Source organism: Microtus oregoni, unplaced genomic scaffold (assembly GCF_018167655.1).
Source record: "Microtus oregoni isolate MIOR12 unplaced genomic scaffold, Mior012 000000F_ref0000247, whole genome shotgun sequence".
Lineage (NCBI taxonomy): Eukaryota > Metazoa > Chordata > Mammalia > Rodentia > Cricetidae > Microtus > Microtus oregoni.
The window spans coordinates 67207275-67349225 of record NW_024543059.1 but is presented as its reverse complement, the minus strand read 5'-3'; the positions used below and the strand labels follow the sequence as shown (position 1 = coordinate 67349225).

Below are 141951 nucleotides of genomic sequence, written 5' to 3'. Positions count from 1 at the left end.
TGAGCCAAGACCCAAACGTCATCAAGATTCTCTCCAGAGCTCTTTTGTAATAATTGTTCCAGAAAGAACGTGGAGGAGAAAGAACATTTTTCTCTGAAATTGACATGTCTAAACCAGCGCCAAGGCCTGCAGAGTGTCAGTGTGAGAGTGAGCCTTGCAGAATTGGGAGAGAGTGTTGACATTGTCGGGCTACCATAAACAGGCTTTTGTGTGTAGCCTTGGGGGTCCTAGAACTAGCACTGTAGACCAGGCTGGCCCCAAACTCACAACCTATCTCTGCCTCCCAAGTGCTGGGATTAAAGCCCGTGCTGCCACTGCCCACAAGGGATTACATTTTTAAAAATGAAAAAAAAAAAAAGAATTAACTAGATGACTTCAAGGTCCCTTCCTGGTTCCATTGTTCTATTTTTTAAGTAGGGAAAGGTGGTCCTACAACTCTCTACCTGGCGGGCAATGTCTCATCTTTACCCAAATGGTGAAGATTTGAAACCAGGTATAAGAGACTTGTGCTTTGAAACCACCTGGGGTGTCACATTGGCTGCTGCCATCTGTCCGCAACGTGTTTTCAAGAGAGCCGATAAGATTTTATTGTATTTTTATTTCATGAGTAATTTCAGGTTTATTGATTTATCTTTCCCCCCTCTCTGCAGGAGATAAAGTCCTCACGCTCATTGTTCCACAGTGTGGAGAATGTGATGCCTGCTTGCACTGCTTAGGAAACTTCTGTGACAAACAAGAGTTAGTAGATTTGTTTCTTGCCTTTTATCCAATTGCTCACATTGTATGTGCCCAATGGTGACCTCGTCTCTCTTTTCAACTTCTAATGTCTGTGCCTGTTCGTGGGTGTCTGTCTCCATCACTGGTGGGACAGTATTCTCCCGTGTTCCGGGGTAATGATGGATGGGACCTCGAGATTTTCCTACCGAGGACAGACGGTTTATCATTCCTTCCGCACGAGCACATTCACCGAGTACACTGTTGTGCCCGAGTTCGCTGTGGTAAAAATTGATGATGCAGCTCCGTTGGATGAAGTTTGTCTCATAAGCTGTGGCGTCCCTACAGGCTATGGAGCTGCTGTTAACTCAGCCAAGGTGAGCGAGGCATTTGTTGTTAGTTCGCAAAGCAGGCCCGAAATGGCATTGCTGCCGACTGTGTCCTGAGATGACCACCTGGGCCTAACCCAGTCTGGATTCTTACTGGGTTTGGATCTGGTAAACAGAAACCTAAACTTGGTATTCCTCAGGAACCTCTTGGTCCCAGTTTCTGTCATCCGGAAATCAACCACTGCCCTTCCCTGCCCCCAACAGCAAAGTGTGTCTTGTCCCTGATTAACCCAAACAGCCTGCCTGTGACAGTCCAAAGTCCCCAGGCTAACTCCTCGCTGTTCTGGTCCCCACCCACCTCCTATGCCAACATGCGGGCTAAAACTGATAAGGCCGGGCAAGTTGTTTTTCTTTACTCTCCCAGGCAACTCTGGCAGTTTGTCCCCCAACAAACTTCTCTCTACCCAGGGAATGGTCTAGTTCTGTGGTTTGACTGTACCTCACTTACCTTTGTGTGTTATCCATATGTCATGGGGAGGGAGGGGATCAAAACTAGACCGAATCTGTCCACATGATCCAAGTGGTATACACACAGCTTCCAAAAGCAAAGTAGTTTCGTTTGTTTGTTTTTACTCCCTGGTTTATTTTCTTAGCTCCCTGTGCTCAGCTTTGAAAACTAATAACAGCACAATGTGTGAATCTGCAGGTCACCCCTGGCTCCACCTGCGTGGTTTTTGGACTCGGAGGGGTCGGCTCAGCCATTGTCATGGGCTGCAAAGCTTCTGGTGCTTCTAGAATCATCGGGGTTGACATCAATGAGCAGAAGTTTCCCCGGGCAAGAGCCTTGGGTGTCACTGATTGTCTCAACCCTACAAAGCTGCAGAAGCCTGTCCAGGAGGTGGTGATGGAAATGACGGGTGTCGGTGCTAACTTTGCCTTTGAGGCCGTTGGAAAGATTGAAACCATGGTGTGTTTACGGGTCACAGTGAGGGGGGCTGGCTCAGAGGCATAATCTGCAAATATGCTCTTCTGCAAATACGTTTTAGGCCTGTGTGCCGCCAGTGAAAAATGGAATATAGATTCCCTCTACAGTCTTAGTTTATGAAATAAAGACAATATAGAAAAGAGATCTAAAGTTACGGTATACATAACTGAGATATGCAAAGAGCCATGAGCTCAGGAATTCACTTTTCTCAATTCTAGTTATTTATATCTAAATAAGAAAATGATCAGAATCACATATATTTATCTGTGGCTTCTAACAGAACTTGAGAAACTGTCAAACTTCTATCATTAGGAAAAATCTATCTGACGGCACAAAGAAATCCAATCAGACCAGATTAAGCCAAATTAAATGCCCAGGTTTATTAGCGGCATGCTCCCAGGTGGCTGGGAGAACATGAGAACATGACAAGGAAAAGACACAGAAAACACACTTGCACGTACACATGTATGCACACAAATCCCAAACCACATGTTTCTCTTTTTGGCACGAACTTAAATATCCTGTGGGGTCAGCACTTGGAAGGCTGGGAACTGGAGTCCAGAAGTAGAGTCCAACCCAAGGCAACTCCCAGGCCAGGGACTTCCAATCACCTATACCTCCATGTGTCAACCTCTATAGCTACAGGGATTAATGACCTAGCTGGCAGCCTCCTGGGTCATACAATTTAGAGAAGGGGATGTATATATACATTACATGGAAATGTGTGTCTAGCTCCTTGGTCAAAGGCCAAAGGATGTGAGTGTAAAGAGGAAGGTGACAGAAAAGAGGCCAATTAGGTAAAATCTGAGGTGAAAGGAAAGAAAGGAAAAGGAAAGAAGGCAAAAGAGATAAGAAAATGTGTGCTTATGAATCAATCCCTAGAAAATTCATTTTTTTAAATGAAGCTTCCCCTGGTTACATCTATGTTTACTATGTTCTGTTCTGATTTGTTCTAGTACAGATCAATTGGGCAGTAAAGCATAGCAAGTGAACAGTTAGACATATAGAATGTGTGGCCCTTACGGCAGTTAATAGTTTTATTGAACACACCATTTATTCTTGTAGGCTGGTGTTGTGATCAGGGGGTTTTAAGGATGATAAATCGGTCTGTACTTAGAACTGCCCTACAAGGAAACTGAGCCAGCACGGAGGTTAAAGTGCCTGCCTGAGTCATGTTAGTGGCTGGCTCTCTGAGGAGATGCAAACATGACCCTGGTGTTGAGGTTGAATTTGAAGTTGTATCTACCCAAAAGAAGTCCAAAGCTCAAGGGTATCGAGGATCCCTTCTCCTTGTGGGGAGTTGGTATTAATGTATGGGCGTGCCTGTGACTGTCGCTGTCCTTCTCAGCTCGCTGCTTGGAACTCCTGCAACAGCAGCTACGGGGTCTGTCTGATCGTCGGGGTGGCTCCAGTAAATGCACAGCTGTGCCTTCAGGCGGTCCCGATTGTGTCTGGAAAAACCCTGAAGGGCGTGTGTCTGGGAGGTAGGTGGAAGGACGTGATCGCTTAGGTCCTCCTCTGAGAGGACCAGACATCTAGAGTAATGTGTCCAAGGACTCCTCCTGAAATGAGAGTAGCGTTCATCAAATTGCCTTTTTTTTAATCTGGGGGGGTGTATTATCATGTATGCATGTGTATGTATTCATATGAGTGCACGTGTTCACATATGTACATACATGTGTGTGGGTGTTTGATATCAGGTACTTCCTCTGTCCTGCTCACTTTTTGGCACAGAGCTCCTCACTACAGCTGGAGCTCACCAGCTGGACAAAACTAGCTGGCCAGTGAGCTCCAGGAATCCTCCTGCCTCCACTTTCCTAGAGCGAAGGTTACATGTGCAAACTACCATTCCTGACTGTTTACCCTGGGTGCTAGGGACCTGAACTCATGGAAAGTACTTTACCAACCAAGCCATATTCCCCACCACCAAATTAATTTTAATTAGTTAAATAAAATAACGGAGTCATTGAGGATTATAATTTTCCTCTGATAAAAAAGATTTTTGTTGCAATTAGAGTAATTTAATTAACTTTGATTCTGCATCGATGGATTCAGTTTATTGTGCTACTAGTAATGCCTTTTTTTAGTGTCTTAAATGTCATTATATGCACTAAACTGGTATTTTGACCATGTGTTTCTATCTTCCCAGAAAAATCCTTATTTCTGAGCAATATTGGTTAGCTGACTTAAAAAATTAACACTCCCATTTCTATCCATTCATCTAGGGGTGAGAGTCTAGGCTATCTCCATGCATGTGGACACAGAGGGTTTACATGCCATATCCATGCATGTGGATACAGAGGATTTCCGTGACATCTCCATGCATGTGGATACAGAGGGTTTACATGCCATATCCATGCATGTGGATACAGAGGGTTCCTGTGCCATCTCCATGCATGTGGATACAGAGGGTTCCTGTGCCATCTTCATGCATGTGGATACAGAGGGTCCCCATGACATCTCCATGCATGTGGATACAGAGGGTTTACATGCCATCTCCATGCATGTGGATACAGAGGGTTTACATGCCATCTCCATGCATGTGGATACAGAGGGTTTCCACAGCACATCTATGTATGTAGATAGAGAAGATGCCCACAGATGCAAGAGGAAATTATTTGGCAATGGAATCCCAGAATATGGCTTGATAAGGTGAAGAGATTATTTTTCAACTCAGTAATACGAATATTGACCAATATTTCATTTAAAGGATGACCAGGTAACAGAACTATCTATAGAAACCACTTTAGCAGCAGCTGTCAGTGGCTGCTCAGGTATAAATGATTTCTCCTTTATTTTTCAATGATAATTTTTCAGAGAGTATCTTACCCATCTCTCATGACTTACTTCATTTTTTTAACTCTTTTGATTGGCTAATCTTATTTTTGCCACATTTATTTTACTATTATTTGTGTGTTGGGATGTGTGACTGTGTATGTGAATGCATGTGTACGTGTGTGTGTGTGCACGTGCCAGAGCACCCATGAGGAGCTCAGAGGGTGGCTTATCAGAACTGATGACTTACCTTCTGGGGCTCAGAGATCTAATTCAGGCTATCTGGTCCCTACAGCAAGTGAGCCATCCCACAAGCCTGGTTGGTCTTGGATCATATTATTAATAGCCATTTTGTTTTGCAGATTATAAGACCAAAGACTGTATTCCCCAGCTAGTAACTGACTATCTCCAAAACAAGATTAACATTGATCCACTAGTGACTCATCAGCTGCCTTTTGACGAACTCCACAAAGCCATGAAACTGTATTATAAAGGAAAAACGTGAGTTTTTGCTTGATGCTCTCCTATATTCTGATAATTCACAGAGGAAATGATGACTTGGGTGTTTCTAAGTGGTTTTGTTAAAGGCGCAGGGAGGGCTCCTTGGACCTTTGGTATCTTTTATACACATCTCCCTATTTCCTGATGTCATCAACAGAGGAAAAGCTTTACCTGCTGCCTCTCTTTGGGGAAAGTCTACTCCATCCATTTGAGAAAGATAGTGAAGAATTCAGCACAACACAAATTCACATTGGGCAATAGTGTTTATTTGTCTGGTTAGCAAAAATTTCTAAAACAATTGAGATGAATTTCTGGAGTCAGCAACCTTGCAAGAAGTTCAAGACCCCTGCCAAGTGTTTAGACCCCTGCCAAGGGCAAAAATCCTTGTGTAATAGTTTAACGGTGGAAGGTAACCTTGGCGGATTGGAGCCAAAGGGTACCACAAAGCCACACCACACAACAGAGCTCACGTGGGAAGTCTATTGGAGGGTGGGGTGCCGAGGTGGAAGGAAGAAAGAGAGGGTTGAGAAGGGCTTGCTTTTTCTAAGGGGATCTAGTGAGTACTTGTGAAAGACCCTCCAAGAGTGTCTTTCCTCTGGGGAGACCCTTCCCAAGGAACAGCGAGACCACTTGTACGGATGCAAACAGCAAGAGGTTTATTCAGATACACAGGTACCTGGGGCGACAAAGTCTCTCGGAGGACTTGTGCGCCTCCAGGTCGGGGTAATGGGTTTATATATGTTTTGGGGAGCAAAAAGTGTGGTACAGAAGCGAGAAGCATAGTTACAGGGTTTTTATTGGTTAGTTTGAATGTGGCCGAGTTCAGGTCGGGACAAAGTCCCTAGTCCCCGAGAATTCAGATATGGGCTGCCTTGGCTCTTATCTAGGGCAGACGGAGTGTCTTCTCCCTGCCTGGGGCAGACGACACCCAGCCACATTTTCGGTATTCCTCCTTCCTCCCCCGGCCCAGCCACAGGTGTCTCTATCTCGTTTTGGCAGCTTCTAAACTGCCCTTTGTTCAAACCCTGAATATTCAGTACAAGCCTTGTAAAATGGCATTACCGGTGCTAAGTCGTTTAACAAGCTGGGCGGGGGGGGGGGGGGGGGGGGGGGGGGGGGGGGTCTTTCATCTGGTGCTAAGCTGCTTAGCAAGCTGGACGGGGGTTTTTCACTTGCACATAGGGAGCCTGCTCTACTCGCTGGCTGCAGCGGCGGTCACGGGGTCACATCTTGGCTGCTGCTGTTGACTTGTCTGCTAGGCTCCCAAGGGCAGGCCTGTGTAAATGCTTGAATGCCAACACCTCGTACATCTTTTCTGAATAATGGAACCCACGTGTTAGCAAGGCTTTAAGAATGCACCATTTACTCCGCAAGCACTGATTTGTTCACATGTTCTTGAAATGCTCGGGAGTTGGTGGAGGACTGTTGCTGTGTGTGATCAATTTCCTGGGGACTTCTATCAAACACACACAAACACACACACACACACACACACACACACACACACACACACACCTATGCACCTATGTCCTGGAGAAGTCCCAAGGAAGACCACCATCCATGTATGCAAATCAGCAAGAGCGTTTATTATTCTAGCATGCTGGGGCCTACCATCCCACACAAAGGCAAGATGACAAAGACTCCTCCCCCCCAACCCCCCTCCCAAGAAGGCCAAGTGGGCTCCTTTTAAGCACAGCCAAGGGGCGGTCCTAAGGCAGGTCATTTTGAAAGTGATTGGCTCAGGTAAGTGGCAATCATATTAGTGCATTCTAATTGGCCAGGGCTGGGCAGGGCTACAGTTTTCCCTTTTGGGGCAAGCCTGGACAAGTTCCTGGCTTTGTCCTTGAGCAGCTGTGGAAGCTGGCTGGCCTAGCGTGTACTGACTGTGGGGGCTGGCTCAATCCTGGTACTGCTTGTACGAGGCCTCCTTGTCCTTGCTGTCAGGTGTTGGAGATTGTCCTTGGTGGCTCTTCCCCAGAAGCTGCTTGCTCAGTTGTAGGAAACTGAAACTGAGGCCTGATCTCTGAGAGAAGGCCAAAGCAGCCTTTTATGGCATCAGCTTGCTCCTCTCGACCTACTCACCCCAGAAAGGGAACCCACAATAGGCCAAAGTAACGATTACACCAGAGTCCAACTCGGTTAGCCACTGAGTTCTTATTGGGGTTACTAGCAGGTGTGAAGGGGTATTCACAGGAACAGAGATGACTCTAAGGAAACTGCTTCACAGAAAAGCTCCCCCCACCCCCCAGCATGGGTGATGATTCACGAAGGCTGTGCCCTTGGAGCTCTCTGCACGACTTACAGACAAGCAGCTCAACAGATGCCAGGGACCTCTCCACAGCTGGACTTTTTAGAATCTCCTCTTGAGTGGCTTACCATGTCCATGGCCCTGGAGGGGGGGGGGGTGACTACAAATCTTGCAAGCTTCTGCTTTCCCAGACTGGGAAGTTTGTTTACCTCCTGTCTTTCTCCCTCCTGGAGCAAATGCTTGAATTTGGAGACAGCTGTCCTGCAGTTGTCTTCCAGAACTGCTACAAGGGTTGGAGATTCAGTGTAGGGCTTGAAACAAACAGCAAAGAAACATCTACGAATGTGCTTTTCTCGGTTCACTTTGAAGCGAGTCTCCAGTCTGTATTCTTTCCCCGACTCTGCGCCCACACTTCGTTTGCTAAATAATTTTTATCTGAAAACCTTCACATTTTTGCCCTCTTCTTTCTGGTAAAATTTCACTGTGTATGTCAACCCATTTAAGTCAAGAACAAAGCTCCAGGGAAGCGCATCTGACAGTTTTAAATGATGATTGTATGTGGGGGAAGGCGTCTAGCAGGCAGTGGACTTACTGCAAGAGGAGAGGAACCAGAGAAAGTCACCTTTTTCTTTCTGGTTCAGATGTTAGTCAAGATGCTACAGCAGCAGGATATTGCTAAAAAGCTGTCCCTGAGGTCCTGGGATCTTTTATGGTTGTGTAGTCATAGGGAACTACGTGTGAAGAGGATGCCTTTCCTTTCTGTATGACACTGGATTCCAATCCAGACCCCATTCAGATGCTGATTGTTATTTAGGTGAATTAGAGCAAAGAAGAAATGACTGTGTCATAGTTAGTGCTTCCCAGCTTATCGTGATCACAATTTTTTTTTTTATGTTTCAGCATCCGCTGTGTTCTACTTTTCTGAGATCTCAATGTTGAAAGTGCAAGAGCATCCCGAATGGCTTTCCTTCCTTTCCTGTTTCAACTCTGATTATCCCCGAGCTGCCGGAAGAGACGGTGCATCAGTGGCAGGAAGACAGTGTAGCTGTATATCGTGAAATGAGGGCCTCTTTGCCATACTGATAATAAAATAAGTTGGAAAAACTGGTGTGCAGCTCACACTGTGACCTTAAAAAGAGAAGTGATTGCATTTGATTCGTGATAGTATTGATTATGTCCACAACCCATCTGATCACTGCCATAAGTTCATGAAAGCTGTCTCTGTGTTCACATGTTCCAGATGCTTTCATCTGTGTAGATCTCCCTGCGTCTTCCACACCATTCTTGAGCTGACATAATGATCCTTTGCTTTCCCAACATGCTGTGGTGAAGTCATCAATGAAAGGCCCCCTCAGATGCAGCGAGCCATTTTCTGTCCTTCAGGATTTATGCCAACCATTGCTCTTACTCATGAAGTAGTGAGGCATGGCTCCTAGTTGCATATTTGGAAAAATTTTACAACTTAGAACCCAAGGAGAAGGTAGAGGATCTTCCCAGAGAAGCTTGGTCACATCCCTAGCACCCTACCTCCTAATTCCACCAAGCATTTTCTCATCCACAACTTTAATGTAGTCTTCTCATTTAAAGCTGAGAGACAGAGGAGAGGGAATGAGGCTTAGCTCTTCTTATTCTTGACTTTTCCCTCATGCTTTATACTCTTACCTTTGGGTTTTGAAACATGAGGAAAATTCTTTCATATTCTCCTTCACTCTGTTCTGATCCTGCTAGTTTTTAACTGGAATCCACCACTTCGTAGAGAAAGGGAATTATGCATGCTACTGCATTCTTAAGTTTTCAAAACACTGTTTAAATTGCATTTTTTCTTTGTTTCTAAATTTTAAAAATTAGTCTTAAAAGTACTAAAATGATCTTTCAAAAGAGGCATCTAAATGTGTTCCTAATTTTGTTTCTGGGCTTAGATTTTTCTAATCAATTTTTTAAAAGCTGGTGACAAATCTGATTGAATAATAATGGGGAAAATGTTGGTGATGTAAAACAAATATGTATGGAAGATATTATGTATTCTATAAAAATGGTAATAGATGAATGCCTTAATATGTAAAGAATGTTTATAAATTAATAAATATATGATAAATATTCCAGTAGAAAATTAACTTGCCAGAAACAAGTATCTTGCCAAATAAAAATTACTAAATAATGGTCTAGTGAGATGACTTAGTGGGTAAAGGTGATTGCTGGGAAAGTCTAGCAACATGAGTTCTGTCTCTGGGACCCATGGAAAGATGGGAAAAGAATCTCAGTGGACCAAGTTGGCCCTTCCTCCACATGCTGTGGCAGGAGCACGCGCACACATACTGAGTGCTCAAACACATACACAAAAACAATTGTTGTGGAAGAGAACGGGGAATACTAAATAAAGTAGCGAGAAGATTTCTCATATCATCAGGTTGTCAAAACATAAAACAAATGACACTCTGTAAATGTCAACATGTAGGACAAACGTGAGAGGGCGCAGTCACAACGGGCTGGGGATGTCAAGATGCTCGTGGAACATGCCATCACACCATGACCTAGTCTAAAGTCTCCATGAGGTCTCAGCAGAGTAGAAACTGGTCTGGCAGTGAACAAGAATTCAGAGCGTTCTCTCGAAGTGGAAGTACCCATGCAAATGTTGAGAGACAGGAGACGGCATGTTCAAACTTACTGCAGCATGCCGAGAACAAGCGGAATTGCTCTGGGTGAGACTAGAGAGATAAGCAGCTAGACAAGATGGTCTTATGGGCCTCTTTCTTCGGACAGTTACATAAACAGACTGTATCACTTAAAATTAGAAACAGCCAAGATGTCCAGTTGTTGTTACTAATGGGATAATGTTTTTCCCTTAAATCATGGTACATGGGACAATTTTTTCAAATGATGAAATATATTACTACGTTTTAAAATGAACCACAACCCTAAGCTAGTTCACAAATGCACACGCCTATTGTGTCTTTTTGGTGTAAAGAAGTAAACAAACAAATAAATCTAGGAGTCTTCGCACTGAAATGATTAACTGTGATTATGTTATAGTAAAATTACGTTCATCGTAAAGGGAAATTGAGGTGTTTTAAAAATACCTTGATTGGAAATGTTACAGCAATACCGACTCATTCCAGTCAGCATCTATCATACTAACCCCTTGGCAATACCTCTCAGATCATCCAGATAGACGCTCTCAAAGACTGACTCGAAGATGGTGAGTGGTTTTACAAAGAGAACGTTTAGTTGTTTATAAGACTCAGTTGGTTAGAGGTGCAAAACATTAACAAACGAGACAGGTGAGTGAGGAAAGAAAAATATCTGAAGAGACTAAAATTTGGGGACACGTTGGGGGGGTGGGCGAACCAATGAGCAGGCAGTTAGCGAAGAAGTCGGTGAGAATAGTGTGCCCTTACTGACTTGGGCTGCCACTCCTTAGAAGCTTCTGTTGGGTGGAGCTCAACTTCTCAAGTATTTTAAGATTCAGATCTGGGAGATACACCTGAGAATGTCGGGGTGTGTATGAGAGCAAGGGAGCCTTTCTCAGTTCCTGTGCTTTGTTTGGGGGCCTAAGGCTCTGGAAACTCAGGCCTCTCCAAACTAGCAGCTTTTAGATTCTTGTCTCTTGAATTCAAAGAATGAAACTCATGGACCACAGAAGGTAAGTTTGAGAGAGAGAGAGAGAGAGAGAGAGAGAGAGAGAGAGAGAGAGAGACTATTTTTATTGCAGAAAGCTAAAGAGAAAGAAGAAAATGGAACCCGTACCCACAGGAGGGATCCCGGGAGTGGGGTGCTAATGAGGGCCACTGCCTTTAAGTTAGTAAAGCTTTTCTGAATGAAAGATGGAAGAGGGGGAGAGAAGCTGATTCAAGGTGCCCAGGCGTCCCCATTTCAGCCTCAGTACAGTTTCCAGGAAACGGTGCTTCCTTGGGGGTCGGGGAGAGATATGGGACAAACAGACAACCCCTTTCTGAAACCCCGGCCTCTGGCCATGGCAGAACCAGAGACATTTTGGCTGAAACATATCTGGCCCCTTTCAAGGACTAGAATGAGAACATTTTTGAGTTTTAGCCAAGAGAGAAAACTGTCCACTCTTCGGGAATGCCTTTACCCTAAATCTGCCTGGCCAATTGCTGGTGATCTCCTGTTCTCAACATTTCATTCCTCCCACTCAGAGAAGACACAACCCTAACCGCTACTAGGAAATTGGGGTGAAAATCAATGCTATTTCTACAAGTCAGGGGGGTGTTGTTGGGCGAGAGTATTGGCATAGCCCTTTAGTGGGTCTATCTAAAAGGCCCCCAAAGTGCTTCTATGGCTTTATTTGTAGAACTGTCAGATAAAGGGGGGCAGGCAGGAATCTTGAACTCCTGGGTAGGTGATAGGGGAAACAATACATTTGAGGAATCTGGGGATGCAGAATGGTTCCTGTGGTTCCCTTTACTGGCTGAAGGATTTCTTTTTTTTTTTTTTGTTTTTTTTTTTTTTTTTTTTAAATATTTATTTATTTATTATGTATACAACATTCTGTCTGTGTGTATGTCTGCAGGCCAGAAGAGGGCACCAGACCCCATTACAGATGGTTGTGAGCCACCATGTGGCTGCCGGGAACCGAACTCAGGATTTCTTATAGATGTTCAGGAATTAGAGGGTGACTAATGGAGACCACAGAGATGGAGCCAGAAGGCCACAGTCCCTCTGAGTGTGGACTGAGTGCGTCTATGAGGAGACAAAGTTAAAGCAGCAGTTCAGTCCACACGGCCCAAAGATGAACAGGACGAGTTTTGCGATCATGAGAGACCCCTTTCCACCAGGACAGCACAGCTCACCGTCAGAGCCGCCCACCAGTAGCACGGTGCTGTCTGTCACAGATCCTGGAAAGCAGATAAACATTAACAGAATTATCAGGAATACGCAGATACCAGCATTCAAGCTGGATAATAGTACAGAGGCTCCCTTGGGCTGCTGGGCTATCTCAAGCCATGCCTCTCTGTAGGATTGCCTTTCGTGTCATCTGAACTTCAGAATTAATTAATGGAGGACACTGTAAAGGGGAAAGGAACTTAATTCGCAAAAGTATGTTTTGGATAATGTAACCAAGATGCTAACATATGTGTTTTTACATAAATTTCTAATGTCTTCTGACTCAAAACAGAGTGTTGTAGGATGACCTGAATGCTTTATCTTTCTTCAGTATGCAGGTCTCTCTTTGCTTTTGTTTTGTTTTCCAAATATTTGCACTGAAAGAGTTGCCTTCTTATCAGTCTGTCCCTGTCACCAGCCTTGGTCAAAGGGATAAGTTCCCAACCAAAAGCCTACAGTCACGCCACTTCAATGAATATCTGTTCGCCTTTCAAATGCCCCGTAATGATCTCAAATTCAGCTCTCACTGGGTGATAATTACACACATAAAGAGTTAACGAATCTATAAATTAAGTGACTAGCCCACAGATCTTTTTCTTCTCACTTGGGACAGAGAGTGAAGTCCAGAAAGCCTTACACACAAAGACTGCAAAACCAGCTGTTAGGGAAAAAAATCGCAAAAATCCAATCAAAACAAATTAAACCAAATTAAAATGCCCATGTTTTACTAAATGCAGCACTCTCGGGAGACAGAAAACCGGGGAGCACATGTAAAACCCAGGACCACATGTTCCTTCTCTGTGTGCCCACTTAAATACCCTGTGGGAGTGGTCCTGACCCCGAGGGAGGGGTCAGGACCTGGATGCTGGGATTTGGAGTCCAGACCAACGCAAGTCCCAGGCCAAGGGGGTGCTGGGATGGATGCCAGGGACTGGGGCAATGCTCCCAACTTAACACTAGCCCATAAGAAATGCCTTAAACGGAGCACAAAGAGGAAGGCCCAAAATCTCCAGCTAATGGCAACTAGACTTGGCTGGAGCCACTGGAGCAGGAGCATAGGAGCTCCACAGAATGGACCTGGGTGGAGATTTAAAATGCTAATGAGGAATGAGTTACAAGATGCCACAGTTAGAACAAGCAGACAAAAGCCCAGTTATGCAAACAAGCCATAGAGCTTGGGCATGTGATAAAAAAAAAAAAAAAAAACCCTTCCATTTGTGCAGCAGGGTGTTGCTTTTTGCTCTGACCCCTTCCTCCTCTGGAAATGTATGTTTTCTTTATAAGTTCCCATTTCTGCTTCTATCCACAGGTCTCTGCTCAGTTCCTTGTTCTAGGACACAAGACCATAAAACCTCTTCGAGGCACCCATGGAACCCCAATAGCTGCCCCCGTCAGCTGGTGAACTAGAAAGAAGGTTAGGATTTATGTTTCTAGTCTCTAAAGCTTTCTGCTCTTTCTGGGATGCCCGAGAGTAACTCCAAATTGTGAACAAGGTCAGGCTGCTAGGGAAATGACCTTTGGAGACTCCGGTGACCAGATAATCCTGTCCTGAGCTGAGATCAGGTAATGAACCAGATGCAAGAAAGCAGTCTTGTATCAAAAAGCTCATTGTAGCACCTCCTCATAGTTCCCCTTCATTCTCATCCCACTGTCTTTGGGGGTACTATAGTTTAATCTATAAATGCCTACTGGTGTCCTTGATTTTTTCTGAGGCATTTACAATGTTATAAAGCATATGAGACTACTTTGAAGGCATTTGATGCCCATCTTTTATGAATAAAAAGTTTTAGCCTAAAAAAAAGCTCACTGTAAAATCTCACACCCATTCACATGCCACAGCAGGTCCTGGGAAAGACTCCCAACCTCGAAGGGGCAAGGAACACATTCCTTTTTGCTCTTTCTCCTAAGTGCCTGCCTTCCTCGGCAGCTCCTCCCTCTCTCTCTTTTTTTTTTCTCTCTTCCTTTACCTTCTGCTTTCCCCAATGATGCTCATGAGGGTGACAGACTTGGGCACCAAGAAGGAAGAGGCTCTCTGGGTTCTCAAGGGTCCAGGCCTCAGCCAGGAGAACCTAGTGTCACACAGGGATCTGGATGACTCGGCTTCAACAGTGGCCCCACAGCTGCAAGTCCTGGCTCTGCCATCCACTGCCTCCTTCAGGCGTGTCCCTGTTGTGGAGATCACTCAGCTCTCCCCATTCTCAGAACACCGCCTTGGCTTTGCTGGAGACCTCCCCACCATTTGTTTTTGGTTTCTGTGTCCTTTCTGCTCATTTAATAGATATTCCATTCCTGAGGACATAGATTGAGTCTGCCAGTTAGCAAGACATTCCTTCCAACATGAGGCTCAAGAAAAATAAAAGAACCTGAACATTTGTTCTTTGTGCCTGTTCAGGTGTCTGGGGAAAGACCAGAGCTGTTGGTACAGGACATTTTTAGGGCCTCATGAGAGGGGCCTTCTAAGGTGATAGATATAGATAGATATAGATATAGATACAGATATAGATACAAATACAGATATAGATAGGTGGTATTCTAGGAAATAGTCTCAGAGATACCATTGCAGGGACTTGTTTCCCAGTCTTGGGAAAGTTATTATGGGACATAATTTCTAAAGAAACAGCACCCGCATATCTCATCCTCCTGTGAGCTGTGCTCAGCTCTCCAGAGATACCTGCAGCATGAAGGACTTGGAGGATGTCCCACATGCCAGGTCTTCTGAAGGCCTCTGTACATGAATTAGAGGCCATCTTCTGCTCCCCAGAGGCTCTCGGGTTCTTGTCAGGCCCCAGGGAAATTCAACTCCAAGAACTAGACCCCAAGAACTAGAATATGTATGACCATGAGAAAAGAGTGTGAATCCATACAGGCTGGGCAGTGAGAGGTTTGGTCAAAGGATGAAAGAACCTATATTTGGCCTTGCCTATTCATTACCCTAAGGGAAGTGGGGTATGAGAGGAAGTTAGAAGATATACAAGTGGATAATTTACTGAGAACCCCATAATTTTCCAAGAGTACAGGCGCATTTAAAATAGGAGCTAGGTATTACAACACCCCAATAGGAACCAATAGATGTAGGGTGGTGATTGAGAGCCACCCCCAGAGATAAGATCAAAGAAGTTACACAACACTGGGGAAAAAACCCTGCCCTAGTCAACAGGTGAGTTAAGGCCATCGCATTTTAAGATGGTCTTAGCTGGCATCACGGGCATTTAGCTCTTAAACGGGAAAGAAGAGAGTCTGAGTAGCAAGTTTCACCTTTGATACACACACAGACATACATAAATAAATATATACATATGTATATATATGTAAATTTCATATATATTATATATTGCTTTGACTAGGGTCTTTCTTACATCTCAAAGATACACAAATATAAACTTCTACTTTCTTTTGCTGGAAGGGATTTAAAATTTCTTTTAAATCATATTTTATGTATTACAATACAAATTCCATATTTAACACTATATTAGAATAATTTATTCTTTTAAACAGGAAAAAGAGCATAATTTCTTTTTATTTGCTTAAAAGATATTCTCTAATGCATCATTTCTTATCTAATGTAACTGTGTCATGTGCGAGAAACAAGTGGCTCCCAACTAGCCACTCCATTGGGAGGAACCACCTCAGAATCACTTGTGAACTGCAGACTGGCAACGTCCTAACAGTGCCTGGCATCCCTTCTTCCACATCCTCTCATTATTATTCTGTGAAGTGAGAAACATTCTGTCTGTCTACAGGATTCTGTGTCAGCTCCCATCCCTTGCCAGAGGAAGGTTCTCTGATGACAACTGGCAGAGAAATGCAGGCCCATTTCCCACCTTATCTGACAGCCAGAGAGTTTGGGGAATAACAAGGCTTAATTACACCTTCTAGCTCAGGAGGTGGCTGCCTGGCCCCTTTTTGAAGTTAAGAAAGTTCAGCGCCATCCTGACAGGTGGTCAGGATATGCCAATGTACTTCTGCTCCTTCCACTGTAACTATGGGGTCACCTGGAGGGGCTGTTTTCTGCCTACATGACCAAGTATACCTGAGTACAGGTGTGTCATCCCGCTACCTAGTTACCTAGGCAACAGAATGCTGATGATGGGAAGTCTCGTGCTATCATGTTAATGAAGCCTTTGTTACCTTCTCCCCCAGTTTACATTTGGTATAAAAGCTGTGGAAAAATAAATGAGGGTGATTTCAGGATCTGAGGAATCCCTGAAACTCCCTCCGGATACTGGCTTGTGGTTTCTGTCTTTCTTTTCCCACCCCTACCCTGGTAAGAGGTGATTTTGCTGAGGCTGGTCCTCAACATATGACAGCCCAAGGTGTCGCAGTCTTCAACAGACTGATCTATGATTAGAACAGAATATTGTTAGGAATCATTTCATTGATTTCTTTTCTTTTGTTGTTGTTGTTGACCAGTCATGTTTGGTTCTACCCTGTGTCTCTGGGATATCCAGTCTCCAGTTCCTGGCCATCCAGGCAGTGTGTGCATCGGCTCCTCTTGTGGAGTGGACTTCAAGTTAAATCAGACATTGCTTGGCCACCCCAACAAATTCTGTGCCACCAATGTCCTAGCACATCTTGCACACAGCACAGATTGTAGGTCGAGCTTTTGTTTTTGTTTTTGTTTTTTTTTGTTTTTGTTTTTTTTTATTGGAGGGGAGCTGGGTTGCTCTCCATGTTTTTCTTTCAGTAGCCTGCAGAGTGCATAGTACCTTCCCCAACCAAAGAGGGATGAAGGCTCCATGCAGGCACCAGCTCAACCTCGACACATTCTCAATGAGCTGTGTGGATGCTGATCTCGGCAATGGGGCCCATGTCAGTCTGCCCTAGCATCAGCCTGGGTTGTTTGGGAATCTCCACAGGACCCCTCCAGGGCTCCCCTCTCTACCCCCCCCCACAACAACTCAGCTGAAGGCAACCCAGCCCCACCACTACAAGCCCTGCCTGGCCACAAGAAATGGTCAGGTCAGACTCCATATTCCCATTACCAGGAGTCCTCAGCAGGGTTATCCTCATAGATCCCAGGAAGTTTTCACTGCACTAGGTTTCCACACTAAGCCCCACATGGTCCCCAATTCCAGCCATCTCTTCCACACTCCCTCTTTCCATTCTATCCCCTCCTACCTAATCCCTTCTGGATTCTGTCCCCACCCAATCCCAGTCCACCCATAAAATCTAGCTCTGAGTTACCTCACTCAGGATAATTTTTTTCTGTCCCATCCATTTGCCTGCAAATTTCATGATGTTATTATTTTTTTTTAACAGTTAAGTAATACTCCATTGTGAAACTGTACCACATTTTCTTTATTCTGTTGAGGGACATCTAGGGTTTTGCTTTGTTTTGTTTTTCCAGATTCTGGCTATTATGCATAGAGCAGCAATGAACATGTTTGAGCAAGTGCCTCTGTGGCAGGATGAAGTGTCCTTTGGGTATATGCCCAGGAGTGGTGTAGTTGGATCTTGGAATAGATTGATTCCCGACTTTATGAGGAGCCACCACACTGATTTCCATAGTGGCTGTACAAGTTTACACACCTACCAGCAATGGAGGAGTGGTCCCCCTGCTCCACATCCTTGCCAGCATGAGCCCTCACTTGTGTAATTGATCTTACCCATTCTGACAGATGTAAGATGGAATCTCAAAGTAGTTTTGATCTGCATTTCGATGATGGCTAAGGATGTTGAGCATTTCTTTAAATGTGTCTCAGCCATTTGAGAGTCCCTTATTGTGAATTCTGTTTAGATCTGTACCCCATTTTTTCATTGGGTTGTTGGGTTTTAAAATATTAGTTTCTTTATATATTTTAGATATTAGCCCTCTATCAGATGTAGGGTTGTTAAAAAAAATTTCCCATTCCATAGGCTGCTGCTTTGTCTGATTGATGGTGTCCTTAACCTTACAGAAGCTTTTCAGTTTCATGAAGTCCCATGTATTACTGATCTTAGTATCTGTTCTGAAAGTCTTTTCCTGGACCAGGACATTAGAGGCTATTGCCCACATTCTCTTCTATCAGATTCAATGTATCTGGTTTTATGCTGGTACGTTTTCTGATCCACTTGAACTTTAATTTTGTGCAGGGTGATAAGTATGGATCTATTTGTATTCTACATGCAGATGTCCAATTTGACCAACACCCTTGGTTGAAGATGCTTTCCTTTCTCCAGTGTGTTTTTCTGGCTTCTTTATCAAAACTCAGATTCCATAGGTGTGTAGATTTGTGTCTGGGTCTTCAATTCATTCCCATTAAATAAGGTGTTGGTTTTTAAGCCAATACCATGAAGTTTTTACTACTATAGTGATGGAGGAAGGTCATTGGCCAATAAAGAAACTGCTTGGCCCTGTGGGTGGAGTAAACAGAACAAAATGCTGGGAGGAAGAGGAAGTGAGGTCAGAGTCTCGACAGCTCTGCTCTCCGGAGCAGACGCCTCAGCAGAGACGCCATGCCCTGCTCCCTGGCAGACACACGTGATGAAGCTCGGACCCAGGATGGACTAGGCTAGAATCTCCCGGTAAGTGCACCTTGGGGTGCTACACACAGATGATTAGGAATGGGCTAAATTAGTATGTGAGAATTAGCCTAGAAGAGAATGGGCCAAGCAGTGATTAAAAGAATACAGTTTGTGTGTTGTTATTTCAGAGCATAAGCTAGCCATGTGGGCGGCCGGGTGTGGGGGACGCAGCCCTGCCGCCCCATATTACTACACTATAGTTCTATAGTACACCGTGAAATCAGGAGTAGTGATACCTCCAGAAGTTCTTTCATTATTTAGGATTGTTTTGGTTGTCATAGGTGTTTTTGTTCTTCCATCAGAAGTTGAGAACTGTTCTTTCAAGTAAACATGTTTCTTATACAAGAAAAAAAAAAGGATGGCTACAAAAGTGTTACACAAAGATAATAAACTATCCAGGGAAATGGGGTATGGAATATGTACCAGAGTCAAGTTTATTAGACTAGAGTTTAGTCCAATGTTGCTTCTTATTAGTTTTGGTTAATTATACAAAATTATGGTTTTCATTGTGACCTTGTCAGACTTGTTTATAATGTGTTTTAATATGATTCATTCCATTACCCTCCCTGACTCCCTTCCTACTCCTACTGGCTGTCTTCCTCTTCTCAGTCTTTCTCCTGCTTTCAATTCTCTTTCTTTTGGCCAAGATTCTGTAATAAGAGAAACCATGCAACACGTGTCTCACAGGGTCTGGATTATTTCTCTGAACATGACCGCCAACTCATATATTTTGGGGCAAATGACACAATTTCATTCTTCTTAATGGCATAATAGTAGGTAGATAGATAGATGATAGATAGATAGATAGATAGATAGATAGATATCATACTTTCTTTATCCAGCTATCTAGACTGGCTCTATATCTACAGTATGGTGCACAGTACCTCAGTAAACATGGATATGCACACATTTCTGTGGTGTACTTACTTAGAGTCCTTTGAGAATATATCCAGGAACAGGAGAGCCAGATCACATGGCAACTCTTTTTCTAGCTTTTTGAAGCCCCTTCATACTGATTTCCATAGTGATTACACCGATCTACATTCCCACCCACATTGTAAGGGATCTATAGTCGGGGTATCCTTGCAGCAATTGGTTTATGGTTTGTTTTATCAAATGATAGCCACTCCGACTGAGGTGAGATGTAAAGGTATCTCAGTGTAATTTTGATTTTCATTCCTTGATGACTAAAAATAGTGAATATTTATTTTTGTATTAATTGGCCATTTGTATAATTTTTCTCTTGAGACTTTTCAGTATAATTCATCTGCTCATCTATATTGATTATTTGGGTATTTAATTTTAGACATTAATCTCTAATAACAAGCATGGGTTTTTCTCACATTCAACATGTCAGTTTTCTATATTGAGCAATTCTCCAGCTCTGCATGGACTCCAGCTTGCTCTCTTACAGTTTAACTCAGTTCTGACACAAACTACCTCAAGCTAAGCGCAGAGCCCACTGTGCCGTTCCATTAAACTGCCTCCCACATTGGATGTCAATCAAAGCCAGTGGATGATAGGTTACTCATCTCTCTGACGGCACCCAATAAGCTGTTCCAATGAGCTTTCTTCAGGTCTGATCCTTTGCTGTGCTAGGTTACAGAACTCAGAGAACCACTGCAGGTTAATCTTAGAGGATATTTAAAAATATGAAAATAAATAACTAAGTGAAAGGAAACAGGGCAAGGTCCAGATACCTCCTGGGAACAGGAGAGAGTCAAACTGAAGTGCGTCCTCCCAGCACCCACGTAAGATGGTAAGCGAAACTGAGAGTCCCTACTCACGGCATGGTTTCTGGGGACCAATTGCCCTTTGTCCTGCTGAAACTATCAGAAGTCCCATCAAGTTGCCCGAGTAGAACAAAAATTCTCCAAAACCCTAGAATATTCAGGGATTAAGGCACTCTATGTATATCATGCTCATCATTCAAAAAATAATAGTTGGGGAGGCTGTATTAAGAGCTAGAAGCCAAGAGAAAATGCGTATGTTTTATTATGTCAGCTCTCACAGTTTCTACCCTGTGAGGACCAAGAAGCCCAAGTCGGAGAATGAAGGAGAAACAGTGCATCTAACTATCGCTTCCCAAGGGGCTTTTGTACAACGAGTCACAATCCTTGAAGGAATTGTTTTAATTCTAATTGTGCTATAATTATTATTTTAATTAGACATAATAGGAGTTGTGGGTGCCCACTCTTTGACTTGTTAGATAAGATAGTTTCGGGCTGTAACTCTCCAGAATTTATGCGAGGCAACTGTATTGACGACTAAAGCAAGGAATACCACCCTCTCCTCTGCTACACATTTGGTAACTTGCACTACAGTGTAATAGCTTGAACTTTAAGTTCAGCGGCACCCCCACGTGTAAGGCACCACATTTAAATGTACTAAGACTCCACATAAAGCGGTTACTTGAGCAGTAGGATTAACAAGTCAGCAGATGTTAAAGTTAACTTAGAATCAGCTGAGGTCACTGAAGTGCAACACCAGTTGGTGCCCTTTCTACTTTTCTGATGGATAATAATTGTCTTGTAGATTTTGGGTTTTCAATACGATCATGCAACTTTTTGGAGCCTCCGATCACAAGTAAGCGCTTTCCCAGAGCCTCCAATCAGACCATCATCTGGTTGCGTCCTCCCTGTGACAATGGTTGCCCTACAAAGTAAGGGAGCTTCTGTCTTATGTTATTCTTAAGCTCATGTCTCGGCCTCCTGCTTGCTGAGATGTGATCAGGCTGAATGACAGCCTTGCCCACCACAGACAGAGCCATTTCAGCCCTCAGCCCCTCCTCACCATAAGAGGGTGAGGTGAGATGGGACGAAATCCTCCTCCCTTTTTAATCTGCCAGATGTTCCTCTCACGATGAAGAGTAAAGTAACTGATGCCGTATTTGACAAAGCATCGGTCTTCTGAGCTTGCTACCCATGCCCTCCAGAGTTGTTTCCTCCGTAAAGCTACTCTGAACTGTGGCTTGCTCCAGACTCGCCTGTGATCAATATGCTTCTGTTGCTGTTACAGAACAGCATGACCAGAAGTCATTAAGGAAGAGAGGGGGCCATTTTAGCACATGGTTCCAGAGGGAGAGTCCATTGTGCTGAGGAAGGTAGGACAGGGTGACAGATGCATTCAGGAAGCAGTGAGAGATGGAGACAGAGGCAGACACAGACAGACACAGAGACGCAGATACAGGCAGAGACCCAGAGATACAGAGAACGACATAGAACAAGAAGCCGAGTGATATTATAAAGCAAAACAAACAAAAACCCTTGTGGTGTACTTCTTCCAGCAAGAGTCACCCTCCTGAAGGTTCCATAACTCCCCCAAATGCCAACAACAACTGTGAATCAAGTGTTCAAATTCATGAGCCTAGAAGAGGCATTTCTTATTCTAGCCACCACGTCTTTGTAGTCATACTGTAGTGAGTGTCTTGTTTCTAGAATCTGTAAAAGAGACTTCATAATATTCAGCAGATGCAGCAATAAGTAGCCTAGCTCCAAATGCAGGCTCGCCTACAGGTGGCAACACAGCCCACAGACATTAGCCAGAAGGCAACAGTTCAAAATACAAGTTCATGAGCAATCAGCAGGGCCAATTAGCAAGGCAAAATAAGACCTCGGCTGTGCTGATCATTGCTGAAACCCATGCTTGCTGGTACCAGTGGCCAGCACTCTTACAGACCGGCTGCAATTTTCACATAAAATTGGTTCAAATGTGGACAGGTGAAGCCATACATGTGCCAGGAGGGAAGGAAAAAAAATACTAACAAAATGGGGGCTTGCTGGGGAGAGTCAGACACACTGTCAAGAAGGTACATAAATGATTTCAAAGATCAAGGGGAGGCGTGGCCAACAACACTAATGGAAACTGTAGAAGATTGGTCATACATTTAGTCACATGGAAGACATGAAAGGAACAGGGATGCGCAGGAACTTGAAAGCTGCTGCAAATATCAAAAGTGAAGTCAGGCGTCATTACAGGCAGTAATGTGAGAAGTCTCTGTAGTAGAGTAGCTTCTTCTGAACTGAAACACTCGCTTCAGGAGCAAGAGGAGAAGCTCTAGAAACTCATGTAATGAGCGAGTGTCACAAGTCTGGGAAAACTGAAGCTTGGAGGTTCCCCAGGCCTGTGGAAGCCATAAGTGACTGCTCAAGAGAAACTGACCAGCAAGCTATAGAGCGGTCTCCGGGAATGTTCCACTCCTGTGCAAGCCGTGCAGAGAGCTCCACGGATGCAGCTTGGTGATGAGGCTACTTTTGAGTCATCCTTGTTGTTGCAAATAACACTCCACTTGTAGTGGCATTTCATTTGTATTTTAATAAATAAAGCTTGCCCGAGGATCAGAAAAGTAAAACGGCCCCAATGGCCAGCCTTACAGACCAGGCAGTGGTGGCACACACCTTTAATCCCAGTAGCCACACTAGTTTGCCATAGAAAGCGGGCGGTAGTGGTGCATACCCTTAATCCCAGCCCTAGAAAGGAATATAAAATGGGAGGAGACAGCTCTCACACACAGTCTCATTCTGAGATTCCTGGAGGCAGGATCACCATTTTGGACTGAGGCAGAAGTAAGAGCCAGTGACTGGCTGCTTTGCTTTTCTGACCTTCAGGTTGAACCCCAATTTCTGTCTCTGGGATTGTATTAATCATGCTTCATTCACTCCAGCCAGTAACCCAAATAAAAACTCAGTAGTTCAACAAGTTGGACTCTGGAGCAGCCGTTCCTCCAGTCTGCTATCCGTCCCGTCTGGGGTAAGTACCTGTACATTTAGGAAAGATTTATCACCAAAAAAAAAAAAAAAAGTCTCATTGAGTCTCATTGATTGTGCCAGTGAAAACCTAATGTGTGTGTTTTTGATGGTTCTTGTTTTCTCATTTGCATTAATGGTTGATGTGTTTTCCTTTCAAAGTGTTAAGATCTGCCGGGCTTGGTGGCACAGCCCTGTACTCCCAGCACTCGGCAGGTAAAGGCAGGTGGAGCTACTACAACCTGTTTGATTTCATTCCTCCTCTTACGCCCACCCCTACCCGAGCATCCTTCACCAATCTGTCCTTCTCTTTCTAAATTCTTCTCTTTCCTCACAGTTTTGTACATCTCTCCTCATAATTCCATGCCTGCCCACGCCCAGACTCAAAACATCTGAAACAGGAAACAGTGTTCAAACCCCAAGGCAAGCTAATTCTATAATTCTTTAGGAAGGTCAGTCTCTGCACAGAAAGGCGTGATTAAGAACAAGTTGATAGCAGTTGTATCGAGATCAGAAGACACGATTGGCAAACTACTCAGCGGAAAATTCATTTCAGAATAGCTGATGTTTTTCCTTCATCTTTTTTCTTCACTTTCCATCTAAAACCATACTTTCCTTTTCTCTCCTGTTTATACTTCACCCATCTTTCCTTCCTGGCTTCAGGCCTGCCTTCCTTTTTCCATCTTTTGATTTGTCATTTCTTTCTTTCCCTTCCCCTCCCTCTCAGGTTAATGCACAGTGGTTGAGTCACTCTGGAGAGTAAGAAGACATCAGTGCTCACTCAGTTCAGAAGGTGAGCACTAGAGACGGAGAGGACCTCAGTTCTGAACCCGCCAGAAGCAAAGATGGAGCAAGCCAGCCTCGCCATGAAAACACCCAGCAGTGTAAGTCAGGGTTAGCTCCTGGAATGCGGTCCCCTGGATGGTCATAATTGGTAGTAGATATGCTTTGCTAATTAAGGCTCTGTTGAGAGCATGCTTTGCATAAAGGAAGAACTCCTGGTAGTTTGCAAGTCAGTTTTAGAAGAATCTCTATGAAAATCATAATAAAATAAGAACTGTTATCATTTAAAGAAACAGCTTAGAAACTTAGCCCCAATGGGAGATACTGTGATCTCAGAGGTAGCTTTCCCAGGGTGAGACTCATCCATTGCACTGCACATACGCTGTCCCTTATGAGTTTCCAAAATTTTGGGGAATTGCATAATTAGTGATAGTGGGGGGGGGCTGTGTTCCCATCTTCCCTTTATTTTTGTGTTAAAGAGATAAGCAACTTAATCAATCCTGAAAAATTTATAAAGAGAATGTTTAAATACTTATCTCCAAAATATCTATTAATAAAGGAAAATCAGTAGAAAAAAGCGAAGATTGGAGATTTGCAAACTAAAATGAATCAATGTTATAAGACAGAGGAAGTCAGTTATAATGGCAAATTAAATGTTCTATGCCCTATTTCACTAGGATGAACTTGGGCTAGAAAAGTAGGAGGGGAAGTGTTTCTCATGTTACTTCCAAGGTGCTGCTAGTCTTTTCTTACCAGGTTCTTTGCGTGATAGAGTCTAATCTCCAGGTAAGTAAGCAATGGTAGAAAATACAAGGCAGGAATTTAAGCTCAGAGAGCAGAACTGGGCTTCATAAACCAACATTGGTACTTTGTGGCATTTTAAATACAGAGAAATCAACTAAGAATTCCAATCAGCTCTCTGAAGCTAAAAGAAGGTATACTATGATGTATAAGTACGATATATATGTATATATGTATTATATGTATATGTACATACATGCATATAGAGGTGAACTTACATTATAACATTTTGTTTAAGTTTTTATTTTAATCAGACATAAAAGATACAAGAGATTGTTTCCAATGAATAAGTAGCTGTTTTCACCTCTAAAGGAGACAAACAGGATGGCTGCTCAGGGTAGGAGATGGGAACTGGACTCCTTATCTCACTGTTTCTTGTTCATTAGCAGTAACACACATCATCACTTCATTTTTGCATGCATCTAGGTCATCAAATGCCGGGCAGCTGTTGCCTGGACAACCAATGCCCCCCTTTCCATTGAGGAGGTTGAAGTTGATCCACCAAAGGCTGGTGAGGTCCGAATTAAGGTAAATATAAATGGTAATACATTGAGTAGATATAAACGTATATATGTGTGTGTTTACAATGATTTTTTTAATTTAGGAAACATGGTATTCTATATTAAAGAGAGTTAAGAGTTCCTATGATTTATACAGATTGATATTAGTGTCTAGTAATAATGCGGTTGTTGCATTTTGTTAAAATGTCACAATCCTAAGACAGATAAATACTAAGTGGTCGGTAATATTTTTAAAATACTAATGATTTTTGGATTTGGAAATCAGACTGGGGAGGGATCAGTGAAGTCACATAAAAGCCAGGCAAGAGGCATACATTTGTAACTGGGAGTTAGAGACAGGAGAATCCCCCGGACTTTTCTGGTCAACCAGTGAAGCCAAAGTGATGAGCCTCTGTTTCTGGTTCAGTGGGGAACCTTATCTCAAAAAATAGAGGAGCAAATGAGGACAGATATCTGGACTTCAACCTCTGGTGCATGTGTGGGCACACGCACGTACACGCACACACACACACAGAGGAGGGTGGGGGAAGAGAGCACACACACACACACACACTGACACAGAAAGTTCTCTTTCTCTCATACACACAAGAAAGCTCATTCACACACACATAACTCATAGACACACAAAGTAAGATTGGTGGAAATCAACACAACTGTTAGTTCCTAAAGCTCGCTTTTTAACAGTTACAGAGCTATTCTGATATATAACTATTCGGTGGCTATAGGTGTCCTCCCAGACTTGTGTTAAAGTGTGGTTGCCATTATAAAGATTCCAGGACAATGTCTCTAAGAAGTAAGTGTGTGGATCGTGGGGCCTTGGCCCTCACGAATGGATTAAAGCTGTTCCTATAGGAAGACATTTCTTACAGGCTCCTAACAAAAGCACGATTCTGCACCCACCTACCTCTTTATATCGCACACATCCACCTGCTGTTTGCCATGTTGTAACAGAAGGTGGGCCCTTGGGTGAGAGACCATGGTCTTAGATTCACCAGATTCCACAGTTGTGAGCCAAATAAACCGATAGGGTCAGAATGACATAATCGGTGATATTCTGTTACATCAGGAGACAAGAGACTCAGACAAAAGCAGTTGCTCTGCTGCAGTGGGAGTGGCTATGAGGCCCAGGCCCCCCTCCCACACTTGTTCCCTGGGAGGTTCTCCACTCCAGGTATGACAGATCTAGAGTTCTAGGGATTAATCACCCACCTTCTTCTGCCATTCTCAACTGTAGGAAAAGTTTGCTCTAGACAGGACCACCTCACCAGGGTCTGCTCCAGCCACCAACACAGAATCCCATCATGCGTGTGTTTTAGAGAAGATTTACTTTCTCACAGTTCCATAGTCTGGAAGTCTTCTAGATGAGGGAGCCAGCATGCCTGGTTCTGATAAAAGCTCTCATACTGGCACAGATAGATAGATAGATAGATAGATACATACATACATACATACATACATACATAGATGCTCATCTTCTTGATGTACCTTTCTGTGAGAGAGAAAGAGGGGACGTGGAAAGGAAGAAGCTCCTGGTCTCTCTCTTCATAAAGACAGAAGCTGTGAATTCATGGCTTCATCTGAAGCTGACTACCTCCCTCCACGTGCTATTATACTGGGGACTGCTAGTCCTAATGCATTCCATGAGACCTAATCCATTTTAAAGATGTATTTCATTTTTAAAGTGTGTGTGTCTGTGTGTGTGTGTGTGTGTGTGTGTGTGTGTGTGTGTGTACTTGTGTCCTGGTGCCCCCTAGAGGCCACAAACACACTAAAGTTGGAAAGACAGACAGTTGTGAGCTACCCAACTTTGGTGCTAAGAACAAACTCAGGTCCTCTGCAGGAGCAGAAAGCATTCTTAACTGATGAATCGTCTCACGAGCTTCTCCATCTAGTCCTCTGAGAAAGACATTAAGCCATTCATGAGGGTAGTGCCCATGCATCAAAGACATTGCTGATTTTCAATACTTGCTATGCTGGGGGGTAAGAGTCTAGCATGTGAACCTCTCATGAAGCAGACCACACCCAAACCATACCCAAGATCTTGGTGATAAGCATTTAAGAGAGGCCTGGAAACTCTGTGAGCAAACAGCAGCAAACTCAACACAGAAAACCAGGCAAAGATAAAATTAATAGTTCACGCTGACACCACTGAATTTCTGCAGATCTATAGCTGTGGACCAGACTAGACTGATTTCCCTCAAGACCAACCAGAGAGGGCATTTGAAAACAGCAAGCAAACAAGCAAAAGGGCAGAGAGAGATGAGATTCTGGGGCAACTAGAAGCATCAAGTAAACAAAAGGACAGAGAGGGATGGGACTGCCAGGTAACTGCTTGGATCAATGGCCTGAATAAACAGACCAAGAAAACACACAGATAAACATCTCCCATCCGGGAAGAGCCCAGAGGAATAAAGAAAATAACATCAAAGTGAGCAGATTGCCAAAGCGAAAGAGCAATTTTACAAAGAATTTGGAACGTTCCAAGGATCAATTTCTGCGGGCCAGAAAAAAAAATAACAAAAATAAAGAGAATGTCTAGATAAAACTTGTTAGCTCTGTCAACATGTTCCAGGGGAAATATGCAGTCTGAAACTGATCTGACTGGCCACCAGCTCCATCCAGCTGTGGCATCTCTGTGCCCCCGAGGGCAACTAAGTGACCTTTTGAATAGGAAGAGTTAGAGAAAGAAAACTGTTGCCAAGAGGAAAAGGCAAGGAAGCTGTATAGGGCAGAAGAACCTTCGGAGATGGCTTCAAAGGCTTTTCCAGGTCTCTTTTTGCAATGTTAGCTGGTATCATGAAACAGCACGCAGGATGGGCATGGGAAAGCTGGCACAGAAAGGCTTGGGGTTTAGACTGTTTTACTGCTTGGCATGGAATTCAGGGGAGAACATCAAAATGTTACCCAGGTTTCCCTCCCTGTGAGTTCATGTAACAAGATATGCCCTAAAGTTCCTGCTGTATTGAACACATCCTGCAGTTTGTAACAAAGTGCCAGAAAGAATTTAGTGTTTGCCAAGTTAAGGCAGTCGGGGCAAAATTATGAAGAAAAGAGAAACTCCGTGTTGTGTTCTGTGGGCACAATGATGTCACTTGAAGTTGTAACCTATTTTTCTCTGCAAGACTCAATAATTTTATAACCAGGTATTTTAATATAATAATTGCATTCATTCTTCGAGAGCCTCATGCATGCATGCAATATGTTTTGAACATATTCACCCCTGCCCACATCCCCATCCTCTTCCTACTTCATGTCCTTTTTCTTCTTAACAGTTCACTGGGTCCAGTTTCTGGGGCTGGTTTAGCGAGCTAAGCTTTTGTCCTATACATTTTAGGGGTAAAGTTTCAAACAGCTAAGTACCTAGACTAAGACTTTGTGTCAAATGAAAGGTGAAGGTAAGTAGAGAATATTAATAGTTTGTTAGGGTAGAACAAAGGCCAGTAGATCATACTCTCCTGAGTTGCCTGTTAAAAAACTCAGGGCTACCCAAACCTGTTTATCAATCAGTAAGAGCAGACATACTGTCTCTGTTCAGTGCCTCCTGCCTAGGGCTCCTTTCTTGCCAATAAGTCCTGTCAATAAGGATAATTATGGGGGACTGGCTTTATGTAGATTTGACTCTGAGAACAAAGGTTTGACTGAGTGAATGCTTCCACACCAGGGCCCCATGGTGTGGGAGAGGTCATCCAGTTGCCAGTGCAGGATAAGTCAGGTTTACAGGATGATTTATCCACTGCTGGGATATTTTGGGATGAATCCCTTAATGGGAGGGAGAAAGCCGTGACTTCACACTATTTCTACAGAATTGACAGTGACTATCCAAACGATAGCTATTCCCAAAGCTTTGCATATCAGGTTCCCCATAAGGTGCACACTTGTGGGTTTTTCTAGTGATCTGTCAGCTGTACTTTTACTTTATAATAGTTGTGGCTCACAGCACCAGTTTACGCTGCTCATATATGCACAGTGAGGGTCACTGGAGCACAGTTGGCCTACCCAGGACCATCCTCCTAAAGAAAACTTACTCATGTAGCAGCCACCAACTGTCAGTTGTTTCTCAGCTAGGCGTGAGCTTGGAAACCCTGGGATGCTAAATGGCTTCATCTTGTGCTGGTGACCACAGCCGCTGTGAGTTTATGGGTGCATCCATCCTGTCATGTCCAGAGGACACTGTTTCTCCCTGGTCTTCCTCAACCTTTGGCTCTTACTATCTTTCCAACCCCTCTTCCACAAGATGGCCCCAGCCTTGGGGAGGTGTGTGACGAAGATGTCCCACTGACAGCAGAGAGTGCCGTACATACTCTCTGCACTTTAACCAGCTGTGAGTTTCTTCATTAGCTGTCGTCCACAGCACAAAAAAAGCTTTGCTGAAGAGATCTGAGAGATGCCCCAATCGAGGAGTAAACATCATGTCTTTAGAGAGCAGGTTGATACTCTGTCCCTTTAGCAATAAGACAATAGGAATAGGTCTGTTTCTAGAGCCTATGAACTCCCAACCATGGGGTTTAGGCCAGATTTATATACCAGACCTGTGTTTCTTCCTGTGGAATGGGCCGGAAATGCAGTGAGAAAGTGGTTGGTGATCCCTGCAGCCTTTATGCCACCCCTGCACCCATGGATGCATCCTACCAGGCTGGTCATTATTGTCGCTTGCAGAGTTCGCAGATAAAACTGTTGATGGCCTTTCTCTCCCAGCAACACACAGAGAACCTTCAGGACCATGAAAGCAAATGAGCGCAGAGAAAGCAGCCCAGTCAGCATCTGCTTGACTTTTCCATGACTGTGGTGTTTTCAGTAGCAGGAGCTTACCAACAGGTTCCTGGTGAGCAACCAAGAGCCATCACCACAGCTTATATTGTTTGAGGGGGTCTCTAAGTCACTCGTGACAGATAATTCAAGGGGGGGAGATACCCCAGATCTAGCACTGGCACTGTCCCTTTAGCAATAATATTTGGCACCCTATGGTTTCTAGGGAGAAATACACACACACACACACACACACACACACACACACACACACTTAGGAAGTTCATAAAACAGTAGATTTCCATATAGCTTTTTAAAATATCCTAGTGTTAATTATCCCTGCCCCACCCCCTACTCTGCCCTACCTTCCCATCTCCCTCTACCTCCTGTAAACCTCCCTCCTCACTTCTAGGGCCCACAGGTCTATCCCTCCTCCCGGGGTTCATATTGAGGACTTTCTGGCCAGACAACTTATTGCAATTTCCAGCTAAACATCCTGTTTGTTCCTGTGCTCCCTTTATCCCCTTGGTGATTAGCTATAGGGCCTTTGTTTACTCCACCGTGGACCTGGTAATTTCCCACCTGACAAAAGGGAATTCCATTGTACAGCCGCTAGGTATATAAAGTTTTTCCTAAGCTTGAATAAACAGCATTCGGCATTCTCTCCTCACAGATGACCCACGTCTCTTGTGTGTTCCTTTAACCTCCAGGCCCTTGCCTGGCTCGCAAACGGTACAGTAGCGCCAACTGTACCATAGAGAGTAACTGTACCATAGAGAGTAATGCAGGCCTTACACTCATTAATCCCGTTTCCTTTTCACCTACATCCTACTATTCCTTCTCCTTTACAACATTTTCTTCCCTCTCCCACTAGGGGCTTCTTTTGGTTTTCCTGGTGTATTAGTTAGGATTCTATTGCTGTGATAACGCACGATGACCTGAAGCACAAGCCTCCTTAGTCTTATTCATCAAAACCCAGAGTCAGATATTAGCGTGAAAGCTGAAAGATCGGAGAAGCAGAGCAGCAGCCCCTAGAGACTTCTTACCTCTACAAACTCTCAGACCAAATGGGGAGCAAGATCCATCTCCACCTCCCTAGTGCACCACCAATCCTCGACTCTGTTTCTCTCCTAGACTGGCTCAAACCCATATAGCCCACGGTGTGCTGATCTTCCTGCTTCCTCCCAAAGTGCTGGGATTAAAGGTGTGTGATACCACTGCCTAGCCTCTAGGGTTAACTAGTGGCTGGCTCCTCCCTCTGATCTCCAGGCAAGTTTTGTGTGTCAGAACACAGACAAAATAACATTCAACAATGAGCAACTGCAGCTTGGGAAGGAAAGGATTTGTTTCATTTTACTCCTCTCGGATCACACGCCATCGCTGAGGGAAATCAAGGCAGGAACTTGAAGCACAGGCCATGGAGAGGCACTGCTTACTGGATTGCTCACTCCTGGCTTGCTCAGCTCACTCTCTTATGCAACCCAGGACCACCAGGCCAGGACAGCAAGGCCCACAGTGAACAGGACCCATCCACCTCGGTTATTAATCAAGACAATGCCCACAGACTTTACTACAGGCCAATCTGTTGGAAGAATTTTTTTCAATTAACTTTCTCTTTCCCTAGTTATACTAGGCTTGGTTTAGTTGACAAAACCCAACCAGCACACCTGGCCCTACAAGTACTCTAAGTTAAACATGGAAATCTAAAGATTTGATGCCAGGATCCACATATTCGTGAGAACACAGTGAGTCTGTCTTTCTGTCACTAGGCATTTTATCTCAATGTATTTAATCATCTTTTCAGATTTTATACTCCGGGGTCTGTGGTACTGATAACCATATCCTGGAAGGGAAAGACAAAATGCCACTTCCTATCATCTTGGGCCATGAGGGAGCTGGGCTTGTGGAGAGTGTCGGGCAAGGCGTAGCTACCGTAAAGCCAGGTAGGTAACTAAACGTGATATTGATGCTATCCAGGGATGCAGGAAGAGGTTTAGCTTTTCTGTCACTTAAGGAATTAAGAGGCAGGACTGGAGAGATGATTCAGAGGTTAAGAGCATTGGCTGGTCTTCCAGAGGTCCTGAGTTCAATTCCTAGCAACCACATGGTGGCTCACAACCATCTGTAATGAGATCTGGTACCTTCTTCTGGCATGGAGGCATATACTCAGGCAGAACCCTGCATACATAATAAATAAATAAATTGAAAGAAAGAAAGAGAAGGGGGAGGGAGGGAGGGAGGAAGGAAGGGAGAGAGGAAGGGAGAGAAGGAGAGAGGGAGAGAGGGAGGAAGGAAGGAAGGAAGGAAGGAGGGAGGGAAGGAAGGAAGGAATTAAGAGGCGGGGAAAGGTGTTATCAGAAATCACATGGAGCCCCAGCAGAGCTATCATATGATATCAAATGGTAACTGGGAAATCAAGGTCCTCTCGAGGTTCTTAGTTTTATTAATGAAAGAATTTAAGAAAAATCACAAATAGGCTTTAGGACAAAGAACAGACTCAAACAGAAACATGAAGACAGTTTATTGGAGCTTAAAAGGAAGAACCAGGGCAGGCAAACTGGAAGGGGGAGGGGAAGTGGAGAAGAGAAGGAAGGAAAGTCACGCTGCTCGAACTGAGGCAGCATGGGGGTCAGCCCCCTTTCCCCTGAACACATACAGCCACAGGTCGAGGAGAGGAGCTTTAGAAAAAGGACTAAGGAATCCCAAAGCATTGATTATGGGGTGTGAGAGCATCCTTAGGATACAGCCAGCATCAGAGAGAAAAAGAAGAAATAACTATGTCTTTCCAGACCGGTCTCAGAAGGGCTAGCAGACCCCAAACTCATGGTGGGTATGGTAGGGATGGTGTTAGGTTTCAGGTGTGCCAGAAAGGAAGGGCACGCACCTTCAGATGAACCCAGTTTCTTGTGGGTGCTCCCTAGCCAGGTTCCAGCTGTGCCCTGTGTATTAGCTTTAAAGGGAGGGACAAGGACCTGTCTCTGCCCAGAGGTAGATTCCATTTTTTACAATGTAGCACCAATTCCTGTCCTAATTCCCACTCTGACTCTTCCCCCGGGGTAACATAAAGACCTCAAAACGCACCATATGTTGACAAAACCATTAATCTGCATCCAGACATCAGCTACAGAAATAGGCAACCTGGGTTTCAGAGCACAGGTGAAGACGGAGTTCAGGGGTGTGAACACTTACCTTCTTACCTGTCCTTCACAGGCTGTGCTCAATTCCCTCATGGAAAATTAGAATATTCATATTCTTCCAATTTTATTTTTGACTACAAGAGCCTAAAAGAATTCTTATCCATTCATCCTTATGGATATTATCTCACACCAGTCCACCCAAAATTAAACTAAGAATTACAATAGACACACTGTATCACAACATTGGTAAACATAAAACATGAGACCTATTCAGTACACACACGTGTGTCTGCATTAATGTTTTCAATTGTACAGAGTAGTATCATGTGTAAGAGTTTCTCCTAGACTTTGTATTTCCTTTCCCCACAGTACAGACCTTCCTGTTTCAAACACTTGATAACATCACATTATTCTAACAAAAGTTTGTCATAGATTTTTTTTGTTTTCTTTTACATATTTTGTGAGCATGCTATGCCAGGAATATGGGTGAACACATCTGTGCCTTCCCATGATGTCAGAATGTACTGACTATCAGTAAGTTCACACAGCACAGCAGTTTGGTTGGCAGGAACTTGCTAGGTGTTCCTGATCGCCTTGATCGCAAGCCCTGGCTGGGACACCTGTGAGTTGCTCCATTCCCATCCTAATTACGAATACCAACTCTGACCACATGGCACACAGCACACAGTACATACATCTGTGGCTATGTGAGGGTAGGAACTACAGAACAGTTATATGTGTAGGTTACGGAGGCAAGGCATTGCAGGGGACCTAAGAGGGAAAGCTGGGAAACTGAAAGACAAGCCAATAAACAGGCTTTATGAGGGCTGAGATCTCTGGATGGTGTCCTAGGAGCAGTCAGTTCCCTCCTTTCCCAAAAGGAGTCAAAAGCTGCTTGTAAAGTCATCTTTCAGGGCAATCCATCTGAAAACCATTGTTTTACGTGATACGGAGTAGCTCAGGGCAGGGCACAGACTGATCTCAATCACCTATGAAGCAATGCCCTGAAAAAGGTCAATTCCTTTGATTAACTTAGCTCCTTAATGACAGAATATGATGAAGGGCACAGGCCGCCTTTCCTTAAGTTCTAGTATGATACAGCACCTCATAATGAGTGCTGGTTCTAATTTAGCTTGTATATGATTCATTCTTCCAATAAATATCAGTAAGCACAGATTCTACTTTTCTCCTGGAACACTGAGCCAAACAGACAAGCCTTGTATACCACAAAGACTGATTTCACTCTTAGATGTAGCTACCTCTTGTCTTTGAACCTCAATGCCACGAGTTGCAAATATCTGAATTCTTTTCTTTTTAATCTTGCAGGTCTATTTATATTAAAATTGATTTTTTTTTTTACCCCAGAGTGGAATGATAATTAACTTCAAATACCATGCCCCCTTCCTCTGCAACAAATTGATGGCATCTGCTCTAACCAGTTCCCAATGGACTGTATTCCAGGTCTCCCTTGAGTTGGCATAACTTTCTCTATTCTTTTTCCTTAGGAGATAAAGTTTTAATGCTTCCGCTTCCAGAATGTAGAAAATGCATCTACTGCCTCCACCCGAAGGGCAACCTCTGTGAGAAAGAGAAGTTAGTTCCCATTTTGACTTCTTACCTCATTTGCTTTCCTCGGGAGAGGGGTTGACTCAGTCCTGAAAACGTCTTTTCGTTTCTCTTCTTTGTTGCTCGGTCTGGGGAGTAGTATTCTCTCTCCGACGGGATTAATGTTGGATGGAACCAGCAGATTTACCTGCAGAGGGAAGAAAATCTATCATCTTTACGGGACCAGCACCTTCACGGAGTATACCGTGGTAGATGAAATTGCCGTGGCGAAGATCGATGCTGCTGCTCCCATGGATAAAGTCTGTATCATGAGCTGTGAGGTGCCGACAGGCTTTGGAGCTGTGTTTAATACAGCGCAGGTAAGGACACATTTGAGCTGTTTTCAGTGACTGTCTACGGGTAAAAGGGGAGCCACATGGCAGGAAGGCTCCTTCGGTCATGGACAAAACCAAAGAGGCCTCCCCCGCTCCCTCTTCATTTCCTACTAACACAAGATCACCTCTGAATCTGCAGGTCACCCCTGGCTCCACCTGCGTGGTTTTTGGACTCGGAGGAATTGGCTCAGCCATTGTCATGGCCTGCAAAGCTTCTGGTGCTTCTAGAATCATCGGGGTTGACATCAATGAGAAGAAGTTTCCCCGGGCAAGAGCCTTGGGTGTCACTGATTGTCTCAACCCTAGAAAGCTCCAGAAGCCTGTCCAGGAGGTGGTGATGGAAATGACGGGTGTGGGTGTTGACTTTGCCTTTGAGGCCATCGGCCTCATTGAAACCATGGTATGTGTCTTGAGCACCTTTCACAAACACACTAACTTATTAAAGTCAGGAGTTTACTGCTGCTTGTTTTATTTGGAAGGGTGTTGCAAACTGAACCAAGGGCCTCCAGCATACTAAGCTTGGCTCTATATGTCCAGTCCTGATGAAGGGCTATGCATTTTTACCTAGCCTTTCTGAGCATACTGGCGTGCCTTGCACTGTTCTACCCCATTTCATTTGTAGATCAGCCTTCCCAGCTAATTAATAATATCTTCATCTTCAAGACGAAGATATTAATCTTAATGAATTTAAACAGCTTACTCTAGGCATCATATTAAGCATGCATGCTATTTGATCATAGTACGTCTCCCACATATTCCCTGAAAGCACACATCAGCATTGTTATCAAAGTTGAAGAACACAACCTGCGCCGCAAGATGGCCTGGCCACCCACCCTCCATAAGCCAATTTAAAGACCCAAATTAAAATTTCAAAAGTAAAAAAAAAAGAAGATGTAATCAATGTGGCCACATTGGGAAGGACCCAGTGAAGCCCCCAAGTCCATATTCCAGGTCGTGAAGTGAGAGCGAAGTTGAAACAGATACATGCATTGGAGCAGTCCTGGCCAAGGTTTGTTCCCACCCGCCCTTGGTCGGTCCTGTCTGCACTTCAGTCTCATCCTGTAAGGTGGGCCAGCAAGATGTTCCAACTGTGAGATCTTTCTCCAGGAGACAAATGCCCACGCTGGCTGGTGTCCTTTTCCTCTCCTAGCCTGTGGTTCATGGGACAATACCCATTTCTTTGAGGCTGTTTGTTTTAGTAGTCTACTGATCCGATTGAGGGTCAAAGGCATCTTTAGAGGACCTTCATTTCTACCAGGCTTGCTACAAGTTACATGCAGAGCTGCTGAGATCGTAACCATTCTGTGTCTGCATTTAGGTCTCAGCGTTGAAGTCTTGCAATATGAGCTACGGAGTGTGTGTGATTATGGGAGTTGCTCCAACAGGTTCACAGCTCTCTTTTGACCCAATGGTGCTTCTCCCAGGGAGAACCTTGAAATCTTCTATTATGGGAGGTAGGCTTTTCCGTTTCCTTTCTTTTCCCAGAATCCTCTGCATGCTCCTCGGAGGGGACAGTGGGGAAGAGGGGAAGAAGTAGAAGACAGTGTATCAGAAAATGGCAAGGTGGGCTGTGCTCTCCTCACTATTTAGGAAGAAACTGAATGCCGGGAATACTAAACACAAATGATTCTGCTTTTGATTTATAGCTAACTGTCTATCTTTGTCCATTTTGTTGCTGTCAGTGTGTGTGTGTGTGTGTGTGTGTGTGTGTGTGTGGTTAACTTTCACAAAAAAAAGAGGTTTGTTTTGCTTTGTCAATACATTTTTTCTTTTATGTGTATTTTACCTGCATGTATGTATATGCATCTCTTGTGTGCTTGGTGCCCTTGAAGGTGAGAAGAGGGTATCGGCTCCCTTGGGGCTGAAGTTACAGATAGATGTAAATGGCCACGTGGATGCTGGGAATTGAACCCAGGTCATCTAGAAGAAAAACAAGTGCTCTCGGCCAATGAGTCATCTCTCTAGCTTGTGTCAGGATAGTTTTATCAGAGCAAGAGAAAAAAAAAAACTGAAATTCACATCAAAAAGGAAGCAATGAGCTTTGGATAGCCAAGATGACCTCGACTGTGTGCCACAGGGTGCAGACCCATGTCTGTGGCTGCTAAGGGATATCAGATACAGCCTTCTGGCTCAGCACAAAGGACTATACGGTCTGCAGCAAGAATAGTACCCACTCAGTAAGACAGAAGCTGGGAAGTAAACAGCGGAGGGAGAATTGCCTGCTGAGCTATCACTGGGCCACTGGTTCCCATCTCTCTTTTATTCAGACAAGACACTTTGCCACCTTCCTCTCATGAGCCTGACATCCTGCAAGCTTTGTGGTCTGTTTCCTGCCAGGCACTATGCTCCCTTAGAGGCTCTTCCAGGCTTTTAGAAGGACCCTAGGATTCCACACAACAGCTGGAAACCTGAACGTGTTTGGCTCCAGGTATCTGATTGACCAGCCTTGTGCCTGGCTCTCAGATCTCCAGACCTCAATTTCTGGCCTTGATTTTTACCAGCAACTCCAATCCCAAAGTTGAAATTTGAAAGGACCTTATTCCCAAACACCATGTGTGCCTTCTTGCTGTGTGCTGTGTGTTTATCCTAATCTATTAATGACACCAAGTGTGTGTGCGTGTGCAAAGGCTTAAGGCATGCCAGATACTAACAGCCAGTTATCTCACCAATTCATAAAACTCGTTCCCTAAAAAGAGAAATTATTTCAATATAGATAAAAGAATCTTCTGCAGAGGCTGCCCCCTTGTTCGTTGTTATTCTGACAGGTTTCAGGTTAGTGAAAACCCTGCACATCAATTAATTATGCAGTAGTCAGATACCGTATTGTTTCTGCGGTACAGATGCTGAATGTCCTCTGAGTCTGTAACTTTGAGGTCCCCAGAATGGTGCTACCGAGAGAGAGGTTCTGTGGCCCTTTAGGAGGCGAGGCCTTCTGGGAAGTCCTTATGTCCTTGGGTGTGTGAGCGTCAATGAGACTGTGCTAAAATTTTCCTCTTCCTCTGTGAAAGGGAAGACAGAAATAAGAGACTCAGCGCAGTCACTCTCAGAGCCCCTCACCCCACAGCTGTCCTTTGTTTCCAGGACACTAACCACTTCCTGCCACCTTCACCTTCCAGCTGATGTTAGAGCCTCAGAGGAGAGGAGTCTGGTAAATCAGCCAGCAGGTGCTGCAGGAAACTGTTCGCGCCCTGAGGACAACGGAGAGCTTTAGGCACATGGGTTATGGTGATAGTCATGAGAACATAGGTAGTAGGGCTCTTCTATAGCCCAGGAAATTACAGTGCTGTCAGTGACTGGATTCTGCTAGCGACACACCATTGGCTTTGACACTTAAAAAAAGGACCAATGAATGAACGGCTTTGATAATTTTAGAAAATAGGCAATTGTGCAAGCCTTCAGTCAGCTCTGATATTTTTCACATCCTGTTACTTTTGTCTTTTCCTTCTACAGGGTATAAAACCAGAGACGACATCCCTAAACTAGTGACGGACTACGTACAAAAGAAAATCAACATAGACGCTCTTATAACCCATAAGCTGCCCTTTGAAAAAGTCAACAAAGCATTCAAATTGTTGCGAGAGGAAAACTGGTCAGTATTTGTGTGAATGGGGTAAGTGTGTGTGTGCATATATGTGTGTCTGTGCATATGCACTTGTGTGTGTGTAAGTAAGATGTTCCTGGGTGTGGTGACATACATGTGACTTTCAGTCAAAGTGTTATGAAGAATCCATGCTCCTACTCGGCTCTCTGCCACCCTCATGATGACAATGTGACAGTAAATGGTAATTCAATTGTCATGTGAATTCTTGGATATCACATTTCTATCTCCAACGCCAGCATCAACTGCAAGACCTCAAGTGTGAGAACTGCTCAAAAAAAAGTTTTTGCTTAAAAGATCAAATAAAAGGGAGAATAGATGAGCAAACTTCCCTACTATGAATGTTTTAGAATGGTGGACTTAGGATGCTTTGTGCTCTAGGGAACTTGCCAATATATAAAGCACAATGTGCATTGCTCTTCTTCTCGATGACTAGAATTTGGAAATTATTGAGAGCATAGCACCTCAGTTGATGAGAAAACCAACAGCAACAAAAAGACTGACATTCCAATTCAAAATGCAATCCAATGGTTGTCTTCACACGGCCTTTCACAATTAGAAAACAGAATTGCTACTCCAGTTCCCACCAGACAGTGAGTGGCGAGAACTCACAGGGTGAAATGCACCTATAACCGAGGCATGACAGTTCAGGGCTGTCTCTTCCCGCACTGTCTGCTTCTCGTTGCTACATCAGATCTCATGACTGACAGTTCTTTGCTGGCCTCCATTACAGATATTTTCAGTATCTGTAAGAGAAAGGGCAGTAATAAGAGTAGATCTGGGAAATGGAGATGGGTGAGCCATTCTCTCTCCTAAACGGTAGATGCTGTAATTGCTTTGTGCTGTCTCCGTGAGCACAGACAAGTCAGTAACATCAGCATCGGCTCTTCTGTGTTTCAGCATCCGCTGCATCCTCTCGCTCTAAGATCCTGACAATGTGCTACACTAGCATCCTCAGCAGGGCTCTTTGGTGCTTCTTTACCTTCTTGAAGATCAAAATCGGAAAGACACGCATATGCAATGTTAACAAATTAAACTGTTAAAAAAAAAGTTAACTATTTTTCTCCGTTCCCCTCCCTTCTGCCCCTTTCTCCTACCCTCTCCCATACTGTGGAATAATCTTTTTTGTATAAGATGTGTTGTTCTCATTGCTTCAATAAAGAGCTAAATGACCATTAGGTAGGCATGAAGAAGTTAAACAGGAGAACCAGCCGGGGACAACATTGGGAGGAAGAAGAGAGGGGTCGCCAAGAGACCTGGAGAAAAGTGAGGAAGCCAGGCAAATATCATGACAGGTCCCAAATAACTCAGTTAAAAATTAGGCCCCAGTCCCTGCTTCTTGTAACTGAGCAGGCTGTTTCTGAGGAAGTCATGAACAAAGGACAATCAATCTTTAAGACCCCAACAGCAGCTCAAGGTATTCTAGGCCTGAGCCAGCACCCCACCCCCTGCAAAGCTCCACAGCAGCCAAGGAAGAACACAGCCTGGAACTTGTCCAGGCCTATCCCCAAATAGAAAAGCTACAGCCTTAGTGAGCCTTTCCTAGCCTTAGCCAATTAGAAATATACTAACATAATTGCCACTCACTTAAGCCAATCATAGATAAAATTACCTAACTACCCTAGGAACTCCCCATAGCTGCGCCTAAAAGAAGCCTTCATGTCCCTCTCAGGGTGGTCACCATTTTGTACAGGTGAGCAACCCCACATGCACGTGCTATAATATATATAAGCTCTGGCTTATTGCATACGTGGACTTTTGTGGGACTTCTTTTGTGGGACCTCTCCAGGACCCTAACAAGAAGCAAGGTGAACTTGCTGTGCAAAAAAATAAAAAGTACCAAGAAATACAGGTCAAGGTCAATTTAAGTTGTAAGCATTAGTTAGTAACTAGCCTAAGCTATCAGCCAAACGTTTACAATTAACAAGAAGCCTCTTTGTGGTTAATTGGGAACTGTTGGGAGCTGGCTAGGGGGACAGAAACATCCAACAACAAAAATCCTGGACATATTATGTCAGAAACAGAGATGAGTATGCATTTGCCTTTGTACAAAGCAGAATTTATTGAATAACCATAAACACACAAGGGACCACAGTTTCAACAGCAGCAATTTGCCAGAAACATCAGCTTTTCTTGATAGTCCTGACAGTGGTGAGCAGGGGTCCTTTAATTGCAATAATATATTTACTACGGTTAACACTCAGATCACATATTACACATCACACAGAGTGTGTGTGTGTGGGGGGGGATTATAGAATGACTCTTGTGAGTTAAGGAGTCACAGCAGACTTCAGGGGGTTTCAGAAGTCTGAAGAAGCAGAAAACCCAGTAGAAATAAATTTGCAGACAATGAAACAACCTGAGCTGTTGCCCCTGCTAGATCAGAGGTTCTCGATCACTCTAACGCTGTGACCCTTTAATACAGTTCCTCATGGTGTGGTGACCCCTCCAACCATAACATTGTTTGCATTGATACTTCATAACTGTAATTTTGCTACTGCTGTGAATCATAGTATAAATACCTGATATGCAGGTGGTCTTAGGCAACCCCTATGAGAGGGTCATTTGACCTCCCCAAAGAGATCACCACCCACAGACTGAGAATTACTGTGCTGAAGGGTCTATTAGGACTGTTGTAGAGTCAGGCTTCAGGCTGAGTTGACAGTAGCTATAGAGACAAAAGGGCAGAACTAGGTCCAGATGAATACATGAGTAGATGGGCAGACAGCAGATCTAGGCAGGCGAACAGGCAGATGGGCAGGCGACAGTTTGAGTGTGCCATGCCAACAACAGGGACTGAGCAGAGCTGAAGACCCTGAGACAGTTCTGAATTATCTCCCTGTCTGTCTCTTGGTGCACATCCTAGGTGGTCAGTGAGCACTGTCTCCATCTCTGTTTGTTTGGTTTTTTTAGAGACAGGGTTTCCCTGTGTAGCATTAACTGTGCTGGAACTCACTCTAGACCAGGAGGGCTTCAAACTCAGGGATTCCCCTGCCTCTGCCTCCCACATGCTAGATTAAAGATGTGCACCACTACCACCAGGTATCTTAATGCTAGGTGCCTGCCTCTTGATGGGACTCAAATGGAGGATTACCTCCTTTCCTTCACCTGGCATGATAAGTTCTTAGGCCTGCTCTTCTCTGTATGGTTTTAATATGTTCACCGAACAGAAGATGGGGGCAAAGTTTTGTATCACATAGCATTACTTATCTCATGCTACCTTGCACATGTAGTATCTGTCACATGAGTTCTACACACAGTTTCAAGCTTTTCATGTCTCAATAGCATCTTGAATCCTCCTAGGGATGTGTTTTAGTATTGTAATGAGCCATAGGTCACCTGCACACTTTCCAATCAACTGGGCCTAAGAAAACAAGCTGGTGTAGTTATCCTAATATCTAACAAAATAGACTTCAACCTAAAGGAAATCAAAAGAGATGAAGGACATTTTATATTCATCACTAGAAGAAATACATCAAGATGAAGTCTCAATTTTGAACATCTATACCCCAAATACAAGGGTACCCACATTTGTAAAAGAGACATTACTAAAGCTTAAATCGCACATCAGACCACACTAATAGTGGGAGACTTCAACACCCCACTCTCACCACTGGACAGGTCTGCCAGACAGAAAGTTAACAGAGAAATAAGGGAACTAACAAAAGTTATGACTCAAATGGGTTTAACAGGCATAAATTGACCACATACTCGGTCACAAGGGAAATCTCAACAGACACAAAAAGAAAATGGTATTAAACCCTGTATCTTATCAAATCACCATAGCTTAAAGTTAGAATTCAACAGCAATACAAACTCCAGAAAGCTCACAAACTCTTGGAAACTGAATAATGAGCAACTGAATCATCCCTGGGTCGAGGAGGAAATAAAGAAGAAAATTAAAGACTTCCTATAATTCAGTGAAAATGAAAGTACAACATACCCAAACTTAGCAGTATGAACAAGAAAGTTCTTAGTACTAAAGGCCTTACATAAAGAAGTTGGAGAAATCCCACACTAGCTAATTAATAGAACACCTGAAAGTTCTAGAACAGAAAGAAGCAAATTAACCAGAAGGAGATCCCAGGAAAAAATCAAATTGAGGGCTGAAATCAATAAAACAGAAACAAAGAACAATACAAGAAAAATGAAACAAAGAGCTGGTTCTTTGAGAAAAGCAACAAAATAGATAAACCCTTATCCAAACTAACCAAAAGACAGAGAAAGAATATCCAAATTAACGAAATCGGAAACAAAAAGGGGGATTTACACAACAGAACCTGATGAAATCTGGAGACTCATCAGATCATACTTCAAAAACCTGTACACCACTGTGCGGGAGGAGGGCACACACCTTTAATCCAAGCACTCAGGAGGCAGAGACAGGCAAATCTCTGTGACTTTGAGGCAAGCCTGGTTTATAGAGCGAGTTACAGGACAGGTACCAAAGCTACAGAGAAACCCTGTCTCGAAAAAACAAACAAACAAAACAACAACAACAAAAAAAAAAAACAGTACTCCACAAAATTGGAAAATTTTAAAGAAATTGAAAGCTTTCTGGATAGGTACCACATACCAAAATTAAATCAAGACCAGATAAACAATTTAAATAGAATTATAACCCCAAGAAATAGAAACAGTCATCAAAAGTCTCCCAACAACAACCCCTCCCCAAAAATCCCAGGACCAGATGGCCTCAGCACAGAATTCTACCAGAATTTTAAAAAAGAGCTAATTCCAATACTCCTCAAATTATTCCATACAATAGAAAGAGAAGGAACATTGCCAAACTTCTTTTACAAGGCTACAGTTACCCTGATAACCAAACCACATAAAGATTCAACAAAGAAAAAGAACTACAGACCATTCTCCCTTATAAACATTGATGCAAAAATAATCAATAAAATACTGACAAACTGAATCCAAAAACTCATTAAAAAAAAAATCATCCATCATGACCAAGTAGGCTTCATCCCAGAGATGCAGTGTTGGTTCAACATACAGAAATCTGTCTGCGTAATCAACCACATAAACAAACTGAATGAAAAAAGCCACATGATCATCTCATTAGATGCTGAAAAGTTTTCCACAAAATACAGCAGTTTTTCATGATAAAGGTCTTGGAGAGAGCAGGGATACAAGAACATACCTAAACATAATAAAAAGCAATTTACAGCAAGCCAACAGCCAATATCAAATTAAATGGAGAGAAACTCAAAGCAATTCCACTAAAATCAGAAACAAGACAAGACTGTCCACTCTCTCTGTATCTATTCAATATAGTACTTGAAGTTCTAGTTGGAGCAATAAGACAACAAAAGAAGATCAAGGGGATACAAATTAGAAAGGAAGAAGAAGTCAAAGCATTCCTATTTGCAGATGATATAAGTTACGTAAGTGACCCCAAAAACACTATCTGAGAACTCCTACAACTGATAAATATCTTGAGTAGTATGGCAGGATACAAGATTAACTCAAAAAATTCAGTAGCCTTCCTATAAATAATAAATGGGCTGAGAAAGAAATTAGAGAACCATCACCCTTTACAGTAGTTATAAATATAAAATATCTTGAAGTAACTCTAGCCAAATAAGTGAAAGACCTGTATGACAAGAACTTTAAGTCTCTAAAGAAAGAAACTGAAGAAGATATCAGAAAATGGAAAGCTCTCGTATGCTCTTGAATAAGTAGGATCAGCATAATAAAAATGACAAAGTTACCAAAAGCAATCTACAGATTCACAGCAATCCCCAATCAAAATCTCAACACAATTCTTTACAGACCTTGAAAGAACAATATTCAACTTCATATGGAAAAGTTAAAAAAAAAATCAAGTATAGCTAAAACACTCCTGTACAATAAAGGAACTTCCAGAGGCATTGCCATCCCTTCAAACTCTTCTATAGAGCTATAGTAATAAAACATCTATATTGACATAAAAACAAATATGTGGACCCACGGAATCGAATTAAAGACCCTGCCATTAATTCACACACCTATGAACACTGATTTTTGACAAACAAGCCAAAATAGTTCAATGGAAAAAGGAAAGCACATTCAACAAATGGTGCTGGCATAACTTGATGTCAACATGTGGACGATTGCAAATAGATCCATATCTATCTCCATGCACAAAGTCCAAGTCCAAGTGGATCAAGGACCTCAAAATAAACCCAGCTACATTGAAACTAATAAAAGAGAACGTGGGAAGTAGCCTTGAACACATGGGCACAAGAGACTACTTGCTAAATATAACATCAGTAGCACAGTCACTGAGAGCAACAATCAATAAATGGGACTTCCTGAAACTGAAAAGCTTCCAAAGCAAAGGACACAGTAAATAAGACAAAACATCAGACTACAGAGTGGGAAAAGATCTTCACCAACCCATCTGACAGAGGGCTGATCTCCAAAATATATAAAGAACTAAAGAAACTAGAAATCAAAATACAAAATAATCCAATTTAAAAATGTGGTATAAAGCTGAGCAGTGGTGGTTCATGCCCTTAATCCCAGCACTCCAAAGGCAGAGACAGGCAGACCTCTGTAGTTTGAGGCCAGCCTGGTCTACAAAAGCTAGTTCCGGGACAGGACAGGCTCCAAAGCTACAGATAAACCCTGTCTCAAAAAACAAAACAAAAAAACAAACAAAAAAGTGGTATAGAGCTAAACAGAATACTCAGCAGAAGAATCTCAAATGGCTGAAAGACATTTAAGGAATTGCTCAGCATCCTTGATCATCAGGGAAATGCAAATCAAAGCGACTCCGAGCTACCAACTTACACTTGTCAGAATGGCTAAGATAAAAAAGTACTAAGGACGTCTTATGTTGGAGAGGAGGTGGAGTCAGGGGAACACTCCTCCACTGCTGGTGGGAGTGCAAACTTATACAGCCACTTTGGAAATCAGTACGGTGGTTTCTCAGAAAATTGGGAATCAATCTACCTCAAAACCCAGCAACACCACTCTTGGGCACATACCCAAAGGACTCTCAATCATACCACAAGGGCACTTTCTCAACAATATTCACAGTAGCATTATGCATAATATCCAGAACCTGGAAATAACCTAGATGCCCCTTTATTGAAGAATGGATAAAGAAAATGTGGTACATTTACACAAAAGAGTATTACTCAGCTGTTAAAAAACACAATGACATCATGAAATTTGCAGGCAATGGGTGGAACTAGAAAAAAAAAATCAACCTGAGTGAAGTAACCCAGACTCAGAAAGACAAACATGATATGTACTCACTCATAAGTGGATATTAGATGTAAAACAAAGGATAACCAGACTAGAGTTCTAGAGAAGCTAGATAACAAGGAAGACCCTAAGAGGGGTACATGGATTGCCCTGGGAAGGGGAATTAGATGAGATCTCCTGGGTAAACTGGGAGTTAAGGGGGCGGTAAAGGGGAGGGGAAGGGGAATGAGAGCATGAGAAAACAAGACGGTCAAGAGGGAGGACGGAGTAGGAAAGCAATAAATGAGAAATCTTGATAGAGTCACTATGGGGTTAGGGAGAAACACGGTGCTAGGGAAATTCCCAAGAATCCACAAGGATGACCTCAGCTAAGACTCCTAGCAATAGTGGAAAGGATGTCTGAACTGGCCTTTCCCTGATAAACACCCCAACAATCATCATAGAGCCTTCATCAGGTAACTGATGGAAGCAGATGCAGACCAAGTTCCAGGGAGAAGGGAATATATGAGGAGGGGCGGTCAAGATCATGATAGAGAAATCTACAGCGACAGCTGAACCAAGCTTGTGAGAACTCATCAACTCTAGACCGACAGCTATGGAACTTTCATGGGACTGAAATAGGCCCTCCATATGTGAGAGACAATGGGGAAGCTTGGACTATGTGAGGGGCCCCTGGCAGAAGGACAAGAATCCATTCCTGGTGCATGAGCTAGTTGTTGGAGCCCATTCCCTATGGTGGGATGCCATGCTCAGCCTTAATGCAGGAGAGAGAGGCTTGGTCCTGTCCCAACTTACTGTGCTAAACTTTGTTGACTCCCTATGGGAGCCCTTATCCACAGGGAGGAGTGGATGGGAGGTGGACTGGAGTGGAGGGTGTTGAGAGGGGTAGGAGGAAGAATGGGAGGAGGAAAGGGAGGGAGAACTATGATTGGAATATAAAATAAAGAACATAATTGTAATGATTCAGCTGCAATATGGCTGACACTTCCGGGTTCCAGGGCCACACATGAGCCCCCAGGCAGAAGTGCTTACTGACCCCGGGGAATCTTAAAAGACCCTGCAGTAACCCACGTGCGGCATGGTTAAATCTGACACAACTGCGTGACTCCATCATCTGTGTATGAAGTAACCACGTCATCCCCCTGTGTGTATGTGCTAGGCAACCCTTAAAAGCTGAAGGCGCCATCGTCAGCTCTCTCTCTGTGTATACCGACCTTCACCAGGCCTGTACACACACACCTTAATAAACTCCTAAGCGGGTTTGTTGCATGTTCCATGTTTCATTCTCGCTCGCGCCAGGTAATTTCAATAATGAAGTTAAATTAAATTTTAAAAATCAACATAAAACAGAGTTAGTTAGTAACAAACCTAAGTTATGGGCTGAGCTTTCATAACTGAAAAACAAATAAAGTTCCCACTTTCTCGTGGACTGTACTTATGGCTTAAAGTTTAACCTGGTAACAAATGAGCTTCAGTTTAAAAGTTGTTGCATTAAGGCTCAAAATTAACAGTGATAAACTAACTACCTTAGTTTAGAAGTTCTATTCTGACAAAAGTTACTGTTAAAACAAGGGTAATGAAGACATAAAAGTTAATGATTGGTCAACTTATGAATGATTAAATGTCGTTAACATGTCCGAAATTGTGTTCACAATCATGCTAAGTACAAATGTAAAACATTTATAGAGACAGGACTAGAGGAAGAGAACAATTCATATCTCCCATTTTGTAAGATTATATATTATATATTACATTATATTATATGTATATATATATATGAATATATATACTCTTCTTATAGAGAGAAAGAGTTCCTTTTCCTAAAGACTCTGTTGTGGTTTTTTTCTTGTGTGTGTATATGTGTTTCTGTGTGTCATGCATACCAGGTGCCCATGGAGGCAGAAGAGTGGTTTGGACCCTCTGGAACTGAAATTACAGGCCGTTGTTAGCCACCATGTAGGTGCGAGAAATAGAATCCAGGTCCTCTGGAAGAGCAGCTAGTGGTCTTTAAGCACTGAGCCATCTCTCCAGCCCAGAGAGTAGCTTCTCAGGATGGACTCTACCATGGTGAAGATGCTATGACTGTTGTTTAAAGAGCATTGAAGGATGGAGATATTGCATAAAATTACTGTAAAAGCAGCATTGGTTTGAGATAACTGACCCCAATTTTGAAAGTTTTATTGCGGCATAAAGCTACCAAACCTTATACAGAGAAATATTTATAAAAGGAAGATCCAATTAATATGGCAAATGTCACTGCTGTTTTTAAGAATTTGCTACATGTGTCCCTTCCTTCAGGAACCACCATCCTGATTAGTCAGTGGCAGTTGAGACAAGATCTTCCACTAGAAAACAAGATCATGGCTCTCTAAACGTTATTCTATCCATTAGCGCATTTTAACAGTGAAGCTGTAGTAGCAATACAGCGTTTTTCCTCTCAGCATAACACATTCTCCCCAGATCCATCTTGGAGGAGAGAAAATCTCGGCCAGGTATCCTTGACCACTAGCCGGAAAAAGGACACACACAGGGGTATCTAGGTGTGTGGCACAGGTAACGAAACGATGGATGCTCGCTAGCGGAGGGAAGTTGGAGGTCAGCTGTTATTATTCTAGGAGATCCACACGAGTTTCCTGCAAACCTCATGCAGGACATATCAAGGTGATATTCTAACACAGAGAACGTTTTTCTCTTTTCCTAGAAGCTACATAACACCCTTTTTTCTCTTATGTAAACTGAAGTAACCTCTAGCTCATGCAGAGGGGAGTAGGACCCCAGCACATCTCAAATAGTAACCTAAACAAATTACAGCGAATGGCAAAGGACCCAGCCGTTGGCCTGGCATAAACTTTGAAAGTTTTCAGTAGACCAAGGTCTATCTCTTAGACGGTCAGGATCCTTGACCTAGATCTGTGCTACACATAAGGTTAGAGGGGGACAAAAATATTTCCAGTAATAAGTAAATCTGCCAAATAGGTTCATAGGAATCACCTTCAAGTAACAAGAAAGTATACATTTACCAAGATTTAACAGAATGTGGTTTAATAATTATCTGGCTTGACTCTACAGAAAACTCAGATCCCAGCCCCTTGAACCGCCAGTGCTGACAGGCTGACACACTCCATTGTTTCCACAGCGAAAATATCGCCACCAGAACCTCCTGACCCAGACAGTCCCACCTACAACAATAACATAAGAAAGCCACCATGAGCAATGCAAGCCGGGTAGGCGTCCTCTCCCTGTGTGCCATGTCATAGTTGTGTTAGTTTCCCAGGCAGACACGCCGTCTTAAGCTCGCCCCACTTTCCGTTCCCTCTGACTACAGTTATTTGCTTATCCCTTCTCAGCGTTTTCATTACTGCAGTAAGCAGATACAAGCTCGGCTCCAGATTTCCCAATTCAAAGACAAAGCCCTTCTTTTTTTAAACTTTTTTCTTTATTGATTTTATTGAACTCTATATTTTTCTCTGCTCCCCTCCCTGCCTCCCCCCTCCCTTCAACCCTCTCTCAAGGTCCCCATGCTCCCAATTTACTCAGGAGATCTTGTCTTTTTCTACTACCCATGTAGATTAGATCCATGTATGTCTCTTTTAAGGTCCTCATTGTTGTCTAGGTTCTCTGGGATTGTGATTTGTGGGCTGTTTTTCTTTGTTTTATGTTTAAAAACCACCTATGAGTGAGTATATGTGATAATTGTCTTTCTGGGTCTGGGTTACCTCACTCAAAATAATGTTTTCTAGCTCTATCCATTTGTCTGCAAAATTCAAGATGTTGTTATTTTTTCTGCTGTGTAGTACTCCATTAGGTAAATGTATCACATTTTCCTTATCCATTCTTTGGTCAAGGGGCATTTAGGTTGTTTCCAGGTTCTGGCTATGACAAACAAAGCTGCTATGAACATAGTTGAGCACATGTCCTTGTGGCACAATTGAGCCTCCTTTGGGTATATACCCGAAAGTGGTATTACTGGGTCTTAAGGAAGGTTGTTTCCTAATTTTCTGAGAAATTGCCACACTGACATCCAAAGAGGCTGTACCAGCTTGCATTCTCCCTGATTTCAAACTCTACTACAGAGCTACAGTATTGAAAACAGCCTGGTATTGGCATAAAAACAGACAGGAGGACCAATAGAACTGAATCAAAGACCTGGATATTAATCCATACACCATCAAACACCTGATTTTGACAAAGAAACAAAAAATATCAAATGGAAAAAAGAAAGCATTTTAACAAATGGTGGCATAACTGGATATCAACCTGTAGAAGAATGAAAATAGACCCATATTTATCACCATGCACAAAACTCAAGTCCAAATGGATCAAAGACCTCAACATAAAGCCAGACACACTGAACCTTAAAGAAGAGAATGTGGAAAGTACACTTGAATGCATTGACACAGGAGACCACTTCCTAAATATAACCCCAGCAGCATAGACAATGAGAGAAACAATTAATAAATGGGACCTCCTGAAACTGAGAAGCTTCTGTAAAGCAAAGAACGCAGTCAATAAGACAAAACGACAGCCTACAGAATGGGAAAAGATTCCTCACTAACCCCACTTCAGGCAGAGGTCTGATCTCCAAAATATACAAAGAACTCTAGAAATTGGTCATCGAAAGAACATATAATCCAATAAAAAAATGGAGTACAGACCCAAACAGAGAACTCTCCACAGAAGAATCTAAAATGGCTAAAAGACACTTAAGGAAATGTTCAACATCCTTAGTCATTGAGAAATGCAAATCAAAACAACTCTGAGATTCCATCTTACACCTTTAAGAATGGCCAAGATCAAAAACACTGATAACAACTTCTACTGGAGAGGTTGTGGGGTAAAGACAAAACCCATCTTAAGAATTCCTCACAGATGTGGATAGTTAGCTAAAAGAGATAAGGGCTGCAAAAGAGATTTGGAAGATGAAAAGTCAAGGACATTTTCACATCTACCCTGGCTTCCCAGAGCAGGTGGCGCTGAGGGAGAAACTTTGCTGAGAAATAGACTCACCAGGTAAGAGAGGACAAGACTTTGTAAGCAACTGAAACCACAGGGAAAGTGCAGAGGCCAAAAGAGCTCTCATTTGATCATTCTCAAGAAGCCTGTGTGGATGAAAGACAAGGCGGAGGAGACAGTGGCAGGAAAAAGGACTGCAGAAAGACAAGAAGACTGTGGTATCCATGGATGCTGTTAGCCAATGCGCAGAAGCATCACTTCTAACATATTAGCCTGGGAGACGACTGCCACAATGGAACGGAGGGTGTATCTGAAGACTATAACACCAGCCGGTGGAGCAGAAAGCTCTTCCAGTGGTTCACGTGAAAGGCAGTGTAAAGGCCCAGACCACACAGAGGTAGCAAGAAAGGAGAATACAAAACACTGACAATATAAACAAAAGACAACAAAAAAAAATGGAAAAACATTTTGTTCGTTTACCCTTACTGTTAAAAATGCCCATACCACCCAAAGAGATCTACAGACACAACGCAATCTTAACAAAATACTAAAAACATTTCTCTCAGAACTAGGGAGACGGCCTTAAAATCTGTACAGAATCACAAAAAATGTAAATAGGCAAAGTAATCCTGCTCAACAGTTCAAAACAGGAGTTTATAGTCCAAAACACGCCACTGAGTCCTGTGAGCACAGCAACATGGTTTAGCAGAACAAAACAGAATCACAGACAAATGGGAGCAAACAACAGAGCACCCAGGAAAACTAAAGCCCATGCAGTGACGAAGCTGTTCACAAAGTTGCTCTCTGTTTAGATAATTTTCTATTTTGTGACCGAGACCATGACTGTAAAGTAAAAAGATGAGTTTGGTTCTAAGGCTTGAACCCACCAATTTCTGAGCTCACCCCAGGCTATGACTTGAAATCTCACCAACCCCACCCCAGAAATATCCATGCTGGAAAATTCTGCCCCCAAGAAACCTGATATAAACCTGCTGCCCACTCCTGTGTTTTTTCCAATAAATCTCTTATGTGAGCTTTGTTTGCAGTGTGACTTTGTACTATTATTTGGCTCTCTGTCTCCAGGATACATTTCCCCTCAGAGTTGTAAAACTTGCATTGGAGATGCCTTTCCCCTGAGAACTTTAATACTTACAAAATGACCAAGCAACCAATAAAGAAAAAGTGTTTAATTTGGGGATATGGTTTCATAGAATTAAAAAAACAAAAACAAGAGAAGGGAAATTACAGAGTCCAAGTTTTATCAAGCACCTGAACTTTGTAATCAAACAGACTTCAAGTCCAGCCTGTGTTCCAATGAGCAAACACATTATCGACTTTGATGTATTTTGTATGCAAAAATGAATCATACTCAACAGGCACTAGCCAAAGATAGGTAAGCCTCACTAAATAAAAACAAGCAATACTTTTATCTGTATGAATTAGCTTAAACAACAAAAAATTTATAACAAAAACCTATGCCATTATAAATTTAACCCTTAAGAGAGACATGTCTTCTCTTTTCCCTTGAGACTGAGACAGGAGGAACTAATGTTCCCGGCTAGGAACTCAATAGAGTCCTTGCCAGAGTGGGCACTTCAAAGTCTATTTTCTGGGAATCAGAGACCTGCCACTGAGGGTAAATAGCTCCATTCTCTACATTCTGGATGGCACAAGGGAGAAAATCACTTAACCTGAATAGAACGACTGACAGACTTATGGAAGCCACATAGTGGCTTCATGCCACTTAGGTAGTAAACTAACCACTCTTTTCTTCCATGTAGTTTTATATCACACATTCTCCAAGAATTAATGATTATCCTTGGGTTACAAGTGCATGCATATTATGTATGTACAAAAAATGACAAAATCAGTCTATGAATGAAAACAAAACCAAAAAAAAAGATTAGTCTTCAAACTGGAAGAAACATTACCTAGAAGAACCAACATAGAAAACACAGTCCTAGAACCTTTGGACCAGGACCACAGAGCTACCACTCACAGATTATACTGTGCTCGATAGATACTGGGTAAGTAGATGATAGATAAATAGAGATAGATAGATAGATAGATAGATAGATAGATAGATAGATAGATAGATAAGATGATAGAATTTAATATTAGATTCTTAATCTCACCCTGAAATTCTATTGCTATTTTGAATAGAGCTTTGGGGAACTTAAAGACTTAAGTAAGCAGGTAGATGCAGTGAGTGACATTTCTAAGCTTGGGTTTCTCAAGGATACTGGCGTATAGCTACAGAGGATGACTGGGACAGGTACAGGGAGTCAGATACGGATGTGCAGCTTCAGAAAATAAGGCAAGAACTAAAGGGCATCCATGGAGACATTCTCTGAAGAGCTTGTCTCTCGACTCTTCAAAATGGTTTCTATTTGTTCACATTTTCTTCACCCCTCTGCAAATCTATTGACTTGAGAAAGTGAAATAATATTGGCGAGAATCTTGACACAGCACAGAACTCATGTGCTGATAGTGTTTAAAGGCAGCAAAGGGTTTGATTTTCCCCGGGCCCCAGCTCCCTGGTCTTTTGCCCCATCACAGCTCACTCAGGCCTGTTCTACAGTTTCCCTGTGCTCATCTCTGAGTGCTGCTACTGCTGCTATGCCCCTCTCCCCAAGCCAGAGGCCAAAACTTCATCCTTCTGTGTTATGAACAACGATATCATTATTTTAATGTATGTCTGAGTGTGCATGTGCCTGATGGAGGAAGTGGTGCAGGCACAGGTGTGTGCAGCTGGAGGACAGAGAGCAACCTCTAGCATCATCTTCTAGAGCACTGTTCACCTACTTGACCTTGAGATAGGGTCTCCCACTGAGCTAGACTCACCAGGCAGACCAGGCTAGCTGGCCACTGAACCCCAGGGAGCCTTCTGGCTCTCACTGTCCAGTGCTCAGGTCACAATCAAATGACACCATGCCCAACACAGACCTAGATCATAGATTCTAGGAAATCAAACCCAGGTCTCATACTTTTATAACGATTTATTTATAGTGATCTGCCTGCTCATATGCCTACAGACCAGAAGAGGGCACCAGATCTCATTTCAGAGGGATGTGGTTGCTGGGAATTGAACTCGGGACCTTTGAAAGAGCAGGCGGTGCTCTTAATCACTGAGCGATCTCTCCAGATCTCACACTTTTAAGGCAAGCTCTTTACACACTGAGATCTCCCCAGTCCAAGTACACCTTTCTTCTATACCCCCTCCTTCATTTAACCACTGGTCATAAAACATTCCTTCTACACCAGTCTGAATCTTTCATTTTGCTTTGGCTACTTATTACAAGTTACAGCCAGATTTCCTAACATCATTTCTTCCTGATGCATAAGTATACACCTGCCTGAATGGAAATATATATATACATATCTAAGGAAGCTTTGCCTGAGGCGAAAATTATAAAGGGCGAATGTGTGGTTAATCCCAGCACTCAGGAGACAGAGGCAGGTGGATCTCTCTGAGTTCAAAGCCAACCTGGTCTACAGAATGGGTTCCAGGAGAGTCAAGACTGTTACACAGAGAAACCCTGTCTCAAAAAACAAACAAACAAAAAAGAGTCAGTGCACAGGTTCTTAGAAAGATATCTCATGAAAAAACAACCTGTGTTTCTTTACTGGATCATCAAGATGCTCTTGATTCTGAAAGAGAGAGAGAGAGAGAGAGAGAGAGAGAGAGAGAGAGAGAGAGAGAGAGAGAAAGGAAGGAGGAAGGGAAAGGAGGGAGGGGGAGAGAGGGAGAGGGGGGAAGAAGAAAGGAAGGAGGAGAGGGAGGGAAGGAGAAAAAAGATAAACAAAAGAGAAAGATCTTAAAGTTATTGGAGCTAAATTCCTATTTTGAAGAGAAATTTGGATGAAGACAATGCTGTTCTTACTTGAAAAATGTCAATGGCATGAAAGGCAAAGAGAAGCTAAGAAACTGCCCATAATTTCCTATGAAATTAAAGGACACAGATGAGACACGACAGTTGAAGTCTATACATGATTTTGGGCTGTATTATGTACTCATGGAAGAAAACATTTTTTAGAGAAGGTGAAAACTAGAATATAAGGAACCAAATATCAATCCACAAGAAAAGATGCTTGCCACCAAGCCTGATGAACTGAGTTCAATCAACATGTGTTGGAAAGAGAGAATTAACCCTTGCTAGCTGTCCTGTGACTTCCACTCATTCATCATGTTACATGAATGTACATGCATATACAATACATACAATGAATAAATTTATCTTTTAAAAAATAATAAAATGTGTTGCCACCTGGCTGTTGATCTCTGGGTCACCCCCTAGAAAAGGTGATTTTCCTGAGACGCATGATGGAGATGGATCCATTATTTATCTTTTTAAAAAGAATAAAATGTGTTCCCACGTAGGCTGTTGATCTCTGGGTCACCCCCTAGGAAAGTTGATTTTCCTGAAGACGTACGAAGGAGATGGGTCCATTAATGAGATGAGAAATTTATGTCTCCAGAAGCTCCTCCTTGAAGACAGTTGCGTACAGATCTTTGAGGAAAAAGCAGTCCAGTTTTCTGAGTTCTAACTCGAAAAGAATGACATCCTTTTCTGATACTATCCAAAATCCTAAGAATGGCACTTTGGGCTGTCTCACTGTTTCCCTGAAGACAAATCTTCTTCCCCCTTTTATTGCTCTCACCTTGAAGGTAATAAGAAACACTTTACTTCAATCTAAACATAAGTGATGATGGCCCAGGACCACTGATTGAGGTTCCCAGAATAGCATGGTCCACGTGGAAGTTGTTACAGAAGAAAATGTTTCAAGTACACTGGTGGAGACCACAGAAACACGGGTCAGAGAAAAGCAGAGCTCTGTTATGGTATGCATAACCTATGATAACATAACATTCTTACCTGTGGAGATGGTGGGAACAAGTGTCCTGCTAAGTTAATACATATCAAAGAAGTCTAGTGACATTCACAAGGATGTCAGTTCACACCGATGTGGTGGTGAGCTAAGGGGATTATAGATCTGGACAGCCAACATTTCAACTCTGGACCATCGTAAGTTCTAACTAACCAGTAGCCTTGCAGACCCTTCCACACAGCCGTGACTTTGTTCGGGAGACTTCAGTTCACACTTACATTCAAAGAAGCTGGGGGAATTATAGCACAAAAGAAAGACCACAAGCACATGGAAAAGTGTATTAATGCTGGATCTGTGCTAAGGCTTATTGGGCTTCCAACGAAGATATTTATTTAACTGGACCATCATTTGTCAAGTACCTGATGTTTTCAAATATTCTAAAGTACTCTATGAAATACATTTTATGTAAAATAAAATACTATCTCAATCCTAAATGACGTACTACTAAACCCACAGACCATCCCTCGCTCATTCCACATCACCTCAGTAAAACATGAAATCAGCTGGGGCTCATGTGGCTATCTCAGTGTGCCTAACAAGCCAGGACAGAGTGGAGAAGACAAAGCCTGTACGTCTGAAGGATAGCTCAGAGTTTAGTAGGCAAGACAGCTGTGGGACAGCTCCACGCAGGGCAGCACAGAAGCAAGAGGGTCAGAGGAGGATGCAGAGAGCACCGGGGAGCAAGACAAACCAGGAACATAAAGGAAAGGGTCAATAGTGTTTAGTGTGTGGGTAAGTGTTCGGGAACACCTGAGTGAGTTCTGAGGTTGATTTGGGAAGATTTAGAGAGTTCTGGATGCTTATACCAGAAAAGTTATCTTTTTTTAAAAACTAGAGAAAGAGAGAGAAAAGTTTTTTTTTAAGAAACTGTTAGGAATGTGAATCTAGTGTTTGGAAACAGCAACTGCAGACAGAGCTGTGCCAGCAGGAGGCTCCTTGTCAAGATTACTACAACAGTGTAAACAAGAAATAATGAGAACCTGATCTGCAAATTAGTAACAGTGGGAAGAGGAAATGAAAAGGGGTCACAGAGCTTGTCAGTGCTTTAGAATGGCCAGGGGAGCTTTGGAACCCTGAGAAAAAGAATAGAAACACTCCTGTCAAAGCCAACATAAGAGAATAAGCCATGTTCGAGTTGGAAAAAAAGAGGATTCTGTACCAGATAAACAGTGTTCAGAATAATGTCCTATGGAGGAAGGGTTCCAAAGCATGAAGATGGGTTCTGTTGATGGAGAATGCCCATTCCATGGCCCCCAATTCAGGAGGATAAGTTCTATTCAGTGAGTGACAAAGCTCAGGATTAGGGCCTAAACAATGTTCAGGATTTGGGAAAGTTCTACTGAAGGTTGGCTTCAGAGACTAGCAAAAGATCACCATCCAATTCTCCATCCTCCCCTCCCCTCCCTCCTTTCTTCTTTTTCAGCTTCCTTGGTGCTTTAGGCTGGACATGCTAATTGCTTGTAGACATATCTACTTTAAGTGTGTATGTATGTTCACAAAACAACCTGTCTTTTTTTTGACCTCTATTTGATGTGGGGTTAGTGAAGATCTTTTCCCATTCTGTAGGCTACTATTTTGTTTTGTTGATCATATCCTTTGCTTCACAGAAGCTTCGCAGTTTCAGGAGGTCCCATTTATTAATTGTTTCTCTCAGTGTCTGTGCTACTAGGGTTATATTTAGGAAATGATTTCCTGTGCCAATGTATTCAAGTGTATTTCCCACTTTCTTTTCTATGAGATTCAGTGTGGTTGATTTTATGTTGAGGCCTTTGATCCATCTGGACTTGAGTTTTGTGCATGGTGATAGATATGGTACCTTCACCATAAGAATGGATTCTATTTTCAGTAAATAGGTGTTTTGCTAAAGAGATGAATTTTGCAGCCAGGCAGCCAGGCGGTGGTGGTACACGCCTTTAATCCCAGCACTTGGGAGGCAGAGACAGACAGATCTCTATAAATTGAAGGCCAACTTGGTCTACAAAGTGAGTGCCCGGACAGGCTCCAAAGCGACAGAGAAACCCTGTCTCAAAAACATAATAAATAAATAAATAATATACCTTTCAAGAGAGTATCCAGGAGTCAAGCCTAAAGCGTTGTGATGACTGTCAAGAAAGAACTTTTATTTAAAGTTTTATTAGCTGTAAATGTGTAAGAAAAAAAAAAAACCGCTTGGTCAGACTCCAGAAGTTTTCTGATCCAGCACTGGCTAAAGTCATGCTGACCTGAGTTTTGTTCTTAACCTCACTGACCCGGGATGTTTTCTTCCCTTCATTTCGTAGGGTAGGTAGTAAGAAAGTAAAATAGAGAACATGCATTATAGCTTAAAAAGTTAAATAAAAATAACTTAATTCAATAATAAGTTACTGAGGTCAAGAAAACCAGTGAGGGCTGGAGAGATGGCTCAGAGGTTAAGAGCATTGCCTGCTCTTCCAAAGGTCCTGAGTTCAATTCCCAGCAACCACATGGTGGCTCACAACCATCTGTAATGCCCTCTTCTGGCCTGCAGGCATACACACAGACAGAATATTGTATACATAATAAATAAATATTTAAAAAAAAGAAAAGAAAACCAGTGAATACTATGGGAATATGAAAAAGATGGACAAAGCTAAAAAGAACCATACTCACAAGGAAAGAGGGCAAAAATATTTTAAACTCTTAAAACACAGAATACAGAACTTTCACAGATCAAATTGTAAAAAAGCAGGGTCAGCAAGACAGTTCAGCAGGCAAAGGCAGTTGCCTCCAATCCTGATCACTTCAGCCAACCCTCACTTACATACACAAACTTAATACATGTAATAAACAGTTTAAATATGTAAAGCAAAAAATTAAGAGTAATATAAGGAATGAAAACTGAAAAACAATGATCTTTACAAAGCTCTCATTACCTAATAGATGAGCAGAAAACCTGTGTCCAGAACACCAAACTGCTGATCCTCAGCGACGGTCAGGGAAACAAAGATCACACAATCACGTGTCCTTGCACCACCATAGATCAGGTTTAAGCCTGGTGACTCTGAGCCTGAGTCTCCACACCCTGTCACTCAGAGGTCCAGTCAGTTTGTAAATATGAGTTGCTCTGTTCCCAGAGCAGCCCAAAGTGTGATCAATCAGGATGGAGTCAGAAGATACAGCGAGACTACAGAGGCAAAGCCAGCCAGCTGTGGAGCAGAACTTTTAAGTAAGACACAGCAGGAGGAACTTGGGGGACAGCGAACTCTTCCACTCACATTCTGGAGTGATGGATATATGATTTTTTTACATTGGACTAAGGTCATAAACTTTTTTTTAAAGGTTTTTATTTATTATGTACACAGTGTTCTGTCTGCATATATGCCTACTCGCCAGAGAGAGCACCAGATCTCATTACAGATGGTTGTGAGTCACCATGTGGTCGCTGGGAATTGAACTCAGGACCTCAGGAAGAGCAGTCAGTGCTTTTAACCTCTGAGCCATCTCTCCAGCCCCTAAGGTCATAAACTTAAAGATAAAATATAATTTTGAAAAGTTGAGTTGGTCGTCAGTTGGAGACGTCCCTTTTCCCAAACAGCCATCATGTGCTAGTTTCTCTGCCCCTCAGCACCAGCGCTCAGAGCCCCAGGTCAGGCAGCCTCTAAGCACTGGTCCTCAGGGGCTGCAGCCCTGCTGTCTGTGGAGGACACTGTGAGACCCAGAGCCACTGGGACTGTGTTCAGGCACACACATCCAGAGGGACAGTGAGAGTTGTTCCCAATAGTGGCTACATGGCTCCCTGATCACAGCAGTTGAAAGGGACTCTGGCAGCTTTTGAGCACCCTTAACAAAAGTGTTTTCAGTGTTCCAACGGTCAGTTGCCCTGTTAGCATGTTCCAGCTGTATCAGTCTTGGATGTTGCATAAGCAAACTGGAGCACTCCTGCAGCAGGGCTCATGAAGAGAGCTTTTGTGTAGCCACTGAGTCACCATGATTAGAAAAAAAGAGCAGAGAGAAAAGGGGGTGCATGAGTTATGGTTCATACAGTAGAATGCCCACCCGGAAGCAAAATAAACTATAATTTAAGGCACTGTGATGTCAGAGTCTGGTGCTAGCCCGGACCACAAATTATTTCTCTGGACCAGACCCCAACATAAGCTATCTCTCTTTCTGGACCAGCGTGGAGGCGCAGGAATAAAGTCACAACTCACATAGTTTTATCGGGAGGGAGATTCTCAGTGATCCCTCATGAAATCCTGAGTTCATATCCTGAAGTTCTCTCTGTATTCTCCAAACAGTCTTTATACCAAAATTTAACTGAGGGGGAAATATATTAGCATTCTGTTTCCTCGGTAACCAGGTGAATGGCTTTCAGTCATGTCCACATCTTCCTGGTCTGTATGCTAGCTCTCTTGTGTAGGGTGAATTAGCATTTCTTTTCAGGCATCCTCCAAATTAAAAAGAAAGAGCAGAGCAACATCTGGACCTTTCGTTAGGTTAGCGACAGCCTGTCTGGAAGGCTAAGTGACCACTTCAGATACCGACTATGGCTTTAGAGCCTGGCTGCCACATCACATAGAAATATGGGCCTCACTGTGAGTGATCTACAAACAGAACTGAGAGGGAAACACTTGGAAGGACACACAGACTAGGAGTCTGTTATTAGACTATTATTAGTCTATAATTAGTCTATTATTGCACGAACTTATTAATACTCTAAACTATTGGATAGGAAAGCACAAATATGTAGCAAAACAATGAATATACAAGGAAATTATCAGGCTGTAAAAGAGAAGAGTGGGGAAGAGGGAAGCTCCAGAGCAACTGAAACATCTTTACTAGGTGGTTATCTGTAACTCGGCTTTATACAATTAATGCGCTTTTCTCTATTCGATATATTGTAATAAAAGATAAGAAAAGAACTAATTAAAAAAAGCTCTTGGTGCCAGCTTGAACTATGACAGTACAAATGTCACAGAAAGAATCAGTCAGGCATGTGATTGGACAACCAACCAGCAGGAATGCTATTTATTCAGAGTTCTCAGCACACGATACAAAGCATTCTGGGCAGAGGTGAAAGACCAGTCAGAAAGACTTCCAAAGCAAGCTTCCTGAGGAAAATGGGCACCAGGGGAAAAGTAAGTAAACAACCTGTATCTACATTTAGCTTCTGCTTCTGTTGGGTCTCTGCACATTTACTGAAGATGCTGCCCCCCAGGTTACAATCAAGGCACAGCAAATTAAAGCCAACTAAAGGGAGAGGAACAGTCCACAAGCTAGAAATTGGTTCTAAGAAAAAGCAACTCTGGATTTGCTGAAGTCTTCTTGGGTACTCACACATTATTTAAATGAGGATGAGGGGAAAATTAAGTTACCTCTGCTCTAAGCATCAATGCAGTGTGTGTATTTATAGCATGGGAATGAATGGGACAAGGTAGATTACTAAATGCTGTGTATATGACCCCATGTGAGGACACCCGAGGGCTTTACAACATAAAGAGAAAGAAAGTAGTAAGAGTATAGATGGATTTTTTCTTACTTATATTTTGAAATTTCTTGTAATGAATGTATACTGCACTTGTAATAGAAGAAATAACAATTTAAATTATAATTAAATATTCAAAGAACAATTGAGAAGGTTTCAAATGGTTAAAAAAAATTATTCCAACAGTACAGGCAATAATAAGGACAAAGGATTATAGCCTTTCTTTCAATTTTCCTTATATTTGAAATTTAAAATGTAATTTAAGACTGAAAAAAATTAATGTAGAATTGTAAAACCTTAGGTGTTTAGTTTCCTTTCATACATTTTTACTCAATTCTCATGACGAGAACAATTCTTATTTAACTTACATTCTACTGATAAATTACCTGTGTAAGTCTCACTTCCCAGATCTTTTTACCATCTGGAGACATTAGATGTTCACAGGTCAGTGGGTTTATAATGGGACTTTCTTCTCTAACAGTTTCAGAGTGGTAAGAATATCTGTTGGTCCAATGACCACACTTTAACTTCTGATTAAACTTTACCATACCATTATACATTAAATAAAAATAACAAACTGCTACAAATGACCTTCTGGGTGTTCAATAACCACACCTGGAGACTACACCGATGTGGTCAGAGGAATTAAAAGAGAAGATGTCTTCACCATTGTCCTATAAGGGCAACTAAGTCCCAAGGAACTGTACAACATCTTTTGAAATGTTATGTAACTGTGGGGAACCACCTGCTCTCTTGTCCTGCATGGTCTTAGATATATCACTGAGTGAACTCTAACAAGTGTCCAGTCTGTAGAGGATGGTCAACACAGGAAAGACTGATGCCACACTTCCAAGTGAAACACTGGTCAAGCAAGGCTTTGACTTATCCTCACATAGATGGATGAAATGGCAAAGGAAAGACCAGCTGAGCCAGGGGCTTCTCCTGAGGTCAAGTCATGCCTGAGGACCAACTTCAGCTGCCCTTAGAAGAAAAAAAGGAAGGATTAATTTTGGCCCCCTACACAGTCTTAAACAGTCAGCTAAAGGTATAACCAGAATGAAGACAATCCGTGTTTTTTAACAGTTTAAGGAACTACAGTCCTCAGACATGGTATGATAAATTATTTGTACAACATTCTCACTAATGGTTCTATTCCTGATAAATATATACATTGCACAGACACAGGATAAAACCCTTAACTTACTTCAACACTGCAGTGTTTATCTGCAGGGGAAAAGGAAACAGTCCTAGATTCTTAGTTATTGAGGCCAGCTCTGTGGAAAGCTGTGTTTTCCAACTACCGAACACTATCTCCAGAAGGGCACGTCTCAACTCTGACCATTCATGGACAGTGACCAAAGGATATTGCCACATGTCCTGTTGTCAAACTAGGGTTTGAAAAATTATTCAGGATGCCCAAATGATGTCCTTGGAACACTGCGACACAATTCTGCAAAAAAAAAAAAAAAAAAAACCACTCTTCACTCCTCTTTTAGTTTACTAGTTAGTTGCCACTGTCTGGTTGGGACTCTGGATTGTGGCATCTAGATTTCAGTCAGGTGTGACCCATACTGTCCACGTCCACTGGGCATTACACCTATCCGGGCAGAGGTATCTAGTGTATCTATTACTGATAGTGGGCCAAGTACTTTACCTACTCTTACAAAGTTTCCAAGTGGTCACTCCTTGTTCAAGAGTCTAATGTAACAACAGCTGACTGTCCAGTCGCTCTTCGATCTGTCAACTATGACCTACATGGATTGAGACATAGAACAGAGAATTTCTTTGATGTTACCCTTCGACGAGATTCTACTATGAAGGTTCTGGTGCACTGTCCAGCCAGCTACAGAGCTATGTTTCACCATGCTAAGTAGGACTTAGGTTATTTATAATGTGGAAAATTTGTCTTCACTAACTTTGTCTCTTCTTCATGAGAACACAGTAAAAGAAACTCAGTGGCTGACTTCTGAGCTTAAATTGGCCAATGAAAGGCTCATTGAACTCATGAACGGGACAAGTGGCCTCCTCCGTGGTCTACAACTTCTGGTGACAGCGCAAAGCATCAATCTTATTGATACCTATTACAAAGCCTGCCAAGGATACTTTAAATGGTTTTCTTGCCTGTTCTCTGTCTCTAATAAGGGCAAAGCTGCCCCAACTATTCTAACTACACATTCAGTAGTTACAGTACTACTAATAGTTTCACTTGCTATATGTTACGGGTGCTACCTCAATTGTTTGGCACACTTCTAAAAAACTGCTACCATCAAATGGCTAGTAGGTTCTGAATCCTCAACATCACCTAAGCATTTCCTTGGTCCCTTAGATCATTTTAAATGTCATTTGCAGCACATCTCAAAGAGGTTAAAGATCAATATTGGTTATGTACATCCAGAGTATAAAAAAAACATAATTCCTAGTTACTTGATAGAGACCCACACCTGAAGTCATGTACAGGAAGCTAGATGATGCCTTTTCCTTGAAACACTATTAATTAAAAACTCAGAGAGAGAGAGAGAAATTGGGGCTCAGCCTGAAGATCTGAAAAGTAAAGCGGCCAGCCACTGGCTTTTACCCTCACCTCAGTCTGAAATGGCGATCCTGACTCCAGGAATCTCAGAATGAGACTGTGACTGAGAGCTGTCTCCTCCCGTTTTATAATCCTCTCTAGGGCTGGGATTAAAGACATGCACCACTGGGATTAAAAGCATGCATCACTCAGTTTCTATGGCAACTAGTGTGGTTACTGGGATTAAAGGTGTGTGTTACCATTGCCTGGCTATAAGGCTGACCAGTGTGGCTGTGTTAGTCTCCCAACCCCCAGGCAAGCTTTATTTATTAAAATACAATTGAAATACCACTACATATCCTAAAATCAGTTAGTACTATAATGACCATTAATATCATGACAAAAATTTAATACATATATGCATATATATATTAATCTTATTAATTTGAGATAATATTTATGCCTTAAGAAAAGTTGTTAAAGAATCAAAATAAAACCAAAGGATTATGATATTAGTGGTAATACAATAGTTCCTAAGTTTTTGGTTTTCCTTCTATCCCATATAAAGACTCTTCTGACATGAGACAGAGACTTTGGATTTTACTTTAATAAGCATGCTTGGGTTTAGAGAAGGAGAGAGCCGCACATTTACTCCAAAGCAGCTTTAATTTTCAATTGAACTGGGACTACAAAAAGACCATTTGCATTATGTGTCTGTAGAGAACAGCAGAAACAAACATTTGGGAAGATTTATGAAATTTTATCCTGCTGGAGATATGATATACAAATAGGCTAATTACTCTTTTCTTGGGACTTTTTTGTCCTATTTCTTCCCATGTCTCATTTGTCCAGTGGTCTTTAGATTCCTTAGCTGGATGCCTTCATTCTCCGGAAAAGATGAAAACAAAACCCTGCCCCAACCCTAACTTTGGGGAGGTTACCTTTCAGCAAGTTATATCTGAACAAAGGAGAAGCATTTGTTAGTCATATAAGTTAGGTTAGACTGAATGGCCAAGCTATTTGATGAAATATTATCTCTCCTAATCAAGAGGTCTCTCTTGTTCGAATCTTTATATTTTCATGGTTTCTCCTGAAATTTTTGTTTTATCTGCTAAAGCTGTTCATCCAGAGAAATAATCGTGTTTTTCACAAAAGGCACTAGATTCTTTAATTACTCTGGGAAGACGTATCCTTCATGACATCAGGGAATGACTGAAACAAATTTGGCATGGGGCCTGCAGAAGAGACCCCCAGGGAGTTTCCCAACAGCAAAAGGGTTACCTTGAATATCTTTTTTTATTGATTTTTATTGAGTGCTACATGTTACAAGGATGGAGGGCCTGCTTATTCGTCCCATCCCGGCTGCCCGACTGGCTTAGCTCCAAAATAATCACACAGAAATTGTATTCATTAAAACACTGCTTGGCCCATTAGCTCTAGTTTCTTATTGGCTAATTCTTACATCTTACTTTAACCCATTTCTATTAATCTGTGTATCACCACATGACAGTGGCTTACCAGGTAAAATTCTAACTGGTGTCTCAGGTAGAGGATCCATGGCTTCTCTCCTACCCCCCTTTCTTCCACCCAGAATTCAGATCTGTTTTCCCCGCCTGCCTAAGTTCTGCCCTATCCACTAGGCCAAGGCAGTTTCTGTATTCACTAACCAATGAAAGCAACACATGGACAGAAGGACCTCCTACACTATCTACATTTTTCTCTGCTCCCCTCCCTGTCTCTCCCCTCCCCTCTCCAACCCTCCCCCATGGTCCCCATGTACACAATTTACTCAGGAGATCTTGTCTTTTTCTACTTCCCATGTAGATTAGATCTATGTAAGTCTCTTTTAGTGTCCTCATTGTTGTCTAAGTTCTCTGGGATTGTGGTTTGTAGGCTGGTTTTCTTTGCTTTATGTTTAAACACAACCTATGAATGAGTACATGTGATAATGTCTTTCTGTGTCTGGGTTACCTCACTCAAAATAATGTTTTCTAGCTTCATCCATTTTCCTGCAAAATTCAAGATGTCATTATTTTTTCTGCTGTGTAGTACTCCATTGTATAAATGTACCACATTTTCCTTATCCATTATTTGGTCAAGGGGCATTTAGGTTGTTTCCAGGTTCTGGCTATGACAAACAAAGTTGCTATGAACATAGCTGAGCACATGTTCTTGTGGCATGATTGAGCATCTGTTGGATATATACCCGAAAGTGGTATTATTGGATCTTGAGGAAGGTTGTTTCCTAATTTTCTGAGAAATCACTACACTGACATCCAAAGGGGCTGTACCAGCTTGTATTCTCACTAGCAATGCAGAAGTTTTCCCTTTACCCTACAACCTCTCCAGCATAAGTTGTCATCAGTGTTTCTGATCTTGGCCAACCTTAAATATCTCTTGTTGATTTACATTCATTCATCCAGTGCCTGCCTTTGTCACACATTCTACATACTCCAAAAGGGAGGGGCATTCTGTTTGAATTATTCTTAGGAAAAAGCATTGTTTCTAGGAACACCCTGTTTGCAATCCCTTTTTAGATGACCTTGTTTATTGCAATTGAAACACTCAACATATCGATTTTTCTTCAAACCTCTGGAAATCACCTCTCCTATCCAAACATCATTATGGTCACGAGATTCAATATCGATTGTATCTCAGACCCATTCCTCCAAGGGTGTTCATCTTGCCTTTAAAGGCCTAATTACCCTTTTGTATTGTGCATTAGCATTTTCAAAAGCCAGAGATTCTATTATTATTCATTTAGCTTCTGAATTTGGTATCATTCTTTTTAAAACTAAAGAAAAATGAGTGAAGGTTTCTTTTGGACCCTGTATAACCTTAGTAAATGGCTCGATTTTCTTTCCTATTTCTTCAATACTGTCCCAAGTATTCAAAGTTGCTGCAAAGTATAAAGCCAGGGTGTGGTCATCATATAGAAATTACCTTTGTACATTAGCATAATCTCCTTCTCCAAGAAGTTGGTCTTGGGAGATGTCTATACCTCCAGCCCTAGCCTCATCTTTCCAACAAGTCCTCCACTGTAATTGAGGACCATGATCCAAGACTGCTGTAACCAAGCCTTTCCAGTCTTGAGAGATAATTCTATTACAAGTTACCACAAATTTAACATCTTCTCCGCAAAAGGTGAATACATGCCATATGAGATTATCACTTCCTTGAGTTTCCTTAAATCTAACATTTTCACAGGAGTCCATTCGGCTTTGAAGATACCTATCATTTGGCAATTTCTGTAAGGATGCTGGATAAATTAAATTTGGTTGCTTGAAAACCTTAGCTGATCCTCTCTAACCTTATAATATGATGCTAAAATTGGTTTTCCTTTAAATTCATCTGTATGGATCTGAATATCTCTATGATCTGTTTTATTAAGTTTTTCTAAGGCCTATATCTTGGCACTCACATCAAAGAGCTTTTTTTTTAAAAGAGATAAACCAAGAATTATCAAACTGACAATAAAGATTATCAAAATAATAATTAACATTATGTCAATTCCAGCTAAGTTAATTATCCCTTCATTTAATTGTTCCATTTTTAAACCAAGCATTGCATAATCATACAAAGACCTAACTGTCTACATTTTAATAATTAGCTAAAAGCTGTGCAAGGACTACAAAAGAGATCTGGAAGACGGCAGTTCAAGGAAATTTTCAAACTTACACTGGCTTCCCAGAGCAGGTGGCACTGAGGGAGAAACTTATCTGAAAGACAGAGACTCACCAGGTAATAGAGGACAAGACTTTGTAAGCAACTGAAACCTCAGGGAAAGTATAGAGGCCAGAGGATCTCCCACTTGATAATCTCCAAGAAAGCAAGGCTGAGGCAGAAAGTGGCAGGAAATAGGACTGCAGAGAGACAAGGAGAAGACTATGATATTCATGGATGCTGTTAAGCAGCTAGCAGAAGCATCACTTCTAATGTATTAGTCTGGGAGATGGCTGATGCAATGGTAAAGAGGGTGCATCTGAAGATGATAACACCAGCCAGTGGAGCAGAAAGCCCTTTTTCAATGGGTCATGTGAAAGGCAATATAAGGGTCCAGACCCCAGAGAAGTAGGAAGAAAGTAGAGGAGGGCACAGATTCCAGAAAGTGTCCAGACCCCAGAGAAGTAGCAAGAAAGGAGAGGAGGACACCGATTCCAGAAAGTATCTGATTGCTAGCAATGAGGACAGAGAGAAATTAAGGTTACTTCCTGGGTTTCTGCCTTGGGTGAATGATTGAATTTTATGGTTGAAACAAGGAAAGTAAATTGTGTACTGTGTCCTCTAGGGTACAGATGAGAGAAAGAATGTCTTGTTTATATATTAACATGTTGAGTTCACAGTATATGGAAGACAGTCAAACAGCATAAAAATGCTTATCTAAATCTTTAGGGGAAACCTGCCCTATAGATACAGTTTATCCAAGTCATTTACACAAAAGTTGTGACTGAATACATAAAAATGGAAGATAATTTATAAGAAATATGATGGGTTGATATCTGAACCCCTAAGAACTGCTTTTGCATCAGGAATCTCTCCAATACCAATCTCCAACGATTCCATCACCATTTATTGATTGCCACCATTATATGGACTTTACTCTTGCTCTATAACTCAGTGCTTCCCTCCTAAATCCCTCATATCTAGGATAACAAATAAGCCCACATTATAATTTCATTACAACTCTTAAGTAACTAGTGGGTAATTTCATTCATGATAAAAAGCAAATGCTTAGCATCTAACCAAGAGTGGTGGCATGTGCCTATATTGGCAGCCCAGGAAGGTGAAGGCAGGAGGATCACAAGATCAAGGATAGCCTGGGCTACATAGCAAGACTCTTACATATATGTGTGCTTTTCTATAAATATGTGTTATTTGTTAGACCAATTTAAATATAGAGGCTGAAAGCTTAAGAAAAAATTGTATTGGTTTAACAGCCACCATGAGTATATATTTAAATTTTCCAATTCTTTTATTTTTCCTCTTGAGTCTAGTTGAATTAAGTACTTTCTAGTACTGATTAATGTAAGAATCTCTCACCTTTCAGATCTGCTAAGTCTTCCTTTCTCCCCTCATCTGCTCTACCCAGGTGATCAAATGCAAAGCCGCTGTGCTCTGGACACCTGGGGCCCCAATGGACATTGAGGAGATAGAAGTGGCCCCACCAAGGGCAAAGGAAGTTCGAATAAAGGTAAAACAAAATCCACATTTCCACGTCAAACCCAAAGCTGTTCACTGTAAATTATATCCTTTACAGAATTTCCAACTCAAAAAGAAAGCCACATTTTCCTTCTGTCCAGGAAAAGTTTGGGAGGGTTGGTATCTGTTCACACTGCTTAGTAGAATGAGAAAACTCACTCGATGGGGGTTTTCAAGCTTGGTTACACGCTTGTAAATCACTGAGCAGCTTGGAAAAATGCCAACTGCATCTCATCCCTGAGATTCTGAAGTTATGGATTGATTGGTTTGGAGAGGACATATCCTGAGATGACTCTAGCTGGCTCCCAGAGAGCTAGAAAGCAGTTCGTGTGACTTGCGGTTCAAGGTCATTAGATCATTTCCATTACAGCAGTGGAAAGTAGGTATTATTTACAGATGGACTACAGAAAGATAGTTCTAAGTTCCCTTACCCACACACACCATACCCTCCTCTCAAGGAACCTTCTCTGACGTCTATTCTCTACTGAGCGAGGAGGGTGGTATTTAACATCCCAATCGAGCACTCTCCAGCAAGGTTACAACTCTCACAACTAGTTTTAGACTCAAGACACCCAACCATTTTCTGACAAGCTGCAATGTGACTCTCTCACCTGTTGCATTTGAACCAGAATATAGAGCAAGGGAGGTGATGGCAAGCAGGAGATGGGCTGGGTGGGGATGGCGCTGCTAACGATTATCATTCAGGTGATTGTGATAAATTAAAAAAACCTGTCTGCCGAAGATTGCCAGGAACATTCCAGCTATAGTGTCAGAACCAGAACAAAATAACGAAGACGAAAACAGGTTGGTGGGTGCAGTTCTGGGTCCAGGAGGTTTGAATACACTTCCTCCAATTGTGTCAGCAAAACAGAGTTGGGACTTACACTAAAGCAGGATTGCTAACACACCTTTTAAATGTGTCTCACGTCTCTACCTTCTAATCCTATAATTAGTAGCCTTCCTCCACACTTCCGCTCTCAAGTCAGGTCGGATCTTTGGCACCATACTGAGGTGATTTCAACTGGACTCTTCCCCCTTAGACTCAAGTGTCTGAACTTGGTCCTGAGTCGATGGTGCTGTTGTGATGGTGTTACTGAGAGAGCCATGGCCAGAGGAAGACATCGGGGACAGGCTTTGGGAGTTCACAGCCTTCCCTTACATCTAGAATGCGCTCTGGTTCCTTTTCTGGTTGAAGATGTATTCTCTCAGTTTCCTGCTCTGGCTGTCTGCTGCCGTGCCCCTCTCTCCATTCCTCAGGTCTCCCTCTGAAAGAATAGCCCAGGGTAAACTCTTCCTTTTGCGAGCTGTTTGGGATAGTTTCTCACAGCAGTGGAGAAGCCACTCCCCAAAGCACGCGGTGTGCTTCCCCAGCTTCTCTTCTGAAATCATTAAACTGTGACTCGACATTCTTAGCTTGGAAATTAGTGGAGGTAGAACACCACGCTCTTTTACAGAAATAATTGTTGACAGCTATCACCAATGAGTGCTGACTAGAAGCGCTGCACTAGAAACCATCACAGAGCCGCAGACCTGAAGCTCCTTCGCGACAGAAAAATCTCAGTTCTCTGTGCTTTCCACGCAGATGGTGGCCACAGGAATCTGTGGTACGGATATAAAAAGTCTGGATGATAAAGAGCTTTCCCAGTTTTGCCCCATCATTTTGGGCCACGAAGGAACTGGAATAGTCGAGAGTGTGGGAGAAGGAGTAAGCACAGTGAAAACAGGTAGGAAGCAACATTCGGCCTGGAGAAACGGCAAGTTTTGGAGCCCACACAGCAGAAAACCAATTTAAGGGCATCCCTTACGTGTGTGGCAATCAAGCAAATAAAAAGAAAGGTGAAACTCTGCCCACTTCCCAGAGAGGATGGTCAGAATGGTCCCTAGATTACACGGCGATTGATATTAGCTTTAGTCTTCAAACTTACATTTTGAAGTGGAATGCACCCAACCTAGCGCTAACAAGTAAGGAGAGAAAAACGAATAATTAGGTAAATAAAGTGAGGGCAGTGGCCCATATTGTTTGGCTGGGTCTCTTGGATCCCCTTGGCCAACAACTTGAAGGGAGGTGGACTTTCACTGGCATTGGGAGGTTGATAGTCTGTAGCTCCTGGAGAACACTGTCACCTGATGTTTGGAAACTCCATTTAAATAAGATGTGTGTGCATGTGTGTATATATGTATAAATACGTGTGTAGATGTGTATGTGTTTATTTAGATATAAAGATATTTATTGTGTATACAGATAAGTATAAATGTGGGTACAGATGTGTAAATGTATGTATAGATATGTATGTGTGTATGGTTATGTATAAATCATATATATGCATGTTTATATGGGTGTATAGATATGCATAAATGTGTGCATAGATATATTTGTATGTATATATGTGTATACATATGTATAGATGTGTATATGTGTGTAAATATATTTATTATATGTTTATTTTTAAGCTTATAAAATAATATTTCATTATGGATTTTTCCAATTCTTTTAGTGTTATTTATCCTTTCTGACTCTTTCTCCATCTGTATCACCCTATTTTTCCCTCCCCAGTTTGGTCCTCACACTATTTCTTCCCTTTCCTCCTTCACAGCATCTTTGTCCTATGGCCTCCTCCCTATAATTCCTCCTCACTTTCTCTCCCAGGATTCCTTGTGTCTTCCTGGCTTCTGACGTTGCTCCAGGATTTTTTTTTTTTTTTTTGGTTTTTTCGAGACAGGGTTTCTCTGTGGTTTTGGAGCCTGTCCTGGAACTAGCTCTTGTAGACCAGGCTGGTCTCGAACTCACAGAGATCCGCCTGCCTCTGCCTCCCGAGTGCTGGGATTAAAGGCGTGCGCCACCACCACCTGGCGTGCTCCAGGATTTAAACTCAAATCCAAAACACAAATTCACAAACATAAGAGAACAAACAGCATTTGTCTTTCCAGGTCACCTTATCCAGGATATTTCCCAGCTCCATCCATTTACCTGTAAATGTCATGAATTCATTTTCTTTGGGTTGTGTATCAAGACCATGATCCCGTTATACTTTCATCACTGAGGAGCATATAGCCTCTATCTTACCACTGTTTTCAATAAGTGGCAATAATTATGGCTGAGCAAATATCTGTGGAGTTGAATAATGTGAGTCCTTTGGGCTTATGACAGAGAATAGTTTAGCTAGGTCATATAGTAAACAAATTTTGATTTTTTTTTAATTAAGTCTGCATGCTTATTTCAAAATGACTGCAAATCCAGAGTGGATTCCAGTCTGTGATGCCACTGACAGTGACGAAGGGGTCCCAGCTCCCCACGTCTTTACCATCATTACCTGCCAGTTGTTTTCTTGATCCTAAGCCATTCTGACTGGGGTAAGATGAAATCTCAAAGTGGTTTTAATTTGCATATCCTTCATTTCTGAGGTTGTTGAACAATTTTTCAGATATTTCTTGGCCATTATCTCTTCTGAGAACTCTCTGTTCGGGTCGTTAGCCCATTTTTCAAAATGAGTTGTTTGATTTCTTGATCCTTCATTCTTTGAGTTCTTCATCTATTCTGGATATTAATCTCCTATCAAATACGCAGCAGGCACACATCCTCTCCCACTCTGGGCTTCCTCTTCACGCAACTGAGTCTTCCCTTTGTTATACAGAAGAAGCCTTTTGGTTTTATGAGGCCCCACTTGTCAATTCTTGGCCTCAATTACTGAACAAATGGAGCTCCACTCAGGAAGCCCTTTCTTACACTGATATCTTGTAGAATACCCCCTATGCTTTTTTTCTAGAGTTTCAGCATCAGCATTTCAGAGCTCACATTTGGAGTTTTTCCTTTTCTTTTTCTTTTTTTCTTTCTTTTTTTATGGGGGAGAGAGAGGAGTAATATATATGGGTCTAATTTCAAACTTCTATATGAAAGACCAGTTTTTCCAACACTATATGTGTAAGCTGTTGTCTTTTCCCCAGTGTAAATCAGATGGCTATCGGTATATGCACTTAAGTTTGGATCTTCTATGTCTGGTTTTGTCCTAGTATTATAACTCTGTAATACAAATTTAAATATGGTATGATAATTTATACAGAATTGTTCTTTTTGCTCAGAATTGCTTTGGCTATCCTGGGACTTCCATATGAATCTTAGGATTTTGGGGGGGTCCTATTTCTGTGAAGGATGTTATGGGCATTTTCATAGGGATTTCATTGAATCTATAATTTGATATGATGATAACTTTCATGATGATCAATCTGCTAATCCACGAGCATGGGAGTCTCTTCCCTTTTCTAATTTCTCCTCCTCAATTTCTTTCTTCTCAGCTTCGAAGTTTTCATTTCAGAGATCTTTGACCTCCCAAAACTAAAACCAAAATAGAAGAGCCTAAATTCTAACAAAGCTTTTAAATTAAAATTTATAATAAATTGTTATACTTGGCAATATCAGACCATGAATCAGTCAGTTAACTCATCCCAAGCAAGACACTCTGATCTTCTCCTCCAAATTTGAACATAGAGGTACAAAGGACATACACACACACACACACACACACACACACACACACACATAGGAATATGTTTGCTCTCCATAGCCACAAAGAGAGAGATGAAGTACAATACAAAGCACAGCTTGTGGACAATCTTTCCCCCAGCCTGGACCTCATTTTTTGAGCACTGTATCTATTCTGACTCAAGCCCCACAGCAGAAATTAATGGAGAGGACATAAGATGTGGTTGAAGGCTGTCTTAGAATTCCTAACGGTGTGAAGAGACACCACAAACACGGCAACCCTTATAAAGTTAAAACACTTAATTAGGGTGGCTTCCATTTTCAGAGGTTCAGCCTATTACCATCATGGTGCAGCATGGTGGCATGCAGGCAGACATAATGCTGGAGAAGTAGTCGAGCATCCTACATCTTGACTTGCAGGCAACAGGAACTGGACTGTCTCACTGGGCATAACTGGAACACATGAGACCTCAAAGTCCACCTCTACAGTGACACACAGCCTCCAACAAGACCACACCTCTCCAACAAGGCCACACCTCCTAATAGTACCACTCCCTTTGAGGGCCATTTTCTTTCAATCCACCATCCACAAAGGCACGCAACTAAACTCTTTGCCTGGGTATTCCAAAAGTGCCTAACAAGGTGGGTAGATCTAGGGCCAGCTCCTAGAGATTCAGCCATGGCCTGGGGCTGGACAGGATGCTGAAACTATGTTGGTGGCCAAACACAATTAAACGTGGAAATAGTTCGTCATTATCACATCTTCTTGGTGCCTCATTGACATCCTAAGAAATCAGACTACTTAACACTAGCACCCTAATAAGTTACTCTGCTTTTTAGGTGACAAAGTCATCATCTTATGTTTACCACAATGTGGAGAATGTAACACTTGCCTCACTTCCAAGAACAACATGTGTAAGGAAATTAGGTAAGCCTTTATAATTTATAACTCCATCTTCTTAAAGTCTAATTCAGCTTCACTTGAAGAGATTTAAGCTTTTTAATACAACATAACATAAAGTTTGTTTCCTTTCACCTATAAAAAAGACTGTCAGGGACACATCTGATATCTGAAAGCAGCAGCAGAGTCACCTGCAGAGGGAAGATGGTGCATCAATATATTGCTATAGGCACCTTTTCTGAATACATAGTAATAAAGGAAATCTCAGTTGCCAAGATTGATGAAGCTGCTCATCTGGAGAAAGCATGCATAATTGGCTGCGGGTTTGCCACTGGTTTTGGTGCTGCGATCAATTCTGCCAAGGTGAGGGGCATTTATATTAATTTTAAAATAGAACGAGTGGGATAAGGAGGTGAAATACCTTTCACGTTGGGGCACCACATGATCATACCCCATGGAAAAACAAGCAAATAAGCTTACCTCTAAGCACTGCTAAGTTTATTAAATTAGTTGGTTGCCTTCCCATGCATTCCCTGACATCCAGGAGTATAGGTATACAGACTTCAAATATAATACATTATAATATGACTATGTCTTTCCATATTCCAGTTTGTTTAACAAGCAAAAGTGAAAGTTTCCACTGTTCTGCTGCTAAAAACTCATCAAGTTTACATTCTAATTTAATAGTATATTACTTAGCCGTGAATGTTTAAAAATGAAAGGGAGAGGTACTGAAGATGTCCTTCAAGGACAGAACACAAGCCTAGTATGCGCAAGGTCCTGGATTCAATCCAAGTACACCAATGGCTTTGTTAGGGTTTCTATTGCTATGAAGAGACACCACATTCAACACAACTCTTATAAAGGAAAAGCATTTAATTAAGGTAGCTCTCTTATAGTTCAGAGGTTTGGTCCATTATCATCATGATGGGAAGCAAGGCAACATTCAGGAAGACATTGTGCTGGAGGAGGTGAGAGTTCTTACATCTCCACCCACAAGCCACAAGAAGTAGTCTGTCTCGCTGGCGCGGCTTGAGCAGAAATGAGACCTCAAAGCCCACTTCCACAGTGACACACTTCCTCCAACAAGTCCACACCTACTCCCATAAGGCCACACCAAATAAAATTCTAAGGGTTTAAGAGAAGCGATGGAGAGGTGATTCCATTGGCCAGGGAATCTCACTCTGACGACATTAAGCTCCCTCTCTTGGAATATCACTCGAACCACCCCAGCTCAATTCTTTAAGGGGCCTTTGATATTTAAGTCTTTGCACTGTCCACTGTGTTTTAGTCTCAAGGCTCCACAGAAAGATGGGATGTATCTTCATAAGCTTTGTGTCACTGGGACAAAATACCTATAGTCGCCACACTGCAAAGAAGGAGAGACTTTGGAGATTTTAGTCTGTGACACAGTCTTGGGGGCTACCTTGGGGCAGGAAGTCACGGCAGGGAATGCAGAGTGGGGCAAAGCTGAGCTTCTCATGGTATATAGGATCAGAAAGATTATAAATGGGAGACCAAAAAAAAAAAAAAAAAAGGAGAGCAGGTATCCTAAAATCCCCTTAGGGCATATGGTCTTACAGGAGGTCTTCCTTCCACTGGGCTCCTTCAGAAAGTTTTGATACTTAATGTCAAGGGCTGAGGAGTAGGCCTTTATTTCCTGTGTCTTTAGAGCACAGTGTTCAAGATGCACACTCTATCAGGTTGGAAGGGGTTCAATTTAAATTGGTAATACACTGCATGCTACAAAGAAAGAAAAAAGAAAGGAAGAGAGAAAGAGAGAGAGCTCCCATGAGCAATGACTCTGAAGTGATTTGGTAGAAAAGAGAAAGGGAAGATTTCAAGAAGATGGAGGTGTTTGAAATAATTCCAAACTGTCTAGAACTAACAAAATACTCTGTCCAAATGAATCCTAAGATGCAGTGAAATTTCATTATGTCACTTCCATTATGCAAATTCCACGCTGGGACTTGAAACTCTCCTTGTAGGTAGGTTTTTGTTCCTGTGGTAAAAGTATCACACACCCAGAAACGGCCTGAGAAACTAAAATTCCCTAGGTGTACGTTCCTCGAAAACGCTTTCCTTCTGTCTTGTGCAAAGCAACTGTCTTGGTGTCCCAGAGTCACTGAGGACACAGAGGACTGGGGAAGAGCTCACTGGTAGAAGCTTCCTTGCTAGCATGAGACTTGGCATCACCCTCTACCAGAGAGGGGAATGTTCATGTTTGTTTTGCTTTTGATCTGTGTCCAGGTGACCCCTGGCTCCACCTGTGCTGTGTTTGGCCTTGGAGGTGTCGGTCTGTCTGTCATCATTGGCTGTAAAACAGCTGGAGCAGCCAGGATCATCGCTGTGGACACCAACAAAGATAAGTTTGCGAAGGCCAAGACAGTGGGTGCCACTGAGTGCATCAGCCCGCGAGACTTTGACAATCCCGTTCAGGAAGTCTTGTTTGATATGACGAATGGTGGAACAGACTTCTCCTTTGAGGTCACTGGAAACCCAGAAATAGTGGTATGTGGTCTTTGGAAGTGACAACTACCTGCATCTTACACTAGTTGTTGTTTGCTAGTTTAACTGAATGAACATCTTACAATTTCTTCTATGTCCCTCTAGTTAATTTTCCTTGTAGTCCATGACAAACCCACTAGGACATTCCGTCTATTTACTTTCCAACAGAATCTACAAGTCTGCTATTGTGTTTGTTTACCCCTCTGTTCCAAAATACTTCCTCAATTAAGCATAAAGAACCCCCAGTCAGAAGTTACATGACCACAGGTGGCCTGAGATGCCAAAGATTTTCAAGCCAGAACACATCAGCGAGATAAGGCTCTGCTAAATTGGCCTAGAAAACAATGAGCTTTTGTCTTTCAGTAAAAGCTTCCATGTCAGGTGTGAGCTTCTGAACCAAGCAAAGCATTTCCTCACTGACTAAATGAGTGGTGGTTTTCCTTCTTGGAGATAAACATGAAGGCCATCACACCAGACTCTGAGGAGAGCCATCTTCTGGCCTCAGAATGACGCATAACTGTTGCATGGACCCATCTTCCAGGAAGTTACATAGAAAGAAAGCAAAGAGGAGTCTCTTCCAACCTGAGTATTTTTCCCAGAATTCAAAATTTCTTCTAGTTCACTGCAGATAACCCTCTCACCCAAGGAAGCACATAGCAAAGCCTTTAGCCCAGTCTTGTTCTTAAAAAAAAAAAAAATTGTGAGTACAGATCAGAAATGCTACAGCTAGACCCAGATGCATATGTGAAGATGGTTTGAAATGCGGCTAGTCCCTCATGCTTCCTCATCTGTTCATTCCCTGACCTCCTGGGGTAGGCATGGCAATGGAGGCATCATGCCTCTTCTCACTGAAGATAACTCTGTAAGTTCCTCCTTCTGCCATGGTTTTGCCTGGGTTTTCCTCATTTTTGTCAATATAAGATTTAAGTCAATCCCCCCCCCCCAAAAAATTGTTTGAAAATAATGAATGGGAAAATGGTGTGTGATCACTTTGTTAGCATGACATACTACACAAACATCTGACTACCACTTTTGATATCTAAAAGTAAACCATCAGCTCAAACCAGCCACCCAAAGTCACAGTCCTTACAGAAACCATTGTTACTTTGATACCACAATGGTCTATAACGGTTTTCATCTCTGTTCAGTTTGCTGAATCCTAAAATCCCAAATGCTATTCTAGACAGAAACAATAACTTACCTATGATACAGAACATCTTCATAATATTGATGCTATTTCAAAAAGGACGGGAAATCAAAAGGGAAGTCATAGATCATTAAGCAGTTAAGAAGAATAAGAGTGGTCCAACTTTAAAGTATGTGGTTTTATTCTTTTTCTGTCTTACATTGTTTTACAACAGGCAACGGCCCTGGCCTCCTGCAGCAAGGACCATGGGGTCTGCGTGATCGTTGGAGCAATTGCCTCTAGGGCTCAACTCAACATCAGTAGCCAGTTGTTCTTCTCAGGACGTAGTCTGAAAGGGTCAGTTTTGGGAGGTACGTACAGAAGAAGCTGAATTCTACCAGTGAGGAGCTAGAATGAGGAAACAGAAGATGGGCCAGAAGTGCCCAAGAAAAGACATCAACCAATTCTAGATGACAGTCTTGTTTCAATGTTTAAATTTCGAGTTAAAAAGTAGATATTAACTATGTCCTCCGTCTCTTTGTAAGCTTTATTTCATACAAGGAGGGGAAAAAAGAAAAAGGCAAGTTTTTATTGATTTGCAAAACAAGCAACACAGCAGAGTCTAGGCGCTGGGGGTGGAGATCAGTGGCAGAATAGTCATGTCAATTGCTGAAGTCCTAGGTTCAAAACTACCCAAACTTCAACAGTATTAAAATCCATAGCAGTACCCCAGCTAAATTATATAAATGTCCACTGGGATTCCTTCAGGTATATGCTCAACTATTAGCAGTCATTGTCAAAGCAGTATAATATCTTATCCCAGAAAAATGATGGATTTGTACTTTTCAAGAAATACCACCAACGTGAGGTGGGGGTGCTTTCATTCCAAGCAAATGAAAATTCTTCTATCCAGAGATATAAATCGTTTCATGTAATCCTTTATTTTCCATTATTAAAAATATAAAAAGCATTAGAAAACTTTTATTTAAAGTAGAAAATAAATAAAATTATGTATTACTGCCTAGGATTCTGGGCTCATCTGCAAGCAACCTAATGTTTTTGTTGTTGCAGTTTTTAAGTTTTTAATATTTATTTACTTTAATGTATGTGGGTGTTTTGCCTGCATGTAAGTCTGTGTAGCACTTGGGTGCCTGGTGCCCACAGAGGACAGAAAAGGGTAACCAGGCCTCTGACACTAGAGTCATAGACAGTTGTGAACCATCTGGAAATCAAACTTGGGTCCTCTGAAAGGGCAGTCAGTGCCATTAACTGCTGAGCCATCCTCCCCCACCCCACCCCCAAAAAAATCCGATTTAAAAAAAAAGACTCTAGGTAATGTGAGTTCTTGAACAAAACCAGGGAATTAGGAGTTTGCTGAGCACTGGGAACTGTGATCTCCAAGTGACCAGTGACGATGGATTGTCAGACATTGAGAGCGTTACCCACTCCATTTATACAGCAAGCAAATGGCAAGACATGTAAGGGGGAAAGGCCTAATTCATCTGAACACTGCAGCTCCAGTTCCTCTATTTGGATCACTGAACAAACACCACTGCTGCTTCCCTATCCTGTGTTTATTATGACGGCTTTAATTCCAAATGCATGTGTCCAGCTAAGCTTTGTAACGTAAGATCACGTTATCTTGAACAACCCTTGTAACTAAATTCATTAAGCACTTAAACATTCACTCAACAGTCATTAATGAAGTTAATTCCTCCTATAAAGAATATAGTCCTCTGGTTTTACAGCTTCCGGCAAAGGGTATTGCTAATGTTGGCGAGACAGATCTCCTAACCTCCTATAATGTGTGAAAGAAAGAACTTCCCCTATTCAATATCCCATTAGTGCTCTCGCTGAGAAACAACACAACCTTACTTGGTTTTTGAGAAACACTGCCTAATTTTGTCTATGTACCCAGGACCTTCCTTCTTTATTCATTTCACTTTATTTTATATTTTATCTTTGTGTGTGTGTGTGTGTGTGTGTGTGTGTGTGTGTGTAAGAGGGAGGTATGTGCATGCCTCAGTGCTTATGTGGAGGTCAATGGTCAATTTTGTGGAGTAAGATTTAGTCCACCTTGAAAGGCTTCCAGGAGTCCAACTCTGTCATGGAGTATACAGCAGGTGACAACTAGCATTCAGATGTCAACCCACCAGAGGAATCATTTTCTGATGGAGGAGAATCCCATTCAGTCAAGGCTAATGGGACCACCAACTATGGAAATTGTTGCTCCTGTGTGTAACTTCACATGTGCAAAAGCAGCTGTGGTGTCTCCCTAACACTGCACTCTAGTGTGTAATCTCATGATTGTGTCTCAGTCTTATGGGCACATATATCCATAGCTGGTCAGGAAGATGACTTTTCATTAATCTGTATAATTTTGATATACAGAAAATTTACTAAGATATGCTTCATAGCTAAATATATTGTCCCAAGAGGAATGTAAGGCACGTAAAAGCCTGCTTTGTTCTTTTTACTAGAACTAACATAGAAAACAACAATTTCTACCGTGTCTAAGACAAACTACACACAATTAGCTCATTTTTACCTCAGAGCAAGTTCAAAGTAGACTTAATGTTTGTATAAACAAATCATAAGTTAAAAACTTTACAGATATGCACAAGGAGAAAGTCACAGATGCCTAACCAAGGTTTCTAACGCAAAGCAACATAAGAGACTATGTCAAATCTTCACTTGCTAAAGTCTGCACTCTGTGTGCAGATCTCTCTGTCTCACCTGACACTGTGGCCCCAGTCTCTGGTCTCAGTCTTATACCAGAAACCTTGAAACCTGTGTTGCCATGGTAAAAGTCTTATATCTGTGTTGCCATGATAAATGGCTCTATCTCTTATCATTTAACTCAGAGGCTACTTCTCCCAAGCGAGGATTGAAAGATTTCTATAATAACTTCACCCACAATCTGAGGGTCATTCTCCTTTTTTTTTTATTTTGCAATTCTAATTCCCTTGCCCTAATTTTCTCTAATTCTTTTTAGTTCAAATTCTCTGTTTTAATTCTCCCATGTTTCTTCGGATACCTAGTTTAAATACATATTTTACAGGAGGCTTGAGGCAACAAAAAAGTTACAAAGCCACTTCTGAAGTAGTCTCTGAGTTATCCTGGGTAATAACTTGGGAGCTGGACTTTCAGGACACTAAACTCAGTTCTCCAGGCTTTCCCCATAAGTACTTCCACCTATTGAGCCACCTCCCCAGTCCAGGGTCTTTTTTAATGTTCTCCCACTGAAATAATAAACAACAAGTATTTTTGCAGACATAAAAAAATACTTCATTAGATCACTAATAAAAACAAAAGAGAAATAGATGAGACTCATGGGTGGCAACAGATAACCCTAGTTAGAATTTGTGGTTACATATAGGATAATCAAGTTTTAAAATACACCTGTTAGAAGAGTTTGGGGCCGTTTTGAGAATAGGTAGAAAGGCTGGAGAACCCAACATTAATTGGAATGAAGAAAAGGAAGCTTGAGGATTGCAAAGATGGCTCAACAGTTATAAGCATGTATGTTTTACAAAGGACCAGAGTTCCTAGCGTCCACATGATGACACTAGCTTCAGGAGATCCAATATCTCTGGCCTTCTATGGTACCTGCATGCACACACACACACCACATAATTTTAAGTAATAAATAACCTTTTTCTCTTTTATAAGATAGGCTGTGCTATTGAGCACTTTTTATTTTTTAATTCTTATTTCTTCTTATGTGGGTATTTTGCTGGCATATTTGTCTACACCACATATATGGCTTATGCCCATGAAGGCCAGAAGAGGGAGTCAGATATCCTGGAACCAGAGTTACAGACAGCTGTAAACTGCCATGTGGGTATAAGGAATGGTACCTGTGTCCTCTGGAAGAGCACCAGCGTTCTTAACTACTGAGCCACCTCTCCAATCATATCCTTTTTATTTTCTTTAAAAAAATCAAGTTTGCTGCCATGATGTTCTTCTTTGCCCATAGATTATTTGGCTTGTTCATGAAGCTGCATGTCACAGCACACAAACACAGATGTGCATGTGCACAGAAATACACACCGAGGGAGAGAGGGAGGGGGGAGATGGGGAGAGAGAGGGAGGAGATGTCTATGCTTTTAGAGAGTGCGGTACTGAAGAGCAAACCTAGAGCCTCTCTCACACAGTCACGAGTTCTCCCAACTGAACTACTTCCCCCGTCCTTATTTCTAACCTTTACATTCATCTGTGCATCTCAAGACTGTGGCCTTCGGTATACATTTTGTTTGAATTCACTGGTCTACAGAGTTTGCAACCTAACACCGGGAACATGGAAGATGAGATTTCCTATTGGCTTTGAATTATGACCTTTGTGTCTGGGGCATCAGAGGTCCCATGAAGGGCACAAACCTGTTTGTGGGTTGTGTGGTTGAAATAGCCCTCATCCTGTTAGGGCAGGCTGATGGGACAGCACAACATCTCTACCAGTTTAACATTGGCCAGTCTTTCTTTTTGTCTTCCTTCCTTTCTTTTCTCCTTAATCTCTTTTTTATGGTTTGAGAATTTTAAATACGTGTATATGGTATTGTCAAATCCACACCCTATTCCCCACACTCTTTTATACTGAAATCTCATAGGTAGAATCTTTCATAAATCTGTGCTCTTTTGCGTATTTCCAGGTTGGAAAACCAAGGACGAAATCCCTAAGCTGGTTTCTGACTACACGACAAAGAAGTTCAGCCTAGATCCACTAATCACCCACACCCTGGCTCTCAACAAGGTCAACGAAGCAGTTCAGCTAATGAAAAATGGACAATGGTAGAGGTCATGTTTAATCTGTGTGTGGGTGTGGGGACAAAGGGGTTGTCACTGGTGCAAAGGCTGCAAAGACTGTCACAAGAGCTCAACCCCTCCCTGCCCTCTGAATTTTGCTTTATTGCTGTCTTATACAATGCATGATCCTGCAAGGAGTAAGGTAGTAAATATTTTTAGCTTTATTTTTAACTCAACACAGAACTAAAGGTGTCATCGCATGAAGTTATGGTCCTACTTTAGGAACACAGTTTATGGAGCAGAAGAAAGGGCTCTGTGGGTAAACACACTTGCCACAAGATGAATATCTAGTCCCCAGCACTCATTTAAAGACGGAAGGAGAGAACCGACTCCACATGGCTGGTCTCTGACCTATTTATGTGCACCTTACTTCCCGTCTGTGATAGAATACAAAAAGGAAAACTGAGCCCACTTTACAAAGAGGCAGTTGTTGTCATTTTTATTGCTTTGTTTCTGTATGGGGGTTGTCTATAATATTCCTAATTCTGATACCTATTTAATCTCTCCAGTAGAAACCAACCATAAATGATATCAGCCTTTGTCTTCATTGACGTTTCTGTTGCTGCCACGAAACACCATGACCAAAAAGAAAGTTGGGGAGGAAGGTGTCTATTTGGTGTACCCTTCCACATTAACATTTATCACTAAAAGAAGTCAGGACAGGAATTCAAACAGGGCAGGATCCCAGAGCGCATGAGCTGACTCAAAGGCCGTGGAGGGACGCTGCTTACTGGCTTGCTCCCCATGGCTTTCTCAGCCTACTTTCTTGCAGAACCAGGACTATCAGCCCAGGGATGGCACCAACCACCATTGGCTGGGCCTTCCTCCGTTGATTACTAGATGAGAAAATACCTTACAGCTGGATCTCAAGGAGGCATTTCCTCAACAGAGGCTGCTTCCTCTCTGATGACCCCAGCCTGTGTCAAATTGACGCACAAAATCAGCCACTACAGCGCTTTTCACGGCTTTAAAGCTCCTTGCCTATTTTATTACCCTGAGAGCTGCATGATATTTTGTTCAGATTCCTCGCAACTTGTCAGTCAGCCTGTTTTTTTATCCAGCCTCAAAGGAAGAAGCATGAGAATAAACATGGGGAACATAGACCTCAAAAGTCTAAAACATGAAAATTTGAATCCAAAATATATGTTGCTTCAGAAATTCCTCCAAGTTTTGTTTCTCTTCTTTTTCCTTTTTGTAGCATCCGCTCCGTCCTGCTACCTTAGTTACAAGATCTGCAGCATCCACTCCGTCCTGCTACCTTAGTTACAAGATCTGCAGCATCCACTCCGTCCTGCTACCTTAGTTACAAGATCTGCAGCATCCGCTCCGTCCTGCTACCTTAGTTACAAGATCTGTGGCATTTCACCACCTGGATTTTGCATATCATCATGATTTAGAAGAACCGGCCACACAACACTTTTCTATGTTCTTGCCTTGACTCATTCTGCAACATTATATCAGGTTCCCTCACCTGACCACACCATCAAAATTGTTTTCACATGACCCCCGGCCATGCCAGTGCCATGCAGGACAGCCTCCCTTTCACAGCTACGCTAAGGTTGATGGGAACCACCCAACGGCACATCCTGCAGATGAAGGCACACCAAGATGTTCCACAGGTGCAGCTGTCTCTGCCTCTGGACCCACATTTCTTCAGCCACTGGATCTTTCCCACACTGTATGCATCTACATGTGAAGCTTGGCATATTGTCCACGAGAATAAGAATTCCCCTGGAGAAGCTACTGGAACTGATAAACAACCGAGCAAACTTTCGGGTCACAAGACTCAATAGTGTGGTTATATGGCAATAGCAAGTTATCAGATACGGAAATCCAGGAAGCAATCTCACAGTTACTGTGAGATTGGTCCCTCAGATAATAATGAGGAAGAAATTTATCCCAAGATAATAGATCTCGACAATTAAAAACTATAAAACATCACAGGGTATAATGGTGTCCTTCTTTAATCCAAGCACCTTGGTGGCCAAGGAGGGCCAACCTATGTGACTTCAGGGCATGACCGCTGACATAGCAAGTTCTACATAACTTGATCATGATAAGCTCATGACACAAATATATACATATTTAAATAGATAAAAATGAAAGCCATTCTTTGTTCATGAATTATGAATTACAAGAATATTGTTAAAATGTCTGTACTTCCCACAGGGGATCATAGGAATCATGGGTGATGAAATCGGAGGACCACAGTGAGCCAGCCCACCCTTTGATGATGCAGTCCACCCTTCGATCATCCTGGGAAAGCAGGCCCTGCCCGTCAGTGGACACGGCAGAAAAAGAGCTGGCCATGACCCTCATGGGAGAGCTATTCCTCCTTCCCCCACACTGCACTTGGGAGTGATGGCCCCACCCCTCACTATAGGATAGGAAGAACTGGCCCTGACCGTATGGGCAGAGGGGAGCTGGTTTTGCTGCTTCCCTGAGTTGGGGCAGCCTCAGTGACCTGGAGTGACCAGCTCAACTACTGCCCAGGCCCACAGGTGGGCCTTTTGGGTTGGCGCACCCTAACATCTACGCTGTCTAGGACCTGCTGGAGCTCATGAAGGTACTGTTCCTGTGGAGAGATGCCCACAGGATCTCCAGGACCCGGGATGGCTTCAAGGTATCTGAGAGGAGTTAGGTGAGGATCCACTGACGATGCTGTGCCAGAGACCAAAGGCCTTGAACCACACCAATGACTCATTGCAATGAACCTGTGAAAGACAAGTGTTACACAAAAGGACATATTGTGTGACGCACCAGGACTCCCAATGTCACTAGGATGAATGCAGAGGTGTTGCAGAGGCGAGAAAGACAGAGGAGTAAAGAGGGTTTTTTTTTGGTTCGGTTGTGTTTGGTTTGAATTTTTTTTTTTTGTTTTTATCTGTGGGGGACACTGCAGGGGTGAGAAGAGGATATGGGGGGATTGGGATGTGAGTGGAATTGGGGTGCATATTGTGAAATTCCCAAGAATCAATAAAGAAATTATGCTAAATATTAAAAAATTTTTAAATGTCCATACTACACAGAGATCTACAGATTCAATGGTACAGAATCTTACCATAAATACCAGCAATATTCCTCACAGATAAAAATAGCCTTCAAATATATATGAAACCCAGAAAAATGCAAATAGACAAAGTAATCGTGAGCAAAAAGTAAAAAACAGGAGCCATTATGATCCAAAATATACTGCTGAGTCCTAGTGACCACAGCAACATGGTTTGGCAGAAGAAAGAGAATCATAGACCAATGGATGCAAACAGAGAGCCCAGAAAAACTAAAGCGTGTGCAGTGAGCAGGGGAAGAGGTTGCTAAGAGGATGCACAGGAGAAGGGAGGTTCTTTTCAATTCTTGATCCTAGAAAGTTAGATGAAAAACGAGATTTTGTTAATCCATTTTATCTTTTATTTTATTAATTGTTTTTATTGAACTATATATTTTTTCCCACTCCCCTCCTTTACTCTCCCCTTCTCTTCTACCCTCACCCATGGTCCCTATGCTCTCAATTTACTAAGGAGATCCTTTTTTTGTTCTACTCTCCATGTAGAATAGATTCATGTATGTCTCTCTTAGGGTCCTCTTTGTTGTCTAGGCTCTCTGGGATTGTGAATTGTAAGCTGGTTTTTCTTTGCTTTACGTCTAAAAGTCACTTATGAGTGAGTACATATAATATTTGTCTTTCTGGGTTTGGGTTACCTCACTCAACATGATATTTTCTAGATCCATTCATTTGCCCGCAAATGTCAAGATGTCATTTTTTTTCTGCTGTGTAGTACTCCATTGTGTAAAGGTACCACATTTTCCTTATCCATTCTTTGATTAAGGGGCATTTAGGTCGTTTCCAGGTTCTGGTTATGACAAATAATGCTGCTATCAACATAGTTGAGCACATGTCCTTGTTGTATAATTGAGCATCGTTTGGGTATAAACCCAAAAATAGTATTGCTGGGTCTTGAGGTAGGTTGTTTCCTAATTTTCTGAGAAATTGTCATACTGATATCCAAAGTGGCTGTACCAGTTTGCACTCCCACCAGTAATAGAAGAATGTTCCCTTTACCCCACATCCTCCCCAGCCTAAGTTGTCATCAGTGTTTTTGATCTTGGCTATTCTGAAAGGTGAAAGATAGGATCTTAGAATTTTTTGATTTGCATTTCTCTGATTACTAAGGATGTTGACATTTCCTTAAGTGTCTTTGTCTTTCAGTCATTTGAGATTTGTCTGTTGAGAGTTCTCTGTTTAGGTCTGTACCCCATTTTTATTGGATTATTTGTTCTTTTGATGACCAATTCCTTGAGTTCTTTGTATATTTTGGAGATCAGCCTTGTGTCTGATGTGGAGATGGTGAAGATCTTTTCCCAATCTGTAGGTTGCCATTTTGTCTTATTGACTGTGTCCTTTGCTTTACAGATGCTTTTCAGTTTCAGGAGATCCCATTTATTAATTTTTTTCTCTCAGTGTCTTTGCTGCTGGGGTTATATTTAGAAAGTGGTCTTCTGTGCCAATGCGTTCAAGTGTACTTCCCACTTTCTCTTCTATGAGGCTCAGTGTGGTTGATTTTATGTTAAGTCCATTGATCCATTTGGACTTGAGTTTTGTGCATGGTGATAGATATAGATCTATTTTCATTCTTCTACATGTTGATACCCAGCTATGCCAGCACCATTTGTTAAATATGTTTTGTTTTTTTCCATTTTATATTTTTTGCTTCTTTGTCAAAAATCAGGTGTCCATGGGTGTGTGGATTGATATCTGGGTCTTCAATACGATTCCATTGGTCCTCCTGTCTGTTTTTATGCCAGTGCCAGGCTGTTTTCAGTACTGTAGCTCTGTAGTAGAGTTTGAAGTCAGTGATTGTGATGCCTCCAGAAGTTTCTTTATTGTACAGGATTATTTTGGCTATCCTGGTTTTTTTTTTTTTTTATTTCTAGGCAGAGCGTTTCCCTGGATAGTGACTACACGGGGTAGTTTATGGCCTCTACCAAGGCTTGCCTAATCCCACACCCACACTATAAGCAGGTAGCCAGCTTCTAAAATATAGCTTATTTAAATTGTGCAAGTTTTGAGTCTCTTCTACTTTTTTATCTGAAAGAATAGTTATATCATAAGTTATCACTCAAATCATAATAAAGCGTGTGTAAAATATAAAGGTCTTCTGCTGAAATACAGTGAGCAAATGCTAGGCTGTGACAATATGTTCATATGCTGTGGGATAATGCTCTTGTACACTATAAAGATTTGTCACTCATATTCATTTAATAAAAGCTGATTGGCCAGTAGCCAGGAAGAAAGTATAAGTGGGGGTCACCAGACTAGGAGGATTTTGGGAAGAGAAAAGGCAGAGATGCAGTTGCCAGCCAGACACAGAGGAAGCAAGATAAGAATGTCAGGTACCAACCCACATGGCTAAGCATAGATAAAAATTACGGATTAATTTAAATTGTAAACACTAGTTAGTAATAAGCCTGAGCAATAGGCCAAACAGTTTATAATTAATATAAGCCTCTGTGTGTCTATTTGGAACTAGAAGGCTGTGGAACTGGGCAAGACAGAAACATCTGTCTACATTCATGATATTGGTAATTTTCCCTAATAACTTGGAAATGAAAGCCAGCAGCTCCTACACATTCGCAAGGAAACTTTCATACTGGTATACTATAAGCTGCCAAAAATAATATATTTTTCTTTTTTGAAAATAGATTCTTTTCTTATACAATATATTCTGATTAGAGTTTCCCCTCCCTCTACTCCTCCCAGTTCCTCCCCCACCTCCTCTCTCCTGTGGATCTGCTCCCTTTCTTTCTCTTATTAGAAAAATACAGGCTTCTAAGAGATAACAACTAAACATGATAAAAATAAAATATAATACGATGAAGAAAAAGCTATCATGTTGAAGTTGGACATGGCAACCCAACAGGAGTAAAGGAATCCCAAGAGCAGGCACAGAGTTGGAGACCCACTGGTTCTCACAGTCAGGTGCCCCATAAAAATCCTAAGCTAATAGCTATAGTGTATATGCAGAGAACCTGATGCAACCTGTGTAAACCCTGTGCTTGCTGCTTCAGTCTCTGTGAGCTCATATGAGCCTTGCTTCGTTTTTAGAGGGCTGTGTTCTCCTGGTGTTCTCCATCCCCTCTGGCTCTTAAAATAGTTCTGCCTCCTCTTCCACAGGATTCCCTTAGCTGGGAGCAGGGGGGACAGATTGATGGAGACTTTCAATTTAGACTCCACCTGCATAAGGTCTGGGTGCTGCCAGAGGAAGCCTCTCTGATGATGGCTAGATAAGGCACTGGTCTATGAGTACGGCAGAGCATCACCAAAGATCGTTTAATTGTTTTATCTTTCTTTCCTTTTTTCATGTAGGGTTTGATTTTTACCCTAGGTCTCTGGGCTATCTAGTCTCTGGTTCTTGGTTACTCAAGGAGAGCTGGTTCTGAGTTCCTTCTCGTGGAGCCGGCCTTAGGTCAAATCAGCATTGGTTGGCTACTCCCACAAATTCTGTGTCACCATTTCCCTAGCGTATTTTGTAGGTAGCACATATAGTAGTCCAAAGGTTTTTGCGGCTAGGTTGGTGTCCACGTTTCTCTTTGGTCGCCTGCAGAGTACCTTCCCTCACCAAAGAGACTAGAGTAGGAGTGATGACTCCATTCAGGCACCAGCTCAGCTTCTCCAAAGAGTTGTGTAGGTGTTGTCCTTGGCAATGGGGCCCCACTGTGAGTTTGCAGAGAGGATCATTTTGTCTTAGTGTACAGCTTGGATTATTTGTGGATTTCCATGGGAGTCCCCTGGCCAACAACTCAACTGAATGCAACCTAGTCCCTCCAGTAGGAGCCTCAAAAAGGGAAAAAACTCGTAGAAAGATATTCAAAGCAGTTTGGAAAATTGGGATTTATTAATGCCTTTCTGGGAAATTCTGACTTTCCAACATGTTGCGATTTCTCCACGTGTATGATGGTTTCATATTTTTGCCTTCACACACCCTCAATGTCTATTAAATGTTGGAAATTAATGCTAGCACTCCCCCTAGTGGTAGCATTTGTCATTACCCTACATTATAACTTCAAAACTGGCTTCCTACTCCCAACTATTTCTCTCCAACTTCCTCCAGAAGCCAGATAGCCGACCAGCAGAATAAGCCGCACGATCCTAAAGCAGTTCACTAGCTTTGCTTGGTCTTTCTGGGAGCTCCGACAGTCAATTGACTAATCACTGCGCTAAGTTCATTATGTGCTATGAGACACAGGAACAGCCTGACAGCTAAGGAAAGATAGGCAAAATAATCACAGCTCAGTATAAAAAGTGTTATCACAGGGAAATAAGCAGCCAACAAACCAGAGGTAAAAGTCTTCCTGACAGGAAATTCAGAGAAAAGAACCTGAGCTTCAGTGGGTGCAATTTGTGCCACGTGGAATACTCGGTTTGTGTGTGGAGAGGCGTGACGCTGTTCTGTGATGCACCTTGGGTAGCAGCCCTGTGGAGAGAACCTGCGAGCCTGGGGCTGTGAGGCCTTCCAGTCCCCTGGAAGGGAACCTGAAAGCAGATTCTTCCTGAGCCGATCCTCGAGATGACTGCAGCTCTGGGCAACACGTGTAATCGGGGACCTTCTGAGCTAAGCTTGCTTCCGGGCAGCTCAGATGGATCTGTCCATGTTCCTTGCTGGATCCCGCAATGAACAAACTGTTATGCTGTTCATCAGTGTTACAGAATTCTTGTGGTTCCATTTAAATTCTGCACACATTTTGCTGAGATTTGTCGCTGATTAAATAAGGGTGCCACTAAGCATGTCAAATTCGAGAGAGCGGGCTGAAGGGCTGTGAAGGAAGGATAGGAGGCTTGCAGCACAAAGAACCTGCATCCAGTTTCCCAAAGTTAGAAGAGGTAAGGGGTAATCTGAAACCTGAGTGATTAGGAAAATTGCGTTTTCTTGATATGTCAATATTAAAGTAACTGTATATACGCATCTAAAGATGAAAAATTTAACCTTTATTCCAGAGTCTAACCAAGACCAGGACACGAACCTCCCCAGGCAATTATTAACTGATACTAACAATGAACTGAACAGTGTCCCCAAGTTCAGAATTCTATTCACTAGTAATAATAGAAAGGAAAATTACAGAGTCCAAATTTTATCAAATACCTAAAGCTGCCAAAGCAGTAGCTGATGATAAATATGAACTTTGTAATCAAACAGACTTCAAATCTAGCTCTTGCTCCACTAAGCAAACATGTTACCTACATTGCTGTATTTTAGATACGAAAGGCCGCATGCTCAGAAGAGATCGGCAAGTCTCACTAAGCAAAAGTAAGGAACACTTTTATATAAGTTAAAAATATAAACAGAAAAAAAACCTTAAAGTAGGCACTAATCGCATTATAAGATTAACCTGTGAAAGACACAACTTCTCTTTTCTCTTGAGATGTGACAGCAGGAACAAAGGTCCCTGGTTAGGAATTCAAGAGAGTCCTTGCCAGAATGGGCACTTCAAAGTCTATTTTCTGGGAATCAGAGACCTGCCACTGAGGGTAAATAGCTCCATTCTCTACATTCTGGATGGCACAAGGGAGAAAATCACTTAACCTGAATAGAACGACTGACAGACTTATGGAAGCCACATAGTGGCTTCATGCCACTTAGGTAGTAAACTAACCACTCTTTTCTTCCATGTAGTTTTATATCACACATTCTCCAAGAATTAGTGAGTATCCTTGGGTTACAAGTGCATGCATATTATGTATGTACAAAAAAATGACAAAATCAGTCTATGGATGAAAACAAAACCAAAAAAAAAGATTAGTCTTCAAACTGGAAGAAACATTACCTAGAAGAACCAACATAGAAAACACAATCCTAGAACCTTTGGACCAGGACCACAGAGCTACCACTCACAGATTATACTGTGCTCGATAGATACTGGGTAAGTAGATGATAGAAAAATAGAGATAGATAGATAGATAGATAGATAGATAGATAGATAGATAGATGATAGAATATTAGATTCTTAATCTCACCCTGAAATTCTATTGCTATTTTGAATAGAGCTTTGGGGAACTTAAAGACTTAAGTAAGCAGGTAGATGCAGTGAGTGACATTTCTAAGCTTGGGTTTCTCAAGGATACTGGCGTATAGCTACAGAGGATGACTGGGACAGGTACAGGGAGTCAGATACGGATGTGTAGCTTCAGAAAATAAGGCAAGAACTAAAGGGCATCCATGGAGACATTCTCTGAAGAGCTTGTCTCTCGACTCTTCAAAATAGTTTCTATTTCTTCACATTTTCTTCACCCCTCTGCAAATCTATTGACTTGAGAAAGTGAAATAATATTGGCGAGAATCTTGACACAGCACAGAACTCATGTGCTGATAGTGTTTAAAAGCAGCAAAGGGTTTGATTTTCCCCAGGCCCCAGCTCCCTGGTCTTTTGCCCCATCACAGCTCACTCAGGCCTGTTCTACAGTTTCCCTGTGCTCATCTCTGAGTGCTGCTACTGCTGCTATGCCCCTCTCCCCCCAAGTCGGAGGCCAAACATTCATCCCTCTTTGTTATGAACAACGATATTATTATCTTAATGCATGTGTGAGTGTGTTTGTGGGGGAAATGGTGCAGGCACAGGTGTGTGCAGCTGGAGGACAGAGAGCATCCTCAAGTGTCATCTTTAGAGCACTGTTCACGTCCTTGACCTTGAGATAGGGTCTCCCACTGAGCTAGACTCACCGGGCAGACCAGGCTAGCTGGCCACTGAGCCCCAGGGGGCCTTCTGGCTCTGCTAGTACAGTGCTGAGATCACAAGCAAATGCCACCATGGCCAGCACAGGCCTAAAATATGGTTCTAGGAATCAAACCCTGGTCCTCACATTTGCAGGACCCTTCAACAAGGCAGTGGCTTTGTTCTGGAAACTTCATCTTACACTCACTTTCAAAGAAGTCATTGAAAACCGGGCATAGTCGTGCTTTAATTCAGCACTCAGGAGGAAGGGCTAGGCAGATGGATCTCTGTGAGTTCAAGGCTAGTCTGGTCTACACAGTGAGTTCCAAGACAGCTAGGGCTACATAGTGAGATCCTCTCTCAAATTAAGAAGAAAAGAAAACAAAAACAGTAATGGAAATGAAGCAAAACCATAAGTACATGGGAAGATGCATTAATGCCCACTGTGTTAATGCTTATTATGATCCCAAGGCACAGGTACAACTTAGTCATCATTTACAGAGTACCTGGTGCTTTCCAGAACTCTGAAATTCTCTAGGAAGGACATATAAAATGCCATCTCAATCCTAATGACATGCTACTATACCCACAGACCATCCCTCGCTCATTCCACATCACCTCAGTAAAACATGAAATCAGCTGGGGCTCATGTGGCTATCTCAGTGTGCCTAACAAGCCAGGACAGAGTGGAGAAGACAAAGCCTGTACGTCTGAAGGATAGCTCAGAGTTTAGTAGGCAAGACAGCTGTGGGACAGCTCCACGCAGGGCAGCACAGAAGCAAGAGGGTCAGAGGAGGATGCAGAGAGCACCGGGGAGCAAGACAAACCAGGAACATGAAGGAAAGGTTCAATAGCGTTTAGTGTGTGGGTAAGTGTTCCGGAACACCTGAGTGAGTTCTGAGGTTGATTTGGGAAGATTTAGAGAGTTCTGGATGCTTATACCAGAAAAGGTATCTGATTTTTTAAAAACTAGAAAATGAGAGATAAAGGTTTTTTTTTTTAAAGAAACTATTAATAATATAAATCTAGTGCTTTGAAACAGCGACTGCAGACAGAGCTGTGCCAGCAGGAGGCTCCTTGTCAAGATTACTACAACAGTGTAAACAAGAAATAATGAGAAGCCTATCTGCAGATTAGTAACAGTGGGAAGAGGAAATGAAAGGGGGTCAAGGAGCTTGTCAGTGCTGTAGAGAATGGCCAGGGGAGCTTTGGAACCCTGAGAAAAAGAACAGACACTCCTGTCAAAACAGAAGTAAGAGAGCCATTTTCACGTTTGAAAAAAGGAGACCGGTTGTTGTGTGAACATAAAGACTTAAAGTAGAGATGTCTAAAAGCAATTAGCATGTCCAGCCTAAAGCACCAAGGAAGCTGGGAAGGAGGAAGGAGTGTGAGAGGAAGGAGGGGGAGAAGAAGGAGGGAGGGATGAAGGAGGAAGGAAGGAAGAAAAGTAGGTGGAAGGAAGGGCCACAGTGATGAACACGGAGGTGATAAAGGCTAGAAAAGCTCACAGCTACAGAAAAATTTTATAAAAGGTTAGGTATTTGGAAGGTTTGGTTTGTTTGATTTTGCAAGGAGACTACTAATAACCTTAAAGATGTTTAAGTAGAAAGGTAAATGTTAGGAATAGTCCTAAAAATGAGCCTCTCCGCCGACACAAATAATCCCAATCAGACCAAATTAAAAGATATCCAAGTTTAATTTGACGTCTGCGCTCTCAGGTGGCCCGAGGAGGGAGGGTACAGAAAGACGACAAGACCACCGAAGAGGAAGAGGGAAGACCACGTGTTTATTTTCTGGGGAGCAGTTTAAATAGCCTGTGGAAGTGGTCTTGACCTTTCCTGGGGAGGGGTCAAGATTTGATGGGCTCAGGGGGAGGGAGCTTCCAAAGATGGAGGCCAGAGGCAGGGATTACAGTAAAGATGGAACCCAGTGAATTACAAAATGAAGAGTGGGTAGTGAGAAAGTGGAATAGGCCAGGAATGGTATAAAATTAAACAAACCAGCACTCGGAAGGCATAGGCAAGCAGATCTCTTGAGTTTAAACCAGCCTGGTCTACATACTGAGTTCCAGGACAGCCAGGGCTATGTAGAGAGACCCTGTCACAAGCAACAACAACAACAAAAAAGCATGTGGAAGAGAGAGAATACGCTATACTTTGGAAAGTTGAATAAGCTACCATTATTCAATATTAAATCACTGAAGTCAAGAAGAGCTGGTGAATGCTATGGGAACACAAAGAAGACTGGCATAGCTAAACAGAAGCACACCAACAAGGGATGGTGGCACAAAATAGATTATACTTTTAATACACAGAATACAGAATTTTTTTTTAGAATGCAGAGTTTGTACATGATCAAAATGTAAATTTGTAAAGTAGGGTTAGAGAGATGGTTCAGCAGGCAAAGACAATTGCCTCCAAGCATGCCCACTTCAGCTCAGTTCCCAGAGCTCATTGCGGTTAAGAAAGAGAACTGAGCCCTTCAGATTCTCCTAACCTGCACACTCTCTCTCACACACACACACACACACACACACACACTAATACACACACTCAAGCGCATTCATGTACACACACACTAAATGTAGTAAACAATTTTAAATATGTAAAACAAAAAGTACTATAAAAAATAAAAACTGTGTAACAATGATCTTTACAAATCTCTCGGGATCCAATTAATAATAAGCAGAGTGACCTGAATCCAGAACACCAAACTGCTGATCCTCAGCGATGGTCAGGGAAACAAAGATCACACAATCACGTGTCCTTGCACCACCATAGATCAGATTTAAGTCTGGTGACTCTGAGCCTGAGTCTCCACACCCTGTCACTCAGAGGTCCAGTCAGTTTGTAAATATGAGTTGCTCTGTTCCCAGAGCAGCCCAAAGTGTGATCAATCAGGATGGAGTCAGAAGATACAGCGAGACTACAGAGGCAAAGCCAGCCAGCTGTGGAGCAGAACTTTTAAGTAAGACACAGCAGGAGGAACTTGGGGGACAGCGAACTCTTCTACTCACTGTCTGGAGTGATGGATATATGATTTTTTAAATTGGACTAAGGTCATAAACTTAAAGATAAAATATAATTTTGAAAAGTTGAGTTGGTTGTCAGTTGGAGACGTCCCTTTTCTCAAACAGCCTTCATGTGCTAGTTACTCTGCCCCTCAGCACCAGCGCTCAGAGCCCCAGGTCAGGCAGCCTCTAAGCACTGGTCCTCAGGGGCTGCAGCCCTGCTGTCTGTGGAGGACACTGTGAGACCCAGAGCCACTGGGACTGTGTTCAGGCACACACATCCAGAGGGACAGTGAGAGTTGTTCCCCAACAGTGACTACATGGCTCCCTGATCACAGCAGCTGAAAGGGACTCTGGCAGCTTTTGAGCACCCTTAACAAAAGTGTTTCCGTGTCCTAACCATCAGTGTTGCCTTGTTAGCATGGGCTGGCTCTATCAGCCTTGGATGTCTCATAAGCACCTGTGCAGCAGGGGTCATTGAAAGAACTTTTATGTAGCCACCAACTCTCCATGAGCAAAAATAAAAAAAAAAATAAAAAAAAAAAACAGGGGAAAAAGGTGCATAAATTATACAGCATTTACAATTACAATATAATCATACAATTATACAATTGATACAACAGAATACTCAACAGTAAGAAAAATAAACTGCAGATAAAGGCACTGGAGATAGCTTCAAGGATGACTCAGCAACTAAGGCCACTCTTCCAGAGGACATGGGATCAATTCCTAGAATCTAAATGGCAGCTCACAACTCTCTGTAATTCCAATTCTACGAACTTTGATAAGCTCTCTGGCTTCCATGTGTTACATACACAAATGCAGTCAAAACACCCATATACATGAAATAAATAAATAGAGGCACCGTGAACGATCAACACACAGAACTAAGGTGGAAACACATGAAGGGTATACATTGGGAGTCTCTTCACACAAGCTTACTAATAAACAAAACTGAACTAGTAGAAAGGACAGAAAACTGTGTGGTAAAATCACAAAAGTGCAAGGAAATTATCAGGCTGTAAAAGAGAAGAGTGGGGAAGAGGAAAGCTCCAGAGCAACTGAAACATCTTTACTAAGTGGTTATCTGTAACTCGGCTTTATACAATTGATGTGCTTTTCTCTATTCGATATATTGTAATAAAAGATAAGAAAATAACTACTTAAAAGAACTCTTGGTGCCAGCTTGGAGCGATGGGTTTGTAGATGACCTATGACAGTACAAATGTCACAGGAGGAGTCAGGCAGGGCTGTGATTGGACAACCAGCCAGCAGGAATGCTATTTATTCAGTTCTCAGCACAGGACACAGAGCATTCTGGGTAGAGGTGAAAGACCAGTCACAAAGACACTTCCAAAGCAAGCTTCCCGAGGAAAATGGGCACCAAGGGAAAAGTAAGTAAACAACCTGTATCTACATTTAGCTTCTGCTTCTGTTGGGTCTCTGCACATTTGCTGAAGATGCTGCCCCCCAGGTTACAATCAAGGCACAGCAAATTAAAGCCAACTAAAGGGAGAGGAACAGTCCACAAGCTAGAAATTGGTTCTAAGAAAAAGCAACTCTGGATTTGCTGAAGTCTTCTTGGGTACTCACACATTATTTAAATGAGGATGAGGGGAAAATTAAGTTACCTCTGCTCTAAGCATCAATGCAGCGTGTGTATTTATAGCATGGGAATGAATGGGACAAGGTAGATTACTAAATGCTGTGTGTATGACCCCATGTGAGGACACCCGAGGGCTTTACAACATAAGGAGAAAGAAAGTAATAAAAGTATAGGTGGATTTTTTTTATTACTTATATTTTGAAATTTCTTGTAATGAATGTATATTGCACTTGTAATAGAAGAAATAACAATTTAAATCATAATTAAATATTGCAAAGAACAATTGAGAAGGTTTCAAATGGTTAAAAAAATTATTCCAACAGTACAGGCAATAATAAGGACAAAAGATTATAGACTTTCTTTCAATTTCCTTCCAATTTTACTTATATTTGAAATTTAAAATGTAATTTGAGACTAATTAATGTAAGAATTAATTGTAAAACTTCCTGTGTTTTGCTTCTTTTCATGTACTTTAACTCAATTCTTAGAAAGAACAATTTTTTTTTTTACTGAGCTATACAGTTTTCTCCACTCCCCTTCCTCCCTTCCTCCCCCTCCCCTTCTACCCTCTCCCATGACCTCCACACTCCCAATTTCCTCAGGAGATCATATCTTTTTCTCCTTCCCATGCAGATCCATGTATGCCTCTCTTAGGGTCCTCTTTGTTGTCTAGGTTCTCTGGGATTGTGAATTGTCAGTTGGTTTTTCTTTGCTTTATGTCTAGAAACCATTTATGAGTGAGTACCTGTTATATTTGTCTTTCTGGATCTGGGTTACCTCACTCAATATGTTTTCTAGATCCATTCATTTGCCTGCAAATTTCTAGATGTCATTATTTTTACTGCTGTGTAGTACTCCATTGTGTAAACGTACCTCATTTTCTTTATCCATTCTTTGGTTGAGGGGCATCTAGGTTGTTTCCAGGTTTTTGCTATTACAAATAGTGCTGCTATGAACATAGTTGAACATATGTCCTTGTGGTACAATTGAGCATCCTTTGGGTATATATCCAACAGCAATATTGCTGGGGGTTGAGGTAGGTTGTTTCCTAATTTTCTGCGAAATTGCTATACTGATATCCAAAGGAGCTGTACCAGTTTGCACTCCCTTTACCCCACATCCTCTCCAGCATAAGTTGTCATTAATTAGTGTTTTTGATCTTGCCCATTCTTACAGGTGTAAGATGGAATCTCAGAGGTGCTTTGATTTGCATTTCTCTGATGGCTAAGGATGTTGAGCATTTCCTTAAGTGTCTTTCAGACATTTGAGATTTGTCTGTTGAGAGTTCTCTGTTTAGGTCTGTAATCCATTTTTTATGGATTACTTGTTCTTTTGATATCAAATTTCTTGAGTTTCTTTGTATATTTTGGAGCCTGGTCTACAAGAGCTAGTTCTAGGACAGGCACCAAAACCTACAAAGAAACCCTATCTCAAAAATCAAAAAGGACTCCTTTGCCAGTGTGTTCAAGTGTACTTCCCACTTTCTGGAAGAGAACAATTTTTATTTAACTTACATTCTACTGATAAATTGACTGTGTAAGCCACTTCCCAGATTTTTTTTCCTTACAATCTGGAGACCTTAATCAATCACAAGTTAGTGCATTTAGGGTGGCATTTTCTTCTCTAAAAGTTCTAGAATGACAGGAATACCTGTTGGTTCAATGACCACACTCTAACAGCAAATCACACCTATTCTAATGACGGGCTCAGGTATTTTAGAGCTGGTTACAAATGCGCACTGAGCATCTACCAAAACTTTAAGCCTTATAATTATATATCTTCTTTGCTATAGAGATAAATATGTAGGCATAGTATTAGGGTAAATCTTCATATATCTGTTTCTTCAAAAGATAAAAACTACAATGGCTATAGCATATACATTAACTTATGCTAAGAAATCATCCCCTGAAGATAATATAAGTATTATCTTCATTACATGCATCTAGTCACAAACCCCTTCTTCATATAATCATGGCACTGGCCTGTTTGGACAAAATCCCCTTATTCTATCTTTCCCTCCCTCCCCTCACCACAATTGTCCCTCTCACCTATCTTCTCTCTCCCTCCTCTCTCTTGCAGGTTATTACATGCAAGGCAGCCATTGCCTGGGAAACAGGCAGTCCCCTTTGCATTGAAGAAGTTGAAGTATCTCCCCCTGGGGCTCATGAAGTTCGAATTCAGGTAAGCAGGGACTTTAGCAGGGCAACACATACATGTCTCTGAACTAAACACTGACTTTCTCCTATGGCCAGCTATATTTTTAGATCCAAATTTAAAACGAAGCATTATCATGTGTCTTAGAGTTTCTATTGCTGTGAAGAGACACCGTAACCATAGCAACTCTTAAAAAGGAAAACATTTAATTGTGATGGCTCACTTACAGTTCAGAGGTTCCATCTATTATCATCATGGCAGGAAACAAGTCAGCATGCAAGCAGACACAGTGCTAGAGAAGAAGCTGCGAGTTCTTACATCTTAACTCACAGGCAACAGGAAGTGGTCTGAAACACTGGGTGTGGCTTGAGCATATATGAGACCTCAAACCCTGCCTCTGCAGTGACACACTTCCTCCAACAAAGTCACACCTGTTCCAACAAAGACACCCTTCCTAATAGTGTCACTCCCTTTGGGGATCATTGTCTTTCAAACTACCACAGAATGCTTTTGTACAGTGGGCTTGAAATTTAATTCAACTATTTTAATATTGACAATAACCCTAAGAATCAGCAAAGTAACTTAACTTTGGATTAGAATTAGGTTTTCTTTTTGTTTTCCAAATGCTAATTATAGGAAAGTGATATTTTAAAAAGGGAGAGAGGGAAGTAGGCCCAAAGCAAAGGAGGCTGAGAACTTGGAGAGCCACCCTGGACCACAGAGGTCGTGGTGCCAAGAGGAGGGATTAGGGCTGGGTCAGTAGGGAGGAGTAGAGCAAGTCCGAAGTTATCCATTTTCCCTCTGGACCAACCTATCACAGGCTTGTGTGTGAGGATGCATGAAGAAGCCTCATGCACAAATCTGAAGAATCACCCAGGGACAAGTTGGAGAGAGATTTGGACATAGTTTCTCTTTACTACAGGAGATTTATTACCTCCACTTCATTTCAGGCAGTCTCCACACAGCAGAACAAGTGGTGTAGACCTATGTTCTCCCCACTGCCTGGTGTGCTTTCTCTCATCCCTCTTCCCTGAGATTTTTCCTCTCCTAGAGACAGTATCACCAATGTTGTTTCTTTTTTCCAGCAACAAGAAAATTAGAAAACTAAACTTGATTCCAAGAAGAAAAGAATATAAACCTAGTAATTGTATAAGTCCCCTTTTTTCAAAATATAACTCTTTTACTGAATACTAGTACTGCTATAATGCTCCAAGACACCATGGGGCCTAGGAACACAGCTACAGAATGACAACTCTAGTCGGTCTTGCTTTGTAGGTAATCGCCATGTGTGTGTGTCCTACTGACATCAATGCTACCAATCCTAAGAAGAAAGCTCTCTTCCCGGTCGTCCTTGGCCATGAGTGTGCAGGAATTGTAGAAAGCGTTGGGCCAGGAGTCACCAACTTCAAGCCAGGTATTTCACCTTCTGATTTCAGTGGACTAGAAGTTCTCAGCCTTCCCTGGGAAGACTCACAACTAACAGCCTGTGTTTTTGTGCCATCTGGACTCCGCTTACAGAGTTCACCTTTCACAAAGGAACACCTACACAAATAATCTGTCATGGCATAACAAAAAAGCAGAATATCTGAAACCAGAACAGCCTAATAAAATCCTGGAAATGCAGCCACTTTATTCACATAAACAGAAAAACTGTCCTATAAAGCAAAGTTACAGGGATAGTGTAAACTGAAGCTTCCGCGGTTCACAAATACTTCCTGCATGTGAAATGGGAATTTACTTTGTGGTTATGCCAAGAGGGAAAGCTTGTAGAAGGCTTAAGGGGAAAGCATCACACACATGTCAATGTTAGCTTAAGTGTCACTTTGGAGGTTCATAAGATAAAACATAAAAAAAGCAAGCCAGTGGCTCATCGTATTTTACAACAGTGTACACTTGTCATTTCCCATGTGAGAGTTGATGAGCCATATCACCCCTCCATCCAAACTTGGAAACATATTAGTATTTTCCATTCCAAGCATGAGCACAAAAACAGATTGCTCCCTCAAACCTGCATCCTTGAAGGTGTGACCAGTGTCCACCTTTAGTCCTCACTGTCATTTACTGGCTGTGTGATTAGACTTGCAGTTTTTCTAAATGATAGCTGTGAGAAGTAAAATAACAACATTAGTGATATTTGGCTGCCACACACTAACTGCTGATCACATGTTAATTGCCATCATGTTGGTCATCATGGAACCAAATAGGAACTGGATGAGGAGCTAGAAGATATGGGATTTAAAAGTAAATCAGAAGGATGCAACATGGGCCGTGATATAAAGTCTATGCTCTACTTCTAGCCTACCATGTCCTCCCTCCTTTGCCCTACAAGGATGCTCTCTACTCCACACAGGGTGTTTGGAAAGGCAGCAAACAAAAGTCATACCCAGAGACGTCAGGGAACAGGTGCCCAGCCAGAACTCTGCACCTGTTAGCACCAGTACAGGTTGTTACTTGGCTGCTGAGCAGATTAAGAAAGAAAAAAAAGTGCAGTACTTGAAAGAACCCACAAGTTCTATTTTACTGAAATAGTATATTCTTGTTGAATATAAAATGTATACTATGAAAAAAAAAGTGGTGTTTGCCACTGATTTATCTGAGAGCAAGTTTTCTTAGGGCTGGGGATCAAGCCTGAGACCTTGCATAAATAGGCAAGTTCTCTGCCACCAATCACATCCTAGCTGCACTTCAGAAACTACAGCTGCACCTTAGGTACCTTCTAACTATGGCCTTTCTTTCTAGGTGACAAAGTAATCCCATTCTTTGCACCACAGTGTAAAAAGTGCAAGTTCTGTTTGAGCCCTCTTACAAACCTCTGCAGGAAACTCCGGTAAGTCCCCTTCACTGTTAATAGGAGTGTAAGTAGGCATAAATGTCTCAGACACACTGGCCAAACATACATGGAGGTAGAAAGATGAGTAAGAACCTTACACTTACTAATTCTTCTTCTATGTGACTAGAAGACATTGTTCCAGACACACAGGAAGAGAAACACACTAAAATGTTCAGTCACATGGCTTATAAGAACAATAAAAACCATAGAATGACCTTCAGTGAAAGAACAGATTTATCTACTGCTAGACAGTGGCACAATGAAATACCATATAATGAAAACAGATAGACTTAAAATACACACACTAGCCTAATTTTGCACACATGTTAAGGGAAAGAAGCAAGATGCTAAAGGACATACTTTCTGTATCACAGAAAGACAGTACCAGAATTTATGGTTACATGTGTATGTAACAAAAGTATAAACACATCACTGGAACAACAAATTCCAAGTTCAAATTAGATCTACTTCTAGGGGAGTGAGCGTGAATATGTAGGAGCACATCAGCTTACTCCAGGCCCATACAGCTTCAGGTACTGAACCCGGGTTTTTCCACAGACACTGTGACTCAACAGTTGTGAATCTTACTCACCTCGGACTGATTTTATTGATACCACAGAAAGATTTATTTGTCTTGAATGCTGATTGAAGCATGTTATTTAGGAAGTTAAAGCCTGGGCTGGAGGGATAGCTCAGCAGTTAAAAGTGGTCACTAGTATTGCAGAGGACTCAGTTACCAGCATCTGCATAGTGGCTCACAGCCACCTATAACTGCAGTTCCAGAAGATGCAGTGCCCTCTCCTGGCCTCTGAGGCACCTGCACACATGTGCTACACATACACTCATGCACACATACACACACAATAAGCAAATATTTTACAAAAATAAAATCATATGACTCATACCCATGCCTCTGTTTCTCTACATACAAGAAGATACTAACATCCGTTTTCAAGGTTGAATGAAAACTATACTTTTTTGCAAACTCTTAATAAAATGATGGATTTAGACCATGGCCAAGAATTCTACTGGTATAAGAAGAGAAACAACAATATGCAATGACCTCTCCAGATGGATCATATTGTAAGCTTTGAAGTATTCCCCCAAAAACTGTGAATTCTGAATCAGACATTTCTATAAAAACTTCTAACTTAAAAGGCAATGCTGAGACAGAGAGACATGTTAAGCCAGCTTGCAGTAGAATGACCAGCAACACTCAAAAGGGGGGGAAATCTATGGGACTGGCGACTCCAGTTTTTCACAAGGAAATTACAATATGGGGGTAATTAAAAAGACATCTTAATAAAATACAGTTCGCCAATGTGCTGGGATGTCTCGATACAGATGAAACCGTGTGATGTGGGAGACGAGGTGCGCACTGTGGAGGGAGTGGCAGGTGAAACGTGACGGACTGGTCAGGACTTGACAGTTAGCTAAGCTGGAGGTCACTGGAATGCATGGAGGGGCATTTTACTAGTCTAGTTTTAGTTTTACTTGAACTTTCTGTCAGAAAAAAAATATGGCTTGGCAATAGAGCCCTTAAAAGAGCTCCTGACACACAGAAAACATTCAACAGAAGTTTGTTGGCATTCACACTAAAATAGTTCAAAAATAGTATGTATGAATATGAAAAACACCATATTATTTTCCCAACTTTTCCACTGAATCCCATAAAACATTCATGACAAACATATGATATACAATATATCTTCTTCACCGAGTCCTTTTCTTTTTCTAGGAACTTTAAGTGCCCCAATATTGATCAAGAGCTCATGGAAGACAGAACTAGCAGATTCACCTGCAAAGGGAAGCCAATTTACCATTTCATGGGAGTCAGTTCATTCTCTCAGTACACTGTGGTTTCAGAAGCCAATCTTGCTAGAGTCGATGACGAGGCAAACCTGGAGAGAGTTTGTCTGATTGGATGTGGGTTCTCATCCGGCTACGGGGCTGCCATCAACACTGCCAAGGTACAGCATTAAATGCCATGTAGTCTGCAAACAGAGGTTACTGGGAGACAATGTCGTATGTAGGAGATGGAATTGTTCTCACAATCTGGCCACATTGCTTATTGCCACTATAAATTAGCTGTATCATTTACTGCCCCTGTGACTTTCTTTTTCCACATACTGGGGCTTGAACCCAAGGCCCTGAACCTGCTAGGAAAATGCCGTACCAATGAGCTACATCTCCATCCAGTTCAGCCTCTGTGATTTTATGCGGGCTATTATATGTCTCTAAATAATCATATCAACAGTTGTGAGCATATTGTTATATTGCATATTAAGCTTCATATAGATGTGCCCTTGATTTAAATACAGCTCACTTAAACATGACCTCTAAGTATGATGCTCACCCATGGACAACAACTGCAGAAACCCCACCTATCTCCATTTAGTCACCCAGCTTTCCCCTGGTTCTGTAAATTATTCTCCCTCAATTAATAAGAATTTACCCACCCCCCATCCCTTCGCGGTTTCAAGAGAGTCTGTTCTTGCAAGATGTGTTCCTGGGATCCTATTAGAATTTGGACACTCTTGCAAGGCTGACTAGGATACAAACAAAGAGAAAGATAGTTTTTTTAAAAAAAAAGTTTTCTTAGGTGGATACCTCAGACATCCCTGAAGCACTGAGGCAAAGAAGCCCCCCTCTCCTTGCTGACTCCACTAGATACTTTAGATACAAGTGAGTCTATACTATCCATGGAGTCGGTTTTTTCATTGGGCCACCAGCTCAATGATACCCTATTTCAAAACCAAACTAAGAAAGAGAGAGGTGGGTTGTAAATGACTGTGTATGGTACAAGAAAAGCAAAACGGTACCGATTTCTGACTGAAGAATCAAGAACAGTTTCATGGAGAGAATGCTGTTTAAACCAGGCCTAGATGGATAGGTTTTATTTTAATTTAAGGAAACGGAATGGAAAGTACCCTGGCTGGACTCAGGAGGAAGATACTAAGTCACAAGGAGAGAAGAGTGCCACCATATATGGCTGTAGTGAGAAATCGTAGAAATGAAACTAAAAATTTACCAAGTATGGTATCTCATGCCTGAACTATACAGCACTGCAGAGGCCTACGCAAGATTGTCTCAATGAACGTTCAAGGCCACTGTAGCCTAAGAGTGTCTCCAACAAGCAAATGATTATCATTCAGTTCCATGCAAAGACAGTCAGACTTCATCCCACCTAAAAGAAGTGACAAGTTGCAATAATCAAGTGTATCCACTAACACTTGTAGAAATACTAATGGTTATTCAAAAACAACTGTGCAGCAAAATAAGGTCCATTAGAACCGCAGATGCCAATTCACCTCTGACCCAGCTTCAATGGGAAGACAACACCTTCGGAATGTGTGCGCTTTTTTATTGGTTCCTAACATCACTGAAGGGCAATGTGGAATAAGAATTCTTTCCACTTGGGTTTGCTCCTTATGAACTGATACGTTAATGGCCCTTAAATAAGTTTACAACTTTTGGTAGGAATGCATCTGCCTTCACACTGGCAGGTTTTCACCACTGGATACATCATAGCTTTATAACAGGCATTTTTTAATGTCATCTTTCCCTCCCCCGTGAGAGACAAAGCTGAGAGAGAGCATCGGCTTTCAGCCACTCTGTATTCTCCCACCTGCAGGTCACCCCTGGTTCCACCTGTGCCGTCTTTGGCCTGGGCTGCGTAGGCCTTTCTGCCGTAATCGGGTGTAAAGCAGCAGGCGCCTCCAGGATCATAGCTGTTGACATCAACAGTGAGAAGTTTCCCAGAGCCAAGGCCCTGGGAGCCACTGACTGCCTTAACCCCAAAGACCTAGATAAACCCGTCCAGGATGTCATCACTGAACTGACCAACGGAGGTGTGGATTTCTCCCTGGACTGTGCAGGAACAGCTCAGACCTTGGTATGTGGATTTCTCTCCCTGTCCTCAGTCCCTGCATCTCACTTCTAATATGCTCTTTAATTACCAGCTAATAAGGGAAATGTTTCTAGCGAGCCATGTTTCTAGCAGTAGATGTCCTTAATATTAATATTTTCAAAAGCCAGAAAGAAAAGAGCTGTGAGCCACAAATCATCGACAGCCACACTGTCCGTCAAAGCTCATTGCTGCGGCCTCTGCGTCAGTCTGATTTTGTTCTATAATGAACTGCCTGGGCTTTTGATGCTTACCAAGAGAAAAGGTTTCTTTTGCTTACATTTGGAAGCTGAAAAAAATCTAAACAGCACAGGGCCAACTCGGGTAAGACTCTCCTCTCTGCGTCACCCCACGAGTGGGATTACGGTGGGAGTACGTCTGTCCACTAGGCCTATTAAAGATCCCACCAGTTATCAACATGGCCACACAGAAGACCAACTCATGAGTCCTTCAAGGACATGGTCAGAACAAGTCTCAGTTATGGCACTTCATAATGCCAGTGTGGTCTGTGAGCTCAGGCCTCCAAGACAACAGCCATACCACTTGCTTACACGTTTGCTCTTTTGAGATCTCTTCTTAGGAAGAAAACAATAGTTTCAAATTTTGTTTTCCACGATGACTCCAATTAGTTCTCACAGGTAACCTGGGGGTTCCTTATTTTTACATAGCTAGGGAACTTCCCCGCCTCCATCAGGTCCAATGAAAAAGGGGATGGACCACCCATCACAGACAGATCATCTCTATAGTTTTCAACTAGGGGTGCCCAGATTTGTTCTTCAGTAAATAATCACATAGTTTGCATTTTCTTTTTTTGTTTTGTTTTGGTTTTTGTTTTGTTTTTCGAGACAAGGTTTCTCTGTGTTGCCCTGGCTATCCTGGAACTCACTTTGTAGACCAGGCTGGCCTCAAACCCACAGAGATCCGCCTGCCTTCCAAGTGCTGGGATTAAAGGCATGTGTCACCATTGCCCGGCTGTACTTTCTTAAGATACCGATTTTATTTTTGCTTGTTTGTGGACAAAATGACCAAAGAATTTATCATCTTACTTATCCACCTTTCTTCTTCTTGTTTCACTGATGTGGGTGAGAAGCAGCTGCGATGTTTCCCGTGTGAGTGACACAGTCATGCACCCTGTTACTAACCCTGCTCTTCCATGTGGCTAAAAGGGGGAAAAGCTGTAAAGATGCACTTGGTGCTGTATCCTTCCCTGGGTCTTACATGACCAGTGCATTCTCTGGAACAGAACAGAGCCAGGAAGAAAGCAATTCCGTCCTGACAGGCTCTAGCAGGTGGTAAAAGCTGGTACACATTGACAGCTACTGAAGACAGCACACATTCAAGGCTTATCTGTGCTGTGCTCTGTATTCTGGGCTTCCCACCCTGCAGTCTGCTGAGCTCCATGTCCATTCTGCACATCCCACAGCTCAGTTTTTACAGTGAAAGGCAGCTTAGCGGCCACAGTTTTTTATTATGATAGCTAGCATTAGACTTCGTCCTATTTAGGGTTTCTACTGCTGTGATGAAACACCATGACGAAACACCATGGGGAGGAAAGAGCCTTTTTGGACAACACTTCTACATCGTAGTCCATCATTGAATGAAACCCGGACAGACACTCACACAGGGCAAGAACCTGGAGGCAAGGAGCCAATGCAGTGTTCAGCAATGTGAAGCCAGCAAAGATTTTTGAAAAGTATCACCTCAAAAGTTCAAAATCAAGTTGGCCACAAAGGACGTGAACAAAATTTGCATGTGTCTTCTCTCTGAGACTCAGAAGATCTAAAATGTTTATCTGTTTGCCTTGTGGCTTTCTACATGGAATGGCTTCCACACTGAAACTTGTATTTTCAGTTTTTAGCATTTCTACATGAACCCCAGATTTACAATGTTCTCTGTCTCAGTCAATGGTTAGCGTATATCTCCATCTCTTGGGCTGCTCTTCCATGTGGAGACCCAGAAACCAAGGAAGTTCAAATCCATGGCCTCACAATCTCAACAAAAGACAGACCTTACAGGCAGGATATATCCTAACTGTAGGCTAAAAAATGCAGGGAAACAAAGTATTATTTTCTAGCATTGTTTTGCTCAATTTTAAACAGCATTTCTTCCCATTTATTCTACTTTTAAATCTGAGTATTCAATGTGTGCCTCATTTCTCAGGCTCTATTGAGTCACTCACTAGCTCTCTTTTCATACTTTTCAATATTTTGATCCCATACCCCAGGAACGTCTTATATTTTAGTAAATGTTTGTGTTAGATTGCCAAACCATTACTGGTTAACATTTATGCTCTACAGACTCTTCTTAATTCCATGTTCATGTTCCTCAGTATGCATGTTATACTTTGCAGGCTCAGCCAAACAATGGTATTCGTACAAGGTAAAACATGTCCCATTTCCTTTTGATATCTTTTTGATTGTTAAGATTATTTTTTAAGCCAGTTGTGATAACACATGCTTTTAATCCCAGCACTGGGGAGACAGAGGCAGGTGGATCTCTGAGTTTGACACCAATCTGGTCTACAGAGGAAGTTTCAGGACAGTGAGGACTCCACAGAGAAATCCTGTCTTGAACTACAAACAAAACAAGAAAGAACTGTTTTTGTAGGTTTCACATTACAGAACACTAGAGCAGAGCCTCAAGGGTCAATCAGATGAGGTGATGACCTCCTTAGCATAGCCTCTTAGGTTACTGACATCGTACAAAATTTCCTGGAGTACTGTATATAGGCACACTAGAGTTCATGTCTAGTCCTCTACTTGCCCAGGTAATCTTTTGTTTGACATTGCAGAAAGCAGCGGTGGACTGCACGACATTTGGCTGGGGATCGTGTACTGTGGTTGGAGCAAAGGTGGATGAAATGAGTATACCCACTGTGGACATGATAATGGGCCGGTCTATCAAAGGAACATTCTTTGGTGGTCAGTTTTTTTTTTCAAAGTTTTTTATTTTTCTTACTATTATATAAAATTATGAAAGATTATTGAATTTTGAAAAGAAAAATCATTGGTATAAACACTGAGTATATATAAAAACTACTCCAGCATTTAAAAAGTAAATGAGGGGGCTGGAGAGATGGCTCAGTGGTTAAGAGCATTGCCTGCTCTTCCAAAGGTTCTGAGTTCAATTCCCAGCAACCACATGGTGGCTCACAACCATCTGTAATGAGGTCTGGTGCCCTCTTCTGACCTGCAGGCATACACACAGACAGAATATTATATACATAATAAATAAATAAATATTTTTTTTAAAAAAAAGTAAATGAGGTTTGCATGGAAATATGATTACAACTTGCAAATTGAAATTCAGCTTAAATAACTGGTGGGCTTAGCGGTACAAGCCAGGAATCCCAGTACTCAAGAGAGTAACACAGATGGATCTTGTCTGAGGCAAGCCTTCATATGCTGAGTTGAAGGCCTAGCTGAGCTGCACAACAAGAACCTATCTCAAAAGAAAATGGAAAAATTGGTTGAAATGAGACAATCGGTTGAAAGAAACAAAAGGGAAATTTTGGTCTAATTAAGGTAAAATTCTTAGCTAGAGTGGATAATAATCTTGGTTTTTTCTTATGAAGAAAAACCTTATTATTTATTTACTTACTTATTTTGGTTTTTCAAGACAGGGTTTCTCTTTGTAGCCTGACTGTCCTGGAACTCACTCTGCAGACCAGACTCAGAGATCTGCCAACCTCTGCCTCCCACGTGCTGGGATTAAAGATGTGTGCCACTACTTCCTGGCAAAGAAAAATTTTTTTTTTTTTATTTTCGAGACAGGGTTTCTCCGTAGCTTTTGGTTCCTGTCCTGGAACTAGCTCTTGTAAACCAGGCTGGCCTCGAACTCACAGAGATTCGCCTGCCTCTGCCTCCTGAGTGCTGGGATTAAAGGCGTGCGCCGCCACCGCCCGGCAGAAAATTTTTTTAATATAATAAACCCATAAAATTAAAGGTGGAGCAAAGTTCAAGCTTATTGTATTTAAAGCAACCCAAATCTGACCTAGAAATCTCACCTCTTCAACAAGCACACTTATCTAGATTTAAATAAACAAAAGGACATTCAACTAGAAGGGGACCAGCAGGAGGTGGGACAGGTGACAAGAGAGAAAGCTCGGGATCTATTAACAAAGTAGATTTTGTAGATGTATGAATTCCAGAAAGATGTCTTTAAATAAGAAAAATTAAAACTATTTCAGTACGTCAGATGACAAGCCTTTCTTTATGTGACACTGTGGCCAAATTGCAGGTTGGAAAAGTGTGGATTCCGTGCCACACCTGGTTACTGCCTACATGAATAAGCAGTTCGATCTGGACATACTCGTGACCCATAACCTACCTTTCGACAAAATCAATGAGGCAATCGGCCTGATGAACCAAGGAAAAAGGTAAGCAGCCAAGTCTGTGACTGGGTGGTTTAGAAATCCTTTATAATTTTTTTATTTATGACTTTTTATTTTATGTGTACATGTGAGTATGTGTGTGCACGCACCATGTGCATGTAGGTGCTTGAGGAGGTCAAGATAGGATGTCAGATCCCCTGGAACTAGAATTACAGGCATTTGTGAGCCACCTGATGTGGATGCTGGGAACTGAACCTGGCTCCTCTGCAAGATCATCAAATGCTCCTACCCAGGGAACCATCTTCCAACCCCAAACTTTATGGTTTTTATTGAAACCAACAACTAACCGGATGTCTCTTCTGACTCTACATCAAAATCACCAGATCAAATAACAGCCATTTGGGGAAAAGAAAGGCTTCCATTTCCACAATACACAGTGCTATACGCTATGCGGTATACAGTAGTGGCATATCGGGTACATGTTTTCCCTTTCACAAACAACAGTTAGCTCAAGCCAGTTGTTCCCTAGAAGGAGAGATTTCTATCATAGAACATCGGTTCCTCTGGCCCAGTGTGCCTAAGTCTAGAATCGTTTTCTGTGATTTAACAAAGGGCCTTAATGGTCAGAGCCCTGTGCAACCACTGAGATGTGAACAGAGAGAGGAAAGTATCAGGTATGTATAGAACTTGAGCTCTCTCTGCCTTGGCTTGTCCTGGGGCTCCTGTAAGATCACTTTGCCTGACAACTTTAGATGCACTGTGTCTCAGCATTGGTTCCTAAATATTCATTTATAGCAATGCTCCAAATGAGGGATTCCCAGAGGCTGGGGACTGGGCAATAGTGGGATTAATTATTTTAGTTAATTTACAGCCTATATATAGAAGAGAAATAGGGCAAAGAACTTAAGAGACATGGCAAAGAAGAGGCGAGATAACTAACGTGTTGGGCCCTAAACTAAAGTGAAAGCGATGGGAGTTGGAAGCAGAGAATAAGCATTGCAGGAAGAGAAAAGGGGTCCATGGGGTAAGGACCCAGGTTATTTCATGGAGAAGAAACAGAAGAAAATATCCCACTGACATTTACTGTCCCAATTGGCAAACACGTCAGGCACATCATATCAAAAAGTTCAGAAAAGAGAAAAAAATGATTATTTTTAAAGCTACATTATGTAAACCTAGTAGATAAGTCCCTTGTAAATCTGAACGTGCCTACAGGATTTCTCAAGTCAGGAGTTGGGTTGGGAGGCCTGAGAACCCGGGGCTCATAGCTCTTCTACTGCAACCCCTTTCTCCTGAAGTTCTCAGTCACAGAATGCATCCACAAGGAATGCTAAGTAGTAGTAGCCAAGTGGAAATGTCATGCTGCATTGTTAGCAGAGGGCCGAACCTCCCATATTCCACAAGGAATTCCTAAGCAATTAGAGGATGAGCAGAAGCTTGGGGGTAGGTCTTCCTAAGGTGACTTTCATACTCCCTCACTGGTCCTAAGGGAATTGCCTATCTGTCTCCCAATGGACAAGTGGTCTTCACCACACGGGCACAGGAATCCTATGAGAGGGGAAGTCCTCCTGTCTTCCTAACTCCATAGATGAAAAGGAGGGAAGGGAAAGCACACAGAACACATAACTTCCGTTTCCCGGGTAAAGGACATATTTAGGCACGGCACCTGCATACACAACATTCTTCAGCTGCCACTGTGGGGTCTGTGCCGGGGTTTCTGTCCTTGTTTACACACATGGGGTGACTCGGGAGTGCCATCAGAGTTTTCAGAAAGCAGCCAGCAAGCGCATCAACCTCTCTCTCCTCTGATGTCCTACTTTGCCAGGAGTGGCGTCTTCTCAATGCTAACGCCTCATTCCCCAGCTGGTGTGCCTTAATTCCCAACAGCACCACCAGCAGCAAGGGCCTCCCTCTGTCAGGTCAAAATTCCACTGTCCCCCCCCCCCCCCCCCCGTCTGTCAGCACTGTCACAAATATTATCAACGCCGTGAATGGAGGAAGGCGACAAAAGAGAAGAAATGATTCTTAACGGTGTGGCGTCTAGCAGGGAGGAGTGGGACAGAAGGGGGGGGGGATCTGACCAGAGCACACTGTGCACATGCCTTCAGTGTCAGCATGAGCCCCACTGTTGCACATAAATAGGATATGTTAGTAGCGCATGTTTCTCTAAAGCTCAAACTCTGAAGTGAAAAGAAAAACAACGTGTGTACTTTGGATAAATGTTCATATAAATAGTATTTATTGCTTTATTGTTATTATTATCAGCATCCGAATAATCCTGACCTTTTGAAGATAGAGAAGCAATCTGGAATGTTATCTGATTGGACCTGAGCCTGTCTGGTTGGCTTGCTGCTTCACACGATGAGCCAAAGACAGCTAGGAGTTGGAGCACAAGTCTGCACTTTGTACCTCAACATAAGTTAACTATAAATGATAGGCCAAGTGTGCCTGTAAGATATATTCAGGTTTCCTATATGAAATAACCGATGGTGGGTCTGTGGCTCACGGGCACATTGCTGGCTTAGCACGTGTGAAAACATAAGTGGATGAAGGAATGAAAAGATACCTGACGTATGTATAAATACAATCATATGTTTAGGAATTGTTTAAAACTTTTTTTTCAGAAGTGGGAGTAGGAAATGAAAAAATAAATAAATAGGTCTGGCTATATATCTGTAACTTCTGAAGCTGGGGGATGAACACACGGAATTTCTTACTCTTCACTTTCTTCTATGTCGACAGCTTTCCACAATAAAGAGACTTTTGTACTGCAAAAAACATAGTACACACACATGTGTGTATATATAAAATATTATCTTATTTCTGTGTTCTAATAAACTATAAGCTAATCTTAACAGATACTAATTTCTTTTTTAATGTGTTCATTTCAAACTCTTAGCCCCATTTTATAATCATTCACTACAACCGTAAGTAATGGGATATCAAAATCTACATAAAAGAAAATGTTTAAAAGAAAAAATACATCTATACTCTTACTTTCTCTCTATAAAGTACTGTCCTTTTGCCTGGTAATTATAATACATTAAATTTTGTGATTTGCTGGACAAGAAACAGTAACTGGCACAAGCTGATGCTCTTTCCTCAAGTCAACTGAAAGTAATAAAGAACAAACAGGGCAGTGGTGGTGCACACCTTTAATCCCAGCTCTCAGAAGACAGAGGCAGGTGAACCTCTGAATTTGAGGCCAGCCTGTTCTACAAAGCCAGTTGCAGGGCAGCCAGGGCTACACAGAGATACTCCTATTTCCAAAAACAAAGAGGAAAAAAGGAGCAGAGAACAATGTACCAATGTACTTATAATAAAGGAGATAGGTCTGGAGAAATTGCCAAGTCATTAAGAGCACTGGCTCTTCCAGAGGCCCTGTGCTTAATTCCTAGCAACCACATGGCAGCTGACAACTGTGTGACTCAGTACCAGGGCATCCAATGCCCTCTTCTGACCTCTGTGGGCACCAACCAGACAGGCCTTACCTACATGCAGGCAAAACACTCAAACACAGAAAATAAAAATAAGTAAATCATGACCCTAATCACAACACCTGAGAAACAGAGGCAGAGAGAGACTAGGTCTAATCTCAAAGCCCATCTCCAGGGACACACCTCCTAATCTTTCTCAGTTTCATTCCCAAACATGAGACTATGGGGACCAGTCTTATTCAACCATCACACCTGTTTTGAGTTCTGAGAGAAAAACGTCTCTGAAACCTTGACTGGGGAGAGGGGGGCAATGATATCTTAAAGCAGAGGCTCATATTCCTGGCTGGTTGGTTGTCTCAAAACCATGACACTGATCAAGCTGGTCTCAAATGAATAAGCTATCTTCCTCCCTGTGGCCAAGTGCTGATACCAGGCCTGTGTCCTGTCCCTGCTTCTTGAAAACTGTTTTTTAGAAATAGAAAAGTTGTTCTGGGCATGTTTCCTTTGCCAGTGTTGCGGGGCTAAGACACACTTCCCAGGTATTGGCCTCTCATGCTATCCCAGCATGCTTTGTCTCCTCTTTCAACCTCCCCTCCTCTCCTTTATTTCCTTGATACCTAGATTGCTCCATACCCACCTCCGTTTAAGACCTTTCCACCACAAAATGCCTCATTTTCCATTGCCTTGGGCACTCAGTGACTTTACAGAAACCTCAACAAATGTTGCTACTACTGTTTCTCAAATCTCAAATCTTGCAACCTCCTTTAAAGCAGAACAATCTTTAAATATATAGACAGGAAGCACATTTGGTAACAAGTTTGTTTTCATGTGCATCCAAATAATCTATATTCACTCTTTTTGGTTGTTGTTGTTTGGGGGCTTTATTTTGAGAATTCATATATAAGTGCTGTATTTACATCATTTCTATCCATCTTCTCTCTCCAGCTCCTCTCCCATCCCTTCCCCTACTCCCTCTCAAATTCCTGACCTCGTCTTCAATTGTTACATATATACATACACACACACACACACACAAACACAGATATATACAATTAGAATCTGCTGATCCATTTAGTATCACTCATATTCTCTATGTGTTCAGGACTAATCAACAGGGATTGGAAAACCTATTGGGGATTTCTTCCTAGAGGAAACCTAGCTTCTTCTCTCAGTAGCCATTAATTGCCTGTAGGTCCTCATCTAGGGGTGTGTCTTGTGAGACTTCTCCGGTCCACGTTGCAATCTCAACTTGTGTTGTCATTGTGCCGGTCTTGTATAGGAGACCATGTTATCTTTATATATAGAAGGTATCTTCTATATAGAGAAGACACTATCTGGAGGCAGACTTCCTGTTTTGAGTGGAATTTTTCAATAACATTTTCTATATTCCTCTTTTCTTTAATCAAGGCCAACCTTGGCTACAGATTGAGATCTTATTTAAGAAAATATCACATACAAGTAATGCGGTTTGCAATGCATAGAACACATGAAAGTCTACATTCTGACAGCCGGCTCCTTTCCCCACAAGCACTCTTTCACTAATGAATGCCGCCTCCTGAAAAGCTAGATGCAACACACACTTCAACATGTCCAGACTGCCAGGCCACTGAAACACACTAGGACTTGATTCCCTCCAAAGGGAAAAAACAAAAAGTATTATAGTAATGACCGGTTTTCTGGGCAATGTACTTTCTGCTGCTGTAAATAACTGTCCTGCTCTTTATTTGCCAATGTTCCAGTCGAAGGATTAAAGTTTTAAGGCACATATACCTTCTTTGGGATAGTAAATCTGCATATCAAAATGTGTTTTCCCAACATAACAAGGCACACATTGACTTACAAAAGCTGTTTTGTGTGTCTAACATTATTGACAATATTCATGCACTCCTATAATAGTATGCAGCGTTTGAGTTTAAAAGGCAATCTGATCACAGCACTACTATACATTTGTCTGAGAAGGGCAAAGGGTTTTAACATAACCACTATGCCTCTGGTACCTTAGTTTTCAAAATGCTACCACAGCACCCTCTGGTGTTCCCTTGAAATTCCCATCTCCTAGATGCCTTTTTCACTGAGAGAAACTAGTCAGGAAGAAAAGCAATTTCTATTGACACCAGCAGAAATTGTATTTTAAAGGGTCCCTTCCTCTGTATTATCTAATGTGACCCTCAAACACTTCCCGCTATAAGGTCCCTGAAGTTAGAGCTAGATTCCTAACCTGAGTGTCTTACCGAGCAGCTTCCAGACACTCACCCGTGGAGTGGGCAAGGCAGACTTTATTGTCCACTGAGAAAATCTGTTACAGGAACACACACACTGCTTTTCCAATTGACTTATGAGGATATCTCCGTAAGCTAAACATTTGTTGTTTGGTTTGGTTTGGTTTGGTTTGGTGAAGATTGATGTTTGGTTGGCTTTGGTTTGTTCTGCTTTATTTGAGAGATTCTGTCTCAAAACGTAGACCAGGCTGATCTAGAACCCACAGAGGCCCACTTGCCTCTGCCTCCCTGGTGCTACAATTAAGACATGTATTATCAAGCCCAGTCGAGGTAAACACTTTCTTAAGAATGGATGGGGAAACATGGAATGTTCTTGTTCTTAGGTGATACTTGAAGAAGATAGAGGTGATTTCACAGATTGGGAGTTCAGACAGAGGCAGAAAGTAAACGGTGCTAAAGTATCCCTTGGTACACCTAAGCGACAGAGGTAGAGCTGCCCATTCTCTTCTTTTTCAAATTGTGAAACATTTCAAAATAAAAAGCTAGAGAAGACATTTTGAAGATAAAAATTTTGAGGATACAAACTTGCATGAACACTCAAATATAATAAAGAAATCACTCTTAAAAACACACCACTCCAAAATAACCAGGCTATTGCCAAGGCTACTGGTTGACCTCCACAAACCAACAATAAGGCCCCATTGCCAGAGACGACACCTACACAACTCACATGGAGAAGTCAAGCAAATGCCTACCTAGGGCTGTCACCCCTAATGACAAGTGTCCCTAGTACTGGAAGGTACTCGGCATGCTACCAAAGGAAAAAAGTAAACTCCAACCCACCACCAACTCATCTACAATGATGAGCTGCCTACAAGATAGATGCACTAGTACAATGGTGGTTCAAAGGCTATGGGAGTAACTAACCAACACCTGAATGCATTTAGGCCACTCCATGAGATGAAATCCATCACCAACACTGCTCAGGTGGCCAAGAGTTTGAGACCAGATAGGCCAGGGACCTAGGGGAAAACCGTTCTGCTAAAGGAAGTTTGCCATACAGTGACTGCTAACATTCTGCTATGTTCATAAATGAGAGAGCCTTACTCAGCCATCATCGGAGACGATTCCTCCTGCCGTAGATGGGAACAAACACAGAGACCCACAGCTAGGCAATGTACAGAGAGTGAGAGACCTGAAACACTCCTAAATTGGATGTCTCCATCAGAATCCTCCCTCGGGGCTCAAGGAGCCCCGCAGAAGAAGTAAAAAGATTGTAAGTGCCATACAGGATGGAGGACACAAAAGAAACAAGGCCCTCTAAACACCGGATTGAAGCCCATGTGAGCCCACAGAGACTGAGACAGTATGCACAGGACCCACGCAGGTCTGAACCTACGGGGTTCCAGCCATAAGAGGGGAAGGAGACCCAAGCCCCCAACCCTAACACAGAAGCTATCCCCAATTTATAACCACTCACAAATGAAAAATTAGTGTTCTCCAACAGAGTGTCACTGGGGACACAAACCACTCTTAAGGGCAGGCCCTGCGTCCAGTAGATGGCAAACACGAAATGAATTCATTGGCATCTTTGAAGGTTCTTTGTCTCACATTTTGTCAGAATTTATATTTTAACTTTACAGATCCTTTGTGTATATATTTTGGCTTCTGGTTTTTATGGGATTCCTGTGTATATGAACATCTGTGCTCTCTGGAGCTGTGTTTCTAGTGATTTTCCTTTGCTTCTTTTTCTTCTGTTTATTTTGTCCTAGTCCAGTTTTCGTTTTATTTTATCTTTAGATGACTGCTTGCTTTCTAACAAGAGACAGAAAGGGTATTGATTCAGACAGCAGGTGGGGGTGGGAAGGATCTCAGATATTCAGAATATATTTTAATAAGAAAACTATTTTCAATGAAAGAAGAAAGTAAAGAAAAGATAAATACACGATCTGATCATTCCAGCAGATCTTCCGTCTTCCAGGTCTGCTTCTGATGCTTGCTCTGTTTGTTCAAACTGTGTCTTACTCTTTTGTGTGCCTTCTAATTTTGTTATGAAAAGGCAGATATAATTTACTGGGTAAAATGAACTACAGTGAGTGCAATGCTAGTAATTATAAGGAACAGAAGAGAAGAAAAAACCAGTTTTTAATTCTTTATCTGAGTCTTTAGGTGGCCCTAGAAAGTCATTCACAGTTGCACCTTTTCTTTTTTTTTTCTTTTTAATTCTCACCCCTTTATTACAGGATAGCTAGAGCTAAAGGGAGCTGAAGTTGACTCCTCTCCATTCTCCCTCACTGGCTGGGCAAAGGCAAAACCCATGCTGAACTAAGAACCTGATAAAATAAATTTTGAGGGCAAACCTCAAGAACAGACATGTCTACATTTCTACTCCCTCTAGTGTGGACAGGAGGAAATTCTCTCACCTTCGCTGAGAAGTCAAGGAGGTAAAATTTACAAGAATGAGAAGATCCCCTCCACTCCACACAACTGCATCCTCCCTAGAGTTTACGAGTGCCGGACCAAAGCACAAGAAACCTCCGACAATATGCCAAACACACTTCAGTTTCTTACACCCGTGCTGCTGCTTGAAGGGATGGGATTCTAGTCTGATAAATCGTGATTCTCTGCATTTCTGTCTCTAATCTGGGGGCAGCAGTGTGACTTCACTTCTCTAAGAATTGATAATTCCTCAACTTGTTCAGCTTTTAGGTGGAATATAACTTCTCATCTCCATGCGTGGTGGTCCATAGACTCATATACATATGTTCGGTTCCACCAGAGAGTGGAACCGAACCAGATGAAAGGCTAAGATCAGGAGGCGTGGCCTTGTTGGAGGAAGCATGTCATAGGGAGTGTGCTGAGAGGTTTCAAAAGCCCCTTGCCAAGCTCATGCCTCTCTCCCTCTCCCTACCTCCTTCCCTTCCTCTCTTCTGAACATAACTCTCAACTACTTCTCCAGCACCACATCTGCCTGCTACCATGCTCTCTGCAATGAAGATAACGATAATGGCCTAAATCTCTGAAACTGTAAGCAAGACTCCCAGTTAAATGCTTTCCTGTCTAAGAGTGGCCTTGGTCTCTTCACAGCCCCAGAAGTCTGACTAAGCACCATAGCCGTCAAAGCAGAAAGCAGATGTCCTACTGGTTTTTGTTGTTGTTTGTTGGTTTAAGGAGAGAGGTTGAAAAAATGCAAAGTTTAAATAATAAACCTGAAGTAGGGGAAGGAAATAAAGGCACTCACTAGAATCTGAATTTTATCCCTATCTTGCCCTTAAATATTGTTAGAGTAACAATATTAGATTGTTACCCATCTGACTTCAAAAAAAAAGAAGAAAAAAGAAAAAAATCTAAGCGAAGGAAACAAAATGCATTGATCAAGGTATGTTTTAAAAGATCGCAAAGAAGGGGCATTAATTTAGAAAGGTGTTAGAGATTCGGTCTTCGGGCATCAAGGAAATAGGTAAGAGGCTTTCTGGACCGTAAAAAATAATGAGAGCCTGAACTAGAATAGCAGCAGCGAGGAGAAAAGGGTTACAAGATGTGAGAGAGATTGAAAGGTTAATAAAAATGATTGCAGAGACCAAGGGAAAGGAAGAAGTTGTGTGAGGGGACCAGGGCCAGTTGGTTTTAAGGGGTCAGTTTGCTAAGACCTCTGCCCCATATTACCCCACCATCCTATGCTGACTCGTGTGCTCACTCGTGTCCGCCATCAACCAGACCCTCAGGAAGTACGCCCCGTCCGAGGCCAAACAGGGTCCCTACCCAACCACAAGTAGGAACTGTTCTTGCTATCTTCAGTCAAACAGACCCCTGACACAGCAACCACAGTTGCTGACCAGATGTCATAAGCCAGTCACTGAATGATTCCCACACCAAGCAGGGTCTACACCCAATCACTTCAAGAAACGCCTACCACAGCTGGAATTCCCCTAAGCAAGCTTTAAAAAGACTTGACTGTCTTACTCTTTTCCCCACAATCGGCGCCAGTCTGGGTAGACTCCAGCATGCTGATTTCTCTGTCTCCAGAAGAAAGCTGCTTTCCGCAATTGCTGAATTGATTTGGGATTCTGGCTCGAGCGCGTAAATGGACATCCTTGCCATCAACACAGACATGTAGAGAAAAGTCCCTTTAAGAGGAAAAGACAAGATTAGTTTGAAATGAGTTGAGCTTTAAGCACCATGAAATACGCTAATTCACACAGGTATCTAGTAGGCACTTTGCACTTCAAGCCTGGAGTTTAGGAAAGCCACCCTGATGGGAGACAGAATATCTTCAGTGTATATAAGTTAAAAACCAGGGGCTGGAGAGATGGCTCAGTGGTTAAGAGTATTGCCTGCTCTTCCAAAGGTCCTGAGTTCAATTCCTGGCAACCACATGGTGGCTCACAACCATCTGTAAAAAGGTCTGGAGCCCTCTTCTGGCCTGCAGACATGCACACAGACAGAATATTGTATACATAATAAATATTAAAAAAAAAAAAGCCAGAGTGTGAGTTAGGGTGAAATGAGGGATACAGTATCTTGAAGATCGTCAACTCTAAGGTCTGGCTTCAGTAAATAAGCCTTGAGATATACAGAGAATGAAGTGTTCTAGTAGGTTCGTTTCAACAAAAATTCCTCCCCATCCACACGCAGCATTTAGGATTCTGTCAAGAACGCAACATCCTCCGTCTCTCTTTGTCTACTCTTAAAACGAGCCCAGTCTGCTCCCTCATTCCCTTCCTGAAAATTCTTCTCCCCGTGTCCTGTGGCCCCTGAAATCCCAGGAACCGGGCAGAAGCAGCAACTGGAGCTCGGCAGTTCGTTTCTAGGAACTCCCTCTAGTGTTCCGAGTTCTCGGGAAACTCTGCCGCTGGGGGCAGTGTGGACGCTTCCAGAAGCACGGAGCACAAGGAGGGGGCGGGGACACGACCCGGAAAGCGTGGCTTTTTCCTCACGTGCTTCATGAGGGCACTCCGGTTCCCTCACATTATACTTCTCTCATTTCTAAGCCTTACGTACAATGACTGCACCAAGTTAGACAAGAAACTGCCACAGAGATGCTCTGAAGCGACTCGATCACGCCAGCCCGGAATAAAAAGCTTCACTGGCTCAGGATAAAAATCCCCGCCATCTCCATCTGCGGAGCGCGGAAACCAAAACAGGCTCCGCCCTTCCTGCATTAGCCCCGCCTCCCTCTCAAATCCCGTCCCTCCACAGACCCCCGCCCCCTACGCACGCCGCCTCTGCATCATACTCCGCCCCCGCGCTCAGCCCCGCCCCTCACGCACGACCCGCCCCTTCCCGGGATCCGCTAGACCTGTTGCTTGACGTTCTGCTCAGGAACCCTAACCTGCGAACATGGCGAACCAGGTATTGAAAGGCGCGATGGGCCGGAGAAGAGGAAGGGAACGCTCGGGGGTGCGCTGCCGCCAGCCCGGGAAGGCGAGCGCAGCCGCAGCGAGGGCGGGAAGGCTTTGTTTCGGTCCTGCGCTTGGGGAGCAACTTTGCTTTTTGCTCTGCTCGGCCCGAAGCCGGTTGGGAAAAGGCCCGCGGCCTTCACGCAGGCTCACGCTTGCAGGATGGCGGAGCTGGAGCACTGACCGTGCTCAAAACTACCAAGCAAAGTCAGACTGTTCCTTGGGCCTTTGCTTTCCGTGTGCAGCACCGTGTACCTGTTTCTTTAAATCACATCTTACTGACTTTCAAGTCCATCTCCAATAAACCCAGTGACTTGCAACCTTTATTCTGTCAACGTATTTCATAAGCATCAAGTAACCTAACAAAATCCAACCTTCTCATTAGGCTTGTGTCTGGGGTAAGGAAAGGCAGTACTGAGTGGAATCGCTTTGGTAGCTCATTACTTTAGATGCACGATAAAAAAAAAATTGCGTATGGAATTTTAAACTTGCCAGGAGCCATATTAAAAAAGAACACCAAATAGTTACAACAGTGTTTCAACATGTTATCAGTATTTTTAAATTGAGGTATTTTTTACTCTTCTAAGCTTTCAAAATTTACATTTGTAGCCGATCTCAGTTTACACTAACCTTTTCTAATGTTCAATAGCCACACATGGCAAATGGCTAATGTGTTAGCTAGCACAGTTCCAATAGATGATTGTGATATTTTTACATATCCCTCATTTAGATATTTCTTAGGATCCTTTCCACTGGGCAGTTTTGCACTAAAGTGGTGTTTTATAAGCTGTCCAAAGGAAAATATTATTAGGATACATGATAATAAACTTGTGGTTCCTTGAGTTACTAGCCTAGCCTACTGATAGGACCTGGGTGGGATTTTGTTGTTGTTAGCTTGGCTTGTCTTTTGTTGTGTTGGGGATCAGATCCAGGGCCTTGTGCATTCTAGGCAAGTGCTCTACCATTGAGCTGTATCCCTAGCTTGGCTCCTGTATCCTGTATTCTTTATTTTGTCCTCCTGTTTTTGTTTGTTTGTGTAGATAAAGCCAGAACTTTCTGTACGTGGGCCTTAAATTCACGGAGATCCTCCTGCCTCTGCCTCCCAAGTGCTGAGATTAAAGTATGCACTTCCACACCCAGCAGGACCTGTATCTTATCTGTTCTCAATTAAATCCTTGTGTGTGTGTGTGTATGCGCGCGCACCACGTGCATGCAGAAGCTTGTGGAAGTCAGAAAAAGACACAGGTTTTCTGGAACAGGAGTTCCATCTAGTTGTGACGTAGATGCGGAACCTGGAGTCCTCTGCAAGAGCAGCAAGTGCCATCTCTTCAGCCTTTCAAATATATGTGTGCATGCGTGCGTGTGAAGGTTTTTCCAGGGAAGGTTTGAGATGGGATCTTTCTGTGTAGCCCTGCCTGTCCTGCAACTTGAAATGTAGAGCAGACTGGCCTCGAACTCTTAGAGATCCAGCCTCTTAGTTGCTGAACTAAAGGTTTGCATCACTATCCCTGGCCCTTTAATTATATATTTTTAAGTATATTACTTATGTGAAACCATTTCACACAGAGGTATATGTTTTCTGTGAACATGTTTGCTTCATTTAGTTTTGTGTGTGACTGAGTGTGTAGTGTGTGTGAGTGTTTAAGCATGTTCACATGTGGGTACGGGAAGGGCTGAGGCTGACATCAGGAGTCGTCTTCTGTCACTCTCCACCATATGTGCTGAATCGGGGTCTTTCTCTTGAACCCCGAGCTCGCCAGCACAGGTAGTCTAGCCAGCCAGCTTGCTCTGAGGATCCCCTGGCTGCCATCTGAGTGCTGGAATTACAGACAGGCCACCGCATCCATGTATGCTGTGGAGCTGAGCTCTGGTCCTCATGCCTGCACAGCAGGGCCTTTACCCACGGAGCCATCTCCCCGGCCCTGGTACACTCTAGCGTTAGCAGTCATTAGTATCTGAGTTGCCTGTCGAGGAATCATTAATTTAGAGGGATAAACTGTTTACCACCTTTTCCCCCACTTCAGGTGATCAGATGCAAGGCTGCAGTCGCCTGGGAGGCTGGAAAGCCTCTCTCCATAGAGGAAGTCGAAGTAGCACCTCCCAAGGCTCACGAAGTTCGAATTAAGGTAATGTTACAGCAAGGCTCTGTGGGAAGAAGCATGCAGTTAGTCTCTGGATAGAGGAGTAGGCCTGAGGGCTGCAGAGGATAAACCCAAAGGGTGGTGTCCAGGAGGAGGCATCGGAAGCCTTCCAGCCATGGAATCACACAGCCCTCTCACCTGCCCTCCCTAGAAGCAGCCCTCTGGGGCTGAGAAGCCAAGCCTCTGGATTAGTGGACTACAGCGATATAACTTTTTATGGTTTGGGTTTAAGGCAGCTTTATATGATCCTCTCCTCCCTGCTAATCCCATAACTCACAGTGTGGTGCATTAAGTCAAAGAATAGACTCGATCTTCAGGTTTGCTTCCAGAAAACTGGGGAAAGGTTCTTGATTGATTAGAGCAATAAACAAAGTTCTCTTGCCTAGAGAGCATTAAAATGCCCCTGGTGGACTAGGTCAGGGTCCAGTGGATTTATTAGTCCCCTGCTCCTTACCTTTCACTGTGGCTAAGAAAAGAAGTTACCCCTGGAGAGAGGCAGAAGACAGCATTCCCCAGAGACCTTTGACTTCTTGACACAAAACTTCATTTTACCCTCTGTTCTGTGCTGGTTTTGGGTAAAAAGTGAATGCTTTAAAGTCAAAACCATTACATGTGTTCTGTTCCATAACATTCTGGAAAAATGTTTCTTTTCAAGGAAAAGAGCCATGGGTCTCTTGCTTTGCCCCCAGACACACCATGCACTGCCTGTGCCCCAAGGTTCACAGAAAGATCTGATTGAGAAGCACAAAGCCTAACGCTTTTCAAGGTCCTTTTCAGCCAAGTCTAAGACTCTGAAATCTCATACTTTGTGTATTTCTGTTCGTGTTCAGAAATTAAGCTGGTGGATGCTTTGCCAGTAAAGAAAGCAGTTTGTCCTAGATAAACGAAGATGAATAGTGTGGACACGGTGAACTTTCGTCCCCCAGAAAGCTGGTGACGTACAGAAAAGGATGGGGTACAGAGGACGGAAGCAGAAAAGCATAAATACGAACAAGATTTTTCCTTTAATTGATTTTTTTAAATGTATATGTTGATGTACCTCTGTGAATTTCTGTGTGCCAAGCGCATGCAGGAACCTGAGGAGACCAGAGGGCGTTGGAGCCCAGGGGAGCTGCAGGTAGTTGTGAGCCGCCTAATGTGGGTGCTGAACCCACACACCGGATCATCTGCAAGAATGGCACGCACTCTTAGTCACTGAGCCATCTTTTCACTGCGCCCCCTACCTTGTTTGAGTAGAAACTGTACTTCGGCCAAAAGACTCCATCCCACTAAAAGCTCTGAGTTTGGCGGAGACCAGACAGGCAGGCACCTCTCAGAAATAATGTCTTCTTAGGTATTACATTCCAAGTTAGGAAGCCGGCAGTGGGATGGCCTCCGCTGTTCGGATTCTCTTTATCACGGAAGGCACAGTGCTGGTGAAGCCACCAGCTTTACCTCTGCTTGCTCATATCAAAAGGGAAAATGGCTCTGTCGCACCTTCCTGCATATTAACGCACCACCATGCTCATTAGTACCAGGAAGTCTGCCGGGTCTAAGAATTGTAAACGTGCTAATTCTAGAGAAGTACAGTTATAAAGGAAATGTAGCTAGAAATTTACAAAATGTGCTGTCTGCAGCTGCATGTGCACACTTAGATGCTGTTTCTCTTGACGCCCTGGTAGATCATCGCCACCGCCATTTGCCACACCGATGCCTATACCCTGAGTGGAGCTGATCCTGAGGGGTGTTTCCCAGTGATCTTGGGACATGAAGGCGCTGGGATTGTGGAAAGCGTTGGTGAAGGGGTCACTAAGGTGAAGGCAGGTAAGGAAGGCATCTGATCCACTCATCTTGATTTTGGCTTGTTTCTGGTAGTGTTACTGATTAACCGTATCTATTTCTGAGCAGGCATCACCTACGGAAGTTGTCAGTTAATTTCAGTTATCTTGGAAGCACAAGTATTTGGATTCATTTTTTTTCCTCTTTGATTTTTCAAACTGCTTTTCATTTGAAACTTTTTATTTAAAACTGTCTTAAGTACATTACCAAAAGTAATTTTGGCAAGTTAAGCAAGAATTTATAGGGATGTGTCAATGAATTGGTGGTTTTGAAACATATCAACCTCTTGAACCTCCAATTATTGAGAGTTTTGTTTAGATCTTTGAAACTTACCTTTCTGTGCGTGGCTGGTTAGTGTCTGAACCATGCTCTTTAGATGACGTTTCTAGCCTTGAGGCCGTTTCTTTGCAGGCTGTGTCAGCTGACAGAATCAGGAAAACTGCTATGTTCACCTAGAGCCAGCCCCACAGTCAGGATAATAATGTCACGTTTGCTTCCTAGGTGACACTGTCATCCCGCTTTACATCCCACAGTGTGGAGAATGCAAATTTTGTCTGAATCCTAAAACAAACCTTTGCCAGAAGATAAGGTTAGTATCTTTTTAAAAATATATATAGCTCTTTCAAAAAAGCTAATGCGTGTGCATGTACTATGTGTCTGCCTGTTGCACATGCAGGGGTCGCAGCAGGACGTCAAAGAGCTCACACCCCACCTTCATCTTCCTCCCTGTTAAATGACAAGCTTTTCTTGGGGAGATATAACACATACATGTCTACTTAACCCACATAGGGAGCCCACAACAGACCAAACTATAGATACCACCGAAGCCCAGCTTGGTGAACCATGCATTTTATTAGGGTTTTTTACAAGGATGTGGGTGAGGGGTCACTTACAGGAGCAGAAATACTCAGATAGCTGCATTCCCAAAGCCCCCCCAGCACAGGAGACAGCTCACAAAGGCTGGGAACCTGGAGCACACTGCACAGCCTGCAGGTTAGAGGCTGTCCTTTCCAAGGGCCCCAGTTGGTCTGTACCTCTTCCAGGTAGCTGCTCTGGTCTGAGAGTCGTCTTTGCAGCTTGGCTCTCTTGTCTGAAGGGGACCCTTGCTCTGGCAAGAAGGGGCATAGTGAATCTGGTTAGTTTCAAGGACTTCCTGAAGCTATTTTGACTTGTTTACCTTCCTACTTAAGGAGCTTCCTTGCAGAATGAAATGTTTCAGTTTTAAGAGGAAACTGTTAGTACAACTTCCCTACCCCTTTCCTTTGAGACAGGGTTCTCTTACACTGAAGCTCTCCAGTTCAGCTGTGCTGGCTGGCCATAGCTCCTGGGTCTGCCTGACTCCTCCCCAAATCCACCCACCCACCTCCGCACTAGGGTTACAGCATACGGGTCAGGCCTGGTCTTTCACATGGATTCTGCACTTTGTACTCAGATCTGCGTGCTGGCACAGTAAGTGCTTTAACTGCTAGGCCATCTCCCTGGCCCTCTATTAATACAGTCTTACAATAAGAGATCTTAATGGCAGTAAGAATGGTGCTCCAGAGATGGCTCAGTGGTCAAAGCACTTGTACTAGCTGTCTTCCAAAGGACCCAGGTTTGATTCCTGACACCTACATGGTGACTCACAACCGTCTAACCCCAGTTCCACGGGAACTGATGCCCTCTTCTGACCTTGGGGCACTAGTCACACACATGGTGTATGTACATACCTACATACACACATGCAAACACACACACGCAAAACACCCATACACACAAAAAAATAATAAACCACAGCAAGTATTTGTGTAGGGACTTATTCAGTGCCTGTTGCTCAACACTCAGGAAATGGAGACAGGAGGTCACAAGAGTCACAGCCCAGACTTCAGATGTATGAAGCCTCCTTTCAAAGAGCCACAAAAGGATGGTAGGGATGGGTGGGTCAGAGATTTCTGAATACAGTCTCTTTCTGTAAAAGGCAGGTAAATTTGCAAGCAAAAACATGTATTTTTTTTTTTTTTTTTTTTTTTTTGGTTTTTCGAGACAGGGTTTCTCTGTGGCTTTGGAGCCTGTCCTGGAACTAGCTCTGTAGACCAGGCTGGTCTCGAACTCACAGAGATCCACCTGCCTCTGCCTCCCGAGTGCTGGGATTAAAGGCGTGCGCCACCACCGCCCGGCTAAGACATGTATTTTTAAAGTGAAATGAAGCCCTTTTTATGAGCTGCTTTATGGCCCATTGAATCAGGGTAATTAAAGCTACCTCAGGAGGGTTGTGTGAAGCCCAAAGGAGATAGATAACAAACTCCTTGACACAGAAAGAGTAGTTCTGTTGTGAGGTGGGGCACACCACTTGAGGACCCTTTGAGACTGGTTAGATCTTCTTTTCTTTGTTGCCTCTTTTGTTTTTCTAGACAGGGTTTCTCTGTGTAGCCCTGACTGTCCTGGAACTCACTCTGTAGACCAGGCTAGCCTTAAACTCATAGAGATCCACCTGCCTCTGCATGATTAAACGCATGTGCCACCATGCCTGGCATTTGTTGCCTTTTTTATTAGGATTGAACAAACATTAATACAGTAGTCATGGTACACAAATTGTGCAGCCCAATGAGTGTTTACATGCGTACATACGGCCTGGGTAAACCCTTCTCCCAGCACAGGAAGTGATCCCTACCAGCACCATCTGTGCTCCTTGTGTCCTTAGACCAATACCTGACTCCTGCAGAGGTCACACTGTCCTGGCAGCTTTCCTGTAGACCTTGGTGTAGTTGAATCACGAGGCATGTGCTGTCGGGTTTCCTGTTTGTGTCTCTGCACGGTGTCCAAGTTCCTACATGCCTGTCTGCTTTTGTGTTATTCTGTCGTGTTCCACTCCAGATAGCAGTGCGTGTTCGCTTGCCTGCTATTGGTGGACACTAGGTCATACCAGGGAGGGCTGTTGAAATTAGTGCTACATTCTTACCTGTTTTGTGTTAGGAGGAGTCCTGCGGTTTGCCTGGCTAAGATGTGAGAAGTACACACACAGCTTTCCAATGTGAATGGAAGAGTTTATACGCCTACAACAATGTATAGAAGGCCTCTTTTCTAATTCCTGTATTTGTTCATGTATATATTTCAAAATATTTATCTTAGTATCAGGTTATTGTGTTTATTAGAAATGATAAATGTTGGGGCTGAGACAATGGCTCAGTTGGGAAAATTCAGATCCCCTGAAACCATATCAAAGCCAGCTGCAGTATTGTGCAAACCACATCAAAGCAGTTGCGCAATTGTGTAATCTCAGCATGCTCTTAGGGAGATGTAGTAGGAGGGCCGCTTGTTTGTTTCCTGCTGCTCAGCCCTGAAATAATCACACAGAAACTGTATTAATTAAATCACTTCTTGGCCCATTAGCTCTAGCTTCTTATTGGCTAATTCTTAACATCTTAATTTAACCCATTTCTATTAATCTGTGTATCGCCACATGACTGTGGCTTACAGGGTAAAGTTCCAGCATCTGTCTCTGGTGGGGCTACATGGCTTCTCTCTGAGTCCGCCTTCTTTCTCCCAGCATTCAGTAAAGTATTCCCCACCTAACTCTGTTCTACCAGTTTCTTTATTCATTAACCAATAAAAGCAACACATGTACAGAAGGACCTCCTACACAGGGAGATAAAAGGAGACATGATAATCATTAGATCAACTCGCCCATCTAACACAGTAGCTAAGAGACCCTGTCTCAAAGAGGGTGGAAAGACTAAGAGCAACCTCAGGGTTGTCCTCCTCTGACCTACACACACACTGATCCCTCACACATTTGGTCACAGTGTTAATGCTTTTCTTGCCATACGTTCAGATTTTTGTTTGTAGCAATAATCTACAAGGAAGATGCTGCTGCTGCTCTACACTGTAGTGAGGCACCAGAAGCCATGCTTCATCCAGTGGCTAAGCAAGTGCTAGTTCCTGTCTCCTGTAAGATAACGGAGTTTGGGAGTTGTTTGGGGGGTCATTTTGCTTGTTTGATTTTCCCCTTAGTGGTAATCAATCACAGTCAAAGAGAAAGGCCAGATGTGGTGGTGCACATCTTCAATCTCAGCACTCAAGAGGTAGAGGCAGGTGGATCTCTGAATTTGTGAACACCCTGGTCTACAGAGCGTCCTCAAGGTTAACCAGGGTTAGATAGAGAATTCTTGTCTCAAAAAAAGGTGGGGTAGAACTCAGATCCTTGAGAAATGTTGCCCTGTTGAAGCCCCATGGAGAGGCCTCTGTTTTTCACTAGATGAGTTGGATAATTGTTTTGGAGTGTCTTGTATAAATTCTTATGAAGCTTTATTTGCTTCTGAGTGTTTATGAAATTTAAAAATAACGTCACGGAAGTTGAACCTGTTAAAATCACTTCAGTTCCAGTAGCACAACTTAACTGAGATAGGACATAGGTGAACACGGTGCTCACAGATGCAGATCCCACAGGACCCCGAAGCTGAGGACCATCATGGTCTTTGTAGGTTTATCTAGTTGGAATGCATCAGAATGGTGGTTCTCAACCTCTGGGTCACTACCGCCTTGGGGAGTCAAATGACCCTTTTTCATAGTAGTTACACATCAGATATCCTGAATATTTGATATTTATATTACAATTCATAACAGTAGCAAAATTACAATTATGAAGTAGCAGCAAAGTAATTTTATGGTTGGCGGTCACCACAACATTAAAGGGTCACACACAGCGTTTAGAAAGGTTGACAACCACTGCATTAAAAGTTAGGGCTTTTTGCCCTAGTATACCTTTCTGAGTATTTGTTGGTCATTGTTTTTGAAACTGAATTTTTTTCTATAGAGTTAAGGAAATGAGTCTACCCTTCTTTTTTCATTTTTCTTTTCCTTCTCTCTAGAGTCACTCAGGGGAAAGGATTAATGCCAGATGGCACTAGCAGATTTACCTGCAAAGGAAAGTCTATTTTTCATTTCATGGGAACCAGCACATTTTCTGAATACACAGTTGTGGCTGACATCTCTGTTGCTAAAATTGACCCTTCAGCACCTTTGGATAAAGTCTGCCTTCTCGGGTGTGGCATTTCAACCGGCTACGGTGCTGCTGTGAACACTGCCAAGGTAAGAGACTGGACTGGGCTTCGGCCTTAATTCAGAGAGACATTGCTGAAACAGCGGCTGTCCTGTGAGACCGTGACTCTTGGCATGCTGCTTACAGACTGTCTTTTGATGTAGGTGGAGCCTGGTTCTACCTGTGCCGTCTTTGGCCTGGGAGGAGTTGGATTGGCAGTGATCATGGGCTGTAAAGTGGCTGGCGCATCCCGGATCATTGGTATCGACATCAATAAAGATAAATTCGCAAAGGCCAAAGAATTTGGAGCCTCTGAATGTATTAACCCCCAGGATTTCAGTAAACCCATCCAGGAAGTACTCATTGAGATGACAGACGGGGGAGCAGACTACTCTTTTGAGTGCATCGGCAACGTGAAGGTCATGGTAAGTATGCATGCCTCCTCCTTTTGTGCTTACAATACTTTTTAAAAATGCAATTTCCTGAAGATCAAAGATTGTTTTGTTTTGGAAGGAACAGCTTTGATAGGAATTAATTCTAAAGAAAGCAAAGGATGGTAATAGCTTCTTGAACTACTTGGAACTATTTGAGTGGGAAATGATAGAAGTTCGGAAAGGGGAAAGATGAACAAAAAAATAATATTTCTTTGCCTTTTGAGTGTATGTTAACTGCTTATCTCATGAAATGAGAGGCTAAGTAGTATGGAGAGCATGAGCTTTGGAATTGGATATGCACACACATCCTGACATGGTGACCTGAGCAGAGAATGCAGATTCACAGACACAGGTGACCTGAGCAGAGGATGCAGATTCTCAGACACAGGTGACCTGAGCAGAGGATGCAGATTCTCAGACACGGGTAACTGAGCAGAGGATACAGATTCTCAGACACCGGTGACCTGAGCAGAGGATGCAGATTCTCACAGACATAGGTGACCTGAGCAGAGGATGCAGGTTCTCAGACACAGGTGACCTGAGCAGAGGATGCAGATTCTCAGACACAGGTGACCTGAGCAGAGGATGCAGATTCTCAGACACAGGTGACCTGAGCAGAGGATGCAGATTCTCAGACACGGGTAACTGAGCAGAGAATGCAGATTCTCACAGACACAGGTGACCTGAGCAGAGGATGCAGATTCTCACAGACACAGGTGACCTGAGCAGAGGATGCAGATTCTCAGACACGGGTAACTGAGCAGAGGATGCAGATTCTCACAGACACGGGTAACATTAAATAGTAAATTTCTTACAGTTACTTTTGACACCTTCTTGCACTATTTTTTTTTAGATTTATGTGTATGAATGTTTTGCCTGTGAGTATGTATGCATACGACATGTATGCTTGGTGATCACAAAGTCAGAAGAGAGCATTGGATCCTCAAGAAGTGGAGTAGTGGATGGTTGTGGGTGCTGGGATCTGAAACCTGGTCCTCTGTAAGAGCAGAACGTGCTCTTAACCACTGAGCTATCTCTCCAGCCCTAAAATCTTTTTGAGTTCTGATTTACTTTTATTTTTAAACTGATACCTAAAAGCATAAAGCTTGCACGTGATCAATCCTTTATGTACTGTTTACGTCTGCCTAAATGGGGGAAACTATCAAAACTGTCTAGCTGTGTTGAGTATGAATAGCAGCTGGCAGACACTCGGGCTGTGCTGCAGCAAACATGGGGCTGCACCATTCCTGTTTGTGCCAGAGGCCCCCGGTTCTCCCTGATCTGTCTCATCATTCTCTCCCATCCTCTCAGGAAGTTGAGTTTATGAGGAGGAAGTCACTCTTAGGAAGCGGAGCTTTAACTTGATGAGGTCTTTGCATGTGTCTTGGCATGGCTCCATTAGTTAACCGTCTGTGTCTCCTCGGTGCCTGTCTGACTTGGACGGACGCATGACTGTGGTTTGGTGGTGAAGAGTGAGTATTGGCTTTTGGAAGCTGTATTGGTGGCGCACATTCTAGGTCTTCTCATCAAGTCAAAACGAAAAATAACATGGTCCTTCCAATCTAAAAGCTCCCGTGGCTCCAATCTAGTCCTTGGTCTACTTCACCAGTGTTATCTTCTAGTCATATTTCATATTCGAGATGAACTTCTAGAATCTCTCCGGGAGCCTTCTTTCTTCCCTTGCAACACTAGTGTGTCTCTTGTGACCCTGGCACTTCATGTACACAGACTGAGTTTGCTGAGCCTGTCCCTGTCCTAGCTATGAATCCTGATTTGCATCCCAGGGCCTGGGCACTTGAGGCCACACTCCGAGCAGCTCCTTTCTTACCTCCTTGGACTTCACATTGTCACAGATGCTTGCAGAGCCGTGTTTTTTTGGACCTTCTCCAAAATTACTGAGAGCTGATGGCACATTTCCATCTCTCCTTCCTGTCTTTCCCCTCCTCCAGAAACCATCATCCCTGTTAGAGCCACAGTCCCCACCTGCACCATCCTTAGTTACCTGTTTGTTGTAGGAGCACCAGCCCTTTGTTCGTCCGGGCTGCCCAGCTGGCTTACACCGAAATAACCACACAGAAATTGTATTAATTAAATCACTGCCTGCCCCATTATCTCTAGCCTCTTATTGGCTAACTCTCACATCTTGATTTAACCCATTTCTAATAATCTGTGTCACCACAAGGTCATGACTTGCCGACAAAGATTCAGCATGTCAGACCTGGCCTCCATGGCGACTCTCTCTTGACTCTGCTTTCTTCCTCCCAGAATTCCGTTCTGTCTTCTCCGCCTACCTAAGTTCTGCCCTATCAGGCCAAGCAGTTTCTTTGTTGATTAACCAATGAAAGCAATACATAAACAGAAGGACCTCCTACACCATTTCCCCTTTTCTGTTTAAAAAAGGAAAGGAAAGCTTTGACACAGTAAAATTACATATAACAAAACAGTTATCGCCAGGCGGTGGTGGCGCACGCCTTTAATCCCAGGACTCGGGAGGCAGAGGCAGGCGGATCTCTGTGAGTTCGAGACCAGCCTGGTATACAAGAGCTAGTTCCAGGACAGGCTCAAAAAAACCACAGAGAAACCCTGTCTCGAAAAACCAAAAAAAAAAAAAACAAAACAGTTATCAAGCAAGAATTACAGTTACAATGTTCATATCTATTTTATCTTTTATCATAACAAAGGAAAACTATAACTATTCTTCAGTCCATCAAAGACTCCAGACAGATATAATATTACCTAAGTAAACAGGAAGTGCATTATAAACAACTTCCAAAACTCTAGAATTGACAGAGACATCTTGCTGCCTGGACATTTACCTAAAGTTCTTCTGTACCACTGGGGCATCCATCTTCAGCCTACGGGCCCATAATATCCAGCAGACTTTCTCATGAAACTGGAAATTTTAAAGACAGTTCAGTCACATTCTTCTGTGTCCTGCAGAATGTCTCACAGACTCATGAAGCAGGAACCCCAAAGGATCATCTCACCTTTAGGCATGTTTAGCAGTCATCTCTCTGGCTACTGCATGTCCAGTGAAGCAATCCAGGCAAGAGCAGTTTCTTGTCCAAATAGCTAGCAAACTCCATAAGGAGCCTCTTCAATGCCCATCTTCTTCTTGAAGTAGATTGGTGCTGCCAGGAACAGACGTGTCTCATTGTCATGAAAAGTCCTAAGTTATTAAAACATCTGAAATGCCATATTCGGTAGTCTTTGAAAGATATGAAGAATGCCTGTCTGAAATATATCTATGCACATCTAAAAAATCTAACATGACTACAAACTTGACTATTATAGATAATTATCTATTAACCTATATTTCTTAATTATACATTACATTTTTAAATGAACTATATAATCACAATACCTTAATCAAGCAGAAATATACATTAACAAGATTGACCTTAAATTTATATCAATAAACCAAGATTTATATCTGTGCAAATTATTCATCTCTATATCATATCCCCCTTTAAATGTAAAGAACATTTATAAGCAATATTTGGGAATATGGACGAAGTTATTTCTTTCCAAACTTCTTCCTGCTGTACAGGGGCGCTGTTAATCAGGTCCTTCATGGTGTAACCTGTGTACCAAGTTCATCACAGTCAGCAGCTGAGTGAAGTAGTTTTCTGAGGGTGTTTGCGGCAACCTTTCAGGAGGGCATGGTCTATCATACCATATTGGTCTAGAAGCAGTCCACAGGGTCTCATCCTCTGTGAAAACAAAAGAAGAACCTCTTTTCCAAAGCATCATATCCTTAAACCCAAATTCTGAAGCCAAGATAACTTTATAATATACATGCTGGATTAGCTTAGCAGCACATATAATGAAAACTCTCTCTCTGTACTTAGCTCCTTCACAGTCAAAAAATTTAAAAAAAACACAATAGTATACAGAATCCAGACTTTCTGTGAATTTTTCATTTTTATGTGGTTTATTTTTATGATTATCTTTACTGTCTCTTTAAAGACTTTACCCCTTTTGTGAAAACACTGACTTTATGACTGTATACTCTTTATCTTTTTTCTTCCTAATCTACGTACATTTATTTAACACTGTGACCCATTTAGAGGTCTTTTATATCTGAATCTGTTCCATTGCATTGTCTTTAATTCTCTACTGTCTTGAAGAGCTTTTAAAATGCTAAGCAGCTTGGTTACAGCTGCTCTGGATGTTGGCTCCACCTCTCCAATTTCAAAATGGTGGATGTACCATTTTTGCTAGCTCTGGGGTCGCCAGGTAGGAGCCACACTCAGCACTTTAACTCTGATAATGAGCATGCAGCACATAAACTCTTTTTTTATCTGAGTTACAGCCAAATCTGCCACGCAGAGCACTGAGCAGCCAGGAAACATCTCTGTGAATGGCAGCAGGAATCCACCATGCTCTCCCACCAGCCCAAGCCTGATCTTGCCATCTGCCCAGGGAGGAAGAGCTGAGCCACGGGCATGATCTCAGATACTTTCCTCCCGACCACCTGGGCCCACAAATGCTCCATAGAAATGCTTAATAGCTGGCGTTTGTACTGGCAGCATAGCCCAGGAAGCCGCGTTTTAAAACCCTGCGGCTTGGGGGGGGGGGGGGGGGGTATGGCTGCTGAGTCGAGAAATTCTCTCTTAAAGGAGCTATGGCACACCACCAGCAGTGCTAAACTTTATATTTCTGTCTAGAATTCTTTTTAATGCCCTCTCAGGTTTTACATGGAGTCAGTTTACCACGTTGGGCACCAATCTATTGTAAGAGCACAGGCCCTTTGTTCGTCCTGGCCGCCTGGCTAGCTTACCTGTTCTTCTCCTTCTACTGGAATCCAAATTCTAGAAGCTTGAGAAATCTGTTTAAGCCTTTCTCCCTCATTTGGGTTCTCTACTGGCCCTTTTTAGTTCTTCCTAGGTGGCACTGGGTTTGATCAACCACCCCCCACACACACACACCCCCACCCCCCCCACCCGCTACCCCAAGAAAAAACAATCACAGTAAGTGGTTACCTTGTTTTCTGCAGCTAATGAGCAAGCTGAGGCCAGAGGGGTGTACAGCTCAGACAGCTCCTCCTCCTCCTGTCCTTTGTAACCTTTCTGACTACTGTCATTCTTACTGGAGTGAGGTGTTGTGTTGTGGTTTTGAGTCTCAGTAGTGACCAGTGATGCTGAACATCTTTTCTCGTATCTGCCATCTTTGTCTGCTTTGGAGAAATGTCTTTTCTTATCCCTTGAGACCAGGTTGTTTGGCTTTTTGTTGTTGAGTTTTTAGGGGTTTCTTGTAATTTTACAAATGATCTGTGATCTGCATCTACACTCTGTTGTTCTCTGCTGTGCAGAAGTCTCTTTTATTTGCTCCGCTCAATCTGTTTATCTTTGCTTTCACTTCCTATGTTGTTGATCTTACCCAAAAAAATGTTCCCTGTCCCAATGTCTAAGTATTTCCCTTATGTTTTCCTGTAGTAGTTTGAAAGTCTCAGGTCTTTTTATAGTTGGGTTTTATAACTCATGCGAGAGAAGCAGTCTAGATTCATTTTTTTTTTTAGGATAGAAATTTTAAAAAGAAAGTAGCTATCAATTTATTCAATTTTCTTATAGTTAGGTTAATTTTTAAAGGTACTTGTTAAAATATAACTGCTCAGTAAAATTAAAATTACTAAACATTGAGTTTGAGAACTTGTTGCCATTTTGTAAAATGTGTCACCCGTTCCCCCACTAGGTTTCTGGGGAAAAGGGCAGTGTTGGTGCAGCTTATGGACACCTGTGATTGTGTCTTTGTTCTTGCAGAGAGCAGCCCTCGAGGGGGTGCACAAAGGCTGGGGAGTCAGTGTGGTGGTTGGCGTAGCTGCTTCAGGTGAAGAAATCGCCACTCGCCCATTCCAGCTGGTGACAGGACGCACGTGGAAAGGCACTGCCTTTGGAGGTAACGCAGTGGACAAGTAGATTTTCTCTCCTGTTTCCATTGGCATAATTTAAATCTCAGTCTCATTTCGTGTGTTAACACAAATCATCTGGTTGTAGTTCTTTCTTGATTGTTTCATGGGAGGCCTGAAGAGACTTTCAGAGTCAGTATTGGCCGCTGGTGCTGGGGAGGCATTCGGCTTCTTCTTAAGTAAGGAGAGCCAGACAATACAGGACTTCAAAGACCAAGAGCCAGGTGTAGGGGTACAGCCTTTAATTCCAACACCCAGGAGGCAGGGGCAGGTGGAAGGCCAGCATGGTGTACACAGTGAGTTGCAAGACAGCCAGAGATACACAGTGAGACCCAGTCTTTTTTTTTTAATTCTTTTTTTTTTTTATTGAGAAAAGGAAAAAAAAGTATCCGCCTCCTCCCAGCCTCCCATTTCCCTCCCCCTCCTCCCACCCTTCTCCCCCTCCCCCAAACTCCTCTCCTCCTCCCTCTCCAGTCCATAGAGCAGTCAGGGTTCCCTGCCCTGTGGAAAGTCCAAGGTCCGCCCCCCTCCGTCCATGTCTAGGAAGGTGAACATCCAAACTGGCTAGGCTCCCACAAAGCCAGAACATGAAGTAGGGTCAAAACCCCATGCCATTGTCCTTGGCTTCTCATCAGCCCTCATTGTTCGCCATGTTCAGAGAGTCCGGTTTTATCCCATGCTTTTTCAGTCACAGTATGTATAACCCCAGCAGCACAGACATTAAGGGCAACATTGAATAAATGGGACCTACTAAAACTGAGAAGCTTCTGTAAAGCAAAGGACACTGTCATTAAGACAAAAAGGCAACCTACTGACTGGGAGAAGATCTTCACCAACCCCGCAACAGACAAAGGTCTGATCTCCAAAATATATAGAGAACTCAAGAAACTAGACTTTAAAATGCTAATTAACCCAATTAAAAAATGGGGCACTGCTGGGCGATGGTGGCGCACGCCTTTAATCCCAGCACTCGGGAGGCAGAGGCAGGCGGATCTCTGTGAGTTCGAGACCAGCCTGGTCTACAGAGCTAGTTCCAGGACGAGCTCCAAAGCCACAGAGAAACCCTGTCTCAAAAAACCAAAAAAAAAAAAAAAAAAAAAAAAATGGGGCACTGAACTGAACAGAGAATTCTCAACAGAAGAAGTTCAAATGGCCAAAAGACACTTAAGGTCATGGTCAACCTCCTTAGCAATCAGAGAAATGCAAATCAAAACAACTTTGAGATATCATCTTACACCTGTCAGAATGGCTAAAGTCAAAAACACCAAGGATAGCCTTTGCTGGAGAGGCTGTGGAGGAAGGGGTACCCTCATCCATTGCTGGTGGGAATGCAATCTTGTGCAACCACTTTGGAAATCGGTGTTTCGGTTTCTCAGGAAATTCGGGATCAACCTACCCCTGGACCCAGCAATACCACTCTTGGGAATATACCCAAGAGATGCCCTATCATATGACAAAAGCATTTGTTCAACTATGTTCATAGCAGTATTATTTGTAATAGCGAGACCCAGTCTTTAAAAAAAAAAAAGAAGAAGAAGAAGAACAACAAGAAAGAAACGAGAGAGAGAACAAGAATTAATGAGAAAGAGGTTGAAGGCAGGCTGGGTAAACTGCCCAGGGTTTCTTGTGTGAATTTAGGTGTCATTTTAATACTTAGAGAATGCAACCTCACTTAATATAGTCAGACTTCTTTCTGAATAATGCTAGTTTTAGTAGTACCCAATACATGATCCTAAACTAAAGTAATGACAAAAGTTTTTAGCAAAATTAAAAGCTATCAAGCTGATGATCATTTTCCCCTGGTGTCGTCATAGGAGGGATTTAGTCATTTGGCATTATCTAACTATGGGTAGAAGGTTGGATAAAGTCTTTTTGTGGTGCTCAGCTGGGGAGAAATATCAAAACATGTCTCACAGCCCAACTATTGTGAATGAATGATTTCCATACTTCTTACAGGCTTTCAAAAAAACTCAATGGACAATCCTATCCTACCATCCTTATTAGGGGGAAAATATCCCAGGCATTTTGAATGCTGTTTAAGAGAATGTGTGTTGAGATCCCATACCATGTATTATATCAACTTTTTTGAAACCCAGAATAAAAGCCTTGGAAACTGCTAAAATGAGGGCATGACCAAAATTTTCTTCTTTATGATTATATGTTTACCTTAGAAGGTGTCAGTTTGACTAACTGATTCTAGTATCTGGAAGTCTTTATTTAAGTGGCATGTGCTCCTGGGGGCACCATATTCCAGGAGCTGATTTGAAAGGGCCTTTGAAGCCAGAGTAGCTAGGCAAGTACTCTCCAGCAGAATTATAAACTATTTGTTTTTGAGGCGGGATGACCTTCCTGCCTCGGCCTCCACTGTGGCTGGCTTTTCAGGCCTGTGTCATCCAGCCCAGTGTTTAGTAGCCCTAAAATAGGAAAAGAACAATTAACTCTAAGTGTTTACTTTTTCACAGCTAAGGATGTGTCTGACTCTTCCTCTGTTCCACAGCAGTTCTAAAAAGGTTTCCTTCATCTTGAATCCACATAACCTCTGAACTGTCTGGGCGTCACCCAGGAGAGGAACGTGATTAAATATATTGCAGAAACTTATCCTTAAGAATGTGGTTTCTTTTAGGATGGAAGAGTGTGGAGAGTGTCCCAAAGCTGGTGTCTGAATATATGTCAAAAAAGATAAAAGTTGACGAATTTGTAACTGACACTCTAACCTTCGACCAAATCAACCAAGGCTTCGACCTGATGCACTCGGGGAAAAGGTGAGCTTTCAGTTCAGCTGACAGTGGAAGTGGGAGGGACAAGCAGAACTCGTGGCTCAGAGGGAGCAGGTGCCTGCTGTCAAGCCCAGTGACTGAGTTCAGTCCCCATGACCCACATGATAGAAGAGAACTGATCTCCACACACATGCCAGGGTGCACACATATACATACACATAGAATAAATAAATTAATGTGATTATAAATAAATGTGATTTCTTTTTTAGTTCATCTTTCAAATTTTATTATTCTTGCTCTGTCTCACAGCATTCGAACCGTTCTAAAGATGTAAGTTCAGAAGAGAACACTGTCCTTCCTGTACTTTTTCCTGTGATCAGAAGAGAACAGACTGATAGATCTGCTTCAGAAACTACTAGGAGTGCATGTAATCATGTCTATAATCAAGGACAAGGCAAATAATCAATCACAAGTCAGTTTTCTGAACTCTCCACGTAAATAATTGCTGCTCAAGAAATATTTTAACATAATAAAAATACTTTCTGCATTTGTGAGTAAATTGAACATTTTGTCGTCTCTCTTTAGGCTGCCTGGTATGCAGTCTAGAAACAATGCTAACCCAAAAGAAAGGCTAATTTTTAATTCATCCACATAGGTTTAGTTAATAAGCCAAGATTAGAATATCCTTTGTCTGGAAATACCGATTAGAAACATACACTACCAAGCAGTCAGTAAACTTGTTTAGGCAGCTGGTTCGGTGATACATCCTTGAACTGTGTTGACAACAACCAAGTGGCCAGGTGAAGTCAGCTGCTTTTGGTAGAATTATGAGAACAGAACGGTGCAGTGTGCTCTGTCAGCTGGACACTGACAGCTGCACATGTGGTAAATACCGCAAGTCAAGGACATGACCCACAGGATCACCTCCTGCCTAAATGTCTACTCAGCTACTCCCATAGCCCAAAATGAGGCCATGCCGTGATGGCTGCAGAATGCTCAGAAGCAAGAACTGTCATCTCACTTAGGGCTCAAATACTCATTTGAGTTGAAACACGTAGAGTCCACCTAGCTACCGATAATGCAAATCGCTTCAGTCACATTGTCCTGTAAGCTGTTACTAAGCTGTGATGTCAGTGCAAGCGGGTGTAATCTCTCCCCTAGCCACACAATTCAAATCAGATCCCTGGTATCCTGGTCGTGTGCTTCTCTCAAAACATGATAGTACAAATGTGCTTACCAGTTTAGTACAAAGACGATGCAGACAAGTATCTGTGGCTTGTTCTGGAGGTTGGGTGTGGAATGTGGAACAAGAATAACAGGGCTGAGAGCCTCAAGAAAACACCCAACTTAAAGCTTTACCCATCTTTTAAAAGCTGTACATAGGGATTTCTCAAAAGTTTCTTTCAGTAGATGGCAATTCACAGATGCTCAACTGGTCAACATGCAGAGAATAACTGGATTGCTAACCCTAAATGAGATGTATATACTTCATACCCCTCCAAGGCTCAGAGACTTTGTGGAAGATGGGGTAGAAAGATTGTAAGAGCCAAAAGTGGTGGATGGTTTCAGGCCAACTTTTCCAGACACAACCTAGAAGCTGCACATATGAACTCACAGAAATTTGTGACACCATACACAACTCATCACATGATCAAGCCAGGAGTCCCAGCTTGAAGACACGCAAGTGAGCACAAAATTCCATCCCTAGCCAAGGAGTGGCATGACCCCTGCGCTCACATTCTAGGCCAGGCCTCCACTCTTGGCAGTAGAGCAACACAAATTGAACTCAATGAGTTTAAAGTGGAAGAAAACACAAAGTTGGGGGAAGTAGGAAAATGAAGGTGGATCTGGGTGGGAGGAGAGTGGTATACCAAAACACACTGTATCAAATTCTCAATTCCAAAAAAAGTTATTTAAATAAGACTCTAGCCTGGCGGTTGTGGCATGCACTCTTATCCCATCAGAGGACAGCAGATCTCTTTAGTCAAAACAAGTTCTAAGACTGCCAAGGCTACACAGAAAGCCCGTCTCCAACCTGCCCCTGCAAAAAATAAACAAAAAAACTATGAGCCAATAGTGATATTGCTAAGGGCAGAGCAGTGGACTGTCAGCTAATAAATGCTGAGGGTTGATACATG

The 141951-nt window shown here is 42.5% G+C and overlaps 5 protein-coding genes and 1 non-coding gene across 6 annotated transcripts in view; all 6 read left to right on the top strand.

The window, feature by feature from the left end:
• Positions 1-9681, top strand: part of LOC121450028 (alcohol dehydrogenase 1-like) — a 16514-nt gene extending 6833 nt beyond the window's left edge. The window contains exons 4-9 of the mRNA XM_041654702.1: positions 651-738; positions 872-1091; positions 1750-2010; positions 3377-3512; positions 5166-5304; positions 8453-9681. Of these exons, the coding sequence (XP_041510636.1) occupies positions 651-738; positions 872-1091; positions 1750-2010; positions 3377-3512; positions 5166-5304; positions 8453-8477 (869 nt within the window). The 3' untranslated portion in view covers positions 8478-9681. The remainder of the gene's footprint in view (positions 1-650; positions 739-871; positions 1092-1749; positions 2011-3376; positions 3513-5165; positions 5305-8452) is intronic.
• A 14807-nt stretch (positions 9682-24488) lies between these two features.
• On the top strand, positions 24489-40094 carry LOC121450036 (alcohol dehydrogenase 1-like). The gene is made up of 9 exons (XM_041654711.1): positions 24489-24527; positions 25654-25755; positions 32299-32437; positions 35137-35224; positions 35337-35556; positions 35711-35971; positions 36890-37025; positions 39022-39160; positions 40070-40094. Exons 1-9 carry the CDS (start codon positions 24489-24491, stop codon positions 40092-40094), a joined length of 1149 nt encoding a protein of 382 aa, XP_041510645.1.
• Positions 24728-24890, top strand: LOC121454200. Its single transcript, XR_005975188.1, has one exon. It is a non-coding gene; the product is annotated as a U1 spliceosomal RNA (small nuclear RNA).
• A 21148-nt stretch (positions 40095-61242) lies between the features above and the next one.
• LOC121450022 (alcohol dehydrogenase 6) lies at positions 61243-86277 on the top strand. Its single transcript, XM_041654689.1, has 9 exons — positions 61243-61308; positions 69254-69355; positions 70946-71087; positions 74681-74768; positions 74888-75104; positions 76992-77252; positions 78611-78746; positions 83025-83163; positions 84377-86277. Exons 1-9 carry the CDS (start codon positions 61291-61293, stop codon positions 84399-84401), a joined length of 1128 nt encoding a protein of 375 aa, XP_041510623.1. The 5' UTR covers positions 61243-61290; the 3' UTR covers positions 84402-86277.
• A 10949-nt stretch (positions 86278-97226) lies between these two features.
• Positions 97227-113582, top strand: LOC121450014 (all-trans-retinol dehydrogenase [NAD(+)] ADH4). The gene is made up of 9 exons (XM_041654676.1): positions 97227-97287; positions 99579-99680; positions 100929-101067; positions 102393-102480; positions 104222-104453; positions 106118-106378; positions 109182-109311; positions 110630-110768; positions 112989-113582. Exons 1-9 carry the CDS (start codon positions 97270-97272, stop codon positions 113011-113013), a joined length of 1134 nt encoding a protein of 377 aa, XP_041510610.1. The 5' UTR covers positions 97227-97269; the 3' UTR covers positions 113014-113582.
• An 8035-nt stretch (positions 113583-121617) lies between these two features.
• Positions 121618-140360, top strand: LOC121446608 (alcohol dehydrogenase class-3). Its single transcript, XM_041649332.1, has 9 exons — positions 121618-121731; positions 123803-123904; positions 125581-125722; positions 126239-126326; positions 130585-130804; positions 130919-131179; positions 136951-137086; positions 139720-139858; positions 140123-140360. Exons 1-9 carry the CDS (start codon positions 121720-121722, stop codon positions 140145-140147), a joined length of 1125 nt encoding a protein of 374 aa, XP_041505266.1. The 5' UTR covers positions 121618-121719; the 3' UTR covers positions 140148-140360.
• The last annotated feature ends 1591 nt before the right edge of the window (positions 140361-141951 follow it).

Coding starts and splice junctions, on each gene's coding strand:
- LOC121450036 (XM_041654711.1), top strand. CDS start 24,489: ATGGAGCAAGCCAGCCTCGCCATGAAAACACCCAGCAGT. Junction 24,528..25,653: donor CCATGAAAACACCCAGCAGT/GTAAGTCAGGGT, acceptor GCATGCATCTAG/GTCATCAAATGCCGGGCAGC. Junction 35,972..36,889: donor TCGGCCTCATTGAAACCATG/GTATGTGTCTTG, acceptor GTCTGCATTTAG/GTCTCAGCGTTGAAGTCTTG.
- LOC121450022 (XM_041654689.1), top strand. Junction 74,769..74,887: donor AACATGTGTAAGGAAATTAG/GTAAGCCTTTAT, acceptor CCTATAAAAAAG/ACTGTCAGGGACACATCTGA. Junction 75,105..76,991: donor CTGCGATCAATTCTGCCAAG/GTGAGGGGCATT, acceptor ATCTGTGTCCAG/GTGACCCCTGGCTCCACCTG.
- LOC121450014 (XM_041654676.1), top strand. Junction 102,481..104,221: donor AACCTCTGCAGGAAACTCCG/GTAAGTCCCCTT, acceptor TTCTTTTTCTAG/GAACTTTAAGTGCCCCAATA. Junction 104,454..106,117: donor CTGCCATCAACACTGCCAAG/GTACAGCATTAA, acceptor TCCCACCTGCAG/GTCACCCCTGGTTCCACCTG.
- LOC121446608 (XM_041649332.1), top strand. Junction 126,327..130,584: donor AACCTTTGCCAGAAGATAAG/GTTAGTATCTTT, acceptor CCTTCTCTCTAG/AGTCACTCAGGGGAAAGGAT. Junction 139,859..140,122: donor CTGATGCACTCGGGGAAAAG/GTGAGCTTTCAG, acceptor TCTGTCTCACAG/CATTCGAACCGTTCTAAAGA.